The sequence below is a fragment of the Ziziphus jujuba genome, chromosome 12, assembly GCF_031755915.1.
Source record: "Ziziphus jujuba cultivar Dongzao chromosome 12, ASM3175591v1".
Classification (NCBI taxonomy): domain Eukaryota; kingdom Viridiplantae; phylum Streptophyta; class Magnoliopsida; order Rosales; family Rhamnaceae; genus Ziziphus; species Ziziphus jujuba.
This window is the reverse complement of record NC_083390.1, coordinates 8701452-8845630: the sequence shown is the minus strand read 5'-3', so window position 1 is coordinate 8845630 and position 144179 is coordinate 8701452. Positions and strand designations below refer to the sequence as shown.

At 34.1% G+C, this 144179-nt stretch overlaps 5 protein-coding genes and 1 pseudogene across 9 annotated transcripts; 3 read left to right on the top strand and 3 right to left on the bottom strand.

The window, feature by feature from the left end:
* Positions 1-37462: 37462 nt before the first annotated feature.
* Positions 37463-43669, bottom strand: LOC107434083 (disease resistance protein RPV1). Of its 3 annotated transcripts, none has more exons than XM_048462527.2 (5): positions 42711-43668; positions 40763-41867; positions 40078-40491; positions 38401-39969; positions 37463-38280 (listed from the first exon to the last, which is right to left on the bottom strand). In XM_048462527.2, the coding sequence occupies exons 1-5, from the start codon at positions 43241-43243 to the stop codon at positions 37582-37584; spliced, it is 4320 nt and encodes a 1439-aa protein (XP_048318484.2). In that variant the 5' UTR covers positions 43244-43668; the 3' UTR covers positions 37463-37581. The 3 variants fall into 3 exon arrangements, with proteins under 3 accessions (XP_048318484.2, XP_048318483.2, XP_048318482.2); XM_048462526.2 differs by having other exon boundaries at positions 38377-39969; positions 42711-43664; XM_048462525.2 differs by having other exon boundaries at positions 37463-39969; positions 42711-43669.
* Positions 43670-62897: 19228 nt separating this feature from the next.
* LOC132800135 (disease resistance protein RPV1-like) lies at positions 62898-63401 on the top strand. Its single transcript, XM_060813139.1, has one exon. The coding sequence runs from the start codon at positions 62898-62900 to the stop codon at positions 63399-63401; it is 504 nt and encodes a 167-aa protein (XP_060669122.1).
* Positions 63402-69639: 6238 nt separating this feature from the next.
* LOC107434080 (disease resistance protein RUN1) lies at positions 69640-88217 on the top strand. Its single transcript, XM_060813138.1, has 5 exons — positions 69640-69985; positions 70030-70568; positions 71492-71673; positions 71757-71760; positions 87369-88217. Exons 1-5 carry the CDS (start codon positions 69640-69642, stop codon positions 88215-88217), a joined length of 1920 nt encoding a protein of 639 aa, XP_060669121.1.
* A 4753-nt stretch (positions 88218-92970) lies between these two features.
* Positions 92971-94721, bottom strand: LOC132800134 (disease resistance protein RUN1-like; annotated as a pseudogene).
* LOC107434099 (disease resistance protein RUN1) lies at positions 92971-101536 on the bottom strand. 3 transcript variants are annotated; one of them, XM_060813636.1, is made up of 7 exons: positions 100919-101536; positions 98880-99981; positions 97507-97923; positions 95801-97396; positions 94664-95704; positions 93250-93981; positions 92971-93135 (listed from the first exon to the last, which is right to left on the bottom strand). In XM_060813636.1, exons 1-5 carry the CDS (start codon positions 101422-101424, stop codon positions 95048-95050), a joined length of 4278 nt encoding a protein of 1425 aa, XP_060669619.1. In that variant the 5' UTR covers positions 101425-101536; the 3' UTR covers positions 92971-93135; positions 93250-93981; positions 94664-95047. The 3 variants fall into 3 exon arrangements, with proteins under 3 accessions (XP_060669619.1, XP_015901000.3, XP_015900999.3); XM_016045514.4 differs by having other exon boundaries at positions 92971-93391; positions 93562-93981; XM_016045513.4 differs by having other exon boundaries at positions 92971-93981.
* Positions 101537-110847: 9311 nt separating this feature from the next.
* LOC107434084 (disease resistance protein RPV1) lies at positions 110848-117115 on the top strand. The gene is made up of 5 exons (XM_016045501.4): positions 110848-111698; positions 112676-113780; positions 114031-114444; positions 114554-116146; positions 116241-117115. Exons 1-5 carry the CDS (start codon positions 111199-111201, stop codon positions 116757-116759), a joined length of 4131 nt encoding a protein of 1376 aa, XP_015900987.3. The 5' UTR covers positions 110848-111198; the 3' UTR covers positions 116760-117115.
* The last annotated feature ends 27064 nt before the right edge of the window (positions 117116-144179 follow it).

The following is a 144179-nucleotide window of genomic DNA, read 5'->3' as shown; positions in this document are numbered from 1 at the left end:
GATGCCGGATTTGGATTCAGGAGGTCGGAATCAGTGGACAGGGACCGGCGGTGCAACTGGGTACTCGCCGGAACAGTAACTTCCGGTGAGCAGCCGCGGTCACCGGCAACCGTCGCCGGCAGCGGCGCGTGCGGTGGCCATTGGCTGAGATTTTTGGTGGTTTTGTAGATCGAGGGGAGAGGATTCCAATGGGACCGGCGGTGAGGCAAACAAAGGCTGAACGGCGGAGAAATCGGGATTTGAAGATTTTCAGCCCCTCGCCGGAAAACGCTCCGATCCCGGCATGTCGGAGGTCCAGTGGCCGTGAAATTTGGTGGGTAGGCCGGAATTGAGGAGGTGGTGAGGGGTGGCAGGCACGTGTGGCCTGAAAATGGCCGGAAACAGGGCAAACGGCGGTGGCCGGCGGTGGAGGGAAAATCGCCGTCGAGCTTCGCCGCCTCGATCCGGGCACGTCCGGCGACCAACGGCCGTGAGATTTTGGGGTTTGGCCGGAAATGGGAAGAGGCTTCCGTCTGGCCGGTGCGTGTAACAAGAATCGGCCGAAAAATTGGACAAGTTCCGACGGCCGATCGGTTTTCTCTCTCTCTCTCCTCTCTCTCTTTCTCTCTCCTCCCCGGCGTTTTTGCCAAATAAAAGCCACCATGGTGATACTGTTCATCCACGTGGACCAATCAGGTGATGACACGTGGTGTTACTGTGCACTTAGCCAGATATAATAAAATATTACAGTATCCGGCAAACTTCAAACGTCCATAACTTTTTAACCAAATGTCCGATTTAAGCGTGCCGCTAGTCTATGAACTCGTATCAACGAGTACTTTACAACCATACAAGAGTCAAAACAAAATTACACAACAAGAAAAAGTCAACTCCCGGCACGTTTTGGACAGTTTGCACCTCGACTTGTTTTGCCCATAACTTTCAAACCGTAGCTCCGTTTTCTGTGAGACTTTCCGGGAAAAACCCATCAATAGCTTTGGCAACTTTCTATTGCACTAGGACTGCCTTCATCTTTTACCTCCATAAAAGAAAATCTCCTTTTCCATTGAAGACTTCTAACTCTACTTTCGACCCCATTTAGTCTTTGGGTTCTTCACTCAGTAATTTCTTGAAATAGATGTTAGGGAGAAACTTCTTTCTTGTGAATTGAAATACAAGAAAGCTATGATACCACTATTGAAACTTAGTTCAATACTAAATTTGATAAGAACCTAGGACGATCTGCACCTAAACCGTGTTATATTAGCCCAGATCCAATTATGTTCAGGTTCTAATGGTCACCTTAACCTCTAACCAACCTGTGATTAGAAACCTTGGTACAATGAAGACGCCACAATAGGTGATAGATATCGTATTGATAAGTCAAACTAAAACACTCATTCACTAATAGGTGTTTTAGGTGTTCAAAGAGAACAAAGAGAATTCAATTTCACAAATAATTTTCTATATGAATAATGTATTTGAATATTATTGATAAAACAAGCCTATAAATAGGCTGGAAAAGTTACAAAATAAAATCCTACAAACTAAGACACAACCGGCCAGCATTAGCAAACTAAAATGTTGGCCGAAATTTGCAACCTTTCCTAATCTTAATTTGATTAATTAATTCTTTTATTTTGAATTAGGAATTAATTAATTTACAACCAAAATAATAAAAAATTCTAACTTTCCTAAAGTTATTTGTCCAGCAAATAAACAAGTAAAAACCAAAATTAAAGGTAATTTCCTAAAACAAAAAGTAGAAATCAAATTAGGAAACTAAAATACTATCTTTTTGACTAAGCTATCTTTGATCAATCTTTGACCAATTGAACCTCCAAATCAGCTTCCATATGCCTTATAGGATGCCAAATAGGATTATCATGGAGTCCCACACGTTGCCCTTGCTTGGATTAAAGAGAAAATGCCAACTCAATAAAATACAGTAAAGTCAGCAAATAATACAGCAAAACCGACCAACTTTCTCTCTCATGCGCACAAGCCCTAAATGACCAGCTTAGCTTCACTCTTGAATAGTTCCCATGACTTCTTAATTATATCAAGTGAATTCAAGAATATTTGAACCCATTTCTCACTGCTGGAATCCATAAATGCACCAAAACCGCTACGGGGGTCCGTATCGGCTTTCACCACTTAAATACTTAAAACATGCCTTGTATCTTTGGGTATGGACAATCCCTTTTGGGAATGGATTACTCCCTATATAAAGGCAGCCAGGTTTTCCTGAAACTTCTTAGCTTGAGCCTTAGTGATTGGCTCGGTCTTCATCCATATCGGATTAGCACCCTAGCAGGTTGTTGGTTGTGCGGGTGCAGGCAGATTCTCATCATTCCCCTCCTTTTAAAAAGGATTTGCCCTTAAATCAAAGTCATTACTTGCAGAGAAAGGAGATAAATTAGCAACATTAAATGTGGCACTAACATTATATTCATTCGATAAATCAAGTTTGTAAGTATTATCATGAATCCATTCCAAAACTTGAAAAGGTCGATCTCCACGTAGCATAAGCTTGGATTTCCTTTGTTTGGGAAACCTCTCCCTCCTTAAGTGCAACCAAAACCTATCTTCAGGTTTAAAAACAACTTGTTTTCAGCCTTGATTAGCACTCCTTGCATATTGCTCCATCCTCCTCTCAATATTTGCCTTTGTTTTCTCATGAATCTGCTTTACAAAATCAACTTTTTGTTTTCCATCTAGATTAGCACGTTCACTTAAAGATAAATGTGTTAAATCTAATGGAGTCAAAAGATCAAAACCATAAACAATCTCAAATGGTGTATATTTATTCACTGAATGCAAAGACCTATTATAAGCAAATTCAACATGTGGTAAACATTCCTCCCAAGTTCTCAAAGTTTTACTAATTAATGCTTTCAACAATGTAGACAAAGTTCTATTCACTACTTCGGTTTGTCCATCAGTTTGTGGATGACAAGTAGTTGAAAATAAAAGCTTGGTACCTAAATTATCCCACAAATTTTTCTAAAAACAACTTAAGAACTTAGCATCTCTATCCGAAACAATAGTTCTAGGCATTTCATGCAATCTCACAATTTTTTTGAAAAATAAATTAGCAACATTAGATGCATCATCAGTTTTATTACATGTAATAAAATATGCCATCTTAGAAAATCTATCCACAACAACAAATATTGAATCCTTACATGTTCTAGATCTAGGCAAATCACAAATAAAATCCATAGACAAATCTACCCAAGGATAGGAAGGAATTAGCAATGGATGATACAACCCGTGCGGTTTCAATATGGACTTGATCTTTCAGCATTTCAAACATCTTTCACATATTCTCTCAACATCTCTCTTCATGTTAGGCTAATAAAAATGTTCTTGTAACAAGGATAAAGTTTTAAAAACTCCAAAATGACCCATTAAACCACCTCTATGACCTTCCCGAACTAGTAACTCCCTAATGCTACAATTAGGCACACAAAGTTTGTTTTCCCTAAACAAATACCCCTCAAAGATGTAAAATTTATTAAAACCATGTTGTGAATAGGTCCTAAATATTTCTCCAAATTCACTATCATGCTCATAAAGTTCTTTTAATTGTTCAAAACCAAGCAATCTAGCATCTAAGGTAGAAAATAATACATACCTTTAGGATAATGCATCGGCGATTACATTTTCCTTACCTTTTTCTTAGCGAATGACATAAGGAAATGTTTCAATGAATTCAATATACTTAGCATGCCATTGGTTAAGCTTTCCTTGGCCTTTAATGTGCTTCAAAGATTCATGAGAATCATAAATTCTTTCGGCATGAGATAATACTGCCACGTTTTCAAAGCTTTCACCAAAGCATACATCTCCTTCTCATATGTCGGGTAGTTTAGTGTAGTTCCATTTAATTTCTCACTAAAGTAGGCTATGGGCCGTCCTTCTTGCATCAAAACAGCTCCAATACCTACACTCGAAGCATCACATTCAATTTCAAGTCTTAGAAAAATTTGGTAAAACTAGTAAAGGTGCATTACATAATTTTTCTTTCAACAAATTAAAAGCTTTTTCTTGTACTTTCCTCGATTTAAATCCAACATTCTTCTTAACAACTTTATTTAGAGGTGCTGTGATGGTGCTAAAGTTCTTGACAAATCTTCGATAGAAATTAGCCAAACCATGAAAGCTCCTCATTTGAATGATAGATGTTGGTGTCGGCCATTCTTGGATTGCTTGAACTTTAGATTGATCAACTTTGATTCCTGCAGTACTTACTACAAATCCTAGAAAAACAAGCTCATCTTTGCAAAAGTCATACTTTTTCATGTTAGCAAATAGTCTTTCCTTCCTAAGAGTATTTAAAACTTGCCTAAGATGCCCTACATGTTTATCGAGATTTTGACTATACATTAAAATATCATCAAAATACACAACCACAAATTTACCAATAAATGGATGCATAACATGATTCATAAGCCTCATGAAATTGCTAGGTGCATTAGTTAAACCAAAAGGCATGAATAACCATTCATACAGCCCATATTTCGTCTTAAATGCGGTCTTCCATTCATCACCTTTTTTCATCTTAATTTGATGGTATCTACTCCTAAGATCAATTTTAGAAAACATGCAAGCACCATGCAATTCATCAAGCATATCAGAATGTCTATATTTAATGGTGATATTATTTATAGCCCTACAATTAACACATATTCTCCATGAACCATCTTTTTTAGGCACTAACAAAACTGGAATAGCACCTGGACTCATACTAATGTAACCTTTATCTAGAAGTTCACTTACCTGCCATTGTAGCTCCTTTGTCTCCTCGGGATTACTTCTATATGCAGGTTTATTTGGTATGGCAGTCCCTTGATGTTCAATTCCTTTAATAGGTGGTAATCCATTTAGAATTTCATCCTAAAAAACATCAACAAATTCTTGCAAAAGATGAGTGATAGAACTTGGCAATTAAAGTTCTTCGGGATTAGCTCGATCATTAAAATAATTATTCTTATAAATCATAACCAGCAATGGTTTCTTACCCAATATAGCTTTATTAACATCCCCAATCAAATAATTTTTTTTATTTTTCCTCTCTTTTCTTTCTTTTCCTTTCTCGTTCACGGATTCAAGGATTTTTGCATCACTCTCGGGTTTCTCTCCCTTCCTCACCACACTTTCGATTTTCTCATGTTTTTTCCACTCAATTTGAGACTTAGAATGCTTATCTTGAGCATCAAATTCGGACTTACCTTCTTGGATGGATGGTGAAGCTGTAGGTGCCATACCAACTTTCTCCTTGAGTTTTTCGGCCTCCCTTCTTTGTTGTATTTATATTTGATCTCTATACACATCCCCGGGAGTTAATGGCTGTAGTTTGATCTTTTTACCTTTAAATCTAAAAACAATACAATTCTCTCGATCATAATGAGTAGCATCTTTATTAAATTGCCATGGCCTACCTAATAGAATATGTTCGACATGCATAGGCACAACATCACACAAAACAACATCCACAAATTTATCTATGCTAAATTTTACCTTGGCTTATTTATTCACTTTCATCTCACCACTGTCATTATGCCATTGTAATCTATATGGTTCTGGATGTTTAATAGTTGTTAAGCCTAATTTATCAATCACAATGTTACTAATTACATTTGTATAACTTCCACTATCAATTATCATGTTACAAATCTTACCTTGGATTTCACATCGGGTGTGGAAGATGTTTTCCCTTTGAACTTGATCCTCATCCTTGTATACAGCCAGCACTCTCCTAGAAACCAAATTTAATTTGGTATTGGGTGCATGTAAGGTCTCGGCTTCATCCTCAAAGTCTTCCTCTTCTTGCTCGGCTTCAACTCCACTTTCCTCGCTTTCCGATTCTAGCTCACCATTATCCTTTAACACCATGATTCTTCTATTCGTGCATTGAATAGCAACGTATCCCCATCCCTGTCACTTAAAACAAATAATTTCTCTAGATTTTAAAGGTTTAGGATCAGATTTACTTTGATTCTTTGGTGCTTGGATAGATTCGTTTCTAGCCTCTCTCTTTGGTTGATTTGAACTTTCTTCTCCAACTTTCGGCTTTGACTTGTTTTGATAGATAGGATTGTTTCTCCAGCCACTTGGATTTGACCTTCCACTATTGGAAACACCTCCAAACCGTGAGCTTACACCCCTCTTCTTGAATTGATGCTCAAGTTTAATAGCCACATGCAACATCTGCTTTAATTCCACATATTGTTGCAATTATAGTTGATTGGCTATCTCACGATTCAAACCACTTGAAAACCTTGCCATGGTTGCTTCTCTATCTCCATTCATGCTTAACCTAATCATAAGCATCTCCATCTCCTTGTAATAATCCTCCACAGACCTATTTCCTTGAGATAAAGATTGAAGTCTTTGATGCAGCAACCTATGATAGTGTGATGGTACAAATCGCTTCCTCATGGCTCTTTTCATTTGTCGCCATGTAGTAATCAAGTCATCACCAATTCTTCTTCGGGTATTTTGCTCATTAGTCCACCATTGCAGTGCATAGTGTCCAAATTCCATTATTGCCAATTTAACTTTCTTGGTCTTAGAATAGTTGTGACAATAAAAAATCATCTCCATTCTCTCCTCCCATTCCAATGAAGCTTCCAGGTCATTTTTTTCCATGAAAGGTGGAATGTTTACCTTGATATTCCCAAGATCATCATCTTCATTCCTTGCTGGTCTCCCATGGGTTTGCCTTCCTTGGAGTGCAAAATTTTCATCAAACTCCTTCTCCATGTCATCTTCAAACTTACCTTCCCAAAATTCCTCTCTAGGTCGCCCTCGGCCTCCTTGATCTCGACCTCGGCCTCCATGAGCATTAAACCTTGTATTCGGCATTCCTTGGGATGTTTCTAATCTATCCATCCTTTGATTCATATGGTCAAATTGAGTATTCATCAGCTGTAATTGCTCTAAGATAGCCCTCATGTTCGTTTGCTTACCACTCCCCATAGCTATGGAATCGCCTTTAAATCCTACGGACTCTTCATTAATTCTCATAGGTGGATCTCCTCTTCTCACCTTTGAATTTTCCATGTTAGTATGAATATCACAAAAATAAAATAGGACCTCACCAAATTCACTTCCTTACGTGTTTCACTCAATCAAGGTCTCGACACTTGTGTTTGTGCACTAGTTTCGGCTTTTATCCTCTTTTAAGCTCACACTCTCTTGCCTTTTTTCACTCAAATGATTATCTTAAAGTTCTAATTAAAACACCCACAAAATAGAAATTAGATCACAAGTATGTTTTAATTAAACTCATCAGCAAAACAGTAGTAAAAAGTAAACAATACCAAGTGAATTTTTAAACACCTAATTCTCGGCTTTTCTAAGCAAAAACAAGGCAATTTAACAATGCAAACTTCAAAACCACTAAGAACTGTACCAGATGGTAAGAAATTAAGAACTCAAGAGTCAAATTCTAGAAAAAGAAATTCAACACAAACAAGAATCAATTTGGACAAGAATATGGAATAGTTGTTGGTTATTATCCTTTGTAATTCAAGTTTTTGTATCAAATCCTTTCACTAATTTTAATCCAATATTTTTAGCACCCAAAATTCAAATATCCAGCAGCAAAATAAATCTCCAGCAACTCCAAATATTGAATTTATAGTCAACAATTCAGCAGTTCAAAGAAATTTCCAGCAAACACCAAATTTAGTAAACCGATTTCTTTTTTTTTTTATTTTTTATTTATTTGGCTTGTCTTCTTCTTCTTTTTTTTTTTTTCACTCACAGAATATAAAACAACTCCAGTAGTAAAGATCAACACCAAAAATAGAAATTCCAACACCAAAAACCACGAAGTGAACACGAACAACAAAATACAAATTTGCAAATTTTTTTGTAATTTTTTTTTGAATATATGAATGCAAATATTTAAGATCAAAATAGAAAAGGAAAATCAACAATAAACTAAATTACTAAGAACAAGTATGAAAAACAACCAACAAACTAGGAATAAAAAATACGGTAAAACAAGGAAATCCTAATCTAACTAGGAATGAAATTTTTTTTTTCTAATATGCAAATCATGTATGATGATCGAAGCAACCTTAACATAATGCTAAAATTTCAGATTAACACAAAACAAAATAAAGAAAATAAGATAGATCAAACCTAAACAAAATTCGGCTCTGATACCAAATGATACGAACCTAGGATGACCTGAGTCTAAACCTGTATTATGTTAGCCCAGATCCAATTATGTTTAAGTTCTAATGGTCACCTTAATCCCTAACCAACCTATGATTAGAAACCTTGGTATAAGGAAGACGTCACAATAAGTGATGGATATCGTATTAATAGGTTAAACTAAAACACTCATTGACTAATAGTGTTTTAGGTATTCAAAGAGAACAAAGAGAATTCAATCTCACAAATAATTTTCTATATGAATAATGAACTTAATATTATTGATAAAACAAGCCTTTAAATAGGCTAGAAAATTTACAAAATAAAACTCTAGAAACTAAGACAAAACTGGCCAGCATTAGGAAACTAGTGTTGCCCGAAATTTGCAATCTTTCCTAATCTTAATTTGATTAATTAATTCCTTTATTTTGAATTAGCAATTAATTAATGTACAACCAAAATAATAAAAAATTATAACTTTCCTAAAGTTATTTTTCCACCAAATAAACAAATAAAAACCAAAATTAAAAGTAATTTCCTAAAACAAAAAGTAGAAATCAAATTATGAAACTAAAATACTATCTTTTTGATTAAGTTGTCTTTGACCAATCTTTAACCAATTGAACCTCCAAATCAGCTTCCATATGCCTTATAGGATGCCAAATAGGATTATCATGGAATTCCACACGTTGCCTTTGCTTGGATCAAAGAGAAAATACCAACTTAGCAAAATATAGTAAAGCTAGCAAATAATACAGCAAAACCGGCCAACTTTCTCTCTCATGAGCACAAGCCTTAAATGACCAGCTTAGCTTTGGTATTGACCAGTTCCCATGATGTCTTAAAGATATCAAGTGAATTCAAGAAGATTTGAACCCATTTCCCATTGCCCGGAATCCATAAATGCACCAAAACTGCTATCCGGGTCCATATCGGCTTCCACCACATGAATGTTTAAAACAGCCTTTGTATCTTTGGGTATGGACAAGCCCTTTTGAGAATGGATTACTCCTTGTATAAAGGCAGCCAGATTGTCCTTAAAATTCTTATCTTGAGCTCTAATGATTGGCCCAGTCTTCATCCGTATCGGATCATCACCCCAGTGGGTTGTCGGTTGTGCGAGTGTGGGTGGATTCTCACCAAAATCAACTCACAGCAGCAAAAGAAAGGAAGAGCACACACAAATTTTACGAGGTTCGGTCTATAAATGACCTACATTCTTGGTGAACTCCATCCAAGAAGTTTTTGTACTATGAACAATGGTCAAATACACCATTTTCTCTTGGTTTGTACAAGTTCTCTACACCCAGAAACCAGGCTAGAAAACCCTTTTACAACCTCTCACTTTTTCACGAATCACTCACCCAAAATGATCTTAAACAATACCAAAAGAAAGAGATAAACAATGAGAAAGAGGTTACAAGAAGAAAAAAGAAAGGAAGAAGAACAAAGGACTTCTATCGAGAACTAACAGCTTGTGTTTCTGCAGTTATGCCATGTAACACCTCGATCCGAGAATATGCCCCAAGTGTGAAGTTTTGACCAAGTTTGACCAACGCTGATTGAGATTGACCAAATGGGTCTTAGATTGACTTTTTAATGTGCTTGAAATTTTCATATTGACTGAGGTTCCATGGTAAAGTACTCATTTATATGAGTTCATAGAATGGTAGTTTGCCAAAATCGAAGCTAAGAATAGAAAGCTATGGTTAAAACAAGATACGATCCGAACTGATCAACGAGTTGACTTTTTATTTACATGAATTTTAGCATTGACCCATGTGTTATATGAAAGTGCTCATTGATATGTATCCGTAGATTGGTGGCACGCATAAATCGGACCTACGATTGAAAAATTATGGGTCTGTAAAGTTGTGTAAGTGTTTTCCGAGACTGATTTTACCAGGTAATAAAATATTTAAATGAGTCTGATTTATGCCACTTGTCACTAGTTGGGATGCGCCACGTGCCACGTTTATAAAGTGCCATGTGTCATCCTTAATAAATACTATATTATTACATTATTATTTTATTATTTTATCATTTTTACATTATTTTATTATTTTAGGTTATTTTATTTTATTTTATTTTTCTTTCTTTTACCTTTTCCTTCACATGGGAAAACACCTCACTCCCTTGAATGCACCATTTTCAACCATCGGATGGCCACACGTGCAGGATGGCCCACGACTGGGTGACCTCGTCCGTCGATTCTTCGACCGATTGGATGGTAAACAGGCCGAGATCGGCATTCAATGGTGGTGGTCAGTGTTTCTCAGGTTGGCCGGCTTTCCGACGACTACCGATCGTGTGATTGGTCCTTCCCCCATATTTTGGGTCTCTTGATCTTAAAAATGGCCTCCATTTGTTGAAATTTCAAACGGATTGAGAGATTTGTTGAAGGGAAGTTTGGCCAAGATTTCTTTGTCATTTTCCCGTCACTGATGATGGGATATGGAAGATTGAGTTAGGTATCCTTGATCCTTATTCCTCAAGCTCTCATTTGACATATAGTTTGTAAATTTTGGATGGATATTTGAATTTTGCTTTTTTGAGTAATTTTTAAATCTATATATATATATATATGTATATGAGTATGTATGTATATATATTTTTAAATGTATGATTGTACAAATGTAAATATGTATAGATAACCATGGGTAAATGTACTTATGTATATGTATATATATATATGTAATTGTGCATATATGTATATGCCTGTGTATATATAGGAGTATATATTTGTACATATGTGAAGTGCACATTCTTGATTGAAAACTGTGCATATATATGGGTGTGTGAATACGTATATGTTAGTGTATATGAAGATGTTATATATATATATATATATATACATTGTGTGTTATTTTTATGTGATATAAATTTATTGGAATATGAAAGTTATTCCGTGGTTTTAGTGAAATGTTTGGTATACATTTATTTGAAGGTTTGAGAAATTAATTATATTGAATTATTGTAATCAAAATTATACTCATTCATTTAATTATTTATTTATTCATGAATTTGGTTTTATGGTGATAAAAATTGAAATATTTAAATTGATGGATTATGATGTTTTGTATAAATAAATTTTATGAATTTGGAAAAATATTTGTATTAAATTATGGAGTTCCAGTGCATCCATTTAAGTTTAAATATTTGTGTATATATCTATGTATGTATATATGTATGTATACACATAATTCTTAAAAGGTTGTGTATGTGTTTATGTGTGTGGAAGTATATTTGTGTTGTTTAGAATTTCGAAAAGCATTATGTATGTTTTAAGATTTAGAAAACTATTAGTTAATTTTATTATACTATTTTATGTGATTTAAACATATTGTTATATAATATTTATTATATCGTTGGAGAAATTAATTATATTTATTGAATGTTGAATTTATTGTTATATTTATTCTGTATGATAAAATGTAATTTTGTAAAATTAAAATTATATGCGAATTTATGTGATTTACAATAATTTTTGCATAAATAAATTTTAATAACTTAAGAAGAATAATAAATTTCAATATATAAAATATATTGTGTATTTGGATAATCGTGAAATGGAATTATTGTAGAAGAAATTAATTTTTATGAAGTTGATTGATTTGTTTTGATGACAAGAGAAATATTGAATTTAATGGATTTAGTAACAGTATATAAATTTGGATGTATTTTATCTCATTTCAGTAATTATAATATTATAAATTTTTTTAAAGTTTTTAAGATGTGTCATGCAGTACTGGTGTTTTGTACTATATCGTTCTTAAGCATGCAAGTTTGTAGGGTCGTCCTGTGGGATGCCATGTACCTGAGGGTTTGCAAGTATTATACAGTGAGCATAAGCCATCCCCTTCCATGGCCAGGATGACTGTTTATTATATTATGGCTATTCTGTGGGTGTCATGGACCTGAGGGTTGGCAAGTACATATTTGCATAGTGAACATTAGTTGCCCCCTCCTTGGTCGCAGGATGGTTGGTTATTATGATTATGGATAAGCACACAAGTTATATTCAGAGTCGTTCCTTTTGAGGGCAGGCAAGCATAATACAGAGTGAGCACCAGGCGTTTTCCCCTTGGCCGTAGGATGGCTGTCATTACGGATCAGTGTGCATATATATATGGTCATCTTGTAGGACCTTTGGGCTTGAGGTATGGCAAGTTTAGTGCACAGTGAGCATAAGCCACCCTCACGATCAACTGGTATATAATATGGTGTATTAAGTATCTTTTCATACATACGTGTATATATATATATATATATATATATAAATTTACCATGTTATGTTTGTATGCATCACATCGTATGAGGGAGATGATCCAATGTGGTCCATGAAGAGCTAGCCTTATAGCTATGCTGCCTACGAGTCCAGGGGATTGGTCGGCCAATATGGGCAACCACCTCGGTCTGTATTGATAGTAGAGTGCTGGCGATAACTGGAATTATGGATCGCGCAACATGATTTGATTTCTTAGTAATATTCTTAATTGATTTTATTATTATTATTGTTGTTGTTGTTGTTGTTAATATTGCTATTATTATTATTGTTACTGTAATTGTTGTTATTATTTATTATGATTACTTTTAGTATTAATTTCGTTATTTATTTATTATTATTATTATTATTATCATTAATTATCATTGTTGCTACTATTTTTATTATTGATATTTTGTGATTATTAATTATTTATTCTTTATTATTATTATTATTTTTATTGGTATTATTATCATTTATTATCATTTTTATTATTATTATTATTAGTATTATACAGAAGTCTTCGGGCAAGTATATAAGCCTTCGGGCAAGTATGTGATAGCCCTTGGGTAAGTGATAGTTTTCGGACAAGTACGGTAGCCCTCAGGCAAGTTATATTGCTACTATTATTATCATTAAAATTATTACTGTTACCATTGTTAATGTGGTGGTTGTTTTATTTTCCTTCTTTCTATTTCACACATTGGTATATTGGTAAAACGATATTTGAAATGTACGGCACCAAGTGGGTGGTATGGGTAGACATGATTAATTAAATGTATTTTATGTTTATTAAATTATTTTTTATATATGCATCTATATTTATATTTGTTATCGAAGTTCTGCCAATTATGGAATTTATTGTAGTAAGGTGGCAGGGATAAGGTGGTATGATATAGAAGTGCATTTTTGTGCAGGTAATTTTTGGAACACGTTCTACCCTTAGGGGAGATGCTACCAGATTTTCCGTAGGACTGTCCGATAGAGTTTCCCCTTGGATCAAGACTTATCTAGGGTTCTAAGAAGGGATCCTAGATGGGTCCTGACATGCCACCTTTTATAAGCTTCCAAACCAAAATACTAACTTTGCTGAATCACTTAACCAACCTTTTAAGTAGAATGGCAACATCTTAATGGCTAAAGCTTATATAACAGCTTTTGACTTTGACTTCTCCCAATTGAATCAAAACTGTTACATTCTCCACTGGATTCAGAAGTAGGTTCATCTTCTTCTAAACTATTGAAAAATTTTAACTTTTTGAAATGGATTACTTGCCTCCTGGTATTGATTCTTCATCTCCCTTGTAGTCATCGTGACCTTTATAAACCATATAAATCCCAAGTCTTTTTCAGCTCAACACCTTGGTATATGGTGGATTTCTCTTTGTTACTAGTATGTTATAGCGCCATCTTTCAATTGGGAAACCAAAGGATGATCGACAGGATACGTGCATAAGTGAACTTGATTTTCATCGGTACTTGGTACGCCTTCCAAGTTCAACGCTGATGCGAACTTAGGACGATCTACTCCTAAACCCATATTATATTGGTCCGGATCTAATTATGTTCAAATTATAATGGTCACTTTGATCCCTAATCAACTTGTGATTAGAAACCTTGGTATATAATGAAGATGCCACAATAGGTGATGGGAAGGTCTATTGATAAATCAAACTAAAACACTCATTCACTAATGGTGTTTTAGGTGTTTAAAAGAACAAAGAGAATTCAATCTCACAAATAAATTTCTATATATTATTAATGGTGTGTTCTTCCACAAAAACAAGCCTTTATATAGGCTAAGAGAAAACAAAAATAAATGCTAATTACAATAGGTAAAACCGACCATGCAATGTAGATTCCTATTATGACCGAAATTCTCTCTTCTTTCCTAATCTAATTTTGATTAATTAATTCCTTTATTTTGAAATAGAAAGTAATTAATTTAAAATGAAGAGAATAAAATAATAACTTTCATAAACTTATTTTTTCAGAAAATAAATAAATAAAAACCAAAAGTAAAGGTAATTTCCTAAAACAAAAAGTAGAATCAAATTAGGAAACTAAAATACTAGCTTTTTGACTAAGTTAACTTTGGCCAATCTTTGACCAATTTGAGCTCCAAATCAGCTTCAATATGCTTTGTAGGATGCCAAATAAGCTTATTATGGAGTCCCACACGTTTCCCTTGCTTGGAAGAAAGAGAAAAATCCAACTCAGCAAAATACAATAAAGCCAGCACAAAATACAGCAAAAATCGGCCAATTTCATGCCGTGCGCAAACCCCCTTTCTGTATGCCTCTAAAACTACCTTGACTTGATTCCATGACCTCTTAGACATATGAATTGAATCCATGAAGCATTGGAACCATTTCAGCAAAAACCGGCCAATTTTCATGCTGTGCGCAAACCCCCTTTCTGTATGCCTCTAAAACTACCTTGACTTGATTCCATGACCTCTTAGACATATGAATTGAATCCATGAAGCATTGGAACCATTTCATGCTGCCCGGACTCCATAAATACACCAAAACTGCTACCTGGGTCCGTATCGGCTTCCACCACTTGTATGCTCAGAACAGGTCTTGGATTATCGGATATGGACAAGCCTTTTTGAGTATGAATTACTCCTTGGATAAAGGCAGTAAGATTGTCCTTAAACTTCTTAGCTTGAACCCTAGTGATCGGCCCGGTCTTCATCTGTATCGAATCGGTACCCGAGCAAGTTGTCAGTTGTGTAGGTTCGGCCGGATTCACATAAAATGCTGTAGCAAATATGGAAAAATCCAGTTTGTGGACCTTTGCTTCGCATCAAGTACTGGAGGAAGCTGATCTCTAAATTCGTGTGATACTCGATGGTTGAGAGAGCCAACTGCACCCATAATTACTCCTTTGACTACAAGGTTTCTACGTTCTGAGATTTTAATCACATCCTGTGATAACCAATCTAGGATCCTGCTTTTAGGCATACTCAGGTTGCATGTTTTCCTCAACAAGTGCTGCAACAAATTTATTTTAACATGATTTTAATTTTTTTTTCTTCGCTTTTAAGCTTTTCCTAATTACCAATGGCCAAAACTACAACAACTCATTTATAGCCTTTTCGAGGACTTCAAGCATTCAGTTCCATTAAGCTCTTCAAGTTTGAAAGGTCGAAGATTTATTTTGATGTTGTACAGTTTGCAATATTTAGCTGTAACAAGCACGAGGGAAGAGGGGGGAGGCATTTGAGCTTTTTGCAATCAGGCAAAGAAAACTCTTTAAGAATGCATAGCCTCCTCAGGATGGATGGAAGGCTACAAAAATGATTGTAATCAGGCTTCAAAATCTCTAATAATGACAACTTCTCAAAATCATCAGGGATTTTACCCCAGAGTTTCCATCCTCAAACATTAATTTCATTTAGCAAAGATGGGCTTAAAAAAAGAGTTTAGGAGCATAACTTTCCCTGGAAAAGTACCAATTGGTTCATCTATATCGTCACTATTATTAGGATGCACTTTTTTTTCATACACAATGCTTGAAATCATTCCAAAGCTTTCTAGTTAATTTTGTCACCCCAGTATCATCCATGAAGAGGTGGTGCAAAGACTTTAATTTTCCTATTGAACCTGGAACCTTACAGAGCACTTTGCAGTTGGTCAATTTAATCATTATAAGGTTTGTCTTAGTTGATTTACGCAACTCTATAATCTTTGCTTCGAATAAGAATAAAGTGGCTAGTCTCAACAGCCTTCTAATAAATTCTGGTAACAATGTAAGATATCTACATTTCTTCATCTTAAGTTTCTCAATTAATTTCTACTCTCCAATCCGATCAGGAAAAGCTTTAATTGATGTCTCATCTATCTCAAGCACAACAATGGAATCTAAGTTTCCTATCTCATCAGGCAATATGGTTAAATATTTTCCCTTTCCTATTGATAAGCTCTTCAAATTTAGTAATGCACCAACAAGTATAGGTATTCTTTTAATTGGACTGCCGAAAATGAAATCTCAGTTAAGGACTTGAAATTTCAAACGTACTTCATTAGAAACATTCTTAGATCCATAAAACATTCTTTGATTATCTATGTATGTTCTTTTCAGGATGTTAGTGCATCCCTTTCCAAGAAAAATCCTAAAATATACAGAGAAGGAATAAGAAATTCTTTTTCAAATCTAGGGTTGTGGTAGTATGGGCTTTCTTTTCTATCTACCAGTCTTTGACCTTATTTTACTTTGTCACCATTTCCAGTTCTGGTGCTCATAATTCATCTGACAAAGTATTTGGTGTTGGAGACAGAGGACTAAAGAAAAAGCCAAAAAATAATTTTTATTAATTAATAGGAAATTAGTACACTTTCACACGTATAAAGAGAATAACTCAAACCAACACACTCTCTTGACTTTTTAATAGCCCACATGATAGGACCCGCCCCAGGAACCCTTCTAGGATCTCCCAGGTGGTCCCGCCTGCTGAAGTCCCATTAGAAAATCCCTAGAGGACATCCAATGAAACTTCACTTGAAACGTGGATAATCGATCACAAGCAATATCAATAATACCTCAATATATAAATATAAATAAATCCATAACAGCACAAGTTCACAACCGGTCTATAGTACCATAGGCCATAACTACACACATAAGTAATATGGTCTTTACTTAGTCCAAAACGTAGATTAGAGCATTCTAAGAGTGTTAAAAAAGTTTAGAAGTACAAATAAGTAATAAACGAGTCTGGAAAGATAAAGGAAAGATAAGAAGAGATAAATAATGCTGCTGTAGTGGAAGAAGCAAAATGACAAGCTGTGCACGAGGTAGACTGCTACTAGCTGTATGGGTCTAGGGGAACGAATTTAAAACAAATAAAACGTGAGATAAAGAAATCTCAGTGAGTGGAATAGTATAATAGAAAAATATTAATTTATTTCCGTAAAAATCTTTCTCTCATGACCTCTCGTTCTACTCGTTTGAAAAGTTCTCCATTTAAAAATCATTTCCTAAAACCCGATTTTGTACCCTAATTTAATATCATAAAATCGATACTCAAAAGTATAAAAAAATGAACGATCAATATAATATCACAAAATATCTTAAACAAATTATAAATTTTGAGCATAAAACCTTATAAATATATTTCCACGAAATAAATATGAAAACGCAAAAATAACTACAATAATTTGAAACCAACAACATATTCAAACGTATACCATGTTCCCTTTGATGTACCAATCTATAAACCATGGGATACACCCACCTCAAGATCCTTAATATCCGAAAGGTATCGTGGAAATATTAAACAGTTGGGACGTACCCAACCTCACGGTCCGTGGCAATAAATATCTTGTGGGTTGAACCCAACCTCACGGTACCTTGGCAATAATAACCTGTGGAATAAACCAACCTCATGGTCCATGGCAATAATATCCTGTGGGCTAAACCCAGCCTCATGGTAGTGTGGCAATAATAACCTGTGGGATAAACCCAATATCACGGTCCGTGGCAATAATATCTTGTGGGTTGAATCCAACCTCACGGTACCGTGGCAAAACCCAGTGCGCTGTAATATAATATAATATAATATAACACTGATCCAAGATATTGGCACTACATGGTACATCAATTTAAAAATAACCAATACAGTATCCTTAAAACAATCTTGTAAGATCATACATACTTTTCTCAAACGATACTGTATCATAAATCATAATTTAATATTTAAATTCCACTGCTTATTTAAATATTTGAAAAAAATTCAAATCATCATTTCATGCGAAAACCAGAAATACCACAGTGAAATATATTCACCAATAAGCCAATTTTAAGCAATTTAAATACCAGAATACTTAATTAACATAATTCTCAAGTTCACTATGAACTCATCAAAATTAGAAATCATTAAAAACCTTATTAAAATCCGCATAAAATGATAACTCGTGTAAGTGAAAGTAGATATTTTATATGCATAAAGTAACCATTTCAATCAATTTATATATACGTAAAACATCCAAAACACACACACATATATATATATATATATTATTCTATATACCCAAAACATTTTAAAAATTAAAACCACTCATGGTACTGCAGATGCTCACTCCTGCTCTTCTGCAGGATCTCCTCTAGGCTCAACTCAAGTGCCTGTAATATAATAAAATATTTCTCAGGCTTCAAATAACTAAACCAAAGACACTTGTACGACCCAAATGTCTTAAATTAATTTTTAGTACTATAAAATTACATAAATTGGACACCAAACAGTCCAATTATACCGCGTACCCTTAGGACACGGCACACAAAATTGAGAATTTTCACCTGAAGCCTAATCTTTTGAAATTGAACCTCCTAATGGGTCCTAATACTATCCAATTTCACTAATCCAACTCTAATTTGAACCAATTTGACCAATTTTGTTCAAACACAATCCCAATTTATTCGAAAATTAACTAATTGATCCAAAAATGGAAAAATTATCAAACAACCTCCAAAATTTACAAACTTTATATCAACGGAAAGCCCAAAAGACAAGGAACCCATAAGTATGGTCACTCGATCCAAAGGATTACAAACTCCTCATTGTCGTATCTCTCAAACAGTGAGGAATCTGTGAAAAATAACCATGAAAATGAGCTCAAAGGATCGAAAAATGGTAGGAAAGGTCTATGGGTTGCCCTGAAACGGTCAAAAAAGGGGAAAATCTGGCGACCCACCTCGCCGATCGCCGCCGCATTCGCCGGCTAGATCCTTGCGCGTCCGCCCGTCATTCGTAGTGAAATTTCACAGCCAAGCTCATCTCAATGTGGTTTTCCTCCTTAGCTGGCATGTGTAATAGCTTGGTGGCCGGAATGGGCAAAAAGGGTGATGATCCGATTCACCATTAAACGGGTCGAAACAACCCAGTTCAGACCCACGGGTTTGGAGGAGGAATTTCTCAAGTTTTGGGGACAAAATGGGTATTTTAAAAATTGTTTTCTTGTTAGACACGCTTACTGGGGCTTATATAGAGCTTTGGATTACTAACAGACAAAAACTGGAGACTAATTTAAACACTGATATAAAACTTCTCAGAACCATAACTTTTTATCCGTAACTCAGAATTTGGCGTGTCGCCAGTCTATAAACTCGTATCGATGAGATCTACACAATGGTACCTCAGTCAAACCAAAAATAATGAACATTGAAAAAGTCAACTTGGACCCACATATTATTCACTTGGTCAAACTTAGTCAAACTTATTAAAATATGCGTATTTTTGGTATGGGTTGTTACACCACATTAGGACACCATACAAACCACTTTTTATAGTCTTCTCACTTAATAAAATACAAACACTTTAAGACACACACTCACACTCACGTAATCACCCACTTTTCCTTTTATTTTTATTTTTATTTTTTATTGTTATTTGACATGACACAAAAAAGGCCCATCCTATCACCTATTTATATAAGTTAAAGTCGGTGGCTTGGATCCTTCTAGACTGGATATATTAATATTTTAATTGTAGATTTTTCTTCCTTTTCATCAATTCCTAGACATAGCTTCTTAACTCCACTTTTAAGAAACATTAAGATAATTGTAGATTCTTCTAGAGAGTCGGCATTGATATTTATCAATACTCCCTCTCAATGTTGACTCTTTTTATTGATTCTCTATTTACCATGTTGAGCATTTCTTTTAACTTTGTAAGCTTGGTAATATTGATTCCTTTAGTAAATAAGTTTGTTGCTTAATCCTTCGTTTTAACATGCTGTATTTTAATTTCTTCTAGCAGCACCTTTTCTCTGATAAAATGAGAATGTACCTCCACATGTTTTGTCCTTGCATAACATACTGGATTTTTTACCAACTGTATTGCTAGTTGGTTATCACAATGGAGGGGTACTGCATAGTCAATTTTTTGATGTAAATCTTCAAGTAGTTGTCTTAGCCACGTACCTTCTTGGGCTGCCATAGAGGCTGCTTTATATTCTGCTTCTGTAGTTGACAGGGATACATTTGGTTGTGTTTTACTGCATGAAGAAACTGTTCCTAAACCAAAGTTGAATATATATTCAGTAGTTGATCGTCGCATATTATGATCTTTGGTATAGTCGGCATCACAGTAACCAACTAACTTGCATTCTTCTCCCCTTTTGTACAGAAACCCTAAGTTTATAGTGCTTTTAACATACCTTAGTATTCCCTGGACTATCTCGCAATGAGGCTTCTTTGGACTTTGCATATACCGACTTACAATTCCAACTGCAAATGAAATATCTGGCCGTGTCAATGATAAATAGATAAGACTTCCTACCAATTGTTGGTACATAGTGGCATCCTCCTTTTCCTTCATATGCAGATAGATTAGCATTCACCTCCGTTGGAGTTGATATTGGCTTACAATCTAATATTCCAAATTTTTGTAATAGATTCTTTGCATACTTTTGTTGAACATGAAGTAAACCTTTCTTTGTTTGGTCAACTTCGAGCCCAAGGAAGTGCTTAAACTCCCCAAATTCCTTCATCTGGAAGTGAACTAATAAATTTCGAACTGATACATTTCTCTTTGTTTGAGAGATTTCATCTTCATGGTCTCTAGCGATAATTAAATCATCCACATATACTAGCATTATTACTAGTTTTGTTCCTTCAGTCTTCACAAATAAACTAGAATAAGTAGAAGATACTGTATATCTACTTTGAAGAAGGATCTTTGCAATTTTACTGTACCATGCTCGCGGAGCTTGTTTTAGGCTATAAAGTGTGTTATTTAGCTTACACACGTACTCTGGATTAATTTTGCTTTCAAAACCTTTTGGTTTTATCATATAAATTTCTCTGTCTAGCTCTCCATTTAAGAAGGCATTCTTTACATCCATCTGCCACAACTTCCAATCTTTACTTGTTGCACGTGCTAATAGAACATGTACGGTTGTAATGTTTGCTAGCGGACTAAACGTCTCATCATAGTCTAGCCCATATTGCTGTGCCCATTTACAGGATATGGGTTTTACATTTTTTAGGCTTAGGCATCAAATCCCAAGTTTGATTTTGATTTAGTGTAGAAATTTCTTCTTCTATAGCTTTTCTCCATTCATGCCATTTAGATGCTTCTTCAAATGATGTAGGTTCTTTTGTATCCTCCATTTTGTTATTACTACATTAGTGTACCTGGGATTTGGTCTTCATTGTCTGCTTGATATGCTTGGTTGTGGAGTTGTCTCTTTATCATCTTGTTGAAGACTCGGCTTGATGTTTTTTGGTATTACTTGATATACACCAGTTCGCCAAGGACTTTGAAATGCTATAGTAGGCTTGTCTGCTACAATCAGCTTATTTCCTCCTTCTTTTGTTGGCTTTTGTACCTTTTTAACTATCTATGGCTCCTGGCATGCTTTACTTTCTTACTTCCCCATCTTTTATTGCAACTTGACCTCAGTCTCATTTGAATTTGGCAACTCTATATTCTGATGTGCCCACCAGGAAGATGCTTCATCGAACACCGCATTTCGTTAAGTATAACATCGTCCAGTGTTTGGATCACAACTTCTCCACCCTTTTCTTTGGTTGTCATGTCCAACAAAAATGTATCATATTGCCTTCTTATAAAACTTCGTGAGTAATTGAGAAGGCACAAACACATAGCAAACACAGCCAAAGATTTGAAAGTGACTTACTATAGGTTTTATGTTCCACAGTTTCTCAAAGGGTGAGATGAATCCTAATTTTGCTTCAGGTAGTCTGTTAATTACATGGGTTGCTATCTTCATGCACTCAGCCCAGAATCTTATTGGAACAGTTTTCACATGTTGTGATGAGAATCCACCCGTACCGTACAACCAACTACCTGCTGGGGTGCTGATCCTGTACAATTGAAGACGAGGCCAATCATAAGGGCACAAGCTAAGAGATTTAAGGACAACCTAGTTAGCTTCATACAAGGTGTTATTAATTCTCAAGAGGGCATGAAAATATCCGAAGATCTAAAGTCCGTCTTATCCATCCAAGTTAAGAAGGCAGAAATGAACCCGACAAGCTATTTTGGTGCATCTAAGGGCTTCGGGAAGCAAGAGATTACTTTGTTAACTTGTGAACATGATTAAACTCACCAAGGGACCACAAAATCATGTCAAGGTAGAACCGAAGCTATTCAAGTGAGGCATTTGCACATGGAGTTCAATTTGGCCATTTTTGAGTCATTTTGGCGCCGACTTTGACCATTCTTGTGAATCAAGCAACTTTTCTTTATTCCAATCAAGGAAAATGTATGGGAACCAATATTAATCCTATTTGGCATCCTATTTGGCATCCTATATGGCATATTGGAGCTGATTTGGAGCCTAAAGTAGCTAGTGATTAGACAAAAATAGCTTAGTTGTGAAACTAGTAAACTAGTTTCCTAATCTGAAATTTGAGTTTTGTTTTAGGAAATTAGTCTTTTATTTTTATTTTTATTTTTATTTATCTAATTGCTGGAAAAAATTACTTTAAGAAGGTTGATACTTTATTTTTTTGATTGTAAATTAATTAATTCCTATTTAGAAATTAATGAATTAATTAATCCCATTTAGTTTAGGAAATGTTAGAAAATGTTAGAAAATTTGGCTACTTTCCTAATTTCTTTCTATGATGGCCGAATTTACCTAGTAGGTTTAGGGGTTATTGTTTTGTAACTTTAGCCTATTTAAAGACTTATTTTTCAATGGAACAGCAGCTTAGTTTATCATTCAAAAATTATTTGTGAAAAAAATTCTCTTTGTTCTCTTAGTTTAATAGAGATCAAGTATTTTAGTTTGACTTATCAATAGGACATCCATCACCTATTGTGGCATCTTCATCATATACCAAGATTTATAATCACCAGTTGATTAGGGTTTAAGGTCACCATTAGAACATGAACTTAATTGTGATATGGGCTAATATAATACGGGTTTAGGAGCAAGTCGACCTAGGTTCGTATCATTTGGTATCAAAGCCAAATTTTGTTCAGGTTTGATCAATCTTATTTGCTTTATTTTTTTTTTGTGATTCTGCAATTTTAACATTAGGTTAAGGTTTCGTTAGTAAGACTGAGACTAGGTTTTATCAATTTACTTGGAATTTGCTTGCTTTTTGTTGCTATTTTATTGATAAGTTTAATTTTAATTTGGACATACTTGTGATCTAATTTTTGTTTTGAGTGTGTTGAACTTTGAGATATTCTTGTGAAATGGCAAAAGATAAGAGAGTATGATCTTAAAAGAGGGTTCAAAACCAAAACTAGTGTGCAAATATGAGTGTCGAGTTCTTGTTTGAGTGATACACATGAGGGAGTGAATTTGTGAGGATTTTTACATTATTTTTATTACCATGACAGATCCAAGAATGAGAATAGGAGATGGTTCATTAAGAAATTTTGAAGAGGAATCCGTGAGATACAAAGATGAATCAAAAGCAACGAGAATTGAAAGTGAACCTATCGACATGTTGGCAGTTTTGGAACAAATTTAAAAGATGAATGCTTGCTTTGAGCAACTAGACCAAAGAATGGATAGGTTTGAAATATCACAAGGTGGGCCGAATATAAGGCATGAACCACATGGAGGTCGAGGTCGAGGTTGAGGAGGCCGTGGACGTCTTGGGAAGGAATTCGAATGAGGTAATTTTGAAGATAACCTCAAAGAGGAGTTTGAAGATATTTTTTCACTCCAAGGAAAGCAAACCCATGGAAGGCAAGCCCATGAGGAAAATGATGACCTTGGATATATTAAGGTCAATATACCACCATTCATGGGAAAAAGTGATCCGAAAGCTTATCTAGAATGGGAAGAACACATGGAGATGATTTTTTATTGCCATAATTATTTTGAGGCAAAGAAGGTAAAGTTGGGCACTTTGGAATATGGTCATTTTGCATTCCAATGGTGGAATAATGAGTAAGGTACCTGAGTGAGAGTTGGTGATGAACTAATAACCACTTGGTGACAAATGAAAGGAGCCATGAGGAAGAGATTTGTGTCGACTCATTACCATAGGTTGCTGCATCAAAAACTTCAATCTTTATTGCAAGGAACTAGGACCGTAAAGGATTACCACAAGGAGATGGAGATTCTCACGATGAGATTAAGCATGAACAAAGACCATAAGGCAACCATGGCATGGTTTTTGGGAGGTTTAAATCGAGAAATAGCCAACCAAGTAGAATTACAATAATATGTAGAATTGGAAGAGATGCTTCATGTGGCCATTAAAATTGAGAACCAATTCAAAATGAGGGGTATAAGCTCATGGTTTGGAGGGGTTTCAAACAGTGGGAGGTCAAGTTCAAGTGCCTGCAAAAGCAATCCTGGCTTTGATTCAGGGCCACAACCAAAGCTAAAAGGGAAAACTCCAATAGGCCAAGGAGGGATACAAGGCTAGATTCCACTCAAGCACCCAAGTTGGAAGGTAAATTTGATTCTAAACGTTCAAGAACTCGTGGCATTGTTTGTTTTAAGTCCAAGGTCAAGGACATGTTGCCAATCAATGGCTAAATTGAATAATCATGGTGCTAAAAGGTAATAGAGAGTTGGAGTTCGAAAGTGAAGAATTCGAAGCTTAAATCAAATTTGTTTATGAAGAAATTGGGGTTGAAGAACAAGAAGAAGCCGTGATTCTTAAAGCTTTAAAGGGAAAACTTAGTTTGGTAGTAAGGAGGGTTCTAACCGTGTACAAAGATGAGGATCAAGTCCAAAGAGAGAACATCTTCCATACCCGATGTGAAAGTCAAGATAATAATTGTAGTATGATAATTGATAGTGGAAGTTGTGCTAATGTCATTAGTAATGTAATGGTTGAGAAATTAGGGTTGACAACAATTAAACATCCCGAACATATATACTACAATGGCTTAATGATAGTGGTGAGATGAAAGTGACCAAACAAGCCAAGGTAAAATTTAGCATTGATAAATATGTGGATGTTGTCTTATGTGATGTTGTACCTATGCATACCGGACATATTTCATTAGGAAGACCATGGAAATTTGATAAGGATACTATATATTATGGTTGAGAAAATTCTATTACTTTTAAATTTAAGGGAAGGAAGATTAAACTTGAGCCGTTGACTCCAAAAGAGGTGTTTAGAGACCAACTACAAATGCAACAAATGTGGGAGGCCAAATGGCTAAAGGAGAAGGCAAGCATGGCACCCACGGCTTCACCAATTGTAAAAGAAGATAAGGCCAACCCTTTCAACCATGGTAAGCTTTCTAAAACTGAAAATGGGGGGAAAATGAGAGAGGAACCCGAGAGAGAGAAAAAGGGTGAGAAAACCGAGAGTGAGAAAAAAAGAGAGGTGGCTGAGAGTGGTAAAGAAAAAGAGAGGAAAGAGAAGAAAAAGAAATTTTTTTATCTTAGCCAAGGTGAAGTTAAAAAGGCATTTTTAAGTAATAAACCTATGCTTATCATGTTGTATAAAGATACTTATGTTGTATAGAACATTGTCTGCATTGTTAAAAGCTTTAATTAGTGGAAATTTGAAAATTTGGGAAGAGTGTTTACCATATGTTAAATTTGCTTCCAATAGAACCATGCATTCAACTACTAAATATTCTCCATTTGAAATTGTTTATGGTTTTAATCCTTTGACTCCATTAGATTTAACATCTTTGTCTTTAATTGAACGTGCTAATCCAGATGGAAAACAAAAAGCTGATTTTGTTAAGCAGATTCATGAGAAGATAAAAGCAAACAATGACAGGAGGATGGAACAATATGCCAAGAATGCTAACCAAGGTCGAATAAAGGTTGTGTTTGAACTAGGAGATTGGGTTTGGTCACACCTAAGAAAGAAGAAGTTTGCAGAGCAACAAAAGTCAAAGCTTATTCCTTAAGAGGATGGACCTTTTCAAGTCTTGGAGAGGATCAATGAAAATGCTTACAAACTTGACTTACCGTGAGTGCTACCTCTAATATTGCTGATTTATCTCCATTTGCTGCATGTGATGATTTTTATTTGAGGACAAATCCTTTTCAAGAGGAGGGAAATGATAAGAATCTGCCCGTACCCATACAACCGACTACCTGATGAGGTGCTGATCCTGTACGATTGAAGAAGGGGCCAATCACAAGGGCACAAACTAAGAGATTTAAGGACAACCTGGTTAGCTTCATACAAGGTGTTATTAATTCCTAAGAGGGTATGAAAATATCCGAAGATCCAAAGCCCGTCTTATGCATCCAAGTTATGAAGGCGGAAATGGACCTGACAAGCTGTTTTGGTGCATCTAAGGGTTCCAGGAAGCAACAGATTACTTTGTTAACTTGTGAAAATGATTAAACTCACCAAGGGATCATGGAATCATGTTAAGGCAGAACCAAATCTATTCAAATGAGGCATTTGTGCATGGAGTTCAATTTGGCCGGTTTTGAGTAATTTTGGTTCTGACTTTGACCTTTCTTGTGAATCAAGCAAGTTTTCCTTATTCCAATCAAGGACAACATATAGGAACCAATATTAATCCTATTTTGCATAGTTATAAAACTAGTAAACTAGTTTCCTAATTTGAAATTTGACTTTTGTTTTAGGAAATTGGTCTTTTATTTTTATTTTTATTTATCTAATTGCTGGAAAAAATACTTTAGGAAGGTTGAAAAATTTTATTATTTTAATTGTAAATTAATTAATTTCTATTTCAAAAATTAAGGAATTAATTAATCCCATTTAGTTTAGGAAATGTTAGAAAATTTGGCTACTTTCCTAATTTCTTTATATGATGGTCGAATTTACCTAGTAGATTTAGGGTTTATTGTTTTGTAACTTTAAACTACTTAAAGGCGTAGTTTTCAATAGAACAGCAGTTTAAATTATTATTCAAAAATTATTTGTGAGAAGAATTCTCTTTATTCTCTTTGAATACCTAAAACACTTAACAGAGATCAAATGTTTTAGTTTGACTTATCATTAGGACATCCATCACCTATGATGGCGTCTTCATCATATACCAAGGTTTCTAATCACAAGTTGATTAGGGATTAAAATGACCATTAGAACCTGAACTTAATTGTGATCCGGACTAATATAATACGGGTTTAGGAGCAAGTCGATCTAGGATCGTATCATGTAGCATACTCTGACATGTTTCTGCAAGATATCAGTTCTTTCTTTCCACAATACCATTTTGTTACAAAGTATTTGGGCACATCAATTGATGTCTTATTTCATATTCTCTTTAATATTGTATAAACTCTCTTGACGTATATTCTTCCCTATTATCTGTGCATAGGCATTGTATCCTTTTTCCTGCTTCTCTTCTACCTTTTCTTCAAATTGCTTAAATTTTAAAAATGTCAGGATCCGTCCAAAATTCCTCACCGGAATCCTAGACAAGCCCTGATCCCAGGGAAACCCTACCGGACCCTCCAATGGAAAATCCGGCAGAACCTCCCCTAAGGGTTGGACTTACCACAAATTTCCTGCACCGAAATCACACTTCTATATTCATCTCCTTATTCCTCCCACAATACTACAAGTTGATTCCACAAATATACAGCACTCCAAAAGAATAACAGTAACCCAGTGCATAATTAATACATAAATGTCCGAGACAATATACAGAGCTTCATGAAGTACTATTAAACATAGAATACAGCAAGGATGAAAGAAACATTACAACTGCAATAAATGAAGACAAAGGTACTTCTCGAACTAAGACAGCGATGAAGATCAAGTCCGCTTCGGATGAATACCGACAAAACCTGGTACCTAGAGGAACGAAATTTAAAAATATGAGATGCTAATCATCTCAGTGAGTGATCCTATCTACTGTACAATTATAATACCATGATAATTAAGTAGATAAATAATAATTACTTGGAAATAATATTTTCTCTCAAAACCCTTACAATTCTTTCGGTTGGAAAAGTTTCCCTTTTAAAACATTTTCACAAAACCCTTTATTCGTATTCCCAGAAAACCAAGACATCAATTTATTCAACTAAATACCGAATAAAATATAATAAGTCAAGCATCCAAAATTTATAATTAAAAAATTTATTTATTGAATAATTGATTAAAGGGAAAAAATTTAAATCAATTTAAAATCCCCATTCAATTAAATAATAAAAACAGTATTAATTATATTCTTAATTCCAATACAATTTCAAAATATTTATTTTAAAGTTCCAGTTCTGAAAATCACTTGATGCACCCACTATATACCAGTGGCGCCAACAGTACCCAGCGTCCCAAGGTACCGCTAGACAGGAGGTTATAGAGAGAAACCGGCATACGGTCGCGTGGCGTCCCACTGCGCCTGTCAGGTCCCGTCCAGAATTCCTCCCCGGAACCCTAAACAAGCCCTGATCCCAGGAAAACCCTACCGGACCCTCCAATGGAAAATCCGGCAGAGCCTCCCCTAAGGGATGGACTTACCACAAATTACCTGCACTGAAAACACACTTCTATACTCATCCCCTTATTCCTCCCGCAAACTACAAATTGTTCCACAAATTTCAGCACTTCAAATAACAGCAGCAACCCAGTGCATAAATAATAACTACACGTCCAATACAGTATACAGAGCATTAAACTGATACATGTGGAATTTATACAATGAAAGATACGAAAACAATACAAGATGAAGAGGAAAAAGGGAAGAAAAACTTCTTGAACCTTCGGCAACGAACTGAGACGTTGGGCTCGCCCTGGACAATCAACGTCTCCAACCTGGACCTAGGGGAACGGAATTTAAGAGTGTGAGATGCTAATCATCTCAGTGAGTGACCCTATCTACTGTACACCTTTAATATAAATAATATACCAAATAAAGGGATTTAATAAATCAATACCGAACAATTAAATAAATAAATAAATAAACAATCGAAGTAATACTTTCTCTCAAAACCCTCACTATTCACTCCGTTGGAAATGTTCCCCTTTTAAAACATTTTCACAAAACCCGATATTCGTACTTCCCGAAAACCAAGGGACCAAATAATTTAACAAACAACAAATAAATAAATAAATACCCCAAATATAAATAAACTGCAATAAATTATAATAAATAATTTTGTACTTTTTGGGGTTTGAAACTTTATTTGAAAATTACACCTGACGCACCACACCATATACCGGTGATGCCCTCCGATACCCAGCGTCCCGAGCACCGACTGGCGGGGGGGTTAAAGAGAGAAACCTGCAAACGGCACTTCGGCGTCCCGACAGTACCGCTGCTGAAACCATCTCCCGGCCAAGGAAGGGGGCGGCTGTGGCCAATAACAAACTTGCCTGCCCACGGTCCAATGGCAACAATGGGAGAAATAATAACCGCGCGCTAAACCACATAATACGTGCGCGCTACCACGGGTCCATACACCAGAACACCAATACTGTATGAGTGCGTCCAAAAATAAACATTATTAACCAACCGTACCGTTTTCCAAAATTACCGTGGGAAATACATTAAATTCTCACACTTACCATCCCACATATTTTTATTTAATAAACCGGTACAAAACATTGATAACCAACAAACCACAATTTTCTCGAAGTACGAGATGCAACCATAAAAATACCGCGGGCATAATTTATAAAATTTAAACAAATATTTTCGTAAAATATTTAACCCAATTATGCCCGAAAAATAATACTTAAAACCACGTACAAATACTACCGAAATACACTTTGCTCATGCATAATAAATAAATTAAACCACAATAAAACCATAACCAAATTGTACCACATGAGCATAAATTAAATACCAATTAAACATAATTAATTGCCCAAAAATGATATAAAATCCAGACACAATCAATTACTGAAAATACTTGCTCATGTGTAATAAATACCATTTAATCACAATAAAATAATAATCGGGAATTTCTAATGACCCCAAAATTTCATTCAGCACCAATGGGTAAATATATATATAAAATAATATTTTTCCCGATTGTATTTAAAACACGCCACATGAGCACCAATTACAGATATCAAATTAATACCACATAAATACAATTAATTACCCCAAAAATATTTTTAAAGGTGGGTCACTCACCTGGAGCATGCAATTAAACTATGATCCACCATGGGATCAATTCCACGTCTCACCGGTGCTCCTAGAACACAATTCACACACAGTCAAATAAATTAATATTTTAATCGGGTAAATAATACCTGGTACCCGGGGGGGTCAAACACAAACGTTAACCAAAATTGACAAATTATATACCGAATTGAAGCTTGAGCGACGAGGATTACAAATCCGGTCTCCATCGACCCCAATTCCGCCGGAGGTGGCCGGAAAGCTTCAGCCGGTTTTAAACTTAAGGGATCTCTCAAACGGTAAGGATTTTGGGTAAACTAACCCCGGAAATGGACTCAGAGGGGTCGAAAATGGTGAGATAGAGGTATGGGTCGGGCTGGTTTGGTTGGAAACGGTGAGAATCGCCGGAAAAATATAACCGGTCGCCGCCGGCTTCACCGGCCCGATCTGGGCGCGTTCGTCGGCGACAGGCCGGGAAATTTGAGGGTCGAGATCGCGGCGAGGTGGGCTTCCCCGGTGGCCGGCGCGTGTGGCATTCCGAAGACTGAAATCCGGCCAAATGTCGGTCAAAGAGAGAGAGGGAGAGAGCCAAAGGAGAGAGAGAGAGAGAGAAAAATAACTGTTGGTGTTTTGATGGCTCGGGGAAGAAGAAGGGAAAAAAAGAAAAAAAGAAAAAAAGAAAAAGAGAAGAGAAGGAGGTGTTTTTCCCACGTGGGGAAAAGAAAAGAAAAAGAAAAAAAAGAAAAAGAAAAAAGAAAAAGAAATAAAAGAAAATTAATTAAATAATAATAATAATATTATTATTATTTAAAATAATAATAAAAATAATTTGTTTTTTACACATGGTTGACATGTGGCTTCTCAACATGGTGACACATGGTCACCTTCATTAAGTCACACGTGGCACATCGCTATACGTTCAAAAATAATATTAAAATAATATTAAAATAATACGGTGTTTGAAAAACTCTACAGGTCTATAACTTTCAAACCACATGTCCAAATCGGACGTGCCGCTAGTCTACGGACTCATATCGACGAACACTTCACAACCATGCATGAGTCAAAACTCAACCTTGCATAAATAAAAAGTCAACTCCGGCACCCCTTGGACAGATTGGACCTCAACTTGTTTTGCTCATAACTTTCAAATCGTAACTCCGTTTTCAACGTGCTACCAGTCTACGAACTCGTGCCAATGTGTACTTCGTAACGATATCTCAGTCAACCTAGAATTCTAACTGGGTAAAAAAGTCAACTTTTGACCCCTTCGGTCAACGGTCAACAGTCAACCTCGGTCAACGTGCAAAAATTCCGACATGGTTCGGAATGGGGTGTTACAGCGCCGCTGCAAACAGGTGTCCTGGCCATGGAGGGGCAGCCTACTCTCATCCGATGGCAAACACAGGACAACCCCATAAATCACCTGCGCGCTACTCACACCCACCTGCACGCTAATCACATCCATGTGCGCACTAATCACATCCATATATTAGAACACCAGTACGTGTATGGTGCATCTAAAAATCATAAATTAATACATCTCAAATTTTCCATAAACATACCAGGTTTATTCCATCCAATTAAACCCGTAACTTTTCCACAATTTCTTTATAATCATCGCCATAAATTCCATGATTTTCAAATCCACCAACTCCTAAATCCGCCAATTTAAATATTCAAATTTTTCCAATGGCATAAATATTTTTGAAATATAATAAATTAAATCACATAGTATTCCATGGGCATACTTATAAAAATTGAAGCCACCAACATAAACAATATTTTCCTTGAAATATTTGAAAATCAAATCATGCCCAAAAATAATATAAAATCCAAATACAATTAATTAATTGAAACCATCTTGCTCATGCGTGATAAATACAATTAAATCACAATAAAATCAGAAATTCATTTCCAACCCAACTTTTCATCTAGCAGCAATAAACAGATGTATACATATAAAATAATATTTTTCCCACAATTAAATTCAATTTCCACCACATGAGCATAAATCTGAATATCAAATTAATACAAAATAAATATAATTAATCACCCCAAAATAATTTAAAGGTGGATCACTCACCTGGAGCACACAATTAACCTAAGATCCTCCATGGGATCAATTCCACGACTCACCCGTGCTTCTAGAACACAATTCACACACAGTCAAATAAATTAATATTTTATTCGGGTAAATAATACCCCGTACCGGGGGGTCTAACACAAACGTTAACCAAAATTGACAAATTATATGTTTATGGAAAACTTGTGAGATGAGGATCACATTACTGATCTCCATTGAGCTCAATTCGACCGGCGGTGGCCGGAATTTGGCCGGAAAGCTTCGGCCGGTCTTGATCTCCTCATATCTCATGAACCACTTCGAATTTAAACGATTGGAGACCATAATTGAACTCAGAGGACCCAAAATAGGGGGAAATGGGTGGCAATTTGGACAGGGCTGGTTGAAAACGGCGAGAATTGCCGGAAAAATTCAACCCGCCGCCGCCGACTTCACCGGCCCGATCTGGGTACGTCGCCTGCCGGCCGACCACCAAATTTGGCTGGTGAGCTTGCCGGCGTGTGGTCTTGGATGGTGGCCGGTGCATGTGGCTTGTGGTGGCCGAAGAAAGATGAACACGGGAGAGAGAGGGAGATGGCCGGTGGGAAGGAAGAAAGAAGGAAAGAAAGAAGAAGAAGAAGAAGAAGAAGAAGCGGAAGGGGCCCGTGGCCCTTTTTTCCCATGTGGGGGAAAAGAAAAAGAAAAAAAAAGAAAAGAAAAAGAAAGAAAAAGAAAATAAAAGAAATAATTAAATAATAACAAAATAATATTATTATATAAAATAACAATAATAAAATAATATGATATTAAGCATGGTTGACATGTGGCATCTCAACATGGTGACACATGGTCACATTTATTAAGTCACACGTGGCACATTGTTACACATTTAAAAAATAATATTAAAATAATATAGTATTTGAAAAACTCTATAGATCCATAACTTTCAACACACATGTCCAAATCGGATGTGCCGCTAGTCTACGGACTCGTATCGACGAGTACTTCACAACCATGCATGAGTCAAAGCTCAACTTTGCATGAATAAAAAAGTCAACTCGGGCATCCCTTGGACAGTTTGGATCTCAACTTGTTTTGCTCATATCTTTCAAACCGTAGCTCCGTTTTCAACGTGCCACTAGTCTACGAACTCATGCCAACGTGTACTTCGTAACGGTACCTCAGTCAACCTAGAATTCCATCCGAGTCAAAAAGTCAACTTTTGACCCTTTCGGTCAACGGCCAACGGTCAAAGTCAACGGTCAACGGACAACCTCGGCCAAAGTTGGAAAACTTCTGTTGTACTTTGGGACGGGGTGTTACAAAAATGTCTCAGATTTTTCTTTCATAAAGAAAACCCAGACGTACCTTGAAAAGTCATCAATGAATATCATTAGATAATGCATGCCACCAACTGACGACTACTTGATACATCCGTAGACATCAGAATGAATGAGTTGCAGAGGTTTTTTTGCTTGGAACTTTGAATTTTCAAATGGTAGCTGATGTGCTTTACCATATTGACACCCTGCACAGATTATGTTACACTGACATCAAGTTGGGGAAGACCTTTGAGCATTGACTTTTTCATCATCACCTTCAACTTTTTATAGTTGACATAATCATGCATGCTAAAGGTCTGATGTCTCGTTTCTTCTAGTCTTGTTTATGTAGGCAGATTCTGCTGACATTACATAGATAGATTCCATTTGTCGCCCCTTCATTGTTGGTATACCAAAGATTTTAAGATCTCAATACAACTTAAATCCTTAGGTCCAAACAATACATAATTTCCTGAAACTGTTAGTTGAGCGACTGACAGAAAATTCTTCTTCATTCTTGGCACATGAAAGACATCTTGCAGTTGAAACTGAAATGAGGCACGATCTTGAGTCATTTATCGTTACCACCATGCACCCTCCTTTATACTCTGTCATGCTTTGCAACTTCTCTTTATCTCCAGTCATATGATTTGAACTTCCTGAGTCTATAATCTAATTGTTTTTATAATCAATGCGTCCAGGGATAACCACTGCGAGTCTGCGAGTGCGGTTTCCCGTTCTTGCATTGAACTTGAGTTATCCATGAGCTCAGCAGTAGCCAAAGATGCTTCAACATCCCATTCATCTTCACTTATATTGTTTTGAGGCTCTAGGATAACTATATTACTTTCTGTAAATTTCTTCCTCAGTCTACATTTTTTAATATAATGTCATTTTCTTCCATATTGAAGCATCTTCCATCATCTCTTTTATTTTTTAAAAATCGTCCATTATTTCTTTTATTTTCTAAAATTTTTGTTTATTTCTATTATTCCTTTGTTCTCCTCTAATATCGTCTCCATGTTAAGTTAATTGATTATATATTTGTTGTTTGAGTCAGCCTTTTCTTCTGCCGCTAAAGAACTTTTCTTCATCGCCTTTTAGTGAGACCCAACCATTTTCTTGATCATATTTTCTTGGTCAATAAGCAAATTTTCTAATTCAATCAATGAAGGTTTGACTGGCCAACCTTGAATGGCTAAAATAAACCCTTTAAATTCGGGGTCCCAACCCATGTAAAATTATTCTCCTCATTCTAGATTTTGTAATAGGAGAACTAGGATCTAATTCAGTAATTTCGCGACTGAGAGTTTTTACCTTATTAAAATATTTTTGGATTGTCAAATCATGCTGTGTTGTTGACAGCAATTCACTTTCAAGAAGCTGCAACCTTTGTCATTCCTCTTTGAGAAGAGTCTTGCAAAAGTGTCCCAGGCCTCTTTTGGAAATTCTATATCATGTATGTAGTCCAACATCTCTTCTTCAACTGTAGATTTAAGGGCAAACATTGCCTTATCAGCTTTAATATTCCACTTCTTCAAGGCTTCAGCATCTTGCTATTGCTCGACTTCACTGTCAACTATGATCTCCCAGAGATCTTGACCCTTAAAATATAATTTCATGCACGTTGTCCACGTGCCATAATTCTTACTGTTGAGCTTCTTAATACCTCCACTAACTTGAAGGTCTCCCATTGTGGTTGTCAAAAAATTCCCACAGCACTACGCAAACTTAATATTTGACTACGTGACCATGAACAAGAGCTCCCACAAAGTCGAACTTGGACTGCCTTGCTTTGATACCAAAAATGTTGGAGACAGAAGACTAAAGAAAAAGCCAAAAATTAATTTTTATTAATTAATAGGAAATTAGTATACTCTTATACGTATAAAGAGAATAACTTACACTAACACGCTGTCTTGACTTTTTAATAACCGACACTAGGACACTACACAAACCACTTTTTACCCTTCTCACTTAATAAAAGACACACTTTAAGACATACACTCACATAATCACCCACTCTTCTTCTTTTTTTTTTTTTCCTTTTTTTTTATTGTTATTTGACATGACACAGAAAAGACCCATCCTTTCACCTATTTATACAAGTTAACGTCGGTGGCTTGCATCCTTCTGGACTTGATATATTAATTTTTTAATTATAAATTTTTTTTCCTTTTCATAAATTCCTAGACATAGCTGCTTAACTCCACTTTTAAGAAACGTTAAGATAACTGTAGATTCTTCTAGAGAGTCGGCATTGGTATTTGTCATTTGGTCTTTGGGATGTCAGCGCAATGGGCTTCACTTGTGTTGTGGTAAATGTCAACCTGCGTCTTCTTTTGATGTGTAATTCAATTACAAGATGGCATTACATTAGTGTTGGAGGAAGCATTTTAGCATGGTTTTGTCTCATTTTCATATATTCTGGTATTATGACTACGTATGACCGAGAGGTGCTTTCTCTTCCCCTTCATAGGGAAAAGTTTTTTTCGGTTTGTTTCCCAAATTATTTTAATTACTGACTCATTATTTATGGAATCTGCAGGAGAATGTCTACTTTGTCATATATGTGTTGATGAGTACATTCTACTTCTATGTAACAATTATTCTTGTTCCTGTTTTTGCACTTTTGTGTGACTTCATTTACCAGGGGTAAGAAATGTGACTTTGTTACCATATGGTTTATATACAGCATTTTTGGTCTGGTAAGAGTGGAATAATTGGTCCACCTTTTTCAACTGTCTAATAATGGTACCGTTGTCTTGGTTGTTTAGATGGAAATTTGATTATTTATGCGATCATTTTTAACTTTCTCGCGTGGATATAGGGTCCAAAGGCGGTTGTTCCCCCACGATTATCAGATTGTTCAGGAAATCCATAGGCATGAGCCTGAAGGTAGAACCAGGACAGAGCTGTTGGAGATTGGAAATGAGCTCACACCACATGAGGCAAGGAGCTATGCCATAGCTCAACTGCCACGAGAATTATCAAAGTACACGGGCTTTGCATTCTATACCTGGCTATGAGTCATTTTTCGCTTCTCGGCTAGGTGTATATGCCCCTCAGAAAGTATGGGATGTTGCTCGGAGAGCCAGCATGAAGTCAAGACCAAAGATAGGACAAAAGAAATAAATTGAAACAGAGATTCTTGTATAAAGTTCTCATTTTGACATTTAGCTGTAGAAATATTTGTAAATTAGCTGTGCCATATCTTAGATTTTTTGTTTCCTTTATGTATTTTTCTCAATTTTGTTATACCTCCAAAATCCAATTTCTTTTACTCTTTTGTTGGTTAATTTCTTTTTTCTGTTTTTGTTTTAAATCTCGAGGAAACACTCTTTTTAGGAGTATTTGTTGTCTCACCTATGTACATCTACATGATCTATAGACGAAATCAGAATTTTTTGCTGGTGCAAGTGCGAGTTGGCCTAATTTCCTACCTGAAGTAATGCCTTAATTTCTTGGTTATCATTGGATTCTATTGTAAAACTAAATAAGTTATTCTATCGAGAGATGTGATCTGTGTCGTGTAAACATTTTGTGTTTCTGGGTGTTCTCTGGCTGAGCAAATATCTTTGGTTTTTTGGGGCTTGTCTCAATGAATGTTTCATATTTTCTAGCAAAAAGTACCACCAGGAGTACCTCTTGTGTGAGGTTTTCATGGAATGCACCAGTCAGACTTTTCTTATGTGTGAGGTTTTATTTTACATTCACCAATAAATAGAATAAAGATCAATCTTGAGGAATATATTTACACATTTGCTAAACAGAAAACATATGTGACCGAGAGTTTGTATAACTAATGAGTGTATGGTGATGAAGTTGATAAGTAAAACCAAGCGAACAAAATAAATATAAATGGAAGAACATTGAAAACAGAGACAAAATATCCTCTGCCTGCTGAGGAGGTTCTTTGTTCTGTTCTCTCAATCTCTTGGACTTCACTCTCAATTTTACTACTGGATTCAGAAGCAGGTTCATCTTCTTTTAAATTCTTGAAAAAATTTGCCAGTTTTTCTGAAATAGATTGCTGGTTTTCTTTTAATAATTCTTCATCTCCCTCATAATCATCGTCACCTTCATAAACCAAATGAATCCCATATCTTTTCAGCTCAATTCCCTTCATAATCGGTGGATTTTTCCTTGTTACCCGTATGTGATAGCCATCTTTCAAAAAGGAAATCAAGGGATCATTAACAACAGAATACCGACACAAGTGTAGTTGATCTTCATCACTACTTGGTATCCCTTTCAATTCCAACGTTCTAGTGAATATGGGATAATCCAGTTTGAGGATCTCTATTTGAATATCAACTACTGCAGGAAGATGATCTCTGAAGTCATCTGGTACTTGATGGTTGAGAGAGATGACTACACCTATAATCACTCCTTTGACAGCACGGTTTCTGCGTTCTGAGAATCTAATCACATCTTGTGATAACCAATCCGGAATCCTGCTCCCAGGCATACTCAAATTGCGTAGTTTCCTCATTGAGCTCTGCAACGAAATGTTTAAACAAGACTTAAAATATTTCTTCATTTTTATAATAGATGAAATTTTGAAGAGAGAGAGAGAGAAAGAGACAGAGAGAACATTAGCAAGCCTTTTCCTAATTACCAAATAGCAAGAACTGCAACAACTCATGTATAACTCTCTCAAGGAGTTCAAGCATTCAAGGCCTGGAATATCCTTAACTTTCTCACAATTGGTAACATTCAGTTCCTCCAAGCTCTCCAAGTTCGAAAGGTCTGAGATATACTCTAATGAACTACAGTTTGCAACATCCACCTTTAGCAAACTTGAGGGAAGTGGAGGGAGGCATTTGAGCTCTTTGCAATGAGGCAAAAGAAGCATCTTGAGAATGGACAGCCCTCTCAGGCTAGAGGGAAGGCTGCAAAAATTATTGCGGTCAAGTTTCAAAATCTCTAGTGATGACAACTTCTCAAAATCATCGGGGATTTTACCACATATTTTCCAACCTCGAGCATCAAATTCTTCTAGCAAAGACAGGTTTGAGAAAGAGTTTGGGAGCATAACTTTCCCTTGTGAACTACCAATTGGTTCCTCTGTACCCTCGCTATTACTAGGATGCTTCTTTGCCATACGTAATGTCATTAAGCTTGAAAGCATTCCAAAGCTTTCAGGTAATTCTGTCACCCCGGTATTATCCATCAAGAGGCGGTGCAAGGACTTTAATTTTCCTATTGAACCCGGAAGCTTATGGAGCTTTTTACAATTGGTCAGTTTTAGCATTACAAGGTTTTCTAACATCCCAATCGATTCAGGCAACTCAGTAATCTGTGCTTCAAATAAGACTAAAGTAGTTAGCCTCGATAGACTTCCAATCGATTCTGGTAATAATCTGAGACATCTACATTTCATCATCTCAAGTTTCTCAAGTAGTTTCAACTCTCCAATCTGATCAGGCAGAGTTTTAATTGATGTCTCAACCATCTCAAGCACAACAATGGAATCTAATCTTCCAATCTCATCAGGCAATTTGGTTAAAGCTTGTCCCTTTCCTACTGATAAGTTCTTCAAATTTGGTAACGAACCAACACAAGGTATTTCTTTAATTGGACTGGCCAAAATAAACAACTCCGTTAACGACTTGAGATTTCCAATGGAATCAGGAAGTACAGTCAATGATGAACACCACATCACGCTAAGTTTCTCAAGGCTTGCCAGCGATCCAATTGAATTCGGCAATTCTTCTAACCCGGTGCTATTAAGGGAGAGTTCTTTCAGAGAATGTAGCTTTCCTATGCTCTGGGGTAGTCTTTTCAAAAGTCTGCAACGATTTAAGTCAAGTGTTTCGAGCTTCGTAAGGCGGAAAATGGATTCAGGAAGGTTTTCTATTGCAGTTTCATCAACCAGAAGCTCCTTCAAACATTGCAGGCTGTCTATGTTTTCTGGCAGTTCTTTCAATTTTGAACAGCCAGAGAGGATAAGGTTCTCAATTCGTTTTAGGCCAGAGACATCAGTAGGGAGTTTAACAAGATTTGAACAGCCTCTCAAATTCAAGTGAAGCAATGTATTCAGATTCCCTAAAGATTCATGGACCTTAACCAATCCTTTGCAATTTTCAAGAATAAGCTTCTCCAAGGTTCTATTCCCAGATAAATTAGGAATAGCTGCTAGATTTGTGCATTCGCTAAGATTCAATACCTTCAACTTACCACCCACCTGAAGAAAAATAAAAGACATTTTCCTATTAGTGTATCAAGTTCTTGCTCTCATACTTACAGTAGTAATACAATGGCAAGAATAATGAGATAGGTGAGTGAAAAATACCTTGCTACCATGCCAATCCCAAATTCTTTCTATTTTGCTGTCTGAAAGATCAAGGACAGCAAGTCCCTGAGGACAAAAATTAGAAGGAAGATATCTCAAAGGACACCCTTTCCACTGCAGCCACTTCAATTCATCAGGTAGATTTTTCAGCTTCCCTTCAATGTTGACATAATCTATTTGAAGCATTCTGAGGTGGAGCATTGTTCCAAGTGGTTTAGAGCTAATTGATACCTCTCTCTTTTTCTTTTCTTGTTCTTGCTTGTATTCTTTGTAACTTTCCCTTAAATAGGTAATGGTAGAAGTGAAATTGGGGGTTCTTAAGAGGTTTTGCCAAGATAGTCTGGCACCACTAGGATCCTTCACCATGTGTTTTCGTTTGATGTCTAGGACAATCCCTTGTATATATTTGCCACGCTGTTTCAAACAATGGAACATAAATTAGAAGCTGAAGTGAATCCAAGAAAAAGTGAAACAGTTAACAGACACTCAGCAAACTCGAGTTTTAGCAGAGTTCCTTAGGAAAAGAATATCACAGTTCAGTCACACAAGAGAATGAGTTTGTCCTAGATTGGACCAAGGAATTTTTCACTTGAGCTGTACCATGAAGGACATACAAAAAAGTGTGCATATATATAAATGTGTGTTTGTGTGTGTGTGTATGTGTGTGCAATGCTATTAAATGTACCTTGTCATCCTGGAAGACAGTCAGAATTTCATCACGATCCCACAGTCTACTACGCATGCAAGGATCAAGAAAATTTTCTTGTCTGACGATCTGTCGTCCCATGTCTCTAATTTGATCGTGCATGCACAAAATGTTATCTTCATTAATCTTAATGAGTAACTTTGCTGTGAAGTTCATGATTGCTATCTCGGCCTCATAACCACATCCTTTCAAAATGTCGATTACATATTCTCTCTTCATTTCCATACGAACAAATAGGCATGCAATGTCCAGAAATATACACTTGTCTTCCTCATCTAACCCATCATAACTTATCTTTAGAACATCCTGAAGGTTATGTGGACGAATCTTCTTCAGTTTGTTGAGAGCATCCTCCCATTCCTCTATTCTTCTCTTATCAAATAGGAAAGAACCAAAGACTTCCACAGCCAATGGTAATGATCCTGTGAGAGACACAATTTGCTTAGACATATCAGAAAATTCATCTATTGGCTTCTCTCTTCTCATTGCATGGTAACTAAATAGTTGTAGAGCCTCAGATTCATTCAACTCTGTGACTTCATACCATTCAGTAGCAAGATTATCAGGAAACACCTCTCTATCTCTTGTGGTGATAATAATTCGACTTCCTTCAAAAAACCATTGTCTTTTCCCAATCAGAGCATTTACTTGGCTTACATTATCAAGATCATCTAAAACAAGAAGAAGTCGCTTGTTATTTAATCCGACTTTGATTGCAGTAATACCAGAATTGACCTCACTTACAGGAGCCATATCAGGGGAAAGACAATTAATAAGCTCATTTTGAAGAGACATAATACCATCTCCCTTCGTTGATTTTTCTCTAACACTTGATATGAAACTGTGGAACTCAAAGTGACCTACAAGTTTATTAAAGAGAGCCTTTGCAAGGGTTGTCTTGCCAACCCCACCTATACCAAACAATCCCAGAACTCGAATGCCATTTGATTTAACATCTAACAATTTCATGCACTTCTCAACACGGGAATCAAGTCCAACAGCGTAAGCAGCCACACCCATTGGGGTATTGCTTATTTCCTTCAAGACCCTTTTGACTAAGGATTGAATCTTTTCTGTTTCCTCACTGTCAACAAACATGATTACCAGTTCATTAGGTCTCAGAGATATGATATTGTGACTTCAATAATCAGATAACATACACAGAACTTTGAACTGTTTCCCGTAAATCCTACTTTTATAGTTCTTAGCTAATATTCTTTTCACTTGTACTTGTTAAGATGAACAGATATGAATCGCACGCATGTACATGACAAAAAAATTTTAATCATGTCTCTACAAACAAATAATTGATACTATTGGAAAGCATATTTACGTTTATCTAAAAAAAAAAGCTTGAATAATGGGTTTAAAGATGCCAATGTCCCCCCCAAAAAAAAAAAAAAAGAACGTTGGATGGAGAGGGACAAAGAGACTTGTTTGCAAACAATAAACTAGTAACCCTATGGAGCAATCTTCTATGTAAAGTAAAATAAAAAAATAATATGACAACGGTAGTGATCAGAAGTTGCATATATGGATTTGGAACCTTAAAACTGATATTTTATATGTCATGCAAAATCTCCCAAATTTGTTTTGTTCAGCAGGGATATTAAACAAATCAAATAGTAGTTTTCAAGTAGGCATATAACACTCCTCAAGAAGTCATATCTTCCCAATCATATATATTATATTATTCAATAGCTACAACCAACAAATTAAGATACTCTAAAAAAGACCCAAAATCAGCAGATCATACTGTCAACTTTAAAAATGTATTTTACAAACATAAAAGACAAATTTGATACCAGTTCAATCATTTATTTTTGTGGGTCTTGGCTTAAGTAGTTAGTTTCTCTATATAACTAATTCCGAATCTCAGTTTCATCGTCATGAAGAAGAACAACCAGAGCTAGAAAGAGAGCTGTACCTGCTCCTGAAAACCCACAAATCGAAACCAGAAATGCCACCAATTTTCGCCATGGCATTCCTCCACCTCAAAACCCTGTCGTTTCCGAACCTTTCTTCATGAACTCTGAAATGCTTTTCGTAAGGTCCTCTCTGCCGCCGAACATCAGAGGGACTGACTCCGTAGAAAACCGGAAGGATCAGTCTCCGGCACTCGCAAATCTTAGCCAGCTCCTCCAGACACCAGTGAGAGTCGGCGTATCTGGGCGAGAAAACGACGATCGAAGCGGCCGAGTCATCGATGGCTTCAAGTAGACTCGGAGCGATTTCGTCTCCGCGATTCAAGCCGTCGTCGTCTAAGAAGACTCGGACGCCATACTTCAGAAGAGACTGGTAGATGTTTGTGGTGATCTTGTGGCGGGTGTCTTCGCCTCTGAAGCTCAAAAACACATCCCAACGAAGCCTGAAAGCACCCCCTTGAGTTGCAGAAGAAGAAGAAGAAGAAGAAGAAGAAGAAGAAGAAGAAGAAGAAACGGAGTCGTTGTGGGTTGCCATTTTTCGTTTGTTTGCAGAAAACGCCAGCGGTAATGGTTGTTGTTTATATGCACGGTGGCTTTGCCGTGTATTTTTGTAGTGATCAAACGCCGTACAGTTTTTTCAGGTGAAGAAAAGTCAGATTCTCCATGAAAGAATGCGTGTACAAAGAAACAAAGTAAATACCATCCTGATTTATGCGTGAGTGAAACTGTAGTTTGATAATGTATATATATTAATATTTTCTCGTAATTTTTCTGGGTTTATATTTTCTTCTTGTACTGCTATACTAGTAAATCAAAACATTTTGCTTTTTCCCCCAAAAAAAAATAATAATAATAATAAAAACGTTTCTCATTACAACAGCTACAGCAGTACCATATTCATATTCAAAACATTTCTTTTTAAGCTGCCCAAAAAACAAAAAAAAAAAAATCTTGTTTTTATCATTTTCTTTTATTTATTTTTTATTTTTTATTATTTTTTTCTGAGAACAAACTCTCTCCATATGTAAACTCTCTTTGTGACGGTGATAGCACTCCAAATTTCATACAAGAAGAAAAAGAAAAAAGTGATAGCACCTTCTAGACTAAAGCTATATCTTAACTTCTCCTTTTCTTCCTTTGGAAACTAACCTCTTCGGTGGACTTTACACTAACACGGTGTGAAATGATGGTTTGACACATGCCCCGGCCATCTTTGATGCCAAAAAAAACAAACTAATAATAATAATAAAAAAATAATAAATTATTATTAAAATAATAAAAAAAACCTCTTACAACCTACTTTAAAATCATCCTTCCATTCGAGAAAAACGTTGGTATGGTGGGCCTACACAAAGCTCACTCACATTCATTTATGGGACCCATCATGTGGCCCCATCTGCATGTAAGTGGGACGTTTTATACACAAGTAATTAAAGTTTTTTGGGCCCCATCCGCCCCAAAATTTTCACTTTTAACAGTTTAGTAATTTTCTTTTTTCGTATTTACTCTTTTATCCATCAACTTCCATTAATCTACCCTCCTCTTTTGTCTCTTTTTTCCTCCCTCAAAGTTCCACGTGGATCTTTTTAATTTTCCTTCTTTTATATGTAATCAATATTTTTAATACGCTTAACTATTTTAATAGCATAATAGATAATTAATATTTTTACCAGTTAATTATTCTGTGAATAGAAATTTTGATCCCTAATAAATTGGTGATTAAAAAATTTGGTATATAATAAAGATACCATAATAGGTGTAGAAGATCTATTGATAAGTCAAATTAAAATACTCATTCACTAATAGTATTTTAGGTGTTCAAAAGAATAAAGAGAATTCAATCTCACAAATAATTTTCTGTGTAAAATTCAAGCTTGATTTCTCATTGAAAATAAGCTTTTAAATAAACTTTGAATGAACAAAATAAAACCCTAAAAGGATTAGGAAATTTCAGCCAATATAGAATCCAATTAGGAAATTGTCTAATTTCACATCATTTTCTAATCTAATTTGGATTAATTAATTTCTTTATTTTGAATTGAAAATTAATTAATTTCCAATGAAAATAATAAAATAATAACTTTTCTAAACTTATTTGTCCAGCAAATAAATAAATAAAAACCAAAAGTAAATGTAATTTCTTAAAATAAAAAGTAGAAATCAAATTAGGAAACTAGAATAGTAGTTTTTTGACTAAGTTGACTTTGACAAATCTTTGACAAATTTAAGCTCCAAATCAGCTTCTATATGCTTTGTAGGATGCCAAATAAAATTATTATGGAGTCCCACACGTTGCCCTTGTTTGGAGGAAAGAGAAACAGCCAACTCAACAAAATACAGTAAAGCCAGCAAATAATACAACAAAACCCGGCCATTCTCTCTCTCATGCGCACACCTTTTAAATGACCAGCAAAGCTTTGGTCTTGACCAGCTCCCATGACTTCTTAGTGATATTAAGTGAATTCAAGAAGATTTGAACCCATTTCCCACTGTCTGGAATTCATAAATGCACCAAAACCACTATCCGGGTCCGTATCGGCTTTCATCAATTGTATGCTCAAAACAGGCCTTGTATCTTTGGGTATGAACAAGCCCTTTTGAGAATGAATTATCCCCTGGATAAAGGCAGCAAGTTTGTCCTTAAACTTCTTAGCTTGATCCCTAGGCCCAATCTTCATCTGTATCGGGTTGGCACCTCTGCGGGTTGTCAGTTGTGCGTGCTCGAGTGGATTCGCATCACTTAGGTACTAACAAAATAGGAACAGCACATGAACTCATACTTTTCCTAATGTATCCTTTGTCTAACAACTCACTTACCTTCCTTTGTAGCTCATTTGTCTCATTGGGATTACTCTTATATGCAGGCCTATTAGGAATTGCAGCTCCTGGCGCAAAATGTAACACCCCGTCCTGAAGTACATCGAAAATTTCTCAAATTTGACCAAGGTTGACCGGGTTTGACCGTCGTTGACCGAGAAAAGGTTAAATGTTGACTTTTGTTCATGATGGAATTTCACATTGACTGAGGTACCGTTAAAAAGTACACATTGTCACGAATTTATAGACTAGTAGTACGTCGAAAACGGAGCTACGGTTTGAAAGTTATGAGCAAAACAAGTTAAGGTCAAAACTGTCCAAGGGGTACCGGAGTTGTCTTTTTTTTCATGTAAAGTTGAGTTTTGACTCATGCATGGTTGTGAAGTACTCATCGATACGAGTTCATAGACTAGTGGTACGTCCAATTTGGACATATGGTTTGAAAGTTATGGACCTGTAGAATTTTTCAAATACAGTATTATTTTAATATTATTTTTAAATATGTGAACAGTATGCCATGTGTGACTTAATAAAGGATGCCATGTGTCACAATGGTGAGATGCCACATGTCAACCATGATTAAATACCATAATATTTTATTATTCTTCTACACAATAATATTATTTTAATATTATTTAATTTTTTTTATTTTCTTTTCCTTTCTTTTTCTTTTCTTTTTTTTTCTTTTTTTCCTTCCCTCACGTGGGACAAACACCCACCCCTCCCCCCCCCCCCCCCCCCCGAACCTTTCTTCTTCTTCCTTCTTCTTCTTTCTTTTCCTTTCCTTTTTCCTTCTCTCGGGTCCTTGTCGTTTCTCAAATTCCGGCCACCAGACGGCCACACGCGCAGGCCAAGGAAGGAGCGCATTCCCCGGCGATGCCACCCTCCAAATTTCCCGGCCAAACGCCGCTGGACGCGCCCAGATTGGGCTGGTGAAGTCGGCGGCAGTGGGTTTGAGTTTTCCGACAATTCTCGCCGTTTTCGGCTAACCCAGTCTGATCTTCCACCCTTTTTCCCCTATTTTGAGTCCTCTGAGTTCAAATATGGTCTCCAATTGTTTAAATTCAAAGTGGTTCACGAGTTATGAGGAGGTGAAGTTCGGCCGGTACTTCCCGGGCAAATTCCGATCGCCACCGGCGGAATTGGAGTCAATGAAGGCCGGTAATGCGATCCTTGTTCCATAAGCTTCGATTCAGTATATTACTCGCAAATTTTGGTTAACGGTTGTGTTAAACCCCCCGGGTACCGGATATTATTTACCCGAATAAAATATTAATTTATTTGAGTTCTGCAATATTGTTGTTCTAGGAGCACGTGTGCGTCGTGAAATTTATCCCATGGAGGATCTTGGGTTAATTGCGTGCTAAAGGTGAGTGACCCACCTTCAAAATTATTTTCGGGTGTTAAATTATATTTATTTTGTGATAATTAAATGTTTGGATTTAATATTTATGCGTTAAATATTTAGCAAAATTATATTTGAAATTTTGATAGCACAATTTGAATAAATTGAAATGTATATGTGCATTAAATCAGATTCTGATTTTGATAAATTATGGAAATTCATTTTATGAAAATTTGATATTTAAAGAAATTATGATTTTTAACATTATTGATTTATTGTTGAAATTATTATGAGTTTATTTCAAGCAATAAAAATGCATTTATATGGATTTATGAATTTTGAAAATTTTATGGGATTTTAATTAAATTATGCCTATATTGAATTTTAAGGATTTAAGGATATTATTTTAAAAATTATGCTTATGCATTTGATCATTGTGGATTGGAAAATTGATGCATTTGAAAGTTGATGGGTTTGAAATTGATGGAAATAGTGCGATGGATTATGACGATGATTTAAAAGAGAATGTGGAAAAATTACGGATTTAATTGGATGGAATAAACCCGATAATATTTATGAGATTTTGAGATTTGAAAATAAATATATTGGTTTTATGATTTTTAGATGCACCATACACGTACTGGTGTTCTTTATATATGGATATGATTAGCGCGTAGGTGGATGTGATGAGTGCGCAGGTAGGTGTGAGTAGTGTACAGGTGATTATGGGGTTATCCTGTGGTTGCCATCGGATGAGGGTAGGCCGCCCTTCCATGGCCGGGACGCCTGTTAACAGCGGCGCGGTGGGACGCCACACTACCGTATGCCGGTTTCTCTCTTTAACTTCCTGTCTGGCGGTACCTTGGGACGCTGGGTACCGTTGGCACCACTGGTATATAGTGGGTGCATCAAATGGTTTTCAGAACATGGATTTCAAAATAAATATTTTGAAATTGTATTTAAATTAAGAATATATTTAATGTTGTTTTTTTTATTAATTATTTCAAATGGAGGTTTTAATTTGATTTAATTCTTTCTTTGCTTAATTATTCAATAAATTAATTTATTTTAATTATTTAATTATTTCATAAATTGTTTTAATGTGAGTTTTATTAATATTTTGGTATTAATTGTTATGACATGCATTAATTATTTAATAATTGTTATAAGTTATTTTATTTCAATTTATTTCATTATAAATTTGGATTATTTAAATTTTTATTAAATTAATTATTCCTTGATTTTTGGGGCATAAAATATTGGGTTTTGCGAAAATGTTTTCAAAGGGGAACTTTTCCAACAGAATGAATAGTGAGGGTTTTGAGAGAAAATATTATTTCCAATTAATTATTAATTATTTATTTATTCATTCTTAGTTAATCAAGTGTACTATAATTATTATTACTATTATAATCGTATCTTAGATTGGGTTACTTATTGAGATGATTAGCATCTCATATTTTTATATTCCGTTCCCTTAGGTCCAGGTTAGTCGACGTTAATTGTCCGGGGGCGAACTCGACGTCTCAGTTCATTGTCGAAAGTCCAAGAAGCATTTATTCCCTTTTTCCTCTCCATCTTGTATTGCTTCTGTATCTGACATTGTATTAATTCCATATTTATTTGAATAATGCTCTATATACTGTATTGGACACATTTTATTAAATACTGCATTAATTTCCTATTATTATTTTGGAGTGCTGTAAATTTGTGGAATTAAATTGTAGTAATGTGGGAGGAATAAGGGGACGTATATAGAAGTGTATTTTCAGTGCAAGAAATTTGTGGTAAGTCCAACCCTTAGGGGAGGTTCTGCCGAATTTTCCATTGGAAAGTCCGGTAGGGTTTTCCTGGGATCAGGGCTTGTCTAGGGTTCCGGTGAGGAATTTTAGACGGGTCCTGACACAAAATCAATTTAATGTTCAATCCCTCGGATAGGTGGTAAACCATTAGAAATTTTCTCCAGAAAGACATCATCAAATTCTTGCAAAAAAGAGAAAAAATAGAACTTGGCAATTCAAGTTCTTCGAGATTAGCTTGATCATTTAAATATACATTTTTATAAATCATGATCAGCAGTGGTTTCTTATTCAAAATTGTTTTATTAACATCTCCAAAACTAAATAGAAATTTTTATTTTTCTTTCCCATTCATGGGTTCACTATCACTCTCGGGTTTCTCACTCATTCTCTAGGGTTTTGTCCTCTCTTTCTCTTTCTCGGCCTTCTCTCCTTCTTTACCCTTAATCTTTAGTTTAGGACACTTACCTGGTTGGTCTTGTTTAGCTTTGCCTCTTTGGATTGATATTGTTGTCGTGGGTGCCACACTAATTCTTTTCTTGAGCTTTTCAGCCTCCTTTCTTTGTTACATTTGAAGTTGATCTCTAAATGCTTTCTTTGGAGTTAATGGCTCCAGCTTAACCTTTTGCCATTTAAATTTAAATACAATGGAATTCTCTCTCCCATAATATATGGCATCCTTATCAAATTGTCATGGCCTACCTAATAAAATATAACCGGCATGCATAGGCGCAACATCGCACAAAACAACATCTACATATTTATCAATGCTGAATTTTACTTTGACTTATTTTTTTACTTTCATTTCACCACTATCATTAAGCCATTGTAATCTATATGGTTCGGGATGTTTAATTGTTGCTAAGCCTAATTTTTCCACCATAATATTACTAATTACATTTGCACAACTTCCACTATCAATTATCATACTACAAACCTTACCTTGGATTTTACAACGGAGGTGGAAGATGTTCTCTGTTTGTATTTGATCCTCATATTTGTACACGGTTATGACTCTCCTAGACACCAAGCTTAATTTGGCATTTGAAGCATTTAAGGTCTCGGCTTCCTCTTCAATTCCTTCCTCTTCTTGCTCGGTTTCACCCTTATTCTCTTCACTTTCGGATTCTAACTCATCATTACCTTTCAACACCATGATTCTCCTACTCAAGCATTGACTAGCGATGCGTCCTCATCCATGGCACTTAAAACACACAATATCATGAGTTCTAGAAGGTCTAAGATTAGATTTACCTTCATTCCTTGGTGCTTGGACAGATTCGGCTTTGGACTCCCTTTTTGGCCGATTGGTGCTTTCCTCACCTAGCTTCAATTTTGGTTTGTTGTTATATGTGGGATTGCTTCTCCAAACACTTTGATTTGACCTCCCACTGCTTGTAACACCTCCAAACTGTGAGCTTGTACCCCTGCTCTTGAATTGATTCTCAAGTTTGATAGCCACATGCAACATCTCTTCCAATTCCACATATTGTTGTAATTCCAAGTGATTAGCTATCTCTTGATTCAATCCACCTAGAAACCGTGCAATGGTTACTTCTTTATCTTCATTTTATACTCAATCTCATCATGAGCATCTCCATGTCCTTGTAATAATCCTCCACGGACCTACTACCTTGTGATAATGATTGGAGTCTTTAATGCAGCAACCTATGGTAATGACTTGGTACAAACCTCTTTCTTATGGCTCCTTTTATTTGTCGCCAAATAGTTATAGGTTCATCTCCAACTCTCCTTCGGGTACTTTACTCATTTGTCCACCATTGGAGTGCATAACGACCAAATTCCAAAGCTGCCAATTTAACTTTCTTCCCCTCTGAATAGTTATGACAATCGAAAATCATCTCCATTCGCTCCTCCCATTCTAAGTGGGCTTCTTGATCACTTTTTCCCATGAAAGGTGGTATGTTGACCTTAATATTTTCAAGATCATCATCTCCATTACTTGCTGGTCTCCCACAGATTGTCCTTCCTTGGAGTACAAAAATATCATCAACCTCCTCTTCAAGGTCATCTCCAAAATTACCTTCCCCGAATTCTTCTCTAGCTCGCCCTCGGCCTCCTCAGCCTCAGCCTCGACCACCATGAGCATCAAACTTTGCATTCGGCCCACCTTGTGATGTTTCTAACCTATCCATCCTTTGATCTATATGGTCAAAATGAGCATTCATCCGCTGTAATTGTTCCGAGACCGCCATCATGTCAATGTGTTCACCTCCATTCCCTGTAGCTCGGGAATCACCTTTGAATCCTACGGATTCCTCTTCATTAATTCTTAATGAACCATCCAATCTTCTCATTCTTAAAACTGCCATGTTAGTAAAAATATTGCAAAATAAAATAAATCCTCACCAAAATTCACTCCCTCACGTGTTTCACTCAAACAAAGTCTCGACACTCGTGTTTGCACACTAGTTTCGGCTTTTTAACCCTCTTTTGAGCTCACACTCTCTTGCCATTTTCCACTCAAAGAATTATGTCAAAGTTCTAATTAAAACACCCATAAAACAGCAATTAGATCACAAGTATATTTTAATTAAACTTATCAACAAAACAGTAGCAAAAAAAAAAGCAATACCGAGTGAATTAAAAAAACTTTGTTCTCGGCTTTTCTATGCAAAACAATGTAAATTAACAAACAAATTTTTGGAATGAAATAAAAGCTGTCCAGAATATGAATAAACCAATAATTCAAGGATTAAATAGAGAAAAGAGATTCAAACAATGAACAAGAATCAATTTGAACAAAATAGAGAATAGTTTTGATTGTTGTTCTTGCAATTTAAGTTTTTGTATCAAATCCTTTAACTAATTTTAATCCAAATAATTTAGCATCCAAAGTTCAAATATCCAATAGCCAAATTGAATTTCTAGCAATTCCAAACATTGCATAAATAAGCAGCAACTCAGCAGCTCCAATAAATTTCAAGCAAACAAATTCAAACTCCAAATTCAACAAAAACCGGATTTCTAATTTTTTTTATTTGGATTTTTTTTTTATATATACTTACGGAATGTAAACTCACTCCAGTAGCAAGAAAACAAACCAAAAATTTCAATTTCAATGCCAAAATTCAATAAACCCAATCCACACTCAAAATAAAAACAAATTGCACAATTTTTGATTTTTATGCAATATGCTTTCAAAACTCTCTCTCTTTTTTTTTTGAATATATGAATGCAACTAATTAAGATTAAAACAACAAAGAAAAATCAACACTAAACCAAATTACCAATAACAATAATGAAAGGCTACAAACAAACTAGGAAGCAAAAATACGGTAAAACAAGGAAAACCTAATTTAGCTAGGAATGAATTTTTTTTTTTTTTTGAATATGCAGAATGTGTATGAGATGGATGCAACCTTAACCTAATTCTAAAATTTCAAATTAACATAGAACAAAATAAAACAAATAAGATAGATCAAATCTGAACAAAATCTTGGCTTTAATACCAAATGATACGAACCTAGGTTGACTTGCACCTAAACCCGTATTATATTAGTCCGGATCTCAATTAAGTTAAAGTTCTTATGGAAAAACCTTAACCCGTAACCAACTTGTGATTAGAAACCTTGGTATAATGAAGATGCCACAATAGGTTATGAATGCCTTATTGATAAGTCAAAACTAAAACACTCACTCTCTAATGGTGTTTTAGGTGTTCAAAGAGAACAAAAAGAATTCTATCTCACAAATAATTTTCTGAATAATATTGAAGGTGCATTCTCATTGAAAAATAGGCCTTTAAATAGGCTTTGAATGAACAAAATAAAACCCTAAAAGGATTAGAAAATTTCGGCCAATATAGAATCAAATTAGGAAATTGCCTAATTTCACACTTTTTCCTAATCTAATTTGTATTAATTAATTCTTTAATTTTAAATTAGGAATTAATTAACTTACAATTAAAATAAATAAATAATAACTTTCCTAAGTTGATTTGTCCAGCAAATAAAAGACTAATTTTCTAAAACAAAAGTCAAACTTAAATTAGAAAACTTGTTGACTAGTTTGACTACTAAGCTAATTTTGACCAATTTCAAGCTTGTAAAGGCTCCAAATAAGATCGAATGTGCTATGTAGGATGCCAAATATGATTATTTATGATTCCCATACGTTTCCCTTGATGGGAACAAAAAGAAAATGCCAAATCAATAAAATACAGTAAAGCTAGCGGCAAATACAACATTTTTGGCCAAAAATCCCTTCCATGCGCAAATGGCCTCCTTTGTTGCTTTTTCTTATTACTTTACTTGATTCCATGACCTCTTAGTGATATCAATTGAGTTTAAGAAGTGTTGAACCCATTCCTTGCAGTCTGGAATCCATAAATGCACTAAAACAACTACCTGGGTGCATATAGGCCTCCACCACTTGGATTCTTAAAATAGGCTTTGAATCTTTGAGTATTGACAAGCCCTTTTGAGAATTGATAACTCCTTGTAAAAAGCCAACTAGGTGGTCCTTAAATCTCTTGGCTTGAGTCCTAATGATTAGTCCGGTCTTCAACTGTATAGGATCTGCATGCCAGCGGATTGTCACTTGAATAGGTACTGGCGAATTCTTATCATTATGGATATATATATATATATATATATATATATATATATATATATATATATACATATATGTATATATGTATATGTGTATATTTAAAAATGTACTCACATAGATTGTAAAAGTTTAAAGAGTCTAACATGTCTATTGTGGAATGTTTCGAGAATATTAAGGTTGGACTATGCCCGAGATATCTAACTCTGCAGTAGAGTAGGGATGGACAAATCTCAATACTGTAAGTGACATATATATATATATATATATATATTTAAGTTCTATTTTTGAGTAATATATATATATATTAGTTATTTATTTATTTATTATTAAATTTGGATTTAAAGGAGTTATTTAACATATTATTATTAATTGAGTATTTTATAAAATTCCAAAAAGGTCTAGTTGCTTATGTTTAATTAAAATAATTTCATTTATTGATTTATTATTTTAATTGCCAATCTACAGTTTTTTGAACTTTAAATTATTGAGTTGGTTGTAGAATTAAAAAGATATTAGTTTATATGATTTCTTTCTAAATGCTTCTGTGCTTTAATTTTGACTATAACCCATGTTTGAATTGTGAAATTGTTTATTATTAATTTTAGTTTTGATAAAACATTCATATTAATAAGACATGTCTATTTGTGTATTCATATATGTGTCTGTGTGCATAATTAAGTAAATATATATGATTTTGTAAGATTATTTGTTTACCTATTTTCATTTATTTATACGTTAATTTATGAGTTGAGAGAATCTATTTCTAATAAAAATTATTATTCTGTTTTAAAAGTAATTCTTCGTTTATGGTTTGTAAATGGAAATGAGAAAAACCAATATTTTTATATCTAAATATATCTATGTATTTATGTGTGTGTATATATATATATATATGTGTGTGTGTGTGTATAATTAAATATATGCGTATGATTTTGGTAATATTATTTATTAATTCATGCATTTATTTATTAACTTAAATGTTGGTTTTTTTAAAGAATTAAGAATTATAAAAGTATTTAATATTAAGACGATTTCGATGTGGTCTATTTTCTTAAAAATATTATATTTGGGTTTTCAAAATTTTTATTATTGGTTATTGAATTTTGGGTAGTACTTCAATAGTAGAGTTAAGTTTGATTTTATAAGATTTGTAAAATTATTTGTTATGTTTAAATATCATAATTTTTCTTATTTTTATTTGTTTATTATTATTATTTATCTGTTTATTCTTCTATTTATGTATTTATTTGTTTGAAACATTTATTTACAGTTTTAAAATGTAGTTATGAGGAGTCTAGGTTTTTCGTAATTGTATGTTTACATGTGACTAGTTGGTCTATAGATGCACTATATAGTATCAGTGTTTTAGACATATATATGATCGATTTTGTATGCAAGTTATATGTAGTCATCTTTTGTGCATTATGGTGAGTGAGAGTAGGTAGGTATTTTGCAGTGATAGTATTAACTACTCTTCTTGTAGTCCAAGGATGACAAGTTATATTTAGTCATCCTATAAGTGGTAAGTTGAGCAAGGGTAAGTAGGTATATTTATAGTAACGGTATTAGCTACCTCCCTTAGTCTTAGGATAGCAAGTTATATAACACTGACACCTTTGGGATGCTAAAGTGGCCGCGTGCATGTTTTCTTCTTCTCTCTCTTCTGTTAAGTGGTTTTTAGGATACCAAGCATCACTTGGCAGCATTGGTATATCATAAGATGCATCAGATATCCTTTCGATGTATATATATATATATATATCATGATATGTAACAGGCATACTACACTATACTAGGGCAACGAGCTGGTTTGGCTCATAAATGACTTAGTATTGTATTTTTGCCACCTATAAGATCAGTAGATTGAATGACCATTATAAGCAACCATCTCTGATAGTATTGGTAGTAGTATATCTATAAATAGTTGATAATATGAGACCATGTATTGATATATTATATGGTATATCGGTGTATTTCCGCTATAAGTGTACGGTTTAAGTAATTTATTTATCATTTTTTTTAATTCTATTTTACCTAATTATGATAATGATTATTATTATTATTGTTAACTGCATGATTGTTATATTTATTTGAATTTACAACTTTATGGATTTGGAAGTATGTGTGTAACATTTTGAAGTAAAGATTCGTACAATATTGGTAACAAAAATCTGTATCAGCCTTCAGACAGGTATATGAGCATTTGGGTAGGTACATGAGCCTTTAAGCAAGTATATGAGCTTTCGAACAAGTGTATAAACCTTTGAGCAGGTCTATAAGCCTTCAGATATGTGTATTAGCCTTCGGATAGGTGTATTAGCCTTTAGACAGATGTATTAGCCTGTGGGCAAGTCACTCAAATCCTTTGATAGATTGTATATATATTCATATTTATGTATATCTATATTAAGAAAATTTGTATTTATGTTGATTTTGAGTAGTAGTGGTGTTATAGGAATTATTGTCAAGATCTTACCCGTTCAATTTAAAGTATTATTTCTATATGTGTATTCTATATTTTAATTAAAGTTATCTTATAATTTATAGTTTATTAGCAATATAAATTTGTATGTGTACATTTCTTACATGTTGAAAAGTAGACTGTATAATTTAGGATTTGGGATTAAAGTTGTCTTTATCTGTTATTATTAGTATTATTATTTATTAGTATTATTATTATCTATTTATTTATATTTATGTTTTGGTATATTCATGAAGTGCTGTAAAATTGTGAATTTGTAGTAAACGTGAGGTGTGGGCAGCCATAAATATATAGAAGTACGTATTTCTTATGCTGAATAAAAACTAGAGGATGGTCGGAGCTATCTTAGGGTTTAGGCAAGAAACTCTTGGAGGGATCCCAATACATCAAAAAATATTTACGATTTATTATTTATTATTTATGTTTATATTCCTATGCAGTTATTGAAATCTTGCAAATTTGTGGAAACTTGTTGTAAAGGGGGAGGGATAAAGAGGATGTATATTTTTGCAGTGAGTTTTTATGTAGAAAACATTTGGGAAAGTCAATTTTACAGGGGAGATAATGCCGAATGTAGAAGTTTCGATTGGATTTTTCCTAGTTAGGTTTATCCTAGGGTTCTGATAGGTAACTTTGAAAAGGTCTTGACAACTGATGGTTACTAATTAATGATATATTTTATTAAAATTTTTCAATTTAAAAAAAAAGATTTTTAAAGGAAAATTTGACTTTTACAGAAAATATAAAACGTCGAATAGAGCATTTAAAAGTAGATATTTATCTTGAAAATTTTTAAGCCACATCAGCTTGACATTCACTCTAAACATTGTCATTTGATGGCAATTTTCTTCAAATACTATTTACATTAGAGGTGGCAATTTAGGTCATGACACAACGACATGACTTGAAAACGATATGAAATAAATAAGTTTGGGTTTATCATAAATAGGTTTGGGTCATAAACAGGTCAACTCGTCATAAACTGGTCAACCCGTTTAACACGATTATTAATCGGGTTATTTTCAGGTTGACTTGTTATGACTCATCTAATGAACGTATTAATTTCAATCTGACATGATTATATACCTATTACAACCCATTTAAATTTAATTTTGAATTACAATTTTATCCATAATTTAATATTTAATAAGTAAAAGATATAAATTAAAAAACTTTATAAAAGTAATTTTCTCTTATTAATTTTTTAAAGACAAAATAATCTTTAATAAAACAAAAATAAAAACATAAAAAAAAACTCAGATCACTAAAACTCCTCTCCACCACGCAGTTAAATATTGCAAATATAATTAGAGGGTATATTACTATTAAATTTAAATATTGTATCTTAATTTTTTAAAACTTAAATTATTTTTATATTGTTTTTTTAATTATTATTTTTAAATCATTTTCAAATAAGAAGCTTGATTTTCAAGTTAGTAGAATAGATATATTAATAAGCAAGTTAATTTTAATAAATAGGTTAATTTTTGGTCAATAGGTTAATTTTGAATAAATAGATTAATTTTTACATTAATAGGTCAATTTTCAGGTTAATAGTTTACCAGGTTAACACGACCCATTAAAGTAATCGTGTTAATCGGATCGTGTCATGTTGACCTGTTTATAAACATGTTGGGTTAGTGTTTTAGATACCTGATACGATTAATAAATAGATCGGGTTCGGGTTGAGCATTTTTGACACGATTGTTAAACGGATCGACACAAACCCAACACATGACCATAGATTGCCAACTCTTATTTACATCACTTATGTGTTATATTTATTTTCACAAGTTACATCTTCATTGGAGATTTTCTTACAAGTTTAAAGTTTGATAGTGTTTTCGAGATTAATGGGAATGCCATAAAATAAAGGTTTATGAAGACTTCGATGCTTTCCTCTTAACTTTATTATTGGACCATGAATTGTGCTACTATATGTGTAACACCTCTCCTTCATTAGCGAATCTGTTACCCTCTGGATATTATTCCCAATTTAACTATCGCATTCGGTATGAGTTTTTTGTCCAAAACTTCCTAGGAGGTCATTTATTCTTAGACTACTATTTCCTAAGCACACTTATCTTTAGAATTCTTTTGAATTTTGAAGCCAACTGCTTTGAAAAGGCCTCAGCATTATGAGAGTAACTATCATTACATTTGAACTGTCCCCTGATCTATACCCGGGTGATATGGGATTGGACACCAGATAGCCTATTAGTGCTCTTTACCGACCCACATTTGTCAGGACCCGTCCAGAATTCCTTCCCCGGAACCCTAGACAAGCCCTGATCCCAGGAAAACCCTACCGGACCCTCCAATGGAAAATCCGGCAGAGCCTCCCCTAAGGGATTGACTTACCACAAATTACCTGCACTGAAAACACACTTCTAAAAACATCCCCTTATTCCTCCCACAAACTACAAATTGTTCCACAAATTTCAGCACTTCAAATAAAAACAGCAGCAACCCAGTGCATAAATAAAGAACAACTACACGTCCAATACAGTATGCAGAGCATTAAACAGATAAATGTGGAATTTATAAAATGACAGATAAAGAAGCAATACAAGATGAAGAGGAAAAAGGGAAGAAAAACTTCTTGAACCTTCGGCAACGAACTGAGACGTTGGGCTCGCCCCGAACAATCAACGTCTCCAACCTGGACCTAGGGGAACGGAATTTAAGAGTGTGAGATGCTAATCATCTCAGTGAGTGACCCTATCTACTGAACACCTTTAATAATAATAATATATCAAATAAAGGGATTTAATAAATCACTACCGAATAATTAAATAAATAAATAAATAAACATTTGAAGTAACAATTTCTCTCAAAACCCTCACTATTCACTCCGTTGGAAATGTTCCCCTTTTAAAACATTTTCACAAAACCCGATATACGTACTTCCCGAAAACCAAGGGACCAAATAATTTAACAAACAACAAACAAATAAATAAATAAATACCCCAAATATATAATTAAAATATAATAAATTATAGTAAATAATTTTTGAACACCTTTGGGGTTTAAAAAATTATTTGCAATTTACACCGACGCACCACACCATATACCGGTGATGCCCTCCGATACCCAGCGTCCCGAGCACCGACTGGCGGGGGGTTAAAGAGAGAAACCTGCAAACGGCACTTCGGCGTCCCGACAGTACCGTTGCTGAAACCATCAACCTGGCCAAGGAGGGGGGCGACTGTGCGCAATAACAAACTTGCCTGCCCACGGTCCAATGGCAACTCACGGGTGAAGTAATAACTGCGCGCTAAACCACATAATACCTGCACGCTACCACGTGTCCATACACCATACACCAGAACACCAATACTGTATGAGTGCGTCTAAAAATAAACATTATTAACCAACCGTACCGTTTTCCAAAATTACCGTGGGAAATACATTAAATTGTTACACTTACCATCCCACGTATTTTTATTTAATAAACCGGTACGAAACATTGATAACACATAAACCACAATTTTCTCGAAGTACGAGATTCAACAATAAAAATACCACGGGCATAATTTATAAAATTTAAACAAATATTTTCATAAAATATTTAACCCAATTATGCCCGAAAATAATACTTAAAACCACGTACGATTATTACCGAAATATAATTTGCTCATGCATAATAAATAAATTAAACCACAATAAAACCATAACCAAATTGTACCACATGAGCATAATTTAAATACCAATTAAACATAATTAATCACCCAAAAATGATATAAAAATCCAAACACCATTAATTACTGAAAAATACTTGCTCATGTGTAATAAATACCATTTAATCACAATAAAATAATAATCGGGAATTTCTTAATGACCCCAAAATTTCATTTAGCACCAATGGGTAAATATATATATATATATATATAAAATAATATTTTTCCCGATTGTATTTAAAATACACCACATGAGCACAAATTACAGATACCAAATCAATACCACATAAATACAATTAATTACCCCAAAAATATTTTTAAAGGTGGGTCACTCATCTGGAGCACGCAATTAACCTACGATCCACCATGGGATCAATTACACGATTCACCGGTGCTCCTAGAACAAAATCCACACACAGTCAAATAAATTAATATTTTAATCGGTTAAATAATACCCGGTACCCGGGGGGTCAAACACAAACGTTAACCAAAATAGGCGAATAATATACCGAATCGAAGCTTGAGCGATGAGGATTACAAATCCGGTCTCCATCGACCCCAATTCCGCCGAAGGTGGCCAAAATTTGGTCGGGAAGCTTCGGCCGGTTTTAAACTTGAGGGATCTTTCAAACGGTGGGGATTTTGGGCAATCTAACCCCGGAAATGGACTCAGAGGGGTCGAAAATGGTGAGATAGAGGTATGGGTCGGGCTGGGTTGGTCGGAAACGGCGACAATCGCCGGAAAATTTCAAGTCGCCGCCGCGGACTTCACCGGCCCGATCTGGGCGCGTCCGGCGGCGGCTGGCCGGGAGATTTGGTGGCTGAGGTCGCGAGGTGATGGGCTACACTGGTGGCCGGTGCGTGTGGCATTCCGACGACTGAAATCCGGCCAAACGCCGATCAAAGAGAGAGAGGGAGAGAGTCAAAGGAGAGAGAGAGAGAGAGAGAAAAATAACTGTGGTGTTTTGATGGCTCGGGGAAGAAGGGAAAAAAAAAGAAAAAAAGAAAAAGAGAAGAGAAGGAGGGTGTTTTCCCACGTGGGGAAAAGAAAAGAAAAAGAAAAAGAAAAAGAAAAGAAAAAGAAATAAAATAAAAATAATTAAATAATTAAATAAAAATATTATTATTTAAAATAATAATAAAAATAATTTGATTTTACACATGGTTGACATGTGACTTCTCAACATGGTGACACATGGTCACCTTCATTAAGTCACACGTGGCACATCGTTACACGTTTAAAAATAATATTAAAATAATACAGTGTTTGAAAAACTCTACAGGTCCATAACTTTCAAACCACATGTCCAAATCGGATGTGCCGCTAGTCTACGGACTTGTATCGACGAGCACTTCACAACCATGCATAAGTCAAAGCTCAACCTTGCATGAATAAAAAGTCAACTCCGGCACCCCTTGGATAGTTTGGACCTCAACTTGTTTTGCTCATAACTTTCAAACCGTAGCTCCGTTTTGAACGTGCTACCAGTCTACGAACTCGTGCCAACGTGTATTTCATAACGGTACCTCAGTCAACCTAGAATTCCAATCGGATCAAAAAGTCAACTTTTGACCCCTTCGGTCAACGGTCAACGGTCAACCTCGGTCAACGTGCAAAAATTTCCAACATGGTTCGGGACAGAGTGTTACACATTGGTCATCACAATCTACCAACTTAGGACCCAGCATTTTCACTGGCACACTTCTAGTTAAGTATAGGCTCTGATACTATTTGTAGCACCTCACCTCTATTAGTAGATCTAACACTCTCTGCCGATATAGGTTCTAATACCATTTGTAATGCCCTACCTCCACTGGTTGTAACACCCTGCCTCTATTGGCGAACTTGTCACTCTTTGATGATATTGTTCTAAATTTTGCAACCACACTCGGTATGGGATTTTTTGTTCAGAACTTCTTAAGAGGTCACTCATCCTTGAACTACTCTCACCTGAGCATGCTTGACTTTGGAGTTCTTTCGAACCCTAAAGCCAGCTGCTCTGAAAAGGTCTTGATATTATGAAAGTGAGTATTATTAATTTGAACCATCTTCTGATCCACATCTGGATGATGTGAGATTGAACACCAGGTTGCCCGCCAGTGCCCCGTATTCCCCCACGCCGATCGTCATAATATGATTAATAATTCTACAAGCATTTAGAATAGATTCTATTTGTCATCAATAGTGACCAGCAATGGAATTTGTTGTTAATATGGCAATAGTAATGCTGCAGGTATAAAATAATAATGAAAAATACTATTTGTCACTATTGGTAAAAAATTATTAATGAGATCTATATACTAGATGACAATTTAAATGGTTACTATTAAAGGGTTTATTTTTAGGATTTTTATATAAAAAATGATAGAATTAAATGCTCTCAATTAAAATTTATCACATAAGCTGGTAATCATTGCTGGTGGTTACAAATAGAAAGATTCACTAATAATATTATAGTTACTAAAATATTCACCAAATTTATTTATTAAATAGTGTGATGTATGATGTGACAATATTTAATTTGTTTTTTTTATTGATTTGCTTATCCATTTAAGAAATCATTAATCCTATTTAGATTATATAAATCAACAATATCTTAGCACGTGTCATTTGGTAAATAAATTTGATAAATATTTTGGTGCTTAATAATGCTAGAGTTACCAAAATAATCATCAAATTTATTTATCCAATAATGTTGTAGATGATGTGATAATATTTAATTAGTTTTTTTATTCACTTATTATTTAAGGATTCACTATCTATATTTAGATTATATAAATATATTAATCAATAATATTTTAACATGTATCATTTCATAAATAAATTTAGTAGATTTTTTTTGTCCCTTATAACACTACTAAAAAACCTAATCTTAAAGAAAGTAAACTATTTTAGATAGAAAATTGAATTGCCTCATACTTAATATGGCTTCTGTGATGGTGACGCGTGCTAACAAATAACATTTTATTTTCAAAATAAGAATTTTGAATTTCCTCTCTACAGGCATTTTTCTCAACTAATTACAAAAAGTGAGGTTGGCTTCATAGATATTTAATTTGCACGCTCACGCATAACATCTAATTAAACAATTTCACAAGCTCTAAATTATAAATTGAAAGCACAGATTTACATGTTTAATATAGTTGCCGACATAATGAATGCACCAGTGAAACTTTATTGCAAGCATGATCAAACTTCATGGTTTGAAATTGAATAGATAAGTTCTGAATACTTGAGCAAAAAGACAAAAACCATGGGAGACTGGTAATAAAAGTTAAGAGGTAATTACAGTGTTCAATGTAGACAAACCACGTGAAAATAAATTAATACTTAATGAACTGTTCACAATGTGGTTGTGCTAATTAAATCAAACCTATAATCTTGATCTAAGTCTAGCACCTCTTACGTCTCTGGTAATTAGGCTAATCAGAAAACAGTCATTTGCTTGCATTTCAGTTTCACAAGAGAAAGAAGGAGCAAAAGATCGAAAATGAAAAGATCTAGTTTGTCTTTCTCTTCTTTTCCTTCTCCAATACCTCCAAAAAATTTCAATGTGTTTTTGAGTTTTCGTGGTGAAGATACTCGCAACAACTTTACGGGATTTCTTAATGATGCTTTGCAACAAAAAGGAATTCGTGCATTCTTAGATGATCGTGGAATTGATAGAGGAAAATGTGTTGCTGAAGAACTGCCTAAAGCAATTGAAGAATCTAGTCATTCAATTATCATTCTCTCAACAAACTATGCCAATTCGACATGGTGTTTGAACGAACTTCTTAAGATTCTTGATTGCAAGAAGACAATGGAGCAGATTCTTATACCAATTTTTTACCATGTGGATCCAACTCATGTTCGTAACAAGATGGGTGCTTTTGGAGAAGCATTTGCCAAACACAAACAAGAGTTTAGGGAGAAAAAGGAGAAAACACTTCTAACCCAAAGAGAACGTGAAGACATGGACAATGTAATGAAAAGATGGATGGCCTTTGAGTAAGAGGTACAGAAGTATAGTAAGCTTTTTATTTTTCCATTTTTTTTTTCCAGTTTAATTTTGATGTTATAGCTTTTGCTTTTCTTGAATTAAAAAGAAACTAGTAATCAGAAGGAATAACACCACCTTCTAGCGATGAAGTGAGCCAAAATCTGGACCCTCTTCAAGCCAGACTACAATTTCTCACAAATTAATAGCATGCTCAGCTAAATAGTAAACCAACCTGATTAGTGCTACTAGAGAGAGAGAGAGGGAGGAAAAAAAAAAAAAGAGGAAATACCTTGAAAGGTTCTGGGAAGAGCATGGCGAACCGACTCTTGAGAAGTTATATCTTATTATTTTATTTTCATAATGGTATATCTTGATAGTTCAAGCATATATACATATATATACACACATATATTTTTATGGTGTGGACATTGACAAATTCGGATGCATGTTCTTTTAATTAAAGATAAGCGTGTATCCATAAATTAAAAACTTATAGATTTCTATACTATAGAAAAACTATATATAGATTTGCTATAAAACATGCCTTGTTCCATTTATAATGTGACTACTTAAAAAAATTTACATGTTTATCCTTTTAATGATAGGCGTGTAAAAAAATTTACATGCTTATCTTTTTAATAATAGATGTGTAAATTTTTTGATGCCCACATAATTATAGATACTTTTTATAGTAAAATTTTATATATTTAGTTATGATTTAGTGGATTACCTAACTCATCTTATGTCAGGATCCGTTCAAAATTCCTTATCGGAACCCTAGATAAGCCCTGATCCCAGGAAAACCCTACCGGACCCTCCAACGAAAAATCCGGCAGAACCTCCCCTAAGGGTTGGACTTACCATAAATTTTCTGCACTGAAAACACATTTCTATACACATCCCTGCTCCCACAATACTACAATTTAATTCCACATATTTGCAGCACTTCAGATAAATAATAGAAATCAGTGCATAATTAATACATAAATGTTCAAGACAGTATACAGAGCTTCATAAGGTACTATTAAGTATAGAAATTATACAATAAGGATGAAATAAATATTACAATTGAAATGACTGAAGACAAAGATAATTTCTCGAATTACGACAGCGACGGAGATTAGGTTCGCTTCGGAAGAATGTCTACCACTCCTTGCACCTAAGGGAACAGAATTTAAAAAATATGAGATGCTAATCATCTCAGTGAGTGACCATATCTACTGTATGCTTTTAATATTAATAATATAAAAAAAGAATTTAATTACTCAATACCAAAAAATTAAATAAATAAATAAATACTAATTCTTTGAAAATAATATTTTCTCTCAAAACCCTCACTATTTACTCTGTTGGAAAGTTTCCCCTTTTAAAACATTTCCGCAAAATCCGTTATTTGTATGTCCCAAAATCAAGGAATCGTTAATTTAATAAGTAATAATTAAATAATCCAAATATATAAAAAAAAATGTAATAAAATATAATAAATAAATTTAGAACACTTGCATGAAAGAAATATAACATAAAAGAAGAATTCAATATATAAATCATATAATTTGAATTAAATAAATTAACATAAATAGCATCAAAATATAATTTCAATAATTATAAATAGATGATAAAACAAATTAAATGCACTTAATTTAAATACGATTTTAAAACCTTTAGGGTTTGAAATTTCTATATGAAAATTTATACTTGACACACCACACCATATACCAGTGATGCCCTCCGATACCCAGCGTCTCGAGCACCGTCTGGCAAGGGGGTTAAAGAGAGAAACTTGCATACGGTCGTTTCGGCGTCCCGACAGCGCCGTTGCTTAAACCATCATCCCGGCCATAGAGGGGGGCAGCTTATGCGCATTATATAAAACTTGCCTGCCCTCGGTCCAATGGCAACTCATGGGAGACATTATAACTTGCGCGCTCATCCACATCTACAGTACAGAACACCAGTACTGTATGAGTGCGTCTAAAATAAATAACCAAATTTTATTATAAAAAGATACGCAAACTTTTCTAAAATCCACTATGGGAATTATACCATTTTTCGAACTCAACCTCCTGCATTTTTCTTTAACATTTCCAGTACAAATCCACCGATAACAATATACAAATAATTTTTCTTGTATCACAAAGTCCATCAAATAATGTTCCACAGGCATAATTATAAAATTTGAAACCACCAATTTAAACCAATATTTTCCTTAAAATATTTAAAAATCAAATCATACCCAAAAATAATATTAAAATCCAAATACAATTAATTAATGAAAACATCTTGCTCATACATAATAAATATAATTAAATCACAATAATAATAATCAGAAATTTTTTAATAACCCAAACTTCCGTTTAGCATCAAAGGGTATATATATATATAAAATAATATTTTTTTCACAATTATATTTAAATTCCACCACATGAGCATAATTCTAGATATCAAATTAACACAAAATAAATATAATTAATCACCCCAAAATAGTTTTAAAGGTGGGTCACTCACCTTAAACACGTGTATCAATCAAGATCCTCCACAGGATCAATCTCACTACCCACACGTGCACCTAAAATATCCACAATACACAAAACTAATTATTTTAATATTTTAATCGGGTAACTCCTAAATGGGTACCCAGGGAGCAAACACAAACGACAACCAAAATTGATGAGTAATATACCGAATCGAAGCTTGAGTGACGAGAATTACGAATCCGGTCTTACTTCCCGGAGATCGGACCCGAGGTGGTCGGAATCTCGCCGGAAAGCTTTCAGGATTCAACTCTTTGATTCTCTCAAACCGTCATGAATTGGAGGAGGACACCAGATTTGGATTCAGAGGGTAGGAATTAGTGAAAAAGGAGGGGCGGTGCAGTCGGAAACTCACCGGAAAGTGAATTTTCCCGGCCACCCGCCGTGGTCATCGGAACCCGTCACCGCCGGCGGCTCGTTCGGTGGCCACTAGCAATGCTTTTTGGTGGAAAGGTAGATCTCGAGGTGGGTGTTTCAATGGGACCGGTGGTGAGGCAAACGGTGGCCGAAATTGGGAGAAATCTGGGTTTGAAGGTGGTGGCGTCGCCGCCCGAAAAAGCCCCGATCCGGGCGCATCGCTGGTCGGTTGGCCGTGAAATTTTTGGGGTTGGCCGGAAATGGAGAGGCGCTCTTGCCTGGCCGGCATTTCGTTTTTGTAGGTTGGTCCGGTCTATTGCTCTTTCCTTGTGCCTATTGCGCCTTAGGGGGTTGGTTTACAGGTACAACCTTTGTGGCAAGATTCGGCCAGAAAAGTTTGCAACTCCGGCGGCCGATGGTTCTCTCTCTCTCTCTCTCCTCTCTCTTTTTCTCTCTCCTCCCCCCTCTTTTCACACCGGTTTAAGGCCACCGTGGGTGGCACTATTCACCCACGTGGACCTCTAAGATGTCGACACATGGCGTCACTGTTCACTCAAGCCAGATATATTAAAATATTACGGTATTCGGAAAACTTCACATGTCCATAACTTTTTAACCAGATGTCCAATTTAAACGTGCTACTAGTCTATAAACTCATATCAACGAGTATTTTACAACCATTCAAAAGTCAAAACAAAATTCTACAACCATAAAAAGTCAACTCGGGACACCTTTTGGACAGTTTGAATCTCGACTTGTTTTGCCTAGAACTTTCAAACCGTAGCTCCGTTTTCGACGTGCTACTAGTCTAGGAACTCGGGGCATCATGTACTTTGCTATGGTACCACGATCAACTACAAATTTCAACCGGAACAAATAGTCAACTTTTGACCCATTCGGTCAACGGTCAACCTCGGTCAACTTGCAAGAATTCCGATGTAGTTTGGGACGGGGTGTTAGACCTGGCAATTTGGATCATGACACGGTGACACGACTCGAAAACGACACGGAATAAATGGGTTTGGGTTTATTATAAATGGGTTCGGGTCATAATCGGGTCAACCCGTTTAACACGATTATTAATCGTGTCATTTTCGGGTTGACCTGTTTAACTCGAAATTGACCCGTTATGACCCATTTATTAAACGTGTCAGTTTCAACCCGACACGATTATATACCTATTACAACCCATTTAAATTTAATTTTAAATTAATATTTTATCACTAATATAATATTTAATAACTAAAAAATATTATAAATTAAAACTTTTATAAAAATAATTTTCTATTACTAATTTTTTAAAAACAAAAAATACATCTTTAATAAAACAAAAACATAAAAAAAAAAAAATTTCGGGTTAATAGGTTAATTTTCGGGTTAACGGGTTAATAGGTTAGTTTTTGGGTTAATAGGTCAATTTCAGGTTAACGGGTTAATAGGTCAACACGACCCGTTAAAATAATCGTGTTAAACGGGTCGTGTCGTGTTGACCTGTTTATAAACAGGTCGGGTTAGTGTTTTAGGTACCTGACACGATTAATAAATGGGTCGTGTTCGGGTTAGGCATTTTTGACACGATTATTAAACGGGTTGACACGAACACGACCCACCAACCCGAATTGCCAGGTATACTCTCCAACATATCAAGCAATGCATTATCAAATACTATATTGCCTTTTAGCTAAAATAATACTAATTTAATAATAAAGTAAATTTTATTTTCTCTCTTCCGTTTTGCACTTGATCTTATAGCCAAAAAAGCTGGAAAAAGTATTCTTTTTCTTTTGCATATATAGTCATTGCTACCCATTATTTAACAATCTAAAAGATCTGCAACAGGTTATCCTTTGAAATTTTAAATATTAAAATATTATTATTATATAGGATTTTGTTATAGTGGGCATGAAATTCTATTATATGGTGAACCTCTCCAATATATATTTTTTTTTAATGGAAAGAGAGCTAAGGGTGTATTCAATTGATATTTTAATTGATTTTTATGGAATTAAGAAGTCTAGATGTATTTAATATAGATTTTTGAAGACTTATAAAAGTAATGAGGTATTTATGGATTTTAAAAGACTTTAAAAAGTCACTAGACATCATATAGTATTCGATCTGAATTCTTAAGAACATTAAAAAAGTTTATAAAAGTTATGAGATATTCAATTAAAACATTTTAAAGTTTATAAAATTCGAGAGGTATTCAAATTATCAATAACTTTTATTTTAATAAATCATAGATTTTAATTGACTTTTAATTCAAATGTAGAATGTTTTGTTTCAAAATTTACCTCTTGTTCATTTCAAAACTTATGAAAACTTTTGAAAATTTTGGAATGACAAAGTATTTTTGAAAACCTTCCCTCTCCTTCTTCCTTTCCTTCTTCCCCTTGTCTTCACCCCTTCTCTCTATCATATAGAAAAAAAAAATTTGAAATAAATATTTCTTTATATATATATATAATTCTTTTATAAGAATCACATGATCTATTTCAATCCATCCTTTTTTTTTTTTAACATCTATGGGCTTAACATATAAATATTTTTTAAACAAAAAAATTGGTTTTTTTTTTTTTTAAATATACATAATATACTAAAATGCAATAAACTTGTCATTTTGTTCGAGAAAACCATTAAGAATTCTTGCAGTTAATTTCTGTAAACAAAGCTTACCTCTTAGGAGACTTACTTTTTTATTCTTTAAAAAAATATTTTTATTGACATAGGAAATATAATTTTGTTACTGTAAAGTCTATAATATATTTAAAAATCATTAAAAGTTTTTTAAACATTTTCAAAACCAAAATCTATAAAAGTTTACTAGAATCGTTAATAATTCTTAAAAATATATTATTACCCAAAAAAAAAATTAAAAAGTCTGCCAAAGTCTATGAACATAAAGGTATACAAAAGTGTAAAAAAGTCATTTATAATTTTGTAAACTTTATAAAAAAAAGTCCATAAAAATTTATAAACTCTGTCAAAGTTAGTCATTTAAAAAAAATTATAAAAGTTTTAAAATCAAATTGAATACATTTGTGCATGACAGACTAATCTCTTTTCTGCAAGAGATTGGCGAAGGGGATGGAGCTGTTACTATATATTCATTTTACATGTTACATGCTCACTGCAGTTCTGTATAATAATGGTTTTATTTTACTTATTTTATTTATTTTATTGAATTTTGAAGGGATAATGAAGCAAAATTCATACACAAGTTTGTTTTGGAGATATCAAGTAAATATATTGTTTGGCCGAACATTTCTGAGGACCTATTTGGAATGGATTCACGCATAAATAAGTTGAATTCGTATGTTAATAAATCAGTTGGTGGTGTTTATTTTATCGGAATATGTGGTATGGGTGGCACAGGCAAGACAACACTTGCTAGAGCCTTCTATAACTTGATGTCTTCTCAATTTGAAGGTAGTAGCTTTCTTGCAAATGTTAAAGATATTTCTAGAGACAAAAAAGATGGTCTAAAATCCTTACAAGAACAACTTCTATCAGAGACTTTGAAGGGAAAGTGTACAGAAATAAATGATGTCCATGGTGGAATGAACATGATAAGTAGTAGGCTATGTGGTAAAAAGCTTCTTGTCGTTATTGATGATGTAGATCACTTGGACCAACTAAAAAAACTAGCTGGAAAACTTGAATGGTTTGGTTTAGGGAATAGAATCATCATTACTACCAGAGATGAAAGTTTGCTAATTTCTCATGGAATGACAGAAATATACAACGTTTAGCTACAGGTCATGATGAAGCTCTTCAACTGTGTACTTGGAATGCCTTCAAAGGTGTTTGTCCTTATGAGGATTATGTAAACTTGTTTGAACAAGTGATAGAGTATGCTAATGGCCTTCCTTTAGCTCTTGAAGTTTTGGGTTCCTTTTTATGTGGGAAAAGTGTAAATGAATGGAAAAGTGAATTGGACAGGCTGAAAAAGTACCCCAAGAAAGAGATTGTTGATGTACTTCGAATAAGTTTTGATCAACTTGAGGATACAGATAAAAATATATTCCTCGATATTGCTTGCTTTTTCAATGGAAGTGACAAAGATTATGTTATGAAAGTATTGGATAGTTGCATTTTCTATCCAGAAATAGGCATTCGAAATCTTATTGATAAATCTCTTTTGAGCATTAGAGACAACGAGTTTTGGAAGCGTGATTTATTGCAAGAGATGGGTTGGAAAATTGTGTGTGACAAATCCAATAATAAGCTTGGAAGACAAAGTAGGATACGGAATTTTGCAGATTTATTACAAGTTTTGATTAATAATATGGTACGTATGATTAGGTTTTGTTAAGTTTTTTTTTTTAATTTTAATTGCAACTTAATTCAAAAATTTAAACTATTAGGAAGTAAATTATTTTTCTTTTATTTTTCATCACATGTAGGCGAGACCTTTAAGATTTTATTTTGATACCAAATTAAATTATTAATTTTCCTAAAAACTTAAACTATTAGGAGGTGACTTACTTTTTCTTTTATATTCTTTCCCTAACACTCTATTAAAGTAAACGTAAACATGTTCACAATACTACTCTTTTTCAAACTCTAGCTTTTACTAAGTGGCCTATAATGGTTTATATATCTGTATATTAATATATCATTTTCAGAGTTTAATCGGCCAATTAGTTACATCCAAATCGTGATTTTATTATATTCAGGAAGATTAATCATGTACCGAGAAATTTGGTTACCGATTTAGTCAGCTCGGTTTATATATCTATATATAAATATATTCTTTTTCATCGGCCAATTAAACAGATCCAAATAGTTATTTTATTATATCCACGAATATTAATCATGCACTGAGAAACTTTGTTACCCATTTAGTCATAGGCTTTTCCGATTTAGTAAAATCCTCAATTTCACAACCAAATAGTACTAATACCCATAATAACGTCATTGTGATATTTCTTTTTTATTCTTTCGATCAATTCCAGCATTAATATGGATTTTAATTAACTGTACATATATATTCTAGTACGTTTTCATTGAAGTTACATATGTTGTTAGAGAATCTACATTTTAGCAAACTTAACTTACATCTCTAAATAGAAATTGCTTATTCGACTAACATTAGATTGAAGATACGAAATTCAATTTCAAACTTAATTGTTTTTAAATTTCTAATTTATCCTAAGCTAGACATATATATGTGCTACAGTTCTAACTTGTAATTATATTTTGCTTATCTAGGAGCCGGAAGAAGTTGAGGCCATTGTATGCAACATGTTTGATTTACCATATTCAACAAAATTCGATTTTGAAGACTTTCGGAAAATGAAAAAGCTAAGACTGCTCATACTAGGTAAAAAGGACTCTGGATGGACTGTAGAAACATTCTCGACAAAAATCGATTATCTTTCTAATGAGTTGCGGTTCATTCAATGGACATATTATCCGTTCAAATGTTTTCCATCAAGTTTCCAACCGACTCAATTTGTTGTGCTTGATTTAACAGGAAGGTATATTAATCGACTTTGGAAGGTTAGGATCCATGTATAATTACTGTCTATATATATATATATATATATATCATGCCTATTTGCTTTAAAATACAAACATATACATATACACACACACACACACACATACAAACACACACAAGCAGTCCTTTTTTATCCAAAAAAAGAAAAAATGAAAGAAACAAGAAGCTCTTTTTTTAGATTCATCTATACATAATATTACACTACGGAGCCTCTTAAGGCTTCGCGGAATTGAAAAAGCTTAAGCAAATTCAATAGGTATTTGGTGTTACACACACATATATAAATATAATATATATATATATATATATATATATATATAAAACTGGGCGCCTGTTGCTCACTAGCGGGCAACTTTACCCATCTGATTATTACCATATATATATATTACGCACCCTTTCTGCAGCATATTGTGAGATGCTCAGGCATCTATTATATGCTGGACTCCGTCCTCCAAGAGATTGATACCATATAATATCTATATATATATATATATATATATTTCTAATTGTTGTTACATATTTGAAAACTTGATATTATTTGAGGATATTGGGATGGTTAACATTGATGAGTTTTGGTAAATTGTTAAAGGATATTTTGAGTTTAATAGAAAAAATGATGATACAATTGCTAATTAGGTCTACTTGGAACTAGTGGGACGTAATGGTTATTGATATGTAGAAGAAAATTTTTAGTGATGGGATAGTACTTCTAGATTTCTCTTTCATCAGCTCAAATGCATAGTTGCTGCTAGTTAATCCTAGAATTTAATTATTTAATTTAATTTAATTTAATTTTATTTGTTTTGGGGTAACTTTCTCTATGTATCTTGAATATTCTAGAAATGTGTAGCATTTATTTTATCATCCCTCTTTGATGCACATTTCTATCACTCCACTCTTGGTTTCTAGTTACTTGAACTTGTCTTGAGGTAATGTCTTGGTGCTGCTTCATGTTGTGAAACTTCTTTAAATCTTTGAGTTCTATTTATTGCTCTATAACATGATTCATAGATCTTTATTACTGGTTGAGTTTTCCTTAGTATTGATTCTAGCGATGAATTGTCCTGCTCCAATGGCTATTGAGTTTCATGAGTTGGAGATTTTCTAAATTTAATTTGTCTCCTCCTCCTTTTGTTGTGGTAGTATTGGCACATTAATTGTCTTTCTTTTTTCATCTTTTGCTTCCCAATTGTATGAAGCACTTCGTCAAACTCTACGTCTTTATTGATAATAATCTTCTTTGTCTTCAAACTGTAAATTTGATACCCTTTTAATTGACCACTGTATCCAAGAAAGATTGATTTCTCTGTCATTTCATCCAATTTACTTCTCTTTTCTTTTGGAATGTGTATATAGCAAATGCTGTAAAAAAATTTGAGATATTTTGCAGATCATTTTCTCAGCTCCAAGTTTCAATAGGCGTCTTATTTGGTATTGCTTTTGTTGGACACATGCTGAGTAGATAAATAGTTTTATAGGCTGCCTCCGCCCAGAAGGTTTTCGGAAGGCTCTTTTCTTTTAGCATAGCTCTAGCCATCTCCATGACGGTTCTATTTTTCTTTTTGGATGCTCCATTATTTTCCTTAGCGTATCTGACAGTAAGTTGGTGCTCTAAGCATTCATCTTTGTGGAATTTATTGAATTCCTTTGAGGTGTATTCTTTTCTACAATCACTTCGAATAGTTTTTTATGTAGTAGTCACTTTGTTTTTCAACTAGATTTTTAACTTTCTTGAAAATCTTAAAGACTTGTGATTTTTCTTGAAGAAAATAAACCTAAGTTATTCGAGTGTAGTCATTAATGAAGAGGGTGAAGTACCTATTTTGGTCCAGTGTTGGAGTTCATATCAGTCTATAGACATCGATGTGGATTAGCTCTAGCGGCTTCTTTGCTTTCTATGCTTTACTTGTTGGAAATGGTTGTTGGTGGTGTTTTCATTGTACACATGCTTCACAGTTACTATTGATCTCCTATATAGTCGGTAAATCACACATCATGTTCTTCTAATGAGGAATCTTCAAGCCATGAAAATGAAAGAGGCCAAATCTTTTATGCCAAATTCATGAGCTATCTATGTGTGCATTCATAGCTATTTTGTTGGCATATTTCCATTCTATTTGAAAGGATTTGTTTCCTCTCAACTTTGTTTTTGCCATTTTCATTGTTTTATTTGTCTTATCCTCATTGTACAGGAATCTCCCTCAAAGTGAAGTGAATATCCTTTCCTCATTATTTGCCCTACACTGAGTAGGTTTTGATTTATTGAAGGGACTAACAGTACAACAGTTATGTATTGTGTACCCTTTCTTGTCTTTATAGCAATAGTTTCCTTTCTTGCAGCCACTATATATTCTCCATTGCCTATCTTGACCTTTGTTTGAGTCTTATTTAAGCTACAAAAAATACTTTCATTATTCATCATGTCATTATTGCAACCACTATCTAAATACCATGTATCTTAGTTTTTATCCTCTTGCGCTACATAGAAGACATGAATTTCAATATCCTTATTTTCAATGAAGTTTATTTGATAGTCTTCATTAAGTGACAATCTTTTTCTAAGTGCATATTTACTATATACTTTGCACTGTGGTTTTCCTTTAAACAATTGTTTTTTTTCAAATGACTTTTTCTTTTGTGAATAGCATAAGGAGGATATTTTCTCTTTTTATCTTGATTTTATTTATTTCTTGAATTTTCTTGAAATTTCTTCCATCCATCTTTAGATTTTTGAGACCATATGTTTATTTTAGATTGAAAAGGCATTTTTCGAATTGTTTTTAGTTCGCCTACTCAGTCTTTTTTCATATGCTTCTAGGGAGCCCATTAACTCTATTGCTATTAATTTTCCTAAATCTTTAGACTCTTCAATAGCGATAATAATTGCATCATATTTTTATGTGCAACTTATCAATATTTTTTCCAATAATTTTTTTTTTCCATAGGCTCTCATTTGATTAACTATTTCTTTTATCATTTAGTAGTAATCTTTAACAGTCTCATTGTTTTTTAATTTTAAATTTTCAAAATCTCTGCTTAAAGTCTATAGTTTTAAGGCACGTAAGTTGATATTGCCTTTAAACTCCTCCTGCAACCTGTGGCATATCCCAAAAAAAATGTCAAGGGGCCGGGAGCACATTATATGATAGCGTTAAATTGTTCTTTTGTTTTTAATTTTTTTAAATAATACACTGTTATCAAATTTATAGTTTGGAAAGAGAAACACGTAAATAATATTTTGCTATTCATATTCTAACTAATCAAAAGATTCATTAATTTACCCAATAAAAAAATTGGAATCTTCACTAAACTAGGTCCGGTTTGATGGAATTTGGTGTAGGTTTATGTTGCTGTACCCTAGAGCACAACTATTCAAGGTGTTAGTCAAGAATGATTGTTGTTGGTTCTTGGTTCTTGATTTTGTTTTTTAGGTTTTTCAAGATTTTGTTTCTGGTTTTAATGGAGGTTTAGGGTTCTTGAGAAGGTTGTTAGCTTTTGGAAAGAAGAAGAAAACAAATGTAGTAGTTGAGAGAGAGAGAGAGAGAGAGAGAGAGAGAGAGAGAGCCAAAATTGTTGTTTTTCAACTTTTTTGAATATTCCTTCCTCAACGTTTTTCATTACAATTTTCATACTTTTAAATACATCAAAAAGACAATAAGACATGATGCCATATTGACCAATAAATACAAAAGCATTAAAAGTAACCAACCGAGCCAAACTACCTCAACTAACTCTAATCAATATACTGGGCATGCAAGAAACCTTCTTTAATGGGCAGTTCGGCTTGTCTAAGGCATTTGAATTTGAAAACCAGCTCAATTTGACTTGAAAATTTTAGGGAAGCCTTTTTGAATATTAAAATATGTTCTAGCCAAAAACCAGATAAAACAAAGCCCATTTTCCCATCCAAAAATAATCAAACCCGAGGCAGTTTTGTCCAGAGTTTTGGGCAACAAAACTGCACAAGGGTTAGATTGTTTATGGCTTAACTCAGACTTCCCAGCTCCAAATTGGGCCATTCTTTTTGGTGCTACTTCCTCTTCATTTCTAGTTTATTATATCCAAAATTCAGATCCAAATCCTAAACCTTCTTCAAACGGCATCCAAGGAAGTGGACTTATGTTGCTGGAAATACAATTCCAGCAACTAGACAAAAAGGCCTAAGCTATAATTAATGAGCTTAGGGCATTACAAAAAGGATATTGTTCTTAAACATTACAAGATAAAATAAAAATGCATAAACATAAATAATATTTGGTCTTTGATGTTTTAAAATAAAGAGTGCAAGTGTAACCGAACTACCTTGCACATTGTGGCAAGATCACCACATTTCAACACTCCTCCTTGGTGTTCTTGCTTGAAATATTGAGAAGCTTCCTCAAAGTCTCAAATCTTGCTTTTGGAAGTGGCTTGGTGAAGAAATCTGCAAGGTTATCTTCGGTCTTGATATAGTCCAAGCTTACTTCTCCATTTTCTTCAAACTCCCTTAAAGAGTGATACTTCACCGGTATGTGTTTTGTCCTTCCATGTTGAACGGGGTTCTTGGCTACTGATATGGCTGAAGTGTTATCACATTTGATGATGGTTGAACTCTCTTGAGGATAACCAAGGTCCTCCAATATTTCCTAAGCCAAATGCATTGATTTGCACATGAAGAGCAAGCAATGTACCCGACTTCGGCGGTGCTTTGAGCGGTTGTTGCTTGCTTCTTTGCATTCCATGAGAATGGTCCACTACCAAGTGAGAAAAGATACCCCGAAGTGCTCTTCATATCATCCAAGCATCCAGCCCAATCACTATCCGAGTAGGCCATTAATCTCATCACATCTTGCCTATCATACCAAACTCCAAAGTCTTGTGTTCCTTTTAAGTATCTAAGAATTCTTTTGGCACCTACAAAATGATTTTGGGATGGTGCTTGCATATATCTAGACAAAACACATGTGGCATGCATAATATCCGGTCTTGATGAATATACATAGAGCAAACTTCCTATCATGCTTCTATATAGGGTTGGGTTTACCTTTGGTGTGCCATCCTCCTTCTTGTATTTGTCTCCTTGGCTCATTGGTGTTGACATTGGCTTGCATTCATCAAGGTTGAACTTTTTCAAAAGATCTTTGATGTATTTCTCTTGAGATATGAAGATATCCCTAGAGCATTGCATCACTTCCACTCCAAAGAAGTAATTCATTTCACCAAGGCTTGACATGTCAAACTCCTTTTCAAGTTTATTTTTCAAAACTTCCACATTCTTTTCATTTTCACCGGTGACCAACAAATCATCCACATAGAGTGAGATAACAATCATGCCTTCTTCATTCCTTATGTATAGTGTTGGCTCATTTGAACTCCTCCTAAAGCCTTGGTAGATCAAGTAAGCATCAATCTCGCCATACCAAGCCCTAGGTGCTTGCTTTAACCCGTAAAGTGCCTTATGTAGATGGTAGACTTTGTCCTCATGTCCTTGAACAGTGAAGCCCTCGGGTTACTTGACATAAACCTCCTCTTGAAGCACACCATTCAAGAAAGCCGACTTTACATCAAGATGGTACACCTTCCATGACATTGAGGCCGAGATGGATAGGATGAGCCTTATGGTCTCCATTCTTGCAACAGGTGCAAACGTCTCTCCATAATCTACACCCGCTTGTTGTGCATAGCCTTTTGCCACAAGCCTTGCCTTATGCTTGTATATTGTTCCATTCGGGTTGAACTTGGTCCTAAAAATCCACTTTACACCAATTGGTTTCTTGTTTTTAGGTTTAGAAACCAAGACCAAGTTTCATTCTTGTCTATCGTATCCATTTCGGTTTGCATGGCCTCCATCCACTCTTTCTTTTGCATAGCTTCTTGAGCATTGGTAGGATCACTTAAGGCAACATTGCACCTTTCATATATTTCGGACAATGGCCTTTGTAACATCCCACATCGGTTGGAAAAGGGAACGAAGCATGCCATATAAGTGGGTGTGGATACCTTTCCCTTGCGAGGCCTTTTCCTGTGATCCACCGTTGTAATTGGGGTCGGGAAGAGCAAAACCGTGCGGGCCGGGCCCAAAGCGGACAATATCGCATGCGGGTGGTCTGGGCTGTTACAGTGGTATCAGAGCCGGACCCGAACCGGTGTGCCAGCGAGGACGCTAGGCCCTAAGGAGGGTGGATTGTAACATCCCACATCGGTTGGAAAGGGGAACGAAGCATGCCATATAAGTGGGTGTGGATACCTTTCCCTTGCGAGGTCTTTTCCTGTGATCCACCATTGTAATTGGGGTCGGGAAGAGCAAAACCGTGCGGGCCGGGCCCAAAGTGGACAATATCGCATGTGGGTGGTCTGGGCTGTTACAGCCTTTCTCCTCTAACACCATCTTCAATCTCCAATTCGGCTCCAATGGTCTCAAGTGCATCCTCTTCATCATCTTCATTTTCTTCATTGTTATTGTCATTGGTTTCTTCTTCTTCATCATCCAACCGAGCATTATCTTCATGGACAAGAAGCTCCTCCTTTGTCCAATCCCAAACAGCATCTTCATCAATCCTCACATCCCTTGTTACCACAAGTTTCTTGGTTTCCAAGTTGAAAACTCTAAAACCTTTGGTAACCTCACTAAAGCCGACCAAGATGCCCACATTTGCCCTTTTGTCAAGCTTGTCTCTCATGTGTGGATGAACATGGAGAAAACAAACACTTCCAAAGATTTTTATGTTGTCCAAAGATGGTTTTTCTCCATACCATATCTCATAGGGTGTCTTGGACTCATTGGCTTTGGTGTATGCTCGGTTTTGGGTGTAGCTAGCTGTGTATATGGCTTCGGCCCAAAACTTCTTTGGCATGTTCTTCTCATGTATCATGCACCTTGCCATCTCCATCAAGGCCCTATTTTTCCTCTCACAAACACCATTTTGTTGTGGTGTGAATTGATGCACCATTCCATTTTCTTTGCAAAAATCCTCCATAGCCAAGCTTGTATATTCTCCACCATTGTTGGTTCTTAAGCACTTCATCTTTGCATTGCTTTGGGTTTCCACCATCTTCTTGAATTCCATGAACTTCTCAAGCACTTGTGACTTGGTTGTTAGAAAATATACCCAACACATCCTTGAGTAGTTATCAATGAAGGTTAGGAAGTACTTACAACCTCCAATTGATGACAAACTCATTGGTCCACACGCATCCGAATGGACTAGCTTAAGCTTCTCCTTAGCTCTCCATGAACCAGCTTTAGGGAATGGAAGTCATGTGGATTTCCCTAGTTGGCATACATCACATAGGCTTCTCATCTCCTCAATCTTTGGCATGTCCTTCACAATGGCATTGGTGTTTTTCATGGCACCATAGCTAGAATGCCCAAGCCTTTTATGCCAAAGTTGAGAAATAGACTCCACTTTTATCAGGACCGGTCCAAAATTCCTCACCGGAACCCTAGACAAGCCCTGATCCCATGGAAACCCTACCAGACCCTCCAATGGAAAATCCGGCAGAACCTCCCCTAAGGGATGCACTTACCACAAATTTCCTGCACTGAAAACACACTTCTATATTCATCCCCTTATTCCTCCCACAATACTACAAGTTGGTTCCACAAATTTACAGCACTTCAAATTAATAACAGTAACCCAGTGCATAAATAATACATAAATGTCCAAGACAGTATACAGAGCTCCATGAAGTACTACTAAGTATAGAATGCAACATGGATGAAAGAAATATTACAATTTCAATAAAAGAAGGCAAAGGTTCTTCTCGAACTAAGACAGCGATGAAGATCAAGTCCGCTCCGGATGAATACCGACACAACCTGGTACCTAGAGGAACGGAATTTAAAAATATGAGATGCTAATCATCTCAGTGAGTGACCCTATCTACTATACAATTATAATACCACGGTAATAAAGTAGATAAATAATAATTAATTGGAAATAATAATTTCTCTCAAAACCCTTACAATCCTCTCGGTTGGAAAAGTTCCCCTTTTAAAACCTTTTCACAAAACCCTTTATTCGTATTCCCTGAAAACCAAGACATCACTTCATTCAAATGAATATCAAATAAAATATAATAAGTCAAGCATCCAAAATTTATAATTAAAAGAAATTAATTTATTGAATAATTAAGTAAAGGGAAAATTAAACCAATTTAAAATCCCCATTCGAATAAATACCAAAAGCAGTATTAATTATATTTTTAATTCCAATACAATTTCAAAATATTTATTTTAAAATTCCAGTTCTGAAAATCACTTGATGCACCCACTATATACCAGTGGCGCCAACAATACCCAGTGTCCCAAGGTACCGCTAGACAGGAGGTTATAGAGAGAAACCAGCATACGGTCACGTGGCGTCCCACCGTGCCACTGCAAACAGGTGTCCCGGCCATGGAGGGGTGGCCTACCCTCATCAGATGGCAACCACAGGACAACCGCATAAAATCACCTGCGTGCTACTCACACCCACCCACGCGCTAATCACATCCGTGTGCACACTAACCATATCACATATAAACAGAACACCAGTATGTGTATGGTGCATCTAAAAATCATAATTCAATACATCTCAAAATTTTAAATTTTCCATAAACATACCCGGTTTATTCCATCCAATTAAACCCGAAAATTCTCCACAATTTCTTTATAATCAACGTCATAAATTCCAAGAATTTCAAATCCACCAATTAAAATATTCCAATTTTTCCAATAGCATAAAATATTTTCTGAAATATAATAAATTGAATCACGTAATATTCCATGGCATACTTATAAAAATTGAAGTCACCAGCATAAACAAATATTTTCCTTGAAATATTTGAAAATCAAATCATGCCCAAATTGATGTTAAAAACCATAAGAATTTCATATATAATTGAATTCCACAATTCTCAATACCATAAAATAATTTTCACATGGCATAAATTTATATAATGCATATTTTCTTTAATCAAAATAAATCCACCAATAATTTCCACAGTAAATCAATTAAATATTTGACACATGGAATATAAATTTCAAATATTCAAATCACACATAATATTCACAAATTTAATTCCCGAAATTAATTTGAAGGTGGGTCACTCACCTTAAGCACGTATCTCAATTAAGATCCTCTGCAGGGTCGACTCCACCACTCGCACGTGCACCTAAAATATCCACAATACACCAAACCAAAAATATTAATATTTTAATCGGGTAACTCCCAAATGGGTACTCGGGGAGCAAACACAAACGACAACTAAAATTTACGAGTGATATACCGAATCGAAGCTTGAGCGACGAGGATTACAAATCCGGTCTTACTTCCCGGATATCGGATCGGTGGTGGCCGGAATCTCGTCGGAAAGCTTTCGGGATTCAACTCTTCGATCCTCTCAATCCGTCGCGAATTGGCGGAAAAGGACCCCGGATTTGGATTTAGGGGGTCGGAATCAGTGGACAGGGATCGGCGGTGCAACTGGGTACTCGCCGGAACAGTGACTTCCGGCGAGCCGCCGCGGTCACTGGCAACCGTCACTGGCGGCGGCGCGTGCGGTGGCCGTTGGCTGAGATTTTTGGGGGTTTTGTAGATCAAGGGGAGAGGGTTCCAACGGGACCGAAGGTGAGGCAAATGGAGGCCGGACGGCGAAGAAATCGGGGTTTGAAGGTTTTCGGCGCCTTGCCGGAAAACGCTCCGATCCCGGCTCGTCGGAGGTTCGGTGGCGGTGAAATTTGGTGGGCTGGCCGAAAATGAGGCGGTGGTGAGGGGTGGCTGGCGCGTGTGGCCTGAAAATGGCCGAAAAGGGGTCAAACGGCGGTGGCGGGCGGTGGAGGGGAAAAATCACCGCCGAGCTTCGCCGGCTCGATCTGGGCGCGTCCAGCGGCCGGCGGTCGTGAAATTTTGGGGTTTGGCCAAAAATGGGGAGGGGCTCCCGTCTGGCCGGCGCGTGTAGCAAGAATCGGCCGGAAAATTTGTCGATTCCAGCGGCCGGTTGTTTCTCTCTCTCTCCTCTCTTTCTTTCTCTCTCCTCCTCGATATTTTTGCCAAATAAAAGCCACCATGGGTGACATTGTTCACCCACGTGGACCAATTAGGTGACGTCACGTGGCATTACTGTGCACTTAAGCCAGATATAATAAAATATTACGGTATCCGGCAAACTTCACACGTCTATAACTTTTTAACCAGATGTTCGATTTAAGCGTGCTGCTAGTCTATGGACTCGTATCGACGAGTACTTTACAACCATACAAAAGTCAAAGCAAAATTATACAACGATAAAAAGTCAACTCCTGGCACCTTCTGGACAGTTTGCACCTCGACTTGTTTTTCCCATAACTTTCAAACCGTAGCTCCGTTTTTGACGTGCTACTAGTCTACGAACTCGAGGCATCATGCACTTCACCACGGTACCCTGGTTAACTCGAAATTTCAACTGGAACAAAAAGTCAACTTTTGACCCATTCGGTCAATGGTCAACCTCGGTCAATGTGCACGAATTCCGATGTGGTTTGGGACGGGGTGTTACAACTTTGGTTTTTAAGGCTTGTTCATTCTTAACTAGGTCCAATCTATAGCTTTTGTCCTTCAATGGTACCTTAAACAGCTCATTACCACAAGCATCATATATAATACATCCATCTTTTGCAAAATTTAAAGCAAAGCCTCTTTCTACCAATTGTGCTACACTAAGCAAGTTTTCACACAAAATAGGAACATATAGCACATCTTTTATAATTTTGTTACCTTCCTTGGTGTTCAAGCACACATCTCCTTTGCCTTCTACTTTCATAAACCGGCCATCACCAATCTTCACTTTGGTTTTGTAGTTTCGGTCAAGCTCTATAAAACCATCCTTTTGGAAACTCATGTGGTGTGAGCAACCACTATCCACAAGCCAACCGAAACCACTACTTGTGGCCTTAAGGCATGTGGCCACAAATAGGTTCTCGGCTTCTTCATTAACCACATTGGCTTGTTGTCTCCTTTGCTTGCATACTTTGGCAATGTGGCCTTTTCCTCCACATATTTCACAAGATGCATCCGGCGTCCAAAAACACTTGGATGGTGGATGTCCAAGCTTCTTGCAATGAGGGCAAGGTGGATGCCCTCCTCGGTTTTGATGGCTTTGTTGTTGTTGTTGTTGTTGTTGTTGTTGTTGTTGTTGTTGATTCCATCCACTTTTGCTGTTATTTATGCTGTTATTGGTTGTAAAACTGGTTTGGTTGGTGTTGTTACTCTTCCTTCCTTTATTCTTCTTTTTGTTGCCATGGCCACCATAGAATGCACTCTCTATGGTCTCCTCCTTTCTAATGGCTCTCCTTTGTTCGGTTGCTTGAAGAGCATTGATAAGCTCACTCAAGGTTGTTTCACTAAGATTTCTAGATTTTTCAAGGGAGGAAATCTTAGCTTCAAACCTTTCGGGTAAGCTCACCAATACTTTCTCTACTACCCTTTGATCGGTCAATTGCTCACCAAGGACCCAAATTTGATTTACCACTTTGAGCATCCTTTCCGTGAAATCCTTGACAAGCTCATTCTCCTTCATCTTTAAGGTCTCAAACTCTCTTCTTAGGTTTAAAACTTGCATTGGCCGAGTTCTAGTATTTCCATGGAACTCCTCTTGAAGCTTTATCCAAACCTCTCTAGAACTTGTGCATGACATTATCCTTGTAAAAATGAAATCACTCACGGAGGAGTGCAAGACAGTGAGGGCCTTGAACCCCTTGGCAACTTCAGCCTCATGTGCATTTCTTTGTGCTTAGGTTGCATTAGCTTTCAACTCTTCCACTACATAACCTTCTTTTATGACTTCCCATAAACCAAAGGCTTGAAGGTAGGCTTTCATTTTTATACTCCAAATGGAATAGTTTTGGCCTTCAAACTTAGGTGGTGTTGGGGTTGCAAAGGATTGTAAGGCCATTTGAAAAAATGGTTTTTGAAAAGTTTTGAAAAATGGACACAAGAACAAGCTCTTGGGTGGTGGTGTTTTGGTGAGTTTCAACTAGTCTTTTTGGGAGGTTTTGGTTTCGGTTGGAAGGCTTTAGGTGGGAGATCCTCTCACAAATAAAATGGTCTAGGTTGAAAGCTCACAAGGTCCTAAGAAATTACACTATGCTCTGATACCATGATGGAATTTGGTGTAGGTTTATGTTGTTGTACCCTATAACACAATCATTCAAGGTGTTAGTCAAGAATGATTGTTATTGGTTCTTGGTTCTTGATTTTGTTTTTTGGGTTTGTTAAGGTTTTGTTTCTGGTTTTAATGGAGGTTTAGGGTTCTTGAGAAGGTTGTTAGCTTTTGGGAAGAAGAAGAAAACAAATGTAGTAGTTGAGAGAGAGAGAGAGAGAGAGAGAGAGAGAGAGAGCCAAAATTGTTGTTTTTCAAATTTTTTGAATATTCCTTCCTCAACGTTTTTCATTACAATTTTCATACTTTTAAATACATCAAAAAGACAATAAGACATGATGCCATATTGACCAATAAATACAAAAGCATTAAAAGTAACCAACCGAGCCAAACTACCTCAACTAACTCTAATCAATGTGCTGGGCATGCAAGAAACCTTCTTTAATGGGCAGTTCGGCTTGTCTAAGGCATTTGAATTTGAAAACCAGCTCAATTTGACTTGAAAATTGGAGGGAAGTCTTTTTGAATATTAAACTATGTTCTAGCCAAAAACCAGATAAAACAAAGCCCATAAATAATCAAACCCGAGGCAGTTTTGTCCAGATTTCTGGGCAACAAAACTGCACAATGGTCAGATTGTTTAGGGCTTAACTGAGCCTTCCCAGCTCCAAATTGGGCCATGCTTTTTGCTGCTGCTTCCTCTACGTTTCTAGTTTATTATATCCAAAATTCAGATCCAAATCCCAAGCCTTCTTCAAACGGCATCCAAGGAAGTGGACTTATGTTACTGGAAATACAATTCCAGCAACTAGACAAAAAGCCCCTAAGCTTAGTTAATGAGCTTAAGGCATTACAAAAAGGATATTGTTCTTAAACATTACAAGATAAAATAAAAATGCATAAACATAAATAATGTTTGGTCTTTGATGTTGCAAAATAAAGAGTGCAAGTGTAACCGAACTACCTTATATATTGTGGCAAGATCACCACATTTCAACATGGTTAATATTCTTTTTCATTTTTTTTCCAAAATTTATGAGAGAAAAATATAATTTCAAATGCTTTTCGGTATGTGGGAAGAGTTTCTGCCTCATACAGCTGACAAATTTGATTTGTCTTTCACACTAAATCCATTACAAATTTGTCAAAAAGAAAATAAACATTTATAAAGAAAAAAAGTTGATTTTAACAGTAATTAATCAACTAAAGAAAATTAAATATTTTTGTATAATAAAAAAATAACTGAAAGAAGTATGTAATTAAATATAAACATTTGCCAACTCAAAAATAGTGGATAAATAATTATTGTAATAATCATATTTTTGTTTTAATTACATATTTCCTTTGCTATTAAATAATTATGATGACAAATAATATTTAGAACATTATGTATTCAATTATTTTAAATAGTTATTATCATAAATAACTAACTAGAAAACTAAGATTTTCACCCAAAAAAAAAAAAAAACCACAAAACTAAATATAGGTGATAAAATACTAAAATAGGAAACAAAAAGACAAACAATTTAGTTTGTAGGAGAGTGGGGTGAGGGGGAGCACCAATGTTCTAAAAGGCGAGAAAAGGCACCGCCTAGGCGTGATGCTTTTTAGATAATACCTCGCATTATAGCAAGGCTTCAAAAAAGACGATCAACACTGTATTGACCGTGTAATGCGGGTCTAGGGGCTAAAAGATGCGAGCCTTTTTGTTCAAAGTTTTTTTTTTCTAAGATTATTTTTTAAAAAATATTAAAAAAACAATTCATAATAAATGAAAAATAAAAAAAAAATATTGTTAAAAAATAGAAACTTTTTAGGATTAAGTTTTTTTTCTTAAACAAAAAAAAATGAAAACATAATGTATAAGGATTAACGAATTAGAGAGAAAATTTAACAAAAAAAGGAAATAAATGAAATAAAAAAAAAAGAAATTAAAGACTCTACAAGCAAGTGATGCTAGTAACGCACAATCATATATTGCCGAAGGTTGTGATGATGATGAAAATGATGATAAGATGGAGAATGATATGTTACCACTTAAAAAAGGTTTTAGAAATACTCAAGTTGAAATTAGGAAGTCCGAGGAAAATGATTTTGTATCGGATGATATGGAAGATGAGTTTGATGAAGATACAGATATTGAATTGAAATCCAATAAAAAATTAGACAAGAGTTAGATTATGTTAATAATTAAAATATGTATTAATCTAAGAATTCTTATATACTTGTAGGTTTGTAATATATATGTTTTGAAACTAATCTGTATGTTGAAAATTTGGAAAACATAAATTTTTATAAATCTATTATAATCAATTACATGTTAATTTATATTTATTGCACATATAAATGTAATATAGTCTTATACATATTTTGACATTTAAAATATGAATTATTTTGTTTATTTAATAGCTTTATAATAATTAAAATAATAATATAATTATGAAACGGCTTTTTTACGCCTAGACTTTGCCTAGGCACGTCTAAGCTCGTAAGGTTTAAAGTTTGACCTTGCCATTTTGCGACGTCTTATATCTTTTAGAACACTGGGAAGCACAATTGGGTCTGAGGCATAAATTAGTAAACAACAAAAAGGGAATTAAAAAAAAATTTAAAATTAGAAAAATTTTGAGGTTGGGCCCCACGTGTGTCCGTCCATACCTACAGCTTACTTGCTCTGATAATTCTTGGAAAAATTTCATACGAATGATGTTTGACAATCTTTTTGTTTATTCTTTTTTAGCTCCTTCAGTAGTTTTGAATATGGTAATGTCAATAGAAACATCGTATCTTTCGCTAGCAACATGTCACAATTTTTCAGATTTAAAATAAGTGATCATTTTTACATATCAAATCATAAATTTTTTATTGAAAGATTGAAACAAAAAATATTTGAATGGAAAGTGTTATCGCTCGTGGAGTACTAAAAACAACTATGCCTAATTAATGAGCAAATGTAGCACTGATGCCATTGATAGTATTTTAAGATATTGAAACAGTTAGCATTAATAGATTTTGATGAGTGGTTAATAGGTAATATATTGATATAATTAGTAATTGAATTTAATTAAAACTTTGGGAATATAATGATTATTGATGTATAAGAGGAAACTAGTAATGATGAGATTGTAAACTAGCAATGGATTGGTAGAATGTATATAAATATATAAATATATGTAGCTTGTTAAAATCAGTCTTACAAAATATCAATTATTACACACGTCAATTGTGGTTAACTTTCCAAATCAAGAAACATTTTTATCTAATTTAGTCACAGCCACATGTTTTACTTTTAACCAAGTAATTCTAAATTTTTCTTTCATTAATTCCTAGGAATAATTGTTTACTAGATAATCCTAGAATTTAATTATTTAATTTTGTATATAACTTTCTTTAAGCATCTTGACTATTCTAGCAATGTGCAGCATTTTATTTAATCAGAACTGTCCACATCTTTCTGGCTGTGAAAGTCTTTTCTTGATATTCCAGGACTTCAGTGTAGTTGCAAATCTAGAGGAGTTGAAACTTAGTGGATGCTGGGGATTGTTGGAGATCGACCCATCCATTACATCTCTTGCAAACCTTACTTTATTAGACCTCTCTTATTGCATTAGTCTTAAGAATTTGCCAGCAAGTGTATCTGGTTTGATATCTCTTCGAGTTCTCGACCTTTATGGTTGTTCAAAGCTTCGCAAATTACCAGAAGACATAGGGGATTTAAAGGGTTTGGAAGAGCTTGACTTGAGACACACTACAATATGTGAATTTCCACCCTCCATTGCTCTCTTGGAAAACCTTAAAACACTAAATTGTGGTAATCGCTTTCCACCGACATTACTGGGTCTTATCAAATTTGCAATAATAGGAGGAAACGCCAAACTTGGAAATACAATCAATATGATTGTTGGCAAGGGTTTATCCTCGGTTGGTCTTTGTTCTTTGAAAACGTTGAAAATAAGTGACTGCAATTTAGGAGAAATTCCTGAAGAAATTGGCAGTTTAGTTTCTTTAGAGGAGTTGGATTTAAGTTATAACCATTTCATTAGCCTGCCTGCCAGTATCAGTGCACTTTCCAAGCTCAAAAATTTAATATTGTTTCGTTGTGAATCGCTTCGATCATTGACAGAGCTTCCATCTGGTCTAGAATTTGTAGTGGCTAATGGTTGTACTTCATTAGAAACATTCTTAAATCCATCAAACCAGTGCAACTTGCGATGTTCAACATTTTGCATTGGATGCCTCAAATTATCAAGGAAGCAAGACAGTGAAAGGACCATATTTACTTCATTGAAAACATACCTTCAGGTCTTCTCTAAATTTCTCTCTTCTTATATTTGATTCTTTATCATTTTTAATATCTAATGCATGCAAAATGATTAACATATAATTATTATTATTATTATTTTTTTTTTTTTGGTCCTTAGTTAAAAAATGTCAACCATACTACAACAGACAGATTGGATATCGTACTTCCCGGATTTAAAATTCCGAAGTGGTTCATCCATCAAAATTTTGGGTCGTCCATAAGTATAAAGCTAGAATCTAATTGGTGTGATGGTAAATGGATGGGTTTTGCTTTGTGTATGTGTTTTACCTCCACGGGTACGTATGGCGTTAATTGCATTGTGAAAATGAACGGTCGAAATTGGGGGCTTGAAAATGTGCTCTTTCTGAAATTAGGCGGATGCGTGATTAATGAGCCATATCACCTGTGGCTTGTGTATTTGCCTCGCAATGCTTGGTTTAATAGCGAGTGGCAAAATATTACTTGTGGTCAGATTGAGTTTTCATTTTAGCAGACTTTTCCTGGCTACCGTTTAGATGTGAACATGTGTGGTGTTCGGTTGGTATACGAGCAAGACATACCAGACTTCATTTCACAGCTCCAAACACAAAACAATATGTGATTCAGGAGATCTGATGATTCTCTATTGTCAAACGACACAAGTTATTCTACCCAGTCTGTAATCAGTGTCATGCAATCATTCTGTGTTTTTCTGGACCTTTGCTGGCTGGGCAAGTATCTTTATTTTTTCTTTTGAGCTTGTTTCAATGAATGTTTATGTTTCCTATGAAAAAAACACAACAAAAACAGTGTTTCTGCAGCTGCTTGATGCACTTTCTTGTTTTGGTAAGAGCATTGTCACCTGGCATTTCTTGAATCTTTTTAGAGCATTTTTTGTTTGTTATGTTGTGTATTGTTTTATTTTTATTTATTTTTTATTTTGTTTTAATTTCTTTCATGGAATGCACCAATCAACCTTTTTATTATGTATGAGGTTTTATTTTACATTCACCAATAAATAGAATAAAGATCAATCTTGAGGACCATATTCACACATTTACAGAACAGAACATATGTGACTCTGAATCTGTACAACTGACGAGTATATGGTGACGAACATGATAAGTAAAACCAAGCAAATAATAAATAAATAAATAAATAAATATAAATGGAACAACAATGAAAACAGAGGCAAAATATCCCCTGCCTGCTAAGGAGGCTCTTTGTTGTGTTTTCTCAATCTCTTGTGCTTTACTCTTAATCATGCCACTGGATTCAGAAGCAGATTCATCTTCTTTTAAACCGTTGAAAAAATTTGCTAGTTTTTCTGAAATGGATTGCTGGCTTCCTTGTAATGATTCCCTTGGTATATGGTGGATTTCTCTTTGTTACCTGTATGTTATAGCCATTTTCAACTGAAAAACCAAAGGATGATTGATAGAATTGAGAAGCACAAACAACCCTTGCCTACTGAGGAGATTCATTGCTCTCTTGTCTCAATCTCTTGGACTTCACTTCTAACTTCAACATTGGATTCAGAAGCAGATTCATCTTCTTCTAAACTCTTGAAAAATTTTAACTTTTCTGAAATGGATTGCCGGCTTGCTGGTAATGATTCTTCGTCTTCCTCGTAGTCATCATCACCGTCATAAACCAAATAAATCCAAGATCATTTTCAGCTCGATTCCCTCAGTATGTGGTGGATTTCTCTTTGTTTCCAGCATATTATAGCCATCTTTCAATTGAAAAACCAAGGGATGACCGACAGGATACTTACACAAGTGATCCTTATTTTCATCAGTATTTGGTACTCTTTGATAGCCATCTTCCAAGTTCAACGCTTTGATAGCAAGGTTTATGCTTTCTGAGACTTTAATCACACCTTGTGATAACAATCCGAGATCCTGCTTCTAGACATCCTCAGATTGCTTTTTTTCCTCAACAAGCCCTGCAACAACTTTGTTTTAACAACATTTAACATTTTTTTCTTCACTTTTAAGCTTTTTAATGGAGCTAATTTTAAGAGAGAGAACCTTAGCAAGTCTTTTCCTAATTACCAATGACAAGAACTGCAACAACTCATGTATAGCCTTCTCAAGGACTTCAAGCATTCAGGGTCTGGAATATCCTGAACGTTCTTTCTGTTGGTACCATTCAGTTCCACTAGGCTCTCCAAGTTTGAAAGGTCAAAGATATATTCTAATGCTGTATAATTTGCAATATTCACCTGTACCAAACTCGAGGGAAGTTGGGGGAGGGATTTGGGCTTTTTACGACCAGGCAAAGAAAGCTCTTTGGGAATGGACAGCCCCCTCAGGATGGATGGAAGGCTGCAAAAATGATTGTGATCAAACTTCAAAATCTCTAGTGATGGCAACTTCTCAAAAATCATCAGTGATTTTACCACAAAGTTTCCGACCTCGACCATTAAATTCATGTAGCAAAGACAGGCTTGAAAAAGAGTTTAGGAGCACAACTTTCCCTTGCGAACTGCCAATTGGTTCCTCTATATCCTCACTATTATTAGGACGCTTCTTTTCCATATGCAATGTCATTAAGCTTGAAAGAAATTCCAAAGCTTTCAGGTAATTTTGTAACCCCGGTATCATCCATGAAGAGGCGGTGCAAGGACTTTAATTTTCCTGTTGAACCTGGAAGGTTACAAAGCACCTTGCACTTGGTCAGTTTGAGCATTATAAGGTTTTCTAACATCCCAATTGATTTAGGCAACTCTGTAATCTGTCCTTCAAATAAGACTAAAGCAGTTAGTCTCAACAGGCTTCTAATCAATTCTGGTAACTATATAAGATATCTAAATTTCTTCATCTTAAGTTTCTCAAGTAATTTCAACTCTCCAATCTGATCAGGCAGCGCACTGATTGATGTCTCATCTATCTCAACCACAACAATGGAATCTAATTTTCCAATCTCATCAGGCAATTTGGTTAAATCTTTTCCTTTCCCTATTGATAAGCTCTTCAAAATTAGTAATGAACCAAAAAGTACAGGTATTTCTTTAATTGGACTGCCAAAATGAAATCTCAGTTGAAGACTTGAGATTTCCAATGTACTTCATTAGAAACATTCTTAGATCCAGCAAAGCAGTATGACTTGCGATGTTCAGCATTTTGCGTTGGATGCCTCGAATTATCAAGGAAGCAAGACAGTGAAAGGACCATATTTACTTCATTGAAAACATACCTTCACGTCCTCTCTAAATTTCTCTCTTCTTATATTTAATTCCTTATCATTTTTAATTTATAATGCATACAAAATGTTTAAAATATATATATATATTTTTTGTTTTCCTCCTTAGTTACAGATCAACCATACTACATCTGACAAATTGGATATCGTACTTCCTGGATGCAAAACTCCAAAGTGGTTCATCCATCGAAATTTCGGGTCGTCCAAAACTATGAGGCTAGAATCTAGTTGGTATGAAGGTGAATGGATGGGTTTTCCTTTGTGTGTGTGTGTGTGTGTGTGTGTGTGTGTTTTTTACCTCCACGAGTATGTATGGCATTCAATGCAATGGGAAAATGAACTGTCGAAATTGGGGGCTTGAAAGTGTTTTCTTTCCGGTATTAGGCGGATACGTGATTCATGAGCCATATAACCTTTGGCTTGTGTTATTGCCTCGCAATGCTTGGTTTAATAGCGAGTGGTCAGATTGAGTTTTCATTTGTGCAGACTTCTCATGGCAATCATTTAGATGTGAACATGTGCTGTGTTCGTTTGGTATGCGAGCAAGACATACCGGACTACATTTCACAGCTGCAAACATAAAACAATATTCAGGAAATCCATAGGCATGAGCCTGAAGGTAGAACCAGGACAGAATTGTTGGACATTGGAAATGAGCTCACACCAGATCTGGACGAGGCAAGAAGCTATGCCATAGCTCAACTTCTAATAGAATTATCAAAGCACACGGGCTTTATATTTGAATCGAATGGCTATAAGTCATTTTTTGCTTCTCAGCTAGGTGTACATGCCCCTCAAAAAGCATGGATGTTGCTCGGAGAGCCAGCATGAAGTCAAGACCAAAGATTGGACAAAAGAAACAGATTGAAACAGAGATTCTTGTATAAGGTTTTCATTCTGATATTTAGCTGTAGAAATATTTGTAACTTAGCTGTGCCATACCCTAGATTTTTTGTTTCCTTTACATATTTTTCTCAATTTTGTTCCACCTCCAAAATCTAATTTTTTTTACTTATTATTATTATTTTATTTCTTTTTTCTGTTTTTTATTTTGTTTTAAATCTCTCGGAAATACTATTGTTGCCAGGATTTGTTGTCTCACCTTTGTACATCTGCATCTAATGATCCAGCTGAACTCGGAAATTTTTTGCTGGTGCACGTGAAAGTTGACATAAATTTCTACCTGAAAGTAATCCACTGATTTATCGGTTATCATTGGATTCTCTATTGTAAAACTGCACAAGTTATTCTATCGAGTGTGTGATCAGTGTCATGTAACTATTTTGTGTGTATCTGGAACTTTTCTGACCGGGCTAGGTTCTCTCTCTCTCTCGCTTTGAGCTTGTTTCAATGAATGGTTATGTTTCCTATCAAAAAGCACAAAAACAGTGCTTCTGCATGGTGTTTTTTCTTGCTTTCGTAAGAGCATTGCTACCTGGTACTTGAAACCAGTCGACCTTATGCGTGAGGTTTTATTTTACATTCACCAAGAAATAGAATAAAGATCAATCTTGAGAAACATATTTACACATTTACAAAGCAGAAAACACGACTGAGAATCTGTACAACTAATGAGTGTATGGTGATGAACATGATGAGTAAAACCAAGCTATCAAAATAAATATAAATGGAAAAATAATGAAAACAGAAACAAAATAAGACCTGCCTGCTAAGGAGGTTCTTTGTTCTCTTCTCTCAATCTCTTGGACTTCACTCTTTAACTTCACCACTGGATTCAGAAGCAGATTCATCTTCTTCTAAACTCTGGAAAAAAAATTTTAATCTTTTTGAAATGGATTGCTGGCTTCCTTGTAATGATTTTTCATCTCCTTCATAGTCATCGTCACCTTCGTAAACCAAATAAATCAAAGATCTAACCCCTCATAATTTATCTTTAGCACATTCTGAAGGTTACGTGGACAACTCTTCTCTAGTTTGTTAAGAGCATCCTCCCATTCCTCTATTCTTCTCTTATCAAATAGGAAAGAACCAAAGACTTCTACAGCCAATGGTAATGATCCTGCAAGAGACACAATTTGCTCAGACATATCAGAAAATTTATCTATTGAGATTCATCCAACTCTGTGACTTCATATCATTCAGTCACAAGATTATCGGGAAACACTTCTCTATCTCTTGTGGTGACAATAATTCGACTTCCTTCAAAGTCAGAGCATTTACTTGACTTACATTATCAACATCATCTAAAACAAGAAGAAGTCGCTTGTCATTTAATCCAACTTTGATTGCAGAGATACCAGCATTGACCTCACTTACGGGAGCCGTACCAGGGGAAAGACAACTAAAAAGCTCATTTTGAAGAGATAATACCATCTCCCTTAGTTGATTTTTCTCTCACACTTGATATGAAACTGTGGACCTCAAATTGACCTACAAGTTTATTGAAGAAAGCCTTTGCAGGGGCTGTCTTGCCAACCCCACCTATATCATACAATCTCAGAACTTGGATGCCATTTGATTTAACATCTACCAATTCACTTTTCAACACGGGAATCAAGTCCAACAGTGTAAGCAGCCACACCGATTGAGGTATTGCTTAATTCCTTCAAGACCCTTTTGACTAAGGATTGAATCTTCTCTGTTTCCTCACTGTCAATAAACATGATTACCAGTTCATTAGGACACAGAGATATGATATTGTGACTTCAATAATCAGATAGCTGAACTTTGAACTGTTTTCCTAAATCCTATTTTTATAGTTCTTAGCTAATATTCTTTTCAATTGTACTTGTTAAGACATACAAAGAAGAATCACATATATATGACAAAAAATCATGTCTATACAAACAGATAATAGATACTATTGAAAAGTATATGTACGTTTATCTGAAAAAATAAGCTTGACTAATGGGTTTAAAGATGCCAATTTAATTAAAAAAAAAAAAAATGGGGGTGTAGATGGCTAAAGAGACTTGTTCGCTAAAATAAAAAAATAGTATGACAACTGTAGTCAGCAGGGATATTAAACAAATCAAATAGTAGGGATCAAGTAGGCATATAACACTCCTCAAGAAGTCATCTCCCCAATCATATATTTTATATTATTCGATAGATAAAACCAACAAATAAGATATTCTAAAAAGGATCCAAAATCTGTAGAACATACTGTCAACTTCAAATATTTTACAAACAAAAAAGACTAATTTGATACTAGTTCAATCATTTATTTTTGTGGGTGTGGCTTAAGTAGTCAGTTTCTCTATATAACTAATCTCGAAGCTCACTTTCACCATCATGAAGAGAAACAGAGCTAAAGAGAGAGAGCTATTACCTGTTCTTGAAAACCCACAAATCGCAACCAGAAATTCCACCAGTTTTCTCCGTGGCATTCCTCCACCTCAAAACCTTGTCGTTTCCGAACCTTTCTTTGTGAACTGTGAAATGCTCTCGGTAAGGCCCTCTCTGCTACCGTACGTCAGGGGCACTGACTCTGTAGAGCACGGAAAGGATCAGTCTCCTGCACTTCCGAATCTTAGTGAGCCCCGAAAGTCGGCCTATCTGGGCGAGAAAATGGCGATCAAAGCAGCCAAGTCATCGACGGCTTCGAGTAAACCGTCGTCCCGTTTGCAAACCAAATAAATGCCAGATTTTTTCAGCTCAATTCCCTTAGTAAATGGTGGATTTCTGTTCGTTACCTATATGTTATGGCCATCTTTCAATTTTCGAAACCAAAGATGACCGACAGAAATGAGAAGCAGAAACAACCCCTGCATGCTGAGAAGGAGGTTCTTTGTTCTCTTCTCTCAATCTCTTGGATTTCACTCGTAACTTCACCACTGGATTCAGAAGCAGATTCATCTTCTTCTAAACTCTTGCAAAATTTTGCTAACTTTTCTGAAATGGATTGCTGGTGTCCTGGTAATGATTCTTCGTCTCCCTCGTAGTCATCGTCACCTTCGTAAACCAAATAAATCCCAGATTTTTTCAGCTCAATTCCCTTGGTACGTGGTGGATCTCTCTTTGTTACCTGTATGTTATAGCCATCTTTCAATTGAGAAACCAAGGGATGATCGACAGGATACCTACACAAGTGAACTTGATCTTCATCAGTACTTGGTACTCCTACCAAGTTCAACGCTGTAGTGAATATGGGAAAATCCAGTTTGAGGATCTTTGCTTGAATATCAACAATCGCAGGAAGCTGATCTCTGGAGTCATCTTGTACTTGATGGTTGAGAGAGACAACTACACCTATAACTACTCCTTTGATAGCACGGTTTATGTGTTCTGAGACTTTAATCACATCTTGCGATAGCCAATCTGGGATCCTGCTTCCAGGCATACTCAGATTGCGTATTTTCCTCAATGAGTTCTGCAACAAATTTATTTTAACAAGATTTAAAATTGTTTCTTCTCTTTTAGGCATTTTAATGGAGGTAATTTTAAGAGAGAAAGAGAGAGAGAGAACCTTAGCAAGTCTTCTCCTAATTACCAAATGGCAAGAACTGCAACAACTCAAGTATAGCCTTCTCAAGGACGTCAAGCATTCAAGGCCTGGAATATCCTGAACTTTCATGCAATTGGTAGCATTCAGTTCCACTAAGCTCTCCAAGTTTGAAAGGTCAGAGATACATTCTAATGCCGTACAGTTTGCAATATTCACCTCTAGCAAACACGAGGGAAGTGGGGGGAGGCATTTGAGCTTTTTACAATCACGCAAAGAAAGCTCTTTGAGAATGGAGAGCCCCCTCAGGCTGGATGGAAGGCTGCAAAAATGATTGTGATCAAGCTTCAAAATTTCTAGTGATGACAACTTCTCAAAATCATCATGGATTTTACCACATATTTTCCAACCTCGAGCATCGAATTCATTTAGCAAAGACAGGTTTGAGAAAGAGTTTGGGAGCATAACTTTCCCTTGTGAATTGGAAATTGGTTCCTCTGTACCCTCACTATTATAAGGAGGCTTCTTTGCCATAAGTAATGCCATTAAGCTTGAGAGCATCCCAATGCTTTCAGGTAATTCTGTCACCCCAGTATCAAACATCAGCAGGCGGTGCAAGGACTTTAATTTTCCTATTGAATCTGGAAGCTTATAGAGCTCTTTACAGTGGGTCAGTTTTAGCATTATAAGGTTTTCCAACATCCCAATTGATTCCGGCAACTCAGTAATTTGTGCTTCATATAAGACCAAAGTAGTTAGTCTCATCAGGCTTCCAATTGATTCTGGTAATGATCTGAGATATCTACATTTCATCATCTCAAGTTTCTCAAGTAATTTCAGCTCTCCAATCTGATCAGGCAGAGCTCTGATTGATGTCTCAACTATCTCAAGCACAACGATAGAATCTAATCTTCCAATCTCATCAGGCAATTTGGTTAAAGCATGTCCCTTTCCTACTGATAAGTTCTTCAAATTTAGCAATGAACCAACATGTAAAGGTATTTCTTTAATTGGACTGCCCAAAATGAATAACTCAGTTAAAGACTTGAGATTTCCAATGGATTCAGGAAGTACATTCAATGATGAACACCACATCACACTAAGTTTCTCAAGGTTTGCCAGTGATCCAATGGAATCTGGCAACTCTTCTAACCCAGTGTCACTAAGGGAGAGTTCTTTCAGAGAATGCAGCTTTCCTATGCACTGGGGTAGTCTTTTCAAAAGTCTGCAACGATTTAAGTTAAGCTTTTCCAGCTTTGTAAGGCGGAAAATAGATTCGGGAAGGTTTTCTATTGCAGTTTCATCAACTAGAAGCTCCTTCAAACATTTCATGCTGCCTATGTTTTCTGGCAGTTCTTTCAGTTTCCAACAGCCGGAGAGGATAAGGTTCTCAAGTCGTTTCAGGCCAGAGACATCAGTAGGAAGTTTAATAAGATTTGAGCAGCCTCTCAAATTCAAGTGAAGCAATGTATTCAGATTGCCTAAAGATTCATGGACCTTAACCAGTCCTTTGCAATTCTCAAGAAAAAGTTTTTTCAAGGCTTGATTCCCAGATAAATTAGGCAGAGCTGCTAGTTTATAGCAATCACTAAGATTTAATACCATCAATTTCTCAGCCACCTGAAGAAAACATAAACAAGCATTTTCCTATTAGTGTATCAAGTTGTTGTTCTCATACTTACATTAGTAATATAGTCATAAGAATAATGGGACAGGTAAGCGAAAAAGACCTTGTCACCAAAGCAATCCCCAATTCTTTCTATTTTGCCATCGTCTGAAAGATCAAGGACAGCAAGTCCCTGAGGACAAAAATTAGAAGGAAGATATCTCAAAGGACACCCTTTCCACTGTAGCCACTTCAGTTCAGCTGGCAGATTTTTCAACTTGCCCTCAATGTTGACATAATCTATTTGAAGCATTCTAAGACGGATCATTGTTCCAAGTGGTTTACTGCAAATTGAAACCTCTCTCTTTCTCTCTTCTTGTTCTTGTTGGTATTCTTTGTAACTTTCCGTTAAATAGGTAATGGCAGAAGTAATATTGGGGTTTCTTAGGAGGTTTTGCCAAGATAGTCTGGCACCACTAGGATCCTTCACCCTCTGTTTCCGTTTGATGTCTAGGACAATCCCTTGTATATATTCGCTACCCTGTTTGAAACAATGGATCATAAATGAGATACTGGAGTGAATCCAAGAAAAAGTGAAACAGTAAACACTCAGCAAACTCAAGTTTATCAATAGTTCCTTAGGAAAAGAATATCATAGTTCAGTCACACAAGAGCATGATTGATGCAAGATGGAAACAACCTGAAAACTACAGTCTACAGCTCAAACTTTAATTTGGCATGATCTAGAACAAAATGGGCTTATTTGGGACCTTCAAAGATCTTACTAGCTTTTACTTAATTTAATTTCCTAATTTAATTAGAATTATTTTATTATTTTAGTTTTCTTATGTTGTTAGATACTTTTATTAACTAGTTTCCTTATTTAATTAGTTATCTTATTATTTTAATTTCTTAATGTTGTTAGATCGTTTTACTATAAATAGGAGTTTTTTGTAACTCTTTTAGACAGGTTGATTAATAGTACAAGTTATTTTCTGAGAGTTATTTATCTGATTTTGTGTGATGCAAAACAAATTTAGATATGATATCTATGGATTTTAGAATTGATTTCTAAAATTATTCCAGTATGATACTAGAGCCTATATTTTAAATTTTAAATTTTCTTTTCTTCCCCACCTGTCCTGCATCAATGATAGAGTCCCTACTTCAGTTATTTTCCATTACTTAGTTGTTTGGTCATTAAAGTTGTTTTATTCCATGTTTCCATCGTCAGTTATTTTCTTGTTCAATCTCTCTCTCTGTGTCTCTTTTCCTCTATTATTCTCTAGGACCATATCAAAGGATGAGTTTGTCCTAGATCGGACCAAGGAATTTTCCACTCGAGCTGTCCCTTGAAGGACATATCAAACTCAAGGATATATATATATGCATGTGCATGTGCATGTGCGTGTGATGCTATTATACCTTGAAGGAGATATCAAACTCCAGTATATATATGCATGTGCATGTTCGTGTGATGCTATTATAAATGTATACCCTGTCATTGTGGAAGACATTCAGAATTTCATCACGATCCCACAGTCTACTACGCATGCAAGGATCATCAACATTTTCTTCTCTGACAATCTGTCGTCCCATGTCTCTAATTTGATCGTGCATGCACAAAATGTTATCTTCATTAATCTTTATGAGTGACTTTGCTGTGAAGTTTGTGATTGCTAACTCAGCCTCATAACCACATCCTTTCAAAATGTCAATCGCATATTCTCTCTTCATTTCCATTCTAACAAATAGACATGCAACGTCTAGAAATATACGCTTTTCTTCCTCATCTAATCCTTCATAACTTATCTTTAGCACACCCTGAAGAGAACGTGGACGAATCTTCTTCAGTTTGTTGAGAGCATCCTCCCATTCCTCTACTCTTCTCTTATCAAATAGGAAAGAACCAAAAACTTCCACAGCCAATGGTAATGATCCTGTAAGAGACACAATTTTCTTGGATAGATCAAGAAATTTAGCTGTTGGCTCTATTTTCATTGCATGGTAAATAAATAGTTGTAGAGCCTCAGATTCATTCAACTCTGTGACTTCATACCATTCAGTCACAAGATTATCGGGAAAGACTTCTCTATCTCTTGTGGTGATAATAATTCGACTTCCTTCATAAAACCATTCTCTTTTCCCAATCAGAGCATTTACTTGACTTACGTTGTCAACATCATCTAAAACAAGAAGAAGTCGCTTGTCATTTAATTTGACTTTGATTGTAGAAATACCAGCATTTTGCTCAGTTACAGGAGCCATGTCAGGGGAAAGACAACTAATAAGCTCATTTTGAAGAGATATAATACCATCTTCCTTAGTTGATTTTTCTCTCACATTTGATATGAAACTGTGGAACCCAAAGCGACCTACAAGTTTATTAAAGAGAGCCTTTGCAAGGGTTGTCTTGCCAACCCCACCTATACCATTCAATCCCAGAACTCGAATGCCATTTGATTTAACATCTAACAATTCCATGCACTTCTCAATACGGGAATCAAGTCCAACAGTGTGATGAGCCACACCCATTGGAGTATTGCTTATCGCCTCCAAGACCCTTTTGACTAAGGATTGAATCTTTTCAGTTTCCTCACTGTCAACAAACATGATTACCAATTCATTAGGCCATAGAGATATGCTATTGTGACTCCAGTAATCAGATAACATACACAGAACTTGAACTCTTTTCCTTAATCCCGTTTCTAGTCATTAGCTAATATGTTTTTCACTTGTTAAGACAGAAATATGAATTACATATATAGGACAAAAAAAATCATGTCCCAACAAACATATCATCTAAAAAACTCATGTACGTTCATCCACAAAAAAAAAAAAAAAAAAAAGCGTGACTAAGGTATAAGTTAGATTTAGAGGGACCAAAAAGACTTGTTTGCAAACAACAATAAACTAATCAACCTCTAGAGGCATATCATCTAAAAAAAACTTATGTACGTTCATCAAAAAAAAAAAAAAAAAAAAAAAAAGCGTGACTACAGTATAAGTTGGATTTAGAGGGACAAAATAGACTTCGTTTGCAAACAACAATAAACTAATTAACCACTAGAGGCAATCTTCCATGTAAAATAAAATAAAAAATAGTATGACAACGGTAGTGATTAGAAAGTTGCAGAGATGGATTTGGAACTTTGACAATAATATTTTATATGCTATGCAAAATATCCCAAATTTGTTATAGTCAGCAGGGAAACTAAAAAAACTAAGTTTTTAAGTGAGCATATAACACCACTGAGGAAGTAATCTTCCCAATCATATATATTATATTATTCAAGGGCTACAACCAACAAATTAAAATATTCCCAGAAAACACCCAAAGTAACATCAAAAAAACAAATAAATAAACAAAGGACCCAAAGTAAGCAGATCATAGTGTTAACTTCTAAAATATAATTTTCTAACATAAAAGACAAATTTCATACTAATTCAATAATTTCTGTTTGTGGGTTTGGCTTTAAGGAGTTGTTTCTCTACATAACTAATTTCAAAGCTCACTGCAAGAGAGAGAGCTATACCTGTTGTTGAAAACCCACAAATGTACACCACGAATTCCACCAATTTTCTCCATGGCATTCTTCCACGTCAAAACCTTGTCGTTTCCGAACTTTTCTTCATGAACTCTGAAATGCTCTAAGTAAGGTCCCCTCTGTCTCCGAACGTCAGAGGGACTGACTTGGTAGAAAACAGGAAGGATCAATTTTTGGCACTCCCAAATCTTAGCCAGCTCCTCCAGACACCAGTGAGAGTCGGCGTATCTGGGCGAGAAAACGACGATTGAAGCGGCCGAGTTGTCGATGGCTTTAAATAGACTCGGAGTGATTTGATCCCCGAAATTTAAACCGACGTCGTCTAAGAAGACTCGGACGCCATGCTTCAGAAGAGAGTTGTAGATGTTCATGGTGATGTTGTGGCGGGTGTCTTCGCCTCTGAAGCTCAAAAACACATCCCAACGAAGCCTGAAATCACCCCCTGGAGTTGCACAAGAAGAAGAAGAAGAAATGGTGTCGTTGTGGGTTGACATTTTCGTTCGTTTTTTTTTTGCAGAAAACGCCAGCGGTAATGGTTGTTGTGTATGTGTAGGGTGCTTTGCGGCGATCAAACGCCGTACAGATTTTATTTTTTTTTTAATTTTTCGCTGGTGATGAAAAGTCAGATTTACTGTGAAAGAAGAAACACAGTAAATTGTAAATTCTTTCCTGATTGATGAGTGAAACTGTAAAAGTCTAATTTTGAATTTGATAATGTATATTTATTTTTTCTCGTTATTTTTCTATATCTACATTTTTCTTTCCGTACTGCTATGACCAGTACATCAACAAATTTTTTTAAATATATTCAATTTAAAATTTATAGAATTTTAAATTGTTTAAAAATTTAAAATTATTTAATATATATTTAAAAATTATATATATAAATTTAATAATATTTAATTTAAATTTTATTAAATTTTATAAATATTTAATAAAATTCAAGTGTATTAAATTATATCTTTATAAAATTATTTTAAACTTTAAAAATATTTAAAAAAATTATCAATTTTAAAAAAATAATAAATTTTAATACATTTATAAAAAGTTTAAAAGTGAGATTATGAATAAAATTATCAATATAAAATTCAGATTTGATTCTAGAAATTTCTTTGGATTTTTCTAAAGTTTATATGCAATTTATGGAATTCACGATAATTTATCAAATACTTTAAAATCTATAATTTATCTTAAATTCATTAAACTTTAAATTAAATGCATATTTCTTCGTTTACCAAAATAAATAAATCAAAACATTTTTGAAGAGATAAAATTTGAACCATCTATTTTTGTATGGTTATTTCACAAACTAACTTTTTGATACGCAACATAAATAGAAAAAAAAATTTAAAATATTAAATCATATCAGTCATTTTAAAATCTTATCAATCATTTATGTTAAAAATTTATAGAAAAATCATGTAAAAATAAATAAGAGCCATCTGGTTTTTTTCCGAGATACACCATTCCCATATTCAAAACATTTTTTTAGCTGCAAAAAAGAAATCTTCTTTTATTATCATTTTGTTTTTTTCTTAGAACAAAATTGTTCCAATAGCATTTCATAAGCTTAAAACTTTATTTTAACTTTGATCACTTTTCTTCCTTTAGAGTCTTTCTTATAAGGCAACCGCACATATAGACCTCACCCTAACATTATTAAGTCATCTTTTGAGGAATTTTACAATAAAAAATGACAATTTGTAGATGTCTAAAACATTTACATATTTATTTTTTAAAGAATATGCATCTTAAAATTTTTTAGGTGTTTATCTTTTTTAAAAAAAAATGTGTATAAATGGTTAGACGTGCAAATTAAGAGATTTTGATACTAATGCACCTTAAATTACATACTTTTTAACATGTTACACTCAATTGTTTTTTTTTTTTGGTTGGTATTTTGCACTAAAACTTCACTTTTTTGTGCACCATTGCACCTTCCTCTCTTATTCCGTTAATTTTTTAATAGACTTGTTACATGGCTAGCACATGAAGCAAAAAATGAATATGTAAAATGCAATTCTATGTAGTTTAGAATGTAAAATGCAATTTTTTTAAAAAAATTAATTAAAATACAAAAAAAATTATTAGATACTACTATTATATTTTTAAGAAGTTTGTAAAATATATATATATATATATATATAGAAAATTTGAACTTGCATTAAAAAATGTTTCATTTGGAAAAATACAAATTTCATTATAAAAAATACTTATTAGATAATCTTATAAGTATTTTTCCCCCCTAAATAATATATGTAAATATAAAAATACATGTAATAAATAAATAATATATTTTATAATAATAATTTTCCAAGATTTTTAGATTTAGTAAATAACTAATGCTTTTTTATGGGGTCTTTATATTTTTTTAATTATTTAGAATCTTTGTAATAATGTACAAATTATTATTTAAATTTTATAAAAACAAAATAGATATTATTTAAAATATTTATTTGAAAATTTTGCATTTTGCACCCAAAGCTTTGTAGAATTGTATTTTGCACATTTATTTTTTGAGCCATATGTCAACCATGTAATAAATTTATTAAAAAGTTAACAGAAAAAAAAGGTGTAACAGTTTGAAGGAAAAGTGAAGTTCAAAAACATAAATATCAAAAATATCATACTCACATTTATTTTTAAGACCCACCATGTTGGGGCTCAAAACATATCCAATGGTAAGTTGTATTTTTTTAATTGGCGTTTTTACATTTTGGCATTGGCAATACCCTTTCCAATGGTAAATGCCAATGCCAATACCCAATTTTAGTATTACCCATCCTATATAATATATGGCAAAATAGCAGTGGTAAACATATATTTTATTTAATCACATTATTTTTTTTATCTATCAAAACAAGCTCGGGCTTATTCTCATTTCTTTAACTTTAAAAATTAAAAATTCTATTATTTAATGGCATAAATCCAACAAATTTTATCATAGTGGCATCTACTATTAAAAAATGTCAGTTGCATTTTTGATATCAAAATTGGATGCAAAAAATGCAATTGATGTTTTAGGCAATGTCTCATTAAAGTACATAATGAGCATAACTATATTATTTTTTCGGATCGTAATGGAAAAATGCAATGACATTGGAGATGTTTTCAGAGTGAGGCATCCTATACTTGGGTCCCATTAAAGTTTTTCGCCATCCATATATTTTTTACTTTTAATATTCTAGAATTTTTTTTTCTTATTTACTCTTTTATCCCTCATCTTTCACTAATTTGCCTTCCTTTTATTATTGTTATTATTACCTTTTTTATTTTAGGAATATTGGCAACATAGGTCCTCAAATTATACCCTTATAGCAAATTAATCCATAAACTATTTTTAGTGACAAATCAATCCCTAAACTTTGATTTTAATGGTATTGGTGGTCCTTTTGTGTATAACTGTTGGATTTTGGTATTAAATAACAAGTGAATTGCATGTGAGACATTTTTCAAGGCTTTTCTTGTCATTTTGCACGGGATGAATAAACATATGTGTCACGTGATTCGATGCGGTATATGGGCTGCATAAATAGTAAAATAATGAATGAGTATCATTCCGTCGAGAATTAATGTTCGAAACTTTATTAAGTATCAAAATTATTGATTAATTCTTTTTATTTAGGCATCTACTTCGATTAAAACTAGTGTAAACTTAAATTGAAACTAATATTAATATTAAACTAAAGTAGTAAGACAAGAAATCAAAAGAAACAACACACATAAGTAATGAAAATGACTAATATTATGATTTAAAAGACTAGGATATTGATTTCCCTTTTATTCTTTCTATAACTGAACTTAATTTGGGTGATTATTATTGGATTTTTAACCTTAATTCTAACCAAAAGGGTTTCTAATTATATCCAATTCCTTATCCCTAGGAAAATTAGAAGTTATAGATAATTAGTGAAAATTAAAACATTTCTTTCTAAATTAACCTAAAAATCCATTCATTAATTCCTCTTTTTCAAGTTACCCAATTCCAAATTAAGCTTCCTAACTCTAATTAAAACATAGATTGTGTAATCCTAGTGATAAATTCATTAAATTAACAATTTTCTAAGGAGAAATTCATAGATATACCCAATACCCAATCGATTTCTCAATATAACTGGGCATATTATAATATTAGAATCCAAGAAATACATAAGAAAAGGAATAGAATTTCACATAATAATCAACCCAACATTCAATTATAATCCAAATAAAAGTTCATTCAACACTCTAATTAATAAATCTATAAATCCATGTACAAAATATAAACCAAATCCAAAATAGAATACATATTTGTCATTAAGTACATGTCAAATACAATATATATATATATATATATAACTACAATTTAGGAAGTGACAAAGATAGAGAAAACTTGAAGGAGGAAGAATTTTGTAGAGAAATCTCTATAATCTTCGATGTTCTTTCAAGCCCAAGCCTTCTCTTTCTAGATTTAGCTATTTTTTTCTCTCTAAATTAAGTGTGTTGCTCTTTGGTTCTTCTCAAAGCTATCTATAATGGTAGCTCCTTTTCCCCTCCAACCTCTACTAAGGCCCCCCCTTCTTAATGTATATAGGTCACCCAAATAAAGCCTCTTAAAATGATCTCCAATATCCTACCTTTTTGGTTAAATCCAACCTTTAATCTTAATGGATTCTAGATGTGTACATGATGCTCACATGTCTATTTTAAATGAAGCCACATGATTTACACATGCAAATCTCTATACTAAAGGTATATGCGTTGCACATGCTCTCATTAAAGCTTTGTTTTGTCCAAAATCAATGAAAATCAAAATTAGAAATAAAGGCATAAAAAGTCAACATTTTGAAAATCTTAAATAATGGGTGACAAGTTTTACTTAGTTTAGGCATGGTAAGCCTTCTTCTTTTCCAAGGTGATCCCCAAAGCTTTAAAGACTATGAAAATTGCCATTAATTTTACTTTAGAACTCACCATACAAGTACACACAAATATATCAAAACAGAGCTTTCCACAAAATAATTAAGTTATAGAAGGCTAAATAAGTAAGCTAAAATTCAGTTATCATCATGTTTATGGGTTTTGGGGAAAAATAACACTCTTTGACCTTGTTTTTATTTTTATTTAAGAAAAAAACAACCTCCTTTCCATTTCTTCATAGCCTAAATGAACTTCAACATAAAAAGGAAATAATCTCAAAAAATTTCAAAGTAGTCAATCAACACTTATTCAAAAAACTTTTATTATTTAAGAAATCATATATTAAACCATTTTCATTTCTGATCTCCATATAAATTCAACCCAAAATGTAAAAAAAAAAAAAAAAAAAAAAAAAAAAAAAAAAAAATAGACCATCTTTATTTAAGTTTGAGCCTTTTAAGCCTACCTAAAATATTATTTTCTACTAATACCCTATTTAAGCCTTTAGGATGCGTAAAAATGCATATTAGAGCCTTCTGCTCATTAAACTACATTTACTTATCTTTTATGGACCTAAAATTTCTTTTTTCTACCTTGAACATGCTATAAAAGGGAGCTTTAATTGAATTGATATGAATATATGCTTGTAAGTTTGTTGAAGTGTTGAAAAAAAAAATTGAAAAATGAAATTTGAAGGTTAAGTATTTGGTGAATTTGGCTTTAGCATGTATTTTTGTGTAAATTGGACGTTTTGATTGTGTAACTTAAAAAAAAAAAAAAAAAAAGGTTTGGGGGTCTAGTGGAAAAGAAAACAAAAAAAAAAAAAAGGAAAAAAAGAGAAGAAAGGGAAAAGAAAAGCAAAACAATTGTATCAAAAAAGAAAAAAAGTGTGATTTGAAGAAAAAAAATACAATAAAAAGGAGAAATAGAAGATTTGCGAGCTCATATTGAAAGTTATATGAAGTTAAACTAAGAAAAGAAAGAAGAAAAAATATCTAAGAAAGAAACAAATTTAGTAAGTAATTTATTCATTGATATTTAATTTAGACTTTCTTTCTTTGATTTTTTATATTCTATACTTTTCTTTCTTTTATCCGTGTACATTAGCATTAACAATAGAAGTCATAAAGTCCTAATGATTCGAGATGGTGCATTAGCCTATATTAGTAGAGAGTGATAATTAAGTCAAGTATATGTTAGTTCATGCTTTATTAACAATCTCTAATTATTGTAGATTTATTCAAATGTATAATATTGAGTATATAAATTGATTCTTACACACACACACATTGGAATTACGATTTTGTTGAAAAGAAGATAGGGCAATGAGCTATGTAATTACTTTGAAAGCATCTGAAAATTGATATGTTATGCAATCTTTGAGGTATCTCATTCAAGTATCTTATGTTCTTTAAAAGGTTTGATTTTCTTATGCTTTTTTCTTTGCTAGAGACTAGTAAATCTTAAGTTTAGGGGTATTTATTAGGCTTAAAAAATTGATAGTTTTATGCCATATATATAGCTTAATATTTGTTAGTTAATTTGTTATGGAAATACATTATGTTTTTTTTTTTTTAATCTACGAGAAGGAGGAAGAATGTTAAAAAACAACCATAAAAATAAACTTTTGTGGTGGAAACTACGATTTGAGCTTAAATGGAATAAGTATCAAGAAGATTCTTAAAGATTTCAAAATGATTTTTTGAAAATTCTATAAAACTTCTGTTAAGAATTTCATAGTTTAAGTAAATGTTATATGAGTCCTCATACTTTGATGATTTCAAATATCACATTATTTTTGGATTCTGAGATGCAAGTAAAAAGTCATCTTTGTTTTGAAGTTTGAAATTAATAAAAAGGAAAATTTTAATTAAATCTACACCATTGATTAAAAAAGGGAATCAAGGCAATCCAAGGACTAAGATAAGAACAAATAGAAATAATTGGTTAATTTATCATTAATAATGCACATGTTATGTCACATGCTTCATTAAGAATAAATTAGACTAAGTAATAATTTTTCTAGAAGGAATTAGAGAAAATGAAAGTTATGGGGAGCTAGTAATATTAAGAAATTTACTTTTTACATATGAAATTCGTCCAACCCTTTAGATAACTTAAAAAGGTATCCTGCAAGAGTCCCACAATGAAAGCAAAGAGAGAAAAAAAGGTCCTCAAGGTCCTATATATATAACTCTCATCTCATTGAAAGAATACATAAGTTTAGAGAATTATTTAGAAGCTTTTAGGATGCTTGAATGGAAATAGACCAAATTTTAGAAGTTTATTAAGTTCTCTTAAGGGTTTTAAGATTTTAGAGTTTTAGAGTTTTGCAAGATCAATTAGAGAGTTTGATGAAGACATAGACGTGGGTTTGTTTGGGGAAGAAGGCCACAACTTGGAAAGTTTTTGGATAATTTCTTCATTAGTTTTTATTTTCTTCTATTATCACTTTGATTGTGAACTTTGTTTTTAATAATTATGGATGTTGAATTTATTTTTTCCATAAACTAATTTTCATAGCTAGGGCTTAAACTTGATAACGTATCGTGTTAAATCATGTTCATGTTGTGTTGTGTCATATTTGTGTAGAATTTAGTAAACTCAAATATGACCCGTTAAGCTTTCATATGAAAATATATAAACCCGAACCTATTTGATAAATTATTGTGTAACCCATTATCCGATCCGTTAATCCATTAATAATAAATACAAATTTGAAAATTTAAATTTGACTTAGCTTTTCAATAATAAAATAATATTTTTTAAAAAACTTACAAAAATTTTTGTTTGTTTTTAGATTTTTTTAAAAATTAAACTAAAAAAACAAATTAAAACATGTTAACAATAAATTAATTAATTTTAATATTATAAAACTTATATGATTACAAAAATAACCCTCTTTAATGGGTCTAATAAGTTTATCGTGTATTATCGTGTTTCACCCGTTAAAATCCATTAATTTATTGGGTCTTATTGGGTGATACTGATACAGACCCGATACGATATCATCAATCCAAATCAGTAAATTATTGTGTGGATTTGTGTTGTGTTCTCGTGTCGTATGACCTTAATTAGGGCTATAATGTAACCCTAATTACTTAATATATGTTGAGTTTTATTTAATTAATAATATGTTTTGTTAATAAATAATTCGTATGCTTAATGCTTTCATAGCCGGAATGAATGAATGATTTTAATAATATTTGAGCTTGGAAAATGATAATATTATAAATCTACAATGATTTATATGAATGCATTATTGATTGGAAAATAATTATATCTCATGTTATATTATTTGCTTAATCTATGTTTAATAAATTTGCATGATTTAACTTATAGGTCAAAAGGAATGAATTATGTTATGTGAATATTATCAATTATGAATGGAAACTATTTTTGATTAATTTTGTGATTAAGTGTGCTTAATAAAATTATTAGTTAGTGGTAAAATCAATGCCCTAATATTCATAATTATTAAATTCACTTTTTTATTTGAAATTTATTTAGTTTTAATTGATTGCTTTTGTTTAATTTAATTTAATTAATTTTTAATTGCCATCTTTATTGCTAGTTTAAATATTATCAAAACTTAATTATAATTAATACTTGATTCTTAATCTCTCGAGTACAATAATTCTATTTTTCCATTTTATTATTTAAAAACAATTTTTGCATTTGCGAGTTAATTTTACACATCAATAAGATAATTAAATATTAAATAAGTATTATGGATCCCACAAACTTTATCATGGTGGGTTCAATACCAAATTATGCCAATTGCATTTTTATGTCAAATTTAATATAAAAAATGTTATTAGCAAAATATGCCATTTCCCATTGAAAAAGTAAAAAAACAATATCTATACTATATTTTGGCATTGCAATGCCATTGAAAATGGTTTCAAAAGTTAAATGCTGTTAGTCATACAAGAAAGATTCTTGGTTTTTTTTTTTTTTTTTTTTTTTTTTTTTTTTTTTTAAATAAATATATAATAAATATTCTAAAGGAAGTAGGGTATTCAACGTTAAGACAAAGTTTTAAGCTTATGAAATGCTATCACCATCAAAGGAAAGTTTACATAATGACAGACATTTGCTCTAATAAAAAAACATAAAGATAAAAAAGAAGATTTTTTTTTTTTTTTTTTTGGGCTAAAAAAAATGTTTTTGAATTTGGTAATGTGCAGCTCTTAGTAAATTAACAAAGTGAGCAACAGCAGCGTTTTGCTCTTCTTCGTTGGGCTATTTGGAATAGGCGAAATGCCAATATTCATAATGCGCTGGTGAGATCAGATGAGAAGTTAAGGGAGTTCATTGCAGATTATCACCAGGAGGTTTTAGCTTCTACTAGTGTGCCTGATAAAAAAAACCAGTTGCAACTATGGTTGAGGGGTGGAAGCCGTCAGTGGAAGGAAGGTCAGTTCAAAATTAATGTCGATGGGGTGTCATCAGCTGAGAAGGGAGTAGTTGGCATAGGTGTTATTATTCATGATAGTCTGGAAGTCTAATAGGAGCTTTGACTAAAGCTTTTAATTCGTTGTAGTCTCATTTGGTTACGGAATTGCTTGCCATCAGAGAAACTTTATTGTAGAAATTGGCTTTTTGGGTGGTGTTCGCACAAGAGATTCTAAGGAAACCGTAGGATTGGTCCAAGATCCAGGTGGCTATATAGGTGATGGTTGCTTTATTCTTTAATGAGTTTTAATGTTGGCTTTTATTGTCTCTATACTCCCAGATCTCCTAATATGGCAGCACATGCTTTAGCAAAGCATTCTTTATCTATATCTATGTATGACACTTGGATAAAGGAGGGACCATCTTGTTTACTTCCTGTACTCAAAAATGATGCATGTAATGTTTTTCATCCCAAGGAAAAAAAAAAAAAAAAAAAGAAAGAAAGAAAGAAAGAAAAAAAAATATATGGTAATGTTGTAGTCTGTCGTGGTGAAAAATGGTTTTTTTTTTTTTTTTTTTTTTGGGTAAAAGAAAAATATTTTCATTTACTAGTTATAGCACTACGAGAAGAAAATATAAACCCATAAAAATTAGGAGAAAAATAAATATGTACATTATCAAAATGAAACTTTCTTGATGGTATTCACTATCTCTTCCTGCACGCATTCTTTCATTGGGAATCTTTATTACCAAAAGGAACAAAAATAAATAAATTCTTTCATGGGAACTCTGACTTTTCTTCAGGTTCCAGGATGGTATTTACTATTTCTTCCTACACGCATTCTTTCATTGGGAATCTTCGGCAAAAACTGTATCGCATTTGATCACAGCAAAAACATATTGCAAAGCACCCTGCACATGAACAACTACCGTTGCCGCTGGCGTTTTCTGCAGAAAAATAAATAAATAAAATGGCAACCTACAATGGCAACGTTTCTTCTTCCTCTACAACCCGAGGGGGTGCTTTCAGGCTTCGTTGGGATGTGTTTTTGAGTTTCAGAGGCGAAGACACCCGCCACAACATCACCAAGAACATCTACCACTCTCTTCTGAAGCATGGCGTCCGAGTCTTCTTAGACGACGACGGTTTGAATCGCGGTGACGAAATTGCTCCAAGTCGACTCGAAGCCATCGATGACTCGGCCGCTTCGATCGTCGTTTTCTCGCCCAGATACGCTGACTCTCACTGGTGTCTGGAGGAGCTGGCTAAGATTTGTGAGTGCCGGAGATTGATCCTTCCGGTTTTCTACGGAGTCAGTCCCTCTGATGTTCGGCGGCAGAGAGGACCTTACGAAAAGCATTTCAGAGTTCATGAAGAAAGGTTCGGAAACGACAGGGTTTTGAGGTGGAGGAATGCCATGGCGAAAATTGGTGGCATTTCTGGTTTCGATTTGTGGGTTTTCAAGGACAGGTATAGCTCTCCTTCTGGCTTTTGTTTTCTCTTCCATGAAATTTTGTGAGCTTTAAAATTAATTAGATGGAGAAGCAACTACTTGAATAAGCCAAACCCACAAAATGAAATGGATAAAATTCATCGAATTAGTATCAAATTTGTCTTTTATGTTTGTATCTGCTGACTTTGGGTCTTTTTTAGAATATTTTAATTTGTTGGTTGTAGCCATTGAATACTATTAAATATATATATATATATATATATCTATATATATTTGGTAATAATAATATATATGATTTGAAAGATCACTTCTGGAAGAGCGTTATATGCCTACTTGAAAGACTACTATATGATTTGTTTAATTTCCCTGCTTACTAAAACAAATTTGGGAGAAAAACGAATTTGGGAGACTTTTCGTAACATATAGAATATTAATCTTAAGGTTCCAAATCTATGTAACTTTCTGGTCACCACTTTCACCCAAATAATAATAATAATAATAATAATAAATTAAAAAAATAAAAAAACCTTTCTGATCATTAACGTTGTCATACTATTCATTTATTTATTGTCTAGAGGTTGATTAAATTAGTGTCATTTGCAAACAAGTCTCTGTGTCCCCCCAAATCCAACTTATATCAGAAGCTTTTCAGTAGTTATTTAACTGTCATCCATTCAATCAATTAGTCACGCTTATTAACTTCTTTTTTTTTTCTTTTTTTTTTCTTTTTATTTATTTATTATTTTTTTAAAAGGATAAAATATGCATAAGTTTTGTAGATAATATGTTTGTTGGGGCATGACTTTTTTGTTGTTATATGTATATGTAAATCATATTTTCTTTGTCTTAACTAGTGAAAAAAATATTAGCTAAGAACTAGAAAGGGTATTAAAGAAAACATTACAAGCTCTGTGTATGTTGTCTGATTATTGAAGTTACAATATCATATATCTGTGGCCTAATGAACTGGCAATTATATTATGTTTGTTTATAGTGAGGACACGGAAAAGATTCAATCCTTAGTCAAAAGGGTCTTGAACGAAATAAGCAATACTCCTATGGGTGTGGCTGCTTACATTGTTGGACTTGATTCCCGTGTTGAAAAGTGTATGAAATTGGTAGATGTCAAATCAAATGGCATCCAAGTTCTAGGATTGTATGGCATAGGTGGGGTTGGCAAGACCACCCTTGCCAAGGCTCTCTTTAATAAACTTGTAGGCCACTTTTCGGTCCACAGTTTCTTATCAAATGTGAGAGAAAAATCAACCAAGGGTGATGGTATTATATCTCTTCAAAATGAGCTTATTAATTGTCTTTCCCCTGGTACGGCTCCTGTAAGTGAGGTCAATGCTGGTATTTCTGCAATCAAAGTCAGAGTAAACGACAAGCGACTTCTTCTTGTTTTAGATGATATTGATCATGGAAGTCAAGTGAACGCTCTGATTGGGAAAAGAGAATGGTTTTATGAAGGAAGTCGAATTATTATCACCACGAGAGATAGAGAAGTCTTTCCCAATAATCTTGTGACTGAATGGTACGAAGTGAGAGAGTTGCATGCATCTGAGGCTCTACAGCTATTTAGTTACCATGCAATGAGAAGAGAGAAGCCAACAGATAAATTTTTTCATCTGTCTGAGCAAATTGTGTCTCTTACAGGATCATTACCATTGGCTGTGGAAGTCTTTGGTTCTTTCCTATTTGATAAGAGAAGAGTAGAGGAATGGGAGGATGCTCTCAGCAAACTGAAAAAGATTCGTCCACGTAACCTTCATGATGTGCTAAAGATAAGTTATGATGGGTTAGATGAGGAAGACAAGTGTATATTTCTGGACATTGCATGCCTATTTGTTAGAATGGAAATGAAGAGAGAATATGCAATTGACATTTTGAGAGGATGTGGTTACGAGGCTGAGATAGCAATTGCAAACTTCACAGCAAAGTTACTCGTTAAGATTAATGAAGATAACATTTTGTGCATGCATGATCAAATTAGAGACATGGGACGACAGATAGTCAGACAAGAAAATTTTGTTGATCCTTGCATGCGTAGTAGACTGTGGGATCGTGATGAAATTCTAACTGTCTTCCAGGATGACAAGGTACATTTAATAGCATCACACACAATGCACATATATATTCTTGAATTTTGTATGTCCTTCAAGGGACAGGTTGAGTGAAAAATTTCTTGGTTGTATCTAGGACAAACTTATGCTCATGTGTGACTGAACTTTGATCTTCTTTTCCTAAGGAACTCTGGATAAACTTGAGTTTGCTGAGTTTTTGTTAACTGTTTCATTTTTTTCTTGGATTCACTCTAGCCTCTCACTTATATTGCATTGTTTGAAATAGCGTAGCAAATGTATACAAGGGATTGTCCTAGACATCAAACAGAAACGCAGGGTGAAGGATCCTAGTGCTGCCAGATTATCTTGGCAAAACCTCCGAAGAAACCCCAGTTTCACTTCTACCATTTCCTACTTAATGGAAAGTTACAAAGAATGCCAGCAAGAACGAAAAGAGAGAAAGAGAGAGGTTTCAATTTGCTTTAAACCACTTGGAACAATGCTCCACCTGAGAATGCTTCAAATAGATTATGTCAACATTGAGGGGAAGCTGAAAAATCTACCTGCTGAACTAAAGTGGCTACAGTGGAAAGGATGTCCTTTGAGATATCTTCCTTCTAATTTTTGTCCTCAGGGAATTGCTGTCCTTGATCTTTCAGACAGCAAACTTGAAAAAGTTTGGGGTTGGTCTGCAAGCAATGTATTTTTCACTTACCTATCTAATTATTCTTATCACTGTTTTACTACTGTAAATATTAGAGCAAGAACTTGATACACTAATTGGAAAATGCTATTATATTTTTCTTCAGGTGGCTGATAAATTGATTGTATTGAATCTTAGTGAATGCTATAAACTAACGGCTCTGCCTGATTTATATGGGAATCGAGCTTTGGAAAAGCTTTCTCTCGAGAATTGCAAAGGAATTGTTGAGGTCCATGAATCTTTAGGGAATCTGAATACATTGCTGCACTTGAATTTGAGAGGCTGCTCAAATCTTATTAGACTTCCCTCTGATGTCTCTGGCTTAAAACGACTTGAGAACCTTATCCTCTCCGGCTGTTCCAAATTGAAAGAACTCCCAGAAAACATAGGCAGTATGGAATGTTTGAAGGAGCTTCTAGTTGATTATACTGCAATAGAAAACCTTCCTGAATCTATCTTCCGCCTTACAAAGCTTGAAAAGCTTAACTTAAATCGCTGCATACTTACAAGGCTACCCCAGTGCATAGGAAAGCTGCATTCTCTGAAAGAACTCTACCTTAATAACACCGGGTTAGAAGAATTGCCGCATTCCATTGGATCACTAGCAAGCCTTGAGAAACTTAGCGTGATGCACTCTTCATCGTTGACTGTACTTCCTGATTCCATTGGAAATCTCAACTCTTTGACTGAGTTATTCATTTTGGGCAGTCCAATTAAAGAGATACCTGTGCATGTTGGTTCATTACTAAATTTGAAGAACTTATCGGTAGGAAAGGGACAAGCTTTAACCAAATTGCCTGATGAGATTGGAAGATTAGATTCCATCGTTGTGCTTGAGATAGTTGAGACATCAATCAGAGCTCTGCCTGAGCAGATTGGAGAGCTGAAATTACTCGAGAAACTTGAGATGATGAAATGCAGATATCTCAGATCATTACCAGAATCAATTGGAAGCCTGTTTAGACTAACTACTTTAGTCTTATACGAAGCACAGATTACTGAGTTGCCGGAATCAATTGGGCTGTTAGAAAACCTAATAATGCTAAAACTGAGCCATTGTAAACAGCTCCATAAGCTTCCAGGTTCAATAGGAAAATTAAAGTCTTTGCACCACCTATTGATGGATGATACTGGGGTAACAGAATTACCTGAAAGTTTTGGAATGCTTTCAAGTTTAATGACACTATATATGGCAAAGAATCCTCCTAGTACTAGTAAGGGTACAGGGGAAGCAATTGGTAGCTCACGAGGGAAAGTTATGCTCCCAAACTCTTTCTCAAACCTGTCTTTGCTAAATGAATTTGATGCTCGAGGTTGGAAAATATGTGGTAAAATCCCAGATGATTTTGAGAAGTTGTCATCACTAGAGATTCTGAAGCTTGGTCACAATCATTTTTGCAGCCTTCCGTCCAGCCTGAGGGGGCTGTCCTTTCTCAAAGAGCTTTCTTTGCCAGATTGTGGAATGCTCAAATGCCTCCCCCCGCTTCCATCAAGTTTGCTATGGGTGAATATTGCAAACTGTACAGCATTAGAATGTATCTCTGACCTTTCAAACTTGCAGAGCTTAGAGGAACTGAATGCTACCAATTGTAATAAAGTTCAGGATATTCCTGGCCTTGAATGCTTGAAGTCCTTGAGAAGGCTATACTTGAGTTGTTGCAGTTCTTGTCATTTGGTAATTAGGAAAAGACTGGCTAAGGTACTTTCTCTCTTTCTCTCTTGAATTTACCCCCATTAAAATGCTTAAAAGAGAGGAAATTTTTTTAAATCTAGTCAAAATAAATTTGTTGCAGAGCTCGTTGAGGAAAATTCGCAATCTGAGTATGCCTGGAAGCAGGCTCCCAGATTGGTTATCTCAAGATGTGATTAAAGTCTCAGAACGCAGAAACCGTGCTATCAAAGGAGTAATTATAGGTGCAGTTGTCTCTCTCAATCATCAAGTACCAGATGACTTCAGAGATCAGCTTCCTGCCATAGTTGATATTCAAGCAAAGATCCTCAAACTGGATTTTCCCGTATACACTTCAGTGTTGAACTTGGAAGGAGTACCAAGTACTGATGAAGATCAAGTTCACTTGTGTAGGTATTCTGTCAATCATCCCTTGGTTTCTCAATTGAAAGATGGCTATAACATACAGGTAACAAAGAGAAATCCACCATATACAAAGGGAATTGAGCTGAAAAGGTCTGGGATTTATTTGGTTTATGAAGGTGACGATGACTATGAGGGAGATGAAGAATCATTACAAGGAAGCCAGCAATCCATTTCAGAAAAACTAGCAAATTTTTTCAGGAGTCTAAAAGAAGATTAATCTGCTTCTGAATCCAGTGGCGTAACTAGGAGTGAAGTCCAAGAGATTGAGAGAACAGAACAAAGAGCCTCCTTAGCAAATTTGTGTCTGTTTTCATTGTTCTACCATTTATATTTATTTTGTTTGCTTGGTTTTACTTATGAAGTTCATCACCATACACTCATTAGTTGTACAGATTCTCAGTCACATATGTTCTCTGTTTAGTGAATGTGTAAATATATTCCTCAAGTTGAAATTATTTCTAGTGCAACGGGACCCACATGTGTATAGAGGGGAAAGTTTGTACTCCCATTGTATTGTTGATTTTTCCCTCAAGTTTGATCTTTATTCTATTTCTCGGTGAATGTAAAATAAGACCTCAGACATTAGAAAAAGGTTGAGTGGTGCATCCCATGAAAAAAACAATAATAAAAAAAAAAAAAAAAGTACGCACATAACAAACAAAAAGCTCTAAAGAGATTCAAGAAATGCCAGGCAAAAGTGCTCTTACGAAAACAAGAAAGCGCACTAAGCAGCTGCCGATACACTGTTTTTGTACTTTTTGATAGGAAACATAAACATTCATCGAAGCAAGCTTAAAGTAAAAAATAAAGGTACTTGCCCAGCCATGAATGATCCAGAAACACACAAAATGATTACATGACACTGATCACAGACTCGGTATGCAACCTGTGTAGTTTGACAATAGAGAATCCATTGACAACCAAAAAACCAGGGCATTACTTCAGGCAGGAAATTTGGTCAACTTTCACTTGCACCAGCCAAAATTTCCCAGTTTAGCTAGATCATGTAGATGTACATAGGTCAGACAGCAAATCCTGGTGACAGTAGTATTTCCTAGAGATTTAAAATAAAAACAAAAACAAAAAATAAAAAAGTTAAAAATTAAAAATTAAAAATTAGGCCAAAGAAATTTTATTTTTAATTTTTAATTTTTGGTCTAATTTTTATTTTGGTATTTTGTTCTATTTTTTTTGTTCGGGTATTAAAATTATTTTTATTGGCTCAAAATTTTCAATTGTATTTTTATTTTTATTTTTGATCTAATTTTAGGTCCAAAAAAATTTAATTATGATTGTGGGTTTTTTTTAATTTAAATCGGAAATGAATAGATACAATTTTTCAAATAAAAAAAATATAAATATAAAATGGAAAAATAATAAATTTATTTTTTATTTTTTATTAAAAATATAATTTTTTTAATTTTTAAAAAATGAATTATGACATCAACATGTGAAGTATACTGATGTCATCTCATTTTCAAGTTTCAGTCGGGTTGACTGGTTCCAATTTCCGTGGATTGTGAACTCGAACTTGACCAGTCCATACTCGCTCGTTCGACAAAGTGTTCAAGCGATTTTTGTCCCTTTTTCTCATTTCGGTGGTCGAAACAAAACTCACTAATCAATTTAGCCTAATTTGATCCAAAACTAACAACCAAATATGAAAATATCGACTTTGGTTTTATAAAATCTCCTCGTTTAAATTATTTTTAATTAAATTCAAGACGTAATTTCATTCAATTTTTTTAAAAATAAATTAAGAGTGGTTCTTTTTGCAATGTAAAATATATTCTATATGGTTCCATTAAAAATTTAATGACCAAAATACCATTATTTATTTTTTACTCTTTTCCCTCATCTTCTCCATCTTCCTTATCTCCCTTCATTCCTTCTCTCTACTGACGGCCATTTCTATTTTCTCACATTAATTTCTTTATAAACTCAAAATCCATTTATTGGGAAATTAAAAAAAAAATATATAAAATCTGTTTATTTCATATCGTCATTCTTTTTCTTGTTAAGGATGACCTAAATCCATAGTAATCGGATAAATACCAAGGTCTCTTAATAATGGTGTTCTTGTGTGATAATCCCATACCGTACTTTAAATTTTGCTAATCCTGAACTAGAATATTATAAAATGGGTTCGGACAAACAGTCTGGTTTGGTTTTGGGGGATGATACAAGATTTCTTTACTCCCACGATCTCTTCTTCACCAAGTGATTCTCCACCGGCCGGCTCCTCCACATCTTCTGCCATTTTGCACCTTGAGTCCACTGTCCTCTGGTGTCTCTCTCTGGCAAAGCCATTATCCTCCACGTCTCCATTTACGTGGGTGGTTAAGAAAGTGGTTCTTTTTTTTTTTTAATAAAAGAATATAAAATATTTAACAAGGGTATTATTGAAATTTAAAAATAATGGGACTGTGAAAAGTTTTTTCAGCCGTGCAACTAGCATTTCCCTAAACTAATCAGGTTTGAAACCAAAAAAAAAAAAAAAAAAAAAAAAAAAAAAAAAAAAAAAAGAATCCGGTCACATGAGGATCACATGCTTTTAAGTTAAGCAACCATGTTAGCCAAATTTGGGAATTGGACCAATTTACATAGAAATTTAAACTTCAGAATCTAAATTGCCTAAACCTTAAACTTCAGAGTACTAAAGTGTAATTTTCTTTATTTATTTTTTATTTTTTTATTTTTGCTTATGTGAAACCTGTAGAGATGATATATATTTCTACCATAATACTAGAGCTAGCCAAAAATGTTTGTCAAGATATTTGCTAAGATGATTCGATAGGATGTTTTATTTTATTTTATTGGTTAAAAAATTAATATAATTTAAATATGCATAAATGTAACCATTTAAAGAATAAAAAGTAATTAAATATACATTCAAATAATATCATTACATGGTAAACATCTTGGTAGACTTATCTCTAACATTATTCTCCTTTCTAGACGTAGGCACACACCTCATCTCTTATAAAACACTCCAAAGAAAAATGTATGCTAGGTACCTAAAAGTCTATTAAAATATAACAAGGCGATATGTTATTATATTATTAAATTAATAAATTAATATAATTTAAATATCGATAAGTAATCGCTTGGAGAGATATGTATAATTAAACATGAAGCAATAACATAAAAACACCTTATCAACAAAATCATGCATTTTGATTCTAATAAGTCAGATACCATTCACTTTGCAAGCTTTAATTATTTATTAGTAAAAAACCTTGACCATCATGATTGGTTTATAAATAAATCAACAAAACCTATCTTTCCAATATTATTGTTATTATTTATTAATAATAATAATCAGAATATTGGTGATAATTGAACTAATTAAAGGCCTAAATAAGACCAACTATTTGCGTACGGAATATTGTTAATCTTGGAGCAATTTGAGCACTTGACTGAGGTCAATATTTTTAAGTTATTTGTTATTTATGGTGTAATTTCATAGCATGAATAAGGTTCAAAATTCATTTTAGAAATAGTAAATATCTCTTTGAAAGAAGCCTTACTAAGACCAGATTCATAATTTATATTGGATCTGAGAAATTAAGGGTGATTGATTGCTATTGATGGGATTTATTCAAATCTGATTTAATAATAAAAGGAAAAGCTTCAATTGGAATATTTGTTTAATTTGAAGGAGTTAGCGGATTTTTGCCTTTATTAGAGATTTATCATTAAAAACCGGATTTTTGGCTTACAAAACTTGGACTACCTTGGCTTATAAAATAGATATTGATAGAAGAGAAAGAAGGACCTCTCCATACACACTTTCGAAAATCTCAATTGTCTTCTCTAAAAAGTTCTAATTTTCTCCATGCTATTGTAGTTCACATCTTCTTTAAGTTCTTTAATGTCAAGGTGTATTCATTTCTTTATTTCATTTCGTTTTTATTGAGTTTGATCCAATTGGTGTTTCTTGTTTCATTGAATCATTGATATTTTTCTTATTATGGACATCATATTTCCACATCCATAGATATCTTAATATTTTCTTAATTTTGATTTAATTCTTATAGTATCCCAACATGAGAAAATACTGCGAATATAAATCTTTTGACAATGTTTGACCGAATTGACGAAAAGTGGATTTAGAGTTGACCTTTTCACTGGTACGAGTTTTGAATTTGACTTTTGTACGATTGTGAAAGACTCATCAATAGAGTTACAGATGAGGAGAATGTCTGAATATGAGATAGCATTGAGAAGTTTTGTATAGAATAATGTTTAACCTAATTTGACAAGTGGGGGTTCAATGTTGACTTTTTTCTTGGTCAACATTTGGTGTTGACCAATATACCATCGCGTAATACTTATTAATAGAAGTCCATAAACTAGTATTTTACTTAATTTGGAGCTACGATTAGAAAGTTATAGTTTTGTAAAGTTTACTGCTCTTCTTGAATAGTTTTTTTAGAAAAGCATAAAAAAAAGATGTTTAAAATTGTCTATGATAGGTGCCATGTGTCTCAATTTAACATGTGCCAATGTTAGGTGTATTTTGGATGCCTGTGGGTGATTGGTCATATTTATTGTACTTTTGGATGCACCACTAATGTATTTATGTTGCCTACAGATTAGGGGTTTGGATGGATCACTGTCGGCAATCACCCCTGATCGTATTGGTAGTGCTATGCCTATATACAGTTACATATGTTGATTGTGTCTTCGGTTGATTGATGTTATGAGGCTATTCACTGATATATAGTATGGTACATCAAGTGTTTTCCTGTTATGAGTATACACTTTAAATAATTTATTTATTTATTTATTATTATTAATATTAATGTTATTTAATTTTAATATTTTAGTATATGTTTATTACCATTTGATTATTATCAATATTGTTATTATTATTATCAATTGCATGGTTGTTGTGTTTCTTCTATTTAATAATTATCTAGATTTGAAAATGTGTGTACAACATAATAAAGTGGTGTGAAGGTTTATATAGTCCTAGAGATAGAGATCCAGGTTAGCTTTTGGGTAGCTGTTTCAAACTTCAGGCAATTATTCAACATATGCGTAGCTATAAAGAATCTCTGGGAGACTATGTACCTGTTTGGTAGAGCTTTTTTTGGGATCAGAAGCTCTACTTGAAGGCCAAAAGCTCTTTTGTTTAAAAATAAGGATGTATGGAAAAAATCAGCAAGCACTTGTTGACAAAAAAATAGATTTTTAAAGCTGTTTTAGAAAAACTCAAATTTTATGTTTGTTTAGAAAAAAAAAACTGTTTTTTTTATAGCTTATATGGAAACTTAATAAGCATTCAATATAGATATTTTAGCTTATATGGAAACTCATTGAGCATTTAATACAGTTTTTTTATTTATAACTAAACACTTACTAACTTTTTAATAATAGTTCTTTTTCAAAAAGATCTGTTATACAAAATTTTATAGACTAAAGCTCTATTTTCATAAGCTATATCAAACAGACCCTACATATATAAAAATATGTCTATGTATAGATGTATATTTTGTTGGTGTGAGATTATTTGTTCTATGCTAATGTCCACGAACAAAGTGTTTGACATATGTTAGGGTCTAAGACATGTTATTCTGATGATTGTGATTAATTACATTTTCATAGAAGTGCCGTAAATTGTGGAATTGTAGTAAGTGGAAGTTGTGAATGGCTATAATTATAGATGTGTTATTCCTTGCAAATTAAAATTTGGGAAAGTCCATTTTACGTAGAGATGCTACCAGATTTTCCATAAAATTTGCAATGGAATTTCCTTAGTCGAGGCCATCATAAGGTTCTGATAGAAAATTCTAGGAGAGGTACTAACAATTTGGTATTAGAGCTTAGGTTGAGTTATCCCTAGGGGCTATGTGTATTGTGATGCACCCCAACTTGTTATCTATCATCATTTCGTTACCTCTTGAGTGATGATTTATGCATGGGAAGGGTATGTAATCATTGTGGATAACCAAAGGATGATGTTACCCGGTAGCACGAGTAGTAAGTGCAAGTCTTTTACTATCAGGACCCCATTATGGTTATCAACCAAAATTTTAGGATAGCGCAAACTAGGAGGAAACCCCACCTAAATTTCTACAAAAAATCCGATAGCATCTCCCTTGGAAATGGACCTCACCTAAAACTTCGGTACACAAAAAACACATTTCAAAAGGTAGAACCACCTTATTTCTCCCTCCCTTACTACAAATTTTCACAAATTGCAAAACTTCAATAATGACAGTGTAAAAATATAAATCATAAATCATAAATACCTTTTCATGTGTCAAGATCTCTCCCATAGTTTCTTACTGAAACCTTGGGATGACTCTAACTCTTGTTTAGGATTTAACTCAACACAGGAAACTCGCCATATATTCATAGCCACCTACAACTTTCGCTTACTACAATTCCATCAATTTACAGCACTTCATAATATACTAACATATAAATATAAATATAAATGTAATAATATTATTATAGATCATCCCAGGTCCATAACATATCTAGTAATAAGGGATACAATTATAACAATATTCGTAATAGTACTGATGACAATAAATAAAGACTACCTTAGGGCATACAATCCACATTTCAACACTTTGGGGATATAAAAATACAAGTTTTCACTGTTAAGAAATAAGACATTGAAAGATACATTTAAATAAATTATATTAAAAAACATATTAAAATAATACTTTTAATAGTACTTTAAATTGAATAGCTAAGGTCGTAGCAATAATTCCGATAATATCACCACCATCCAAAACTAACATAAATACATATTTTCTTTATATATACATATACGTAAATATAAATATTTATATAACCTCCCAAAGTATTTAAATAACCTGCTCGTAGGCTAAAATACTTGCTCGAATGATGAAATATCTTTCCGAAAATTGCGATACCTATATGAAAGCTAATACATCTGTTCAAAAGCTAATACACATGCCTAAAGGCTTCGATACTTGCCCTAAGGCTAGTACATGTACCTGAAGGCTTCGATACTTGCTCAAAGGCTAACACACATGTCCGAAGGCTAATTCAAATTTTATTGCCGATACTACATGAACTTTCCCACTACTTCCTATTCATAAAATCATCAATCCAGACGAGTACAATAATAATGCAAGTTGCAATACTACCAATAGTGATAATAATAACATAAATATAAAACTAAAAATAAATAGATACTTAATTATAATTGAATAGTATGTATAGTGTTAAGAGTAGTAGTATTGAAATAATAAATATATTATCTAGACTACACACTTATACCAGTATATGATCTCATGATATCAGCCATCCATGGATATAACATTACCAATATGGTGAGGGGTGGTTACCCATAATGGACATCAAATCTATTCATCTCGTCGGCAGCAGAAATATAATACTAGACTGTGTATGTGCCTAATTGGGCTGTCGCCCCGATACAATATGGTACACCTAACACATAATATATATATATACATATATATTAAAGATACCTAATGCACCATATGATACCAGTACTTGCAAATGTTGCTTAGCATCCCAATATCACTTGATAAATGAGGAAGGGGAGGAGAAGAGAACTTACATGTGGCCCTTCTAGCATTTTAAAGGTACCAATGCTAAATAACCTATTATCATATGGCTAAAAGAAAGGTGGGTAATGCTATCACTACAAAATACCTGCCTACCCTCACTCATCTTACTTTCCATAAGATGGCTAAATACAATATGTCGTCCTTTGGCTATGGAAAAGGTGGCTAATGCCATCATTGCAGAACACCTACCTACTGTTTCTCACCACAGCACACAAAGATGACTACATATAACTTGCATGTTGAGGCCAATCACATGTATATTCAGAACACTGGTACTATATGATGTACTTAAAAACTAAATAATCATGAATAAATATAATATAATGATAATATAAAATAAAATGCTGATTTTTCACAATTCCATTTTAAAACCATAAATAAATATTATAAGTAAATAAATAACAAATAATTATATAAATACAAATTCTTAAATTTAAATCCAACCTAAATAAATAAATGCAATCATTTTCCATAGCTTCCACTTCTATAAACCATAACTTAAAATTATATCTATAATAGGATAACACATATACATGGAGGAACAATCATTAATAATAATAACAACAACGTTAATAAAATGAAATTCGTTACTTAATTAAACAATATTTAGATGAATAAATAAATTAACAAATAAAATAATAATAAGAGTATTTATAACTAAACATAGCAACTAACCTAACATAATTCATAAAAAAGCAACAAACATAGGCTTAACCATTTAAATATCATCCAAAATCCAATCTACGATAAATATTTCAAAACCCAAAATATAATTTTAAAAAAAGCATACCACGTTAAAATCAACTTAATACTAATTATGAAATACCCTCAAAATATTCCAATACAATGTTGGGTAAAAATCTTTAAACATTTACAACTTTATTGACACTTATACTCATATATATATATATATATATATATATATAAAGAGTATACATATACACACACATATATAAATATATATATATATATATTCATATATACGAGCATAACATTTTGTAGCACAGAAATCACAAATTCAAAAATTAATAATAAATATTTAATAGAGCCCCAAAAATATATTAAAAGAATAAACTACTCATAATAATGATGACACACACTCTTGCTAGACTACAGAGTCAGTTTCAGGTTTCATCCTGGTACCTAAACACAGTTCAAATTTCATCGTAATTACTAAATTTAGCTCAAAATTGAAAATTTTTAAATATTCATCCATAATTGGCAAATAGATACCAAATAAAAGCTTGTAAAAAAAGGATTAAGATTATTTAGCTTAAATGAACTAAAATTGCTGTGGATGGATGGGATTTTGCAGGGAAGACCCAATCAATTTAATGTTTTTAGATCTCTCAAACTAGCTTAAATTGGAAAAAAACAAACCTCAGATTTGGGTTCAAAAGGTTCAAAATTTGTGGAAAGGGCTGGTAGGTCAACCGGAAATTGTGAGCCTCAGTCGTCATTAAAAAAAGTCTTCGACATTAGCACATTAATTGTTTATCGACCATGAAAATTTAAAGGACGGTTGGTTTTGAATGGGCGAGGTGATTTTGGTGATAGTGAAGCAAGTTGGTTACCGGAGAGAGAGAAATCGGCTAGCCAATCCAACGGCCACTACCATTGGAAATTGCTCTGATCTAGGTGCTCCACCAGCCAGCTTGTAGTGAAATTTGGCATGCTGGTGCATAGCTAAGTGTGTGATTTGATGGGCTGTTGCATGTAGCAAATAGCAGTCGAAGGTGGGTTATTTGGTTGGAAAACAAAACTGGCCCTCTCTCTATTTCTCCATTTTCTCTCTCCTCCTTCTCCCTCTTCTCTCATGTGGCATAATTAAAGCCACCCGTGTGCCACTATTCACTCATGGTAGTGGCAAGGGCACTGATACATGGCACATGTCAGTGATGGCAAATTTTTATATGTTTTACATGTGTGTCAAAAATATACTTGATAAAACCAATCTCTAAAAAATAATTGAAACTTTACAGGTTCGTAACTTTTCAACCATAATTCCAAATTAAGTATGTCGCTAGTTCATGGACTCATATCGTTGAGTATTATAGAAGTCAAAACCAAAATCCATACAAATAAAAAGTTAACCTTGGGCTAGCTCGATTAATCTGGACCTACCATGATCTGATCATAACTTTCTAACCTTAACTTCAGTTTTAACGTGCTACTAGTCTACAAACTCATGATGATGTGTACTTCACTATGATGCCCTGATCAAGGCAAAACTCTAACCGTGTCAAAAATTCAACTATGCAACCCACTTGGTCAACCCCAATAAACTTCAGTTAAACTTGGTCAAAATTTAAATTTGGATCATTTTCTTGAGTTAGGGTGTTACATTTACAGATATGCTCATACTTTCCATATATTAAATTTTGAGGACAAAATTTTTGCAAAGGGGTTAGATTGTAACACATTAGTAAGAAAAAACGCTCAAAACTTAAATTTTTGATCACGTTTGACTAGAGTTGATCATAAGTGGGTTAAAAGTTTATTCTTTTATTGGTATGAGTTATGTATTTGACTCTTGTAAAGTGGTGAACAACTTGTTAATATGAGTTCATAGACTAGTGGTGTGTTTGTTTTTGAGATAGGATCAAGAAGTTATGGAAATAATAAAGTTCGACCCAATTTGAGCACGTGGGGTTAAAGGTTGACTTTTTCTTGTCGATTTTTTATGTTGACACTTTTTCTTGTCGATTTTTTATGTGGACTAGTATACCATTGCATAATACTTGTTAATTTAGAGCTTCATTTAGAAAGTTATAACTCTGTAAATTTTATACTTGTAATACTATCTTCCCGGTAGTTTTTATAGAAAAGTGTAAAAAGGAGATGTTTGAAATATCTTGATAGTTGCTAAATGTCACAATTTGACAGGTGCCACTTGTCCTTTTACTTTTTTCCTTTTTTTCTTTTTCCTTCTTCTTCTTCCCCAACAATGGGCAACTCTCTCTCTATCTTTCTATCTCTCTCCCCTTTCTTTGGGTGGCTAGCACTTCTAATGGAAATTTTCCATAATTCCTACCATTTGAGCTTTCATCACCACCGTTGTTTGATGACCTACCATGCCAACAATGATGCAGTGCTCTTCGTTTGCTAGAACAGTGGCCCATGCATTGAAAGATGGCCTTGGAAGTTAGCGGTGGACACATAGTTTGATCGTTGGATTCTGATCATTTCAAGGCAAGGCCACGATCCTTTCCCTCTAATTCAAACCTCCTAAAGACGTTAGTGACCTCCATTTGTCATTTCAAATTCTTTTATGCCATATGAAGAAGACAAGCTTGATAACAACTTTTCGATTATCGATAGTGAGTTATTCTACTTTGATCTAAGTATTTTTAATCTTTACCTCTTAAACTTTCATTTGGTATATTATTTGTATATAATTGGTACGCATTTAGGATTTTATGATTTTTAAGCTAATTTTTAAAAGATTGTGAAATTTGGAGTATAAATACATATATGCAAGGGGTGTATAAATATGAATTTACGAGTGTTTTTTTGTTCTTCTAAAATTATGTTCGAGTATTATGGTCCTATTTATTATAAGTCTACATTTTTAATATAGTATGTAAGCTGATGGGTTATGTTTTTATATCTAAATGTACATATAAACATTTCTATATATGTATCTATATATATGTATATGTTTGTATGTTGGAAGAGTTATATATATTTATTTATATTTAACTAATTGTTTATCTATTTATTGATTTCATGAATTGAATTTTCATGTGCTTTTCCATAACCATGTGCAGGTTTCTTTTCTCCCTCTTCCTTTTGTCAAGTGGTGTTTGGGACACTAAGTAATACATGACAGTACTTGTATATCGTATGGTGCATCAAGAATCTTTTTGATATATTATGTATTAGATGTACCATACAATACCTTGGCAGTGATCCAGTTATGCCTGTAGGTAGTTGATCTTATTTATTATACACTTGAGTTGACTACCATTCTATTTATGCTACCTATGGGATCAAAGGGATGGATGGTTACTGTAGGTAACCATCCCTGACTATATTGGGAGTGGTATGCTTACAGGCGGTTACATGTGTTGATTATGCCTTATGTTGATTGATATTATGTAGCTTTGCACTGGTATATAGTATGGTACATCAACTGTTTTTCTGTTATGAGTATGCGTTTTAACTATTTATTATAAATACTATTATTTTTTATAATATTAATGTTATTCAATTTTAATTATTTTAGTATATGTTTATTATCATTTTATTATTATTATTATTATTATTATTATTATTATTTGCTTGATTGTTGTATTTATTCTAGTTAATGATTATCTAGATTTGTAAATGGGAGTACAACATGATAAAGTGGTAAGAAAATTTATACAATACCAGTTATAGAGATTTGGCTTAGGTTACGGGTATTTGTTTTAGCCTTCGGGGCTGGTGTTTCAGCCTATTGGGAGTATGTAGAACCTTTGGGAGGTTATACACATACAAACATGTCCATGTATAGATGTATATTGTGTAGTTATGAGATGACAATAATTTTATTGGAACCTCATCCATGTTTATTTGTTTTATGCTAATGTCCATGAATGAAGTGTTTTACATATATTAGTGTGTAAGACCCATATTATTCTAGTGATTGTGATTAATTACATTTTCATAGAAGTGCTATGAATTTCAAAATTGTAGTAAATGGGAAATGTGGGTGGCTATGATTATAGAAGTTATATTTTTTTCCTTGAAAATTATAATTTGGGGAAAGTCCACTTTACATGGGAGATGTTGCCAGATTTTCCGTACAATTTCTAATGGAGTTTCCTTAGTCGATGTCATCCTAGAGTTCTGGTAGGGAACTTTGAGAGGAAACCTAACAATTCTTTTATATTTCTTTTGATTCTACAAATTTATCATCATCTTGTCATTTCTACCTCTTTTGCATTTATTCTATATTTTAATATTTACTAATCTTTCGTCATATATATATATATATATATATATTCTATTTATTGTCATCATTTTTTTAATCAAGTTTGTTTTGAAAGCCTTTTACTATAAGGCAGAAAAAGAACCGCAGATTGAAGTTCTCTAAAATCTTGTACAATTGCTTGATTTTAGTTAAATTTATATTTATTTTGTCATTTGTTGGTTTAGTCATTTCAATATTTATTATTTGCAATAAATTACCATTTTCCTCTAATTTTATTTTGAGTGGCATGCTCGTAATTAAAGAGATGTCCAAATTGCTTGTTGTTTACAAAAATACCTAACATATTTTTGGCACACCCAGTGGGACTCATTTGATATCAACTAAGATGGCAGGGATGAGATCTAACAGTAGTTTCAAAAATCTTGCTAACGGAGATGGGCAGAACAAAGAAACTGATGAATCGTAGGAGATTCAAAAAGTCATGTAGAAGTCCATAGCAAACATATCCCAAAAGAAAGAGGTAGGAAATGAAGAGATACTTAGCCAAATGAAGGAAATGATGAGTTCCATAGTTGAAGCAAACTCTTTAACTCACACATGTTGAAAACTCAATTGCCGGCCAAAGTGACCAAGTCCAGATTCATAACTAGCCATATATTGCTCCAGTCACTCAAGATGGGCAATAGAATGGCCAGAAAAACTGGATCTAAGTACAAGCTGTACCAATCGCACTTGGAAGGGGCAGAGGTGAATGTGTCACATCAGAGCGTCAAGTGGAGCTAAAGGGAGACATCCAACCACATGTTTCCCCATAAGCAAGGCTAGCAACATAGTCAAAATTGGAGGAATGACCTCAATGAGTACGAGAGTCAACACTAGGTGGTTGATCCCAATGTCGTTATGCGAAGGAATGGGAATGATCTTTATTACCTATTGAGCCATCATGACTTGGATTTTGGAAGAACAAAATCTCCCTACCAAGTTAGCATTAACCATAAAGCAATCAAAATCATCATTCACAAAATGGTTGGTCTTGCAGTTAGGACAATTGGTAGATCTGCATACTGAGAGGCTTATTTAGAGGCCATTGATCAGTATGAGTTTCCATAAAACTTCCATTATCCACACTTCCATCTGTTCTTAAGAGTGTAAAATTAATCTATCATTGAGCACATTGGCCACTTTATCATCTTATGTGCTGAAGCTACATCAAATGAGATATGGAAGATGAACTAACTCACTGACATGCCTAGCATTCACGTGGTACATTAATCTGCTTGCCTACTTAATCTTCATTTAGTAAGACATGTAGCGAAGTTTCCACAAGTAATTTTTCAAATTAAGCTAGAAGTTTCTATGGCAGATATTTCTTGCCTTCGCCAAATAGCAGGAGAATTCACAAAAAACTTCATCACTCATTTCAAAATAGCTAGGAATCGATGTCACTTGGACATATCAGAACTTGAGTTTATTAAGCTTTCCTAGAGCGATCTAAGTTATAAACTCAGAAAGAAATTCGAAGCAATGCAATTATGTGATTTGTTTGAATTGGTGCCTTGGATCATACAATATGAGGAAATATTATGAGAAGAGTACCAGTAAGAGAATTCATCATGAGGAACTTATTACAGAGATCTTAACATGAAAATTCACCTAGTGGAGATTGAAGATCAGGTAAGCAATGGAAAAACAACCGACATTGATGTGGCCGAGTTACTTGACCATATATGTGAAAAGCTCTCATATAAATATCACAAACTTAGAAGATTCCTCAGCCTGGGAATGATGCTAAAAAGAATAAGTGAAAGTCTAATAAGACATACAGCTTTGATATTTCTAAAGATGGCTAGATTTTTTACCATCTATAACTTAGAAGGTAATCAAATTACCTGACAATCATAATATCCTAACAATTGATGAAGTAAAATAGAACCGTGATACAGTTGGCATGGTACTAGGACATATACAACAACTTAATAAGTGGTGGTTAGAAAAGCCATCCACAGCTTATTTGTGAAGGGTCCACTTAAGTTCCCAGAGAAAGGAAATAAGTCATGAAAGTTTATAATGATCCTTTCCCTTTAGCAAAAACAAATATTGATGCAAAAAGAAACACTTAGAATAAAACATCCAAGGATTGCAAGGGGATACAAGACTATGTAATCAGAGGTTTATTTTTAGAATGTTGGAATCACGAATAAAGGAGTATCCAAAGCTATGCAACCATCATAGTACACTTCCCAGGTCATCCCGACATCAAGAGGAGCCAGAAAAAAACAAACATTAAAATCCCCATTTCAAAGGGTGACCTTGTGAGACTCATTTCTCAAAAACTTAAAAAACCTAGGACTTTTAGACCACCTGTCACAAAGGTAAACTGATAGTATCGGATAGCACATAGCTTGTATCAAGCATTTATCTAGACTAAGAAGAGGCGTTTGCAATGGCAACATGCTAAGGCTAAGAGATTGGTTAAGGAAGCAAAAAAGTTAAAGGTTGCACATTTTGTGATCACAAACAAATAAGAGAAGGGAAAGGAAGTTAGTGTTCAGGGAAAGTTGGAGTCTCATCTCCAAGTAATGAATTGGCATCCAGGGAATTTGAATAAAATTATTGAAATTATGGCCGATAAAGTAGTGACACCAACCCATAAAAAAGCTAACAATTTTGGAGTAAAGTATCTTTATGGTTAAATATTGGCTTAAGTAAAGAATTCAGTTATAGAGGTAGAATTGGAAAAAGAAACTTTGATATATGAATGAATCTAAAGAATGCGACATTAAGGAATATGACTTGATCACTACTTTAAATGAGAAAGCTTTTACAATCAAATTTAGGAGCATGGATGAGATGGAATTAATATGGTCTTTCTCCCTCTTTCATTTAAAGCCTGACTTAATCAACTTAACAATATTGATACTGATGTATTAAAACTAAGGGCATTTGCTTGAATTTATTAAGAATCCAAATAGATCCACCATCATAGAAGAGGGTTGAAAACAACCTCAGACGATAATGTTTGAGAGATCGACTAAGAGTATAGTTGAACATCTGAAGCCACTTTATATAAATGCTAATTTTGATGGGATACCTGTAAATAAAGTTTTGATTGATAATGGAGCAAGAATAAACATTTTGCCAGCTTTCAATTTACTAAAACATGGAAAGCACAGCTAAATTTTCAGTTAATGATTTTGTTAGAAGGGTCACTAAAATAAAGGGTGCTCTTATTGTGGAGTTGACCATTGGAAACAGGTCATTTATAGCCGCTTTCTTTGTGGTGGATTCCAAATCTCAATACAATGTGTTAGTAAAAAAGGACTGGATCCATGCAAGTTTGTGTATACCTTTTTCTTTCCACCAAAGCCTATGTTTTTGGAATGGAAGAAATTGAGATGGTTCAAGTCGATAATAGGTCATTTTTGATGACTTTGAATGTAGTAGATACCACTAGGAATGGCAATTTTCCTCGCACGACCCGATCCCCGCGGTGCACCGCCCTTAATGGAGCGGTTTTTTTTTTTTTTTTCCCCGAAAAATCGGGATTACGGGGTGGGCTAGGGGTAAAGGTTTAAAACGCAAATCGAGGATGGGCCGGGGATAAGGAATAAACACCCCGCTTTGATCTCGGCTCGGTATATATATTTATTTATTTTTTAAATTTCTTTCTGTTTCATTTATATAAAACATTGTTTTCTTTTTCTTACAAGCTCCAACACTAAGCCTTCAACTTTGGCTGGCGACATCGATGTATTTTATTATATTTTTGTTGCATTTTAATCACTTTATTTACATTTTATTCATAAAAAAATTTTTATATAAATTCTTTTTTTTAAAAAAATATGAATGATAAAAAAAAAAGGGGGAAAACCACCCCGCCCCTTCCTCAATTGGGGAATCCTCATCCTTGCCCCGTCCCGTTGACATTCCTAGATGCCACATACTATGTAGATAGTGTGGGCATCATAAATTCTTTAGAAACACTAAATTTGGTTGCCCCACTAAGGTTACGACCCAAAAGAATGTCAAGGTACTCTACAAAGTAGCAAAAGGAGCATATGAAGAATTGGCCAAACCAACTGTGGCCAAGGTGATTAAGCCAAAAAAGAATTTTGTTAATGGTTATAAGCCCAAATAAAGAATAAGAAAAGATGAAGGCACTTCAAGCTACCATAATAAAGTTAGTAGAGTACAAGACTAAGAAGAAAATGGAATTCAAACATGGATCAGGTCGAATGTATAATGGCAGATGATGAAAATGACCTAGATGTTAAGTTTGAATTTATATTCAATGATCTACAACTATCAACAGTTAAACTAAATGATTTAAATTCGAAGTGCAAGATCCATTGATTGAGGTTAATTTAGGAATTGAAGAAGAGTCTCGGCCAAAATGGTTTGTTAGAACCAAAGTTGCAAGTTGTGATTATTGAGCTTTTGAACGAACATAAATAATGGTTTGCATGGATTATCATAACATGCCAGACTTAGATAGAAAGTTAGTTGAGCATCACCTCCCTATCAAAGAAGGATATAAGCCATTCAAACAACCACCTTGTAGGATTTAAATAGAAGTTATGTAACAACCCGTCCCGAAGTATATTAGAATTTTTCTCACATTGACTGAGTTGACTGTGCGGGACCACTGTGCACTCATGGGATTGGCTGGATGAGTGACACATGGAACAGTGTCAGTGGGTACTATGCACACATTTGTGTAAACAATAGTATAGTCTCAGAAAGAATTTACTAGTCCATAAACTTTTAACCAAGTGTCCATATTAAGCGTCCCACTAGTCTATGAACTCGTATTAATGAGTGCTTTACAATATATATAAGTCAAAATAAAATTATACAAAAATAAAAAGTCAAACATGATACCAATCAGATAGCTTGGAAAGCAACTTGTTTAGCTCATAACTTTCAAATAATAGCTGCGTTTTCGACTTACTACTAGTCTATGAACTCGGGTCGATGTGGCCCACCTTGACACCGGTCGACTGGCCAAAAATCATAGCTAGATCGTCTGGGACACCCAAAGATAGGAGTGATTTCAATGACAGTGCCATCGGCTTTGCCATTCAATTTCACCCAATCTGGCCACCCTTTTCTTTAATGCCCATACCATTGAGTTGCACACCCTTCGATTTACCTCCCCACCAACTTTCATGGCCAGTCGTCACCGAATGCGCTCTCGTTGGTGACATTTTTTGGTGACCACGCACCAAAAATCTTAGTTCCGATGAGTTTCTGACGACACCACCTGCCATTCCCCACTAATTTGACCTCTCTAAACCCAAATCCGAGGTCCTTTTCCTTTAAATCTCAATGGATTAGTAGATTGGAGGATGTTTACTCTAGATCCTTCCCGGCTAGATTCCGACCACCACAGGTTCGATCTTCGAGAGGAAAAACCCAATCCGTAATCCTCATGTTATAAGCTTGATTTTGGTATATTATTTGTATATTTTGGACAACATTTGTGTTAACTCCTTCGAGTACCCCATGTATGTTGTACCTGATTAAAACATTATTTTAATTGATCTTGTGTGATATTAATATTTTAGGTGCACATGTGAATTGTGGGACCAATCCCGTGGAGGATCTTGATTGATTCATGCACTTAAGATGAGTGATCCTTTGTCAAAAGCTACTTTGGGTTGTTAAAAATATGTATTTTATGTTATTTGAATTTATGAAAAATAATGTGTATTTAATGTTTATGAGGAATTGTTATTCAAAAATTATAATACCAATTTATGATGAATTAATATGTGAGTTGTTGCCAATTTATATTTTAGGGTTTTAAAAGAATTGTTGTTTTAATTTTTGTTAAATTATTTTACGTTATTGTAGAAATTATGATGCTTAATAAATGTGTTTATATGAATTTAATTATATATGAATTTTATGTGGTTTTAGTGTTATTTTTTATTTAAATTGATTTTAAAGATTTGAGAAAAATATTTTTTGAAATTATTATGCTCAAAAATATATTTATGCATTTAAATATTTGTGGATTTGATTTCATTGTGGTGAAATTGATGGATTTATGGCGATGATTTAAAAGAAAGGTGGAATTTTAATGGGTTTAAAAAGATGTAATAAACCGGATGATATTTATGGATTTATGATTTTAGATGTACTATACAGTAATGGTATTTTGTACTGTCTCTATTATGGAACGTGCACGTATATAGGATCTTCATGTGGGAGTTATGGACCTGAAGGTAGGTAGGTATAATGCATAGTAAGCATCAGCTACTCCTTTCCATGGTCGAGATGACTGTTAGCATCGGCACCATTAGAACGCCAAAGCGAGCGTTGCATGTTTTTCTCTTTAAACTCCCTATCAGAGTGGTACTTAGGATGTTGGGTACTGCATGGCACCATTAGTATGTAGTATGGTGCATCAAGTTGTTTTCTCGACAAGATTTTCAAAGCAAAAATATTTTAAAATAGTATTTAAATTTAAATGTATTTAATTGTGCTTTATCAATTATTTCAATTAATGTTTTTTGAATGTATTTATTCATATTTTTATCAATTATTTTAAATTAATGTTGTAAAATGCATTTTTATCATGTCTTTATTATTTAAATTGATTTGATGTTTTAAAATAAATTTTATTATATTTCTACCATTTACTTCAAATGGATGTTTTAATTTAATTAAAATATTCTTTTATTATGTAATCGATTTATTAAATCCAAATATTATCTATTATATATTGAGTTTCATTTTGGTTGCTACCATATTTTTCTATTACAAATTTTATTTGTGATTGATTATATTTTATTTTATGATATTTTATTCAAAATTTAATAATTTATTACTAAATTATTTTCAACGTTGATTTTCAATTTTAAATTATTTGTATTTCATTTATTTATTAATTTCCTATATTTTTGGGGTATAAAAGTAATGAGTTTTGCAAAAACTTAGTGAAAATGAGAGACCTTTCCAACTGAGTGAAATGATGAGGGTTTTGACAGAAAATTTTAAAATTTACTTAACTACTATCTTATTCATTTATTTATTTATTATTTTTATGCAATATTATCATCATTATCATCATCATCTATGTAGTAGTTGGGATCACTCATTAGAATGATTAACATCCCATATTTTTGAATCTGTTCCCCTAGACTCAGGTAAATAGATGTTGATTGTCCAGGGGCGAGTTCGACGTCTTTGTTTGTTGCCGTACTCCAAGAAGCCTGTTTCTTTCCTTATTCTTCTTATTTTATAATATCTCTCTCTATCATGTGTTGTATTAAATTTCATACTTAATTGTAATCCTATGATGCTCACTATACTGCATTGGATATTTATTTAATTTATATTACACTCATTTCCTGTATGCTATTTGAAGTGCTGAAATTTATGATAATTATTTGTAGTAAGATGGGAGGAATAAAGTGGTGCTTTTAGAAGTGTGTTTTCTGTGCAGGCAATTTTGTAACATATCCAAGCCTTAGGGGGACTGCTGCTGGATTTTCTGTTGGAAGGTGCATTAGGGTTTTCCTGAGGTCAGGGCTTATCTAGGGTTTCGGTAAAGGATCTTAGATGGGTCTTGACAAGTTGCTCCTACCATGAAGGAGGAAATAGAATGGATGTTGAAAACCAAGGTCATAAGAACAACTTATTATGTGAAATGGCTATCAAATGTGGTCTGGATGGTAAAAAGAGCGTGAAACTCATAATTTACATTAATTTTAGAAAATTGAGGCAACTACTAAAGATGACTATTCACTGCCTATTGCTGACTTGTTAATTGATGGAGTAGCCAAACATGAGATTTTATCCTTCATGGATGGCCATTCTGGATATAATTGAATATTCATTGCTTAAGAAGACATTCCAAAGATAACATTCAGACGCCTGGGGATAATTGGGACATTCAACTGGGCTATCATGCCATTGGGCTGTCATGCCATTTGATTTAAAGAATGTAACATCCAATTATTAAAAGGCTATGAATGTAATCTTCCATGATTTGATTAGACATTTCATGGAGGTCTACATCGATGATGCATTGGTGAAATCTAATGATAAACAGAGTCATATAACTGATTTGGGAAAGGCAATAGAAAGAATGAAACAGCTTAAGTTGAGGATGAATCCCCAGAAGTGCACCTTTGGAGTTTCAGCTGGCAACTTCTTGGGATTTTTGGTGCACGAATGAGGTATTGAAGTTTAGAAGAACATGACATGAGCAATCATATAAGCTAAACCTTCTAAAATAAGGAAAAGATACAGAATTTAATAGAAAAATCAATTTTCTTCTAATAGGAAAAATCAATTTTCAAAGATGATTTATCTGAAATTGTTTGAAAAGATTTAACCATTCTTGCAGTTTTGAAATTGAAAATGCTGAAGAGTTTACATAGGAGATTCAACACTATGAAGCTTTCGACAAGATAAAGAAGTACCTAACCAAGCCTCCTGCCCTCATGTGTCCTAGGAAAAATATGCTGCTCAAACATTATATCTTGGCTGCAGATGGATCTATCAGAAGTTTACTAGCCTAGGGTAATTAAGCATGGAAAGAGTAGGCTGCATACTATTTAGTTAGAATCGTAGCTATTCTTCAATTAAGAAGTTGTGCTTGGCTTTATATTTTGCAACAACAAAGTTAAATCATAACATATTACCAATAGTAATGTTCATTATCAATGAAACTGACCTCATTAAGTTCATATTATTAAAATTTACCACTAGAAGGCGAATTAGAAAATGGACAATGGCATTGTTAGAGCTTAATTTCAAGTATGTTTTTGATATAAATCTAGGTTGACTTACTCCTAAACCCGTATTATTCTAGCCTAGATCGAAATTAAGTTTAAATTCTTATGGTCGCCTTGACCCCTAATCAACTTGTGATTAGAAACCTTGGTATATAATGAAGAAGCCACAATAGGTTATGGATGTCTTATTGATAAGTCAAACTAAAACACTCAATCTCTATTCAATGTTTTAGGTATTCAAAGAGAACAATGAGAATTCTTCTCACAAATAATTTTTGAATAATAATCTAAGTTGCTGTTCCAGAAAAATAAGCCTTTTAAATAGGCTAAAGTTACAAGAAATCAAACCCTAAAACAATTAGGTTAAATTCGACCAACATAGAAAGAAATTAGGAAAGTGCTAAATTTTTCCAAGTTTCCTAAACTAATTTGTATTAATTAATTCCTCAATTTTAAATAGGAATTAATTAATTTAAAATCAAAATAATAAAATATCAACCTTCCTAAATTAGTTTTTTTAGCAAATAATAAAATAAAAACCAATATAAAAGACTATTTCCTAAAATAAAAGTCAAAATTTCAGATTGAGAAACTAGTTGACTAAATTGTCAAACAAGCTGTCTTTGTCTATTAACTAGCTATTTTAGGCTCCAAATTAGTTCTAATATGCCATGTAGGATCCCAAATAGAATTAGAATTGGTTCCCATATGATACTATTGATTGGACTAAGCAAAGCTTGCTTGGAATGCAAGAAAGGTACCTCTTAGCACCAAAATGGTGAATTTTGGCCAAATTGAAGGATTATGCATAAATGATGAACTTGGAAGCTTTTGCATCTTCCTTGACATGATTCTATAACCTCTTGGTGATCTCAATCATGTTCATAGGCTAACAAACTAATCCTTTGCTCTCTGGAGTTCATCGATGTACCAAAATAGCGTTCTGGGTCCATTTATGCCTTCATAACTTGAATGCACAGTATAGGTTTTGAATCTTTGGGTATTATCATACCTTTTTGAGTTTTAATAAAACCTTGAATGAAACTAATCAATTGTCCTTAAATCTTTTAGCTTGTACCCTAATAATTGGTCCCGTTTTCAGTTGCACAGGATCAGTGCCCCAACGTGTAGTAGATTGTATGGGTACAGGCGAATTCTCATCATTCCCCTTCTCTTGAAAAAGATTTACCCTCAAATCAAAATCATCAACTACAGAAAATGGAGATAAATCAGCAACATTGAATGTAGTATTCACATTATACTCACCTGGTAAGTCAAGCTTATAAGCATTTTCATTAACCCTCTCCAAAACTTGAAAAGGTTCATCTCCTCGAGGCATAAGCATTGACTTTCGTTGTTCTGGAAACTTCTCCTTTCGTAGATGCAACCAAACCCAATCTCCTGATTCAAATACAACCTTAATCTAACCTTGATTAACAACCTTAGCATATTGCTCCATCCTCCTTTCGATGTTTGCTTTGGTCTTTTCATGAATCTGCTTAACAAATTTAGTTTTTTGTTTTTCATCTAGATTCGCACGTTCACTTAAAGGCAAATGTGTTGAATCTAATAGAGTTAAAAGATTAAAACCATAAACAATTTCAAATGGAAAATATTTAGTAGCAGAATGTATGGTTCTATTATAAATAAATTCCACATGCGGCAAACATTCCTCCCAAGTTCTCAAATTTTTACTAATTAATGCTCTTAACAATTCGGACAAAATTTTATTTACTACTTTAATTTGACAATCATTTTGTGGATGACAAGTAGTTGAAAATAAAATTTTAGTCCCTAACTTAGCCCACAATGTTTTCAAAAAGTAACTCAAGAACTTAGCATCCCTATCAGAAATAATTATACTAGACATACCATGAAGTCTTACCACTTCCTAAGGAAAAAGTTAGCTACATTAGATGCATCATCAGTTTTATTACATGCAATAAAGTGTGCCATCTCAGAAAACCTATCAACAACCACAAAAATTAAGTATTTACCCATCCTAGACCTAGGTAAACCAACTACAAAATCCACAGATAAATCAACCCATGGATGTGATGGAATCGGCAATGGCATGTACAAGTTGTGCAGTTTCAATTTACACTTTGATTTCCAACACTTTAAACACCTCCCACATATCCTCTCCACATCTCTCCTCATATTCGGCCAATAAAAATGTTCTTGCAATATGGATAGAGTTTTTACAACATTAAAGTGTCCCCTTAAGCCCCCACCATGACCTTCCTTAACTAACAATTCCCTAATGCTACAATTGGGTACACAAAGTTGACTTTCCCGAAACAAATATCCCTCCAAGATGTAAAATTTATTATAACCATGTTTAGTACAGTTTCTAAATATTTCACCAAAATCACTATCATGCTCATAAAGTTCTTTTAATTGTTCAAAACTAAGCAATCTAGCATCTACGGTTGAAAACAATACATACCATGGGGATAATACATTGGCAACCACATTTTCCTTATATTTTTGTAACGGATAACATAAGGAAAAGTCTCGATCAATTTAATCCATCTTCCATGCCTATGGTTAAGCTTTCCTTGGCCTTTGATGTGTTTCAATGATTCATGATCTGTGTGAATCATAAACTCCTTCGGCATTAAGTAATGTGGCCATGTCTCCAAAGCTCGAACCAGAGCATACATCTCTTTGTCATAGATTGGATACGTCAATGCCACTCCATTCAACTTCTCACTAAAGTAGGCTATAGGTCTTCCTTCTTGCATCAATACAACTCCAATACCTACCGCTGAAGCATCACATTCAATTTCAAAAGTTTTAGAAAAATTTGGTAAAACCAATAAAGGAGCATTAGTTAATTTTTCTTTCAACAAATAAAAATACTTCTCTCGTGCTTCTTCCCATTGGAATCCAACATTCTTCTTGACCATTTCTGTTAAAGGTCCGCAATGGTGCTAAAATCCTTGATAAATCTCCTGTAAAAGCTAGCCAAACCATGAAAACTCCTTACCTGGGTAATGGATGTAGGTTTCGGCCACTTTTGTATGGTTTTGACCTTGGATTGGTAAACTTTAACCTTGAGCACTTACAACAAATCCTAAAAATACAAGCTCATTTTGACAAAAATCACACTTTTAATGTTAGCAAATAATCTTTCCTTCCTAAGCACTTCTAAAACTAACCTAAGATGTCCTACATAAATGGTTCATTAATCTCATAAAAGTGTTAAGTGCATTAGTTAAACCAAAAGGCATTACTAACCACTCATACAAACCATACGTAGTTTTAAATGCAATTTTCCACTTATCTCCCTCTTTTATTTTAATTTGACGATACCCACTCTTAAGATCAATTTTAGAAAACATGCATGCACCATGTAATTCATCAAGCATATCATCTGATCTAAGAATAGGATGCCTATGCTTAATCGTTATATTATTTATGGCCCTACAATCTACACAAATGCATCATGATCCATCTTTCTTAGGTACTAACTAACAAAACAGGGACATCACATGGACCCATGCTTTCTCTAAATTAACCTTTATCAAGCAATTCTCTTACCTAGCTTTGTAGTTCATTTATCTCCTTGGCATTACCTCTATATGTAGGCCAATTAGGAATTGTAGCTCCTGGAATAAAATCTGTTTGATGTTCAATCCTTCGGATAGGTGGTAAACCATTAGGAATCTCCTTTTTAAAAAGACATCATCAAATTTCTGCAAAAGAGAAGATATAGAACTTGGTAATACAAGCTCTTCAGAGTTAGCTAAATGATTTAAATAAGCATCTTTAAATATCATGACCAGCATAGGTTTATTACCTAAAAGTGCCATTTTAATCTCAGCTTGGCTAAGATAGAAATTTTTTCTTGTTCTTTTCTTCCTTCTTTTTCTCACTCTTATTTTTAGAAACATTTCCTTGGTTATATGGTTTGACCTTGCTCTCTTGTTTGGTAGATGAAGCCGTGGATGGCATGCTTGTCTTCTCTTTTTTTCGTTCAGCCCCTTTCCTTTGTTATATTTGTAATTGATCTCTAAACACTTCTTTTAGAGTCAATAACTTTAGTTTAATTTTCTTTCCTTTAAATCAGAATACAATGGCATTTTCTCAACGATAATGTATGGTATCCTTAATAAATCGCCATGGCCTTTGCAATAAAGTATGGCCAGCATGCATAGGTACAACATCACATAAAACTACATCTACATATTTATCAATACTAAACTTTACCTTGGCTTGTTTGTTTACCTTCATCTCTCCTCTATCGTTAAGCCATTGAAGTCTATATGGTTCAGGATGTTTGATTGTTGCTAAACCTAATTTCTGCACCACAACATTACTAATAACATTGGCACAACTTCCATTATCAATAATCATACTATCTAGTATGGAAGATGTTTTCCCTTTACACTTGATCTTCATCCTTATATACGGTCAATACTCTTCGTGCCACTAAACTCAATTCGATCTAACTTTTAGAGTCTCGAGTTCATCTTGTTCTTCATCTTCAATTTCTTCCTCAACAGGTTCGGTTCAGCTTCGGATCCCTCACTTTCGAATTCCAACTCACCATTGCCTTTTAGCCCCATAATTCTTCTATTTGGGCATTGAATGGCAATATGTCCCTGGCCTTGACACTTAAAACACACAATATCATGAGTTTTATATGGTTTAGGATTAGATTTTTGTGCTTGTGAGGCTTGGATCTTGTATCTCTTCTTGGCCAATTGGAGCTCTCCCCTTCTAGTTTCGGTTTTGGCCTTGATTCAAATGTGGGATTGTTTCTCTAAACACTTAAGCTTGACCTTTCGCTGCTTAAAACCCCTCCAAACCATGAGCTAGTACCCCTCCTTTTGAATTGGTTCTTAATTTTGATGGCCATATGTAACATCTCTTCCAACTCTACATATTGTTGTAATCTCACTTATTGGCTATCTCTCTATTTAAGCCTCCCAAAAAACACACCATTGTTGCCTCATGGTCCTCATTCATGCTCAACCTCATCATGAGCACAAATCTCTCCCTCATGGCTCCTTTTATTTGTCACCAAGTGGTTATCTCCATTCGTTCTTCCCATTCTAAATAAGCCTCCAAATCATTTTTGCCTAAAAATGGTAGTATGTTGACCTTAATATTTCCAAGGTCATCATCCTCATCCAGGCTTGTCTCTCACAATTTTGTCTTCCTTGGATTGTAAAAATATCTTCGAACTGCTTCTCAAGGTTATCTCCAAAGTTATCTCCTTCAAATTCCTCCCTAAAACGTCCGTGACCTCCTCAACCTCAACCACGGCCTCTGTGGGGTTAATGCCTTGGATTCGGTCCTCCTCTTTTTATTCTTGAATCTGTCATGTTAGTGAAAATATTACAAAAATGTTTACCAAATTCACTCCCTCACGTGTATCACTCAAATAAGGTCTTGATACTCGTGTTTGCACACTAGTTTTGGCTTTTGAAATCTTTTAAGCTCACATTCTCTTGTCTTTTTCACTTAAAGGATTATCTCAAAGTTCTATTAAAACACACTCAAAACAGCAATTAGATCACAAGTATGTTCCAATTAAACCTATCAAGAAAACAAAAACAAATAGTAAGCAATTACCGAGTGAATTGATAAAACCTCCTCTCGGCTTTACTAACCAAAAACAAAGAAAATTAACAAGGCAATTTTCAGATTTGGCAAGGCAATAGACCAGAATATCAAGTGACCAAAATTCAAAGACCAAATTTAGAAAAGTATTCAAACAATTAACAAAACAAAATTCGAATAAAGTATGAAATAGTTGTTGGTTGTAGTTCTCATAATTTAGATCTTTGTCTCAAATCCTTTAACCAGCTTTAAGCCAATTAATTTAGCACACAATATTCTATTACCTAGAAAATAATATGGAATGAACAAATAGTAGCTTCAACAATCACAATTGAATCTCCAAATCCAAATCAAATTCAAATTCTCAAAACCAGCCTTTTCCACTTTTTTTTTTAATATATATTTTGGCTTTTTCTTTTTCTTTTTTTAATCACCAAAAAATAATATCCCACAATCTCCATCAGCACAGTCACCATAACAAAGAAAAAAGCAACTCCAAAGCCAACAAATATTAAACCCTATCCAATTTCAAAACAAAGACAAATTGCAAAAATTTTAGGTTTATGCAATATGTTCTCAAATTCCTCTTCTTCTTTTTTTTGAATATATAAATGCAATTAATTAAGATAAAAAAATTAAATAAAAATTAACAATAAAACCAAATTATTAAGAATTACTATGCAAAACAACCAACAAAGTAGAAAGCAAAAATTCGGCTAACAAAAGGAATCAAATTCGGCTATGAAGAATTTGTTTTTTCTATACAGAATGTGAATGAGTATGAAACAACCTTAACCTAATGTTAAAATTTTAGA

Bases quoted from the DNA above. Each gene is read 5' to 3' on its own strand.
- LOC107434099 (XM_016045513.4), bottom strand. From the start codon at position 101,424: ATGTCAACCCACAACGACACCATTTCTTCTTCTTCTTCTTGTGCAACT. The intron at 97,924-98,879 runs GTATACATTTAT...TGTTTCAAACAG, and splicing joins ATGTCTTCCACAATGACAGG to GGTAGCGAATATATACAAGG. The intron at 97,397-97,506 runs GTCTTTTTCGCT...TGTTTTCTTCAG, and splicing joins GGGATTGCTTTGGTGACAAG to GTGGCTGAGAAATTGATGGT.
- LOC107434084 (XM_016045501.4), top strand. From the start codon at position 111,199: ATGGCAACCTACAATGGCAACGTTTCTTCTTCCTCTACAACCCGAGGG. The intron at 113,781-114,030 runs GTACATTTAATA...TGTTTGAAATAG, and splicing joins CTGTCTTCCAGGATGACAAG to CGTAGCAAATGTATACAAGG. The intron at 116,147-116,240 runs GTACTTTCTCTC...AATTTGTTGCAG, and splicing joins TTAGGAAAAGACTGGCTAAG to AGCTCGTTGAGGAAAATTCG.
- LOC132800135 (XM_060813139.1), top strand. From the start codon at position 62,898: ATGAAAAGATCTAGTTTGTCTTTCTCTTCTTTTCCTTCTCCAATACCT.
- LOC107434083 (XM_048462525.2), bottom strand. From the start codon at position 43,243: ATGGCAACCCACAACGACTCCGTTTCTTCTTCTTCTTCTTCTTCTTCT. The intron at 41,868-42,710 runs GTACAGCTCTCT...GTTTGTTGACAG, and splicing joins TTGTGGGTTTTCAGGAGCAG to TGAGGAAACAGAAAAGATTC. The intron at 39,970-40,077 runs GTATTTTTCACT...ATTTTTCTTCAG, and splicing joins GGGATTGGCATGGTAGCAAG to GTGGGTGGTAAGTTGAAGGT.
- LOC107434080 (XM_060813138.1), top strand. From the start codon at position 69,640: ATGGGTGGCACAGGCAAGACAACACTTGCTAGAGCCTTCTATAACTTG. The intron at 69,986-70,029 runs GTTTGCTAATTT...TACAACGTTTAG, and splicing joins CATTACTACCAGAGATGAAA to CTACAGGTCATGATGAAGCT. The intron at 70,569-71,491 runs GTACGTATGATT...TTGCTTATCTAG, and splicing joins AAGTTTTGATTAATAATATG to GAGCCGGAAGAAGTTGAGGC.